This window comes from Cyprinodon tularosa, unplaced genomic scaffold (genome assembly GCF_016077235.1).
Source record: "Cyprinodon tularosa strain WSP-4 unplaced genomic scaffold, ASM1607723v1 ctg47, whole genome shotgun sequence".
Classification (NCBI taxonomy): domain Eukaryota; kingdom Metazoa; phylum Chordata; class Actinopteri; order Cyprinodontiformes; family Cyprinodontidae; genus Cyprinodon; species Cyprinodon tularosa.
The window spans coordinates 1010549-1154727 of record NW_024039196.1 but is presented as its reverse complement, the minus strand read 5'-3'; the positions used below and the strand labels follow the sequence as shown (position 1 = coordinate 1154727).

Sequence of the window (144179 nt, the reverse complement as noted above, 5' to 3'; positions counted from 1 at the left end):
CCCACAGGAATCCCTCTCAGCGGGGCAGTCAGAGCCGCAGGATTTTAGTGAGGAGTTTACCCTCAGCGTCCAGCCTGCAAATGAAGCGCGCATGCCCCGGGATTGACGGCGCAAATTGATCACAATAATTAAAATAGCCTGCGCTTTGTAAAGTGAAAAAAGTCGTAACATGCAACTTTTGTAAAAACAAATAAACATGGCACAGAAGCACTACTGTTATGACGCAGCACCTGAAAAGAAAACACGTTGGAGCCTTCAATGGCAGTGAAGAGAGCTCATCAGCAGGATGAGTAACCATGTTTGTTTCATTTTAAAGTGGGGAAACGTAACGTTAGTTTCTCAGGTAGCTCATCTGATGCTTTCCTTACCTTGTTAGTAGGTTACAGACAGTGATAAGGTTGGCTACTTATTTTACTTTTAATTTCATTTGAATTAGCTTAAGCAGCGTTTATATTTTCTTTATAAATAAATTAATTTGCAAATTATGAGGGCAAGGCTTTTAAAGTTTAAATCTTCTGGCAAAGATAAAGTAAAGAAGATCCTGCAATTTATGGAAGTAAAGCAGAATAAAATCCAGCAAGATCAGTAATATGTCAATTAATTATCTGCCACATTCCCATGTAAATATCTGTCTTTGGAGGATGTGTTTTTTAGCACCCCTAGTTCTCTCATTTTTATTCCAAATACAATTTATAATTTGAATCACAGGGCTATTTTTATCTCTATGGTTCAGTATTTTCTCAAGTAGCAACTTTAACTGCTATACTTTCCTGTCTTAAAAGGCAGAACTCTTCTAGTCTATAAAAACCTCATTTGTTGAAATGGGGGGGCCTATTGTTTGAACCCCTTAGGGGCTTTAAAAAACAAAAATGCCTGTCTCTTTTTGCGCTTTATGAAACAAAATACCCTATATTTTGTGGATGTACAGCTACATTTCTCATGTAAGTTTGCGTAGTTTTAACACAAACATTTATTTTTCATATTGCACCAGTACAGTTAATGAGAAACCTGTACTTGCGTGCTTGTTTGTTCTGTCTAAAATGTTTATTTTGGAATGAAAATATATAAAAAATATTTTGTGTCCGATTCATCGATTAATCGAAAAAATAATCGGCCGATTCATCGATTTTCAAAATAATCGTTAGTTGCAGCCCTAATATCAACCTCTTTCCATTTGTAATTACACACATGTTCATGCAGAATGATTCTCCTTAAAGAACATTAAAGGATGTGGTAAGCAGATAATTATTGTCAATTTTCTGCACTTGCTGGAAGTAGAGGGTGTCATCGTAAAAGATAATTTTTTAACCAAAATGACAGAATTAGAAAATAATCAAGCCTAAATCTAAAATGGGTCTGAGAGGATCTTAGGGAAAAAAGATAGCCCTGTTATATTATTGCTACAGTTGCTCATGGTCATATAGATTGGGATTAGTCTATAGTTTCCTAATAACTTTTTCCTATCCACTTTCACAAGTTCCCCCCACCTTCTCTGCTCCTTTATAAACATCGTCACTAAAGCCGGGCTTACTCTGTATGATTTATTTTGCCGATTTTCCAGTCGTGCCAGAATGTTTCGATGGGGCCGAGTATCAGCCTCGTTGTGCGTCCTGTGTCTCGTATTATACAGGGAGTAACGGAGGGCGATTAGCTTCTCACGACCACCTCCCATTTAGGTGGTCGTGTTTGGAATTCAGTCGGTCGTCGTAAGATTGCGTAAGAGCGCCAGGCTGCACAGTGTGAGAACATGAATTGTGAGCTGTGAACTTTTAAACCCTACGGCTTCGTCGTACAGGTTGATCTGTAGCTGCGTGCAACAAGTGAGAGTATCGCACAGTGTATGCCCAGCTTAAGATTTACATCAGGTTTGGATTTAAAGGACAGTAAATGTCAGCTGAATTAGCCAAAAACATTAACAAACAAAATTGTAATAAATTGTTAATATATTCCTAAATACTACATTTAGATAGTATGCATTGCAAATCTAACCTATTTAGGTTAGAATTATTGTAGAGAATCAATGCTGTTCTTAGTTATGTAGGGACCTACTTAGCAGTATGTGGGTTTAAATATTGTTCTTTTTTTCTCTAAAAATCCAGTATTATTTTGATTTCTGTTAGAAATCTGAGCCGCAGTTGACGTTTTTAATCTGTTTGTGAACAGTTGTACAAGCCCCAATTCAACTCACCAGTTTGTTTTCTTTCTTCTTTTGCAGGTGTCTTGTATTCAATGTACAACCAGTACATCAGGCATCCCAAAGAAGAGCAGAATTCTGAGAAACACAATTAAAAACTGAATCTTACTGTCAAACGTCTGTGGAATTACCGTAGGACCATCATTTCTAGATGTGCATTTAGAAGCTAATCAGTGACTAAAAAACAACCCTATGGCACATCACTTTTTAAAATTGAACATTAGTGGCCACCAGCTTATGGGTGTAAGATTTGGTTCTTGGGTGTAAGATTTGGTTCTTTATTTGGCAGTCTTTCAAGTGTAGCGTAAGGGATGTTTATGTAGGAGATGCCCACACTGATATGTAAATTGCATAAAACTATTTGTAGCAGATAAACACATGACTCAATGTATGTCAAGGCCAAATTAAAATAATTTGTGTTTTAGCCTGCTCTTTTTTTCATTGTCCTTGTTTTAATCCCCAAAGCACCCTAAGAACATTTTAACAGATTTCTGCCAGTAACATATAATATATATAAATATATATTTGTTTATTGTTTTAAATCAAGTTTCTGGTAGAATATTTTGGGGTTTTTAATTCATTCATATGTACTGTACTGTACTGTAACAAGGTCTCCTTTTTTCATATTTTGTTTTGCTTCTGCTTGTTATGAAAAAAGTGCAATCTATTTAGTGATAACTCTTATTCAAAGCATTTACAGTCTATTACTGTTTGAGTACATAGCAGGCTTTTTGTAAAAGTCACCCTCATTTCCTTACTTAATTATAAATTGCTGCTGTGTATACACCCCTATTGTGTGCTTTCAATTAATGTTTTTTTTAGTTTAAAAATGCATTCTCTGATATACTCTGCAAATTGTTTGACTGACTTTAGGCAGCAACAGATTACAGAAAGCTACTTCTGTTTCAAACCTGTCACCTTTTTTCAAATAGTGAACCCCTGCTCCCTCTAACTTAAAAATGTTTGGTATTCTTTGAAATAAACACAACATATAAAAACTGCTGACTTTGCACTGTGCCTGTTATAAAGGTGTTTTTAGAAATTGCTGTAAAGATTTTTATTTGGCAACATGAACTGTTTAGCGTTTACCTGACATTCAGTAAGTGTTGTGCAACAGCTGGCTGCATCACTTTGAGCATGGATGGAATTCCAATGTAAAAATACCGCTTGGGTACGTTTGTCAGCATGACTCTGCAAATCTTGAAAATTTCTTAAGTCTTTGTTGAATATATAGGCGGTATCTTTAAAGTCAGATTTAATAAGGGGGCCATTCTTAAATTCAGACCGAATAGGATGAAACTCATTTGGCTCTTCTAAAGGATGGCATTTTATAATAAGATAGTTGATCATCCTTAAAACAACACTTAACAAACTCAGGTATGAGTTACTCTTTAGTATATTGGTATGCATCAGTGATATGCATTCAAACTGTAGCATTTCCACAAAGTGCTTTATATGTTGTCTTTAATCTGCATTGCAGAAACAAACCTCAGGATAACGAATTTAATGAAATTGGTCACAGAAAGAGACTGCAAACAATAAAATATAAATGGAGGAAACTTGGGTAACTCACTGTTTGCCTTGTGTGTTGTCTCAACAAAAATGTAGCCTAAGAGTTTTGTCTTGATTGTGAAAAAGGACTAATTGTTGTTAAAAACAGCAAGCAAAGCAAATTGGAAAATACATTAATTTTCATGCTGTCTTAAAGCGGAGAAACTTAAATTCTAGCGTGTATCTTTTACAATTATATATTCATTTGATTAGTTAATGCCAAAACTGAAGTCTCCAGATCTTTTTTTTTTCTTCTATAAAAATAAACATACCATAGAAATCTGTGATAAGTTATCTAAAGAGCTATCTCATTGATGGGAAGTTTCTGCTATTCTGAATTTTACTAATTAAAATAATAACAAAGGCTCCCTTGTGTAGTGGATCCCTCGTCAGCATAACAACACAGCAAGTGATACCAGGTGTGTTTACTCTCACAGTTTTTACCAGGAATCAAGACATGGAAAACAGCCCAAACAGGGTAATAAAATGTGGGCGTGTCATGGATGAACTGCTAAGAAGCATTTAAGGTTATTCCCGCCCCTGTTGAATACATTCATTCAGAAATTCATAGTCATTGTGGAATTCTGTTACATGCTGCAACTTGTTGGTGAAATCTACTTGTGTTTTATAGTCTGCCTTATCACATATTTATGTACATTTGAAAAAAATGGAAAGCTGTTGGAAAGTTGTAGTTACTGTTACTGCATTTTATGATTCAGGCATCTTTCTGCTGATCATTTGGAGTCCATACTTAAATAAACACTCTTAACATCCTGTAAACGTAGGCCCACACATCTTGGGTCTCTTAATTTAAAGATTGCTTTAACAATATAGCACCTCTCCATGCTCTAAACCTTTTGCCACTATGTGTCTATGACTCACAGGGCAGAAGAAAATGGATCAACATGTTCCGCTCGGCTGTATCGTGTTTCTCCATCTCCAGCACGGATGTCACGTCTCTGCTGTATTCATAACAATGCAGCCTAGGGGGAGCCGAGTCAGCATGACTGTGCACAGTTTCCCTCATTAGCATTCATTTAGGTCTTTGGTATTTAACTAATGAATCTTGTTAAAAAAACATTTTAACATATCCATCTATATACAACATGTCTATGCCTGACCTGTTTCTGTGGATGAAAGATAGACGTGTGGATGGTAATGTCCATCAATGAAAATCATATATTTACCATCACATATAAAAGAAAGCATATTCCTTAATTAATATTGGTTATGATTTATAAAATATTGCCAAATTGTTCTGCACTGTCAATTATTTTACTTGTAAAATAAAAAAAGACAAAAAAAATATATATATATTAAAATTGCTATGGATCCCATTATGTCATTTATAAAAGACAAAATGGAAATGTTTGTAAAAAGTTAGGTAGGTAAGAACCATGACTAAAATAAACGCACTATTTTGAGCACAATGAGGCTTGCCATTTTTTTCATTTATCCATTTGCCTTACTGATTATTATCATTTGCTCATTGTTTTCATGTGTAGTTTAAATAATTAACTGTGTTTAAAACTATTAAATTCAAATAGTGCATCTTTACTAAACATGTCAGCCTGAAGCAGTTTACAAAAAAAATAATTCTATCCAAGCATAAATCGAGTTTTTAAGTCAAATACATACTTTCCACATGAATCCAGGTTATCAAATGATACAATCAAGATTAATTTGTCATTCAAACGGGTTAAAAGTGTTCTATGATATGTAAAATTCTGTATTGAGACAGCGACTTGCAGCAGCATAAAGTATTATAGTATGTTTACACTTTACAGTGGTAAAGTGTTTAAACACCAACACTTAAGTTTCATATATGCAAATATAGGCCTCAACCGAAGGACTAAATTGTTCAAGCCCACATTTAATCAGCTGCTGTTAAAATATTGAGATTTTTATTTTTATTTTTTTAACCATCACCGGTTTTCTCTGTTAGTTTTTAGCTAATTTACCCGCAAAATGTAATATCAGAACCCTGAGCAAGATGGCCGCTGTAGTGGGGTATTTTACTCAGAGCACGTATTTTCCTGTTCCCGCGAGATCGCGTTTAAAGTCACTTTACTTCTGTTGTTATAGCGACGAGAGCGTCTCCTTCAGGAAGCTAGGTGTTACATTTTCAACGTTTACAGAACATGCATTTAAAATCATATAATTCGGTTAAGCTCCTATATTAATTAAAGGTAGGTTCATCTCTGTTTTACAGTTTTTGTAACTTATAAGATTTCGGTCAAAATGTCAAACTAATTTATATTTGCATAGAATTGTCAACTTGTAGGTGAGTCATAAGGCGTTTCCTTTACTAGCACAATGTTCACTGTTCTAAACGATCTTTTACAAGATTGTCTGCACATAAGTGTAAATAACAACATATCATTTAAGAAATATGTTGTGCTAAATTCTTGAACCACTGATGAATTCTAAATATCTTGCTTCCAAGAAGATGGATTTACCTGATATGTGATAGTTTCTGGGTTTTAAAATATAGGATTTTTCATAATCTTTTTATATATCTTCATTTTTAAGTATATGGGGAAGCATGTGTTTATTAAATTGAAGAAGAATAGAGAAGTCTAGTAGAAGCAGAAATCCTAAAGCAGATGACTAGTTTTCTGCAATTTATGTATTTATGCAGCAAAGACCTGACAAAGGTCAGTTTTAACATATTTTTGATACTATATAGTTCATGTTAACCATTTAGCTATATTAGCCATCTAATTAAAGTCTCATTAGTGGTAGATTAGTGCTAGAAATTTCCTTCATATATTATACCTTTATCCAGACAGATCTGTGAGATTAAAACTGCTTTCCAAGAGAACCTGGCCAAGAATTGCAGCAGAACACATTTTTAAATACACATTGCAGACATTAAAATGCATTTAAGATGCATGAAGCAGCAAAGCTTCTGATCCATCTGAGTGCCTATGGTAGCAATGCTAGGCCCTTTTGAATTAAACAGCACAATTAAAGAAGGTGGCCAGTTATTTGATCATAAGTCAGTCAGGTAATCATAAGGTAGTTCCTAATCGATCGCTTAAAGTTAAGCTGTAGATAGTCAGTAACAAGACTGAAAATGAGTCTTAAAGAAACCCTTAAAAGGCTCTTAGTCTTCATAGCTTTTTAAACACGTTTAGCAAAAAAAAAAAAAAAATTCATGGTACTCTTTAATTGTTGATACTTGCATGAGCCTTAAAACCAGTGTTCCTTATTACCTCTGCAGTTTTAGTAACACTTTACTCACAGAGAGCCATGTTTTAGAAGAAATCTCAGGTGAGTTCTATTGGTAACACAGCATTGTTTCCCTCAGCTGTTCTTCTTTTCCTCGCAGTACACCTCATCGTTTGATCATGGATCATGATGAACATTTTCATGACTTGCGTCTTCAGTTCCAAATGCTGCAAAAACAGCAGGACAAAAGAAAACTGGATTTGAAGAAGAAGAAAGAACAGAGCAATTTCAATGTGACTGATTCACAGGAGGATTTGGATCTGTCAAAGCAAGACATTCTGGAAGGCAGTGCAGTGGTTAGGTAAGTGTTATACTTACTTAATCTGGCATTATACTTTATATAAACTACCGTTTAAACGTTTGGGGTCACATTGAAATGCCCTTATTTTTGAAGGAAAAGCAATGTACTTTTCAATGAAGATAACTTTAAACTAGTCTTAACTTTAAAGAAATACACTATACATTGCTAATGTGGTAACTGACTATTCTAGCTGCAAATGTCTGGTTTTTGGTGCAATATCTACATAGGTGTATAGAGGCCCATTTCCAGCAACTATCACTCCAGTGTTCTAATGGTACAATGTGTTTGCTCATTGGCTCAGAAGGCTAATTGGTGATTAGAAAACCCTTGTGCAATCATGTTCACACATCTGAAAAAGGTTTAGCTCATTACAGAAACTACGAAACTGACCTTCTTTTGAGCAGATTGAGTTTCTGGAGCATCACATTTGGGGGGTCAATTAAACACTCAAAATGGCCAGAAAAAGAGAACTTTCATCTGAAACTCAACAGTCTATTCTTGTTCTTAGAAATTAAGGCTATTCCATGTGAGAAATTGCTAAGAAATTGAAGATTTCCTTCCTTCAGAGGACAGCACAAACATTTATATCTATATATATATATATATATATATATATAGGTGTGGTGATTGTGTTTTTTCTGTCTCTCAAAGTCTGTTACAGCAGCAAAATCAGACTCTCTTGGACCAAGTGCGAGAGCTCAGAGATGAAAATGGTCGACTCTTCAAACTTCTGAGCGAGAAGGACTTTGAGATGAAACATCTAAAGAAAAAAAGAGATGAAGAGAAACTGGCTTTAGCTGGTACAAGCAGAGAAGTTTGATGTCCTTTACACATGGCAGTTAATTGCACTTCATGATTATCTTTTTAATCTTTCCTTTAGGAACATCAGGCTTGACTGGAGTTGTAGCTGCCACCAAGATTGTTGAACTTTCCAAGAAAATTAGAGAGCTGACTGCAGAAATTGAGCAAGAGAAGATTCGATCCAAGCAAAACAGGAACAGGATCCAAGAGCTTGAGAAAGAGGTAAATTATTGTTTAATTGGATTTATTGGATGAAGAGATGGTATAACAGGATAAAACTGAGAAAGGAATATTTGGTATAGCTGCAAGGTGCTTTGGAGAACTCTGTACCTGGGCGGAAAAAAACACAGGATAAGAGCTCGTCTGAAGACTGTGAGGTAAACAAAAACGCAGTCTGCCTTTTATATACACTGCTTACACCCTTAGGTTATAGCAGTTTATTTTAAATCACATAAATTTTTCAACTGAGCAACAGGAAAATCCAGTGGTCAAGTCCCTGCAGGAAAGATTGGCAGCTGCTCAGCTGAAAGTGACAGAATATCGTAACCAGGTTCAGTCTGCAAAACAGGAGCTGAAAGTTGCTCAGAAGGTAAGCTGATAAGTTTTTTCCAACCTATTATGCATATAGTATTTGAGTTCATGATAGAAGTTCATTTGAAATGATTTACAGAAGGTATTTTAACACTTTTGTATTAAACCAGAGAATGAAATGTTCTTATAAGAATGTCCTGGCCAAGACCGATAAAGTGGCCTCCATAATTTTAAATATCGGCCAATACATAAAATTCATTGTTAGCACTTTACTTGCATAGGGCAAATCTCACAGTAAGAAATATGATGTTGAGGAAGATAAAAAAAAAAAAAAAAAAAATACAAAGCTCCCTAGAGAACAGCAGGAATTTGTCTATTGTGAGATCTTGGTTCAATAAGGCTGAAAAAAATGATACCTTTGTTTTCAGGATTTTTAAACCTTTTTTCTAAATTAGATGTGAAGTGCTGTAGTGGCTGAAATGCCTCCACCAAAAAAACAAAACAAAAAAAAACATTAACAATATTGTGGCTTCTTTATTACTGCTTTTACACCCTGTGATCGTGATGCATGTTTATTGTCTTGTTAATCTAAAAATAAACTGTTGCAGGTTTTACTGAGTGAAGTTGGAGAGGAGGTCAACCTTCAGCAGGTACTGAACAACCCAGGGAGCTTTAGAGGACGGTCCCAACAGATTCTTGCTCTCCAAACAAGGGTAAGCTAGAAAAATTAGCTGGACTCCTAATTTGCATCTTAAAGTTACTCTTATTAAGAATTTTAAAAGTTCATTTATTGAACTCCCACCATGCATTTGTATATGTGAGCACAAGCACATAAATACTTTGATCTGATAGCAGTCCAGTATTTTTTTCTCCTTTATCTAGCTGAGATTACACACAGATTACAGATTAGGAGGTAATTCTAGCGCTGTTTGTGATTTGAGGTTGGGTTGATATGAGAAATAAAATGGTTGTCCCGCCTTAAACCTTGTTTGATTCGTATTTATGGAGGGAATGTTTCTCAGACTGTAAAAAGAAAAAGAAAAAACTTTTAATTATTAGCAGGATTTATGTTTAACAAAGTCATTGATACTATGATAAATTGCAGAGGATCATCTTATTTTTAGGTCCACCTGATAAACAGCAGTGACTGCAATCGTAGTTTTTTTATTGCATTTCTTTCACAGCAACGCCCTCTTGGGCAGTTATCTAGGTCTCCTGATTCAATGGCACAGAATCAACACAATTTCCAAATAAGGTAACAGAAAACAATAGATGTAATTTCACAGAACAATTTGGCACACATTTTCCCACACAGTTAACAAGGAATTTTACATCCCTTCTTACATATAACAGACCACCCAGATACTATTTTCTATATCTCTAACAACCAGAATACATCTGTGTGTGGTGACTCTCAAAGCTCAGTCTCCAGCTGCTTGAATTCCTTATGAAGCTCCCGGACAATAGATTTGCTTTACAGTTCAATGTTTAGTGTTTTTTTTTATCAGTTTTTCCTTTCAATAAACTGTAATTACATTTACCACCTGTGAAAGGTAAGTCAATGAAGGGGATTCTTTGCTGTGCAACTATCAAATCAGCAGTCCCATTTTTTCCCATGATTGTAGAGGCCATCTCATGTTCATAGAGTACAGTCCTGTGTTTTCATCAAATGGATGAAAACACAGGACAGTGGAAGCTCATAAACGATATCTACTATCTGTGTAAAGATGTATACAAGTTAAATTGCTGAAAAATCAACATTGGCAATATTTTGAATTGCTTTAGGCCTCTGTTTGTCATGTAAAAAAAGAAAATGCCTGAATTTATACAACAGGTGCAGGAGCTTGAGCGGCAGCTGTGCCACCAAAGACAGTCAGGGATTCCAAGTGGAGAGCAGCAGTTTCCTGCCCCGGGGGTCAATCATAAATCCCCTTCCCAAAATAGGAACCTGAACTACATCCGGACCATCGAGAAGGAAAAGCGGGAGTCATATGAGGTACTTCTAGAATAAATGTATTTGAAAACAAAATGAAAGGTTAAGATACTCTTTTTATTCCATTTCTTTTTGGGGGGTGTGCAGAAGCTCTCAGCAGATTATGAGGCCCTTTTGAAAGAATGTGGGGATGTGAAGAAACAGCTAGAAGCTTCTAAAGCCAGGAGCAGAACTCAGTCGGAGGAAATTAAAAATCTGAAAGTGCAAATTTCTTCCCTGCGGGAGAAAAGAAAACATGATGACGAGCTTGTGGATGTCTTGATGGTAAACATTTAGAGAAGACAAAAGTAAAAAAAAGAAAAGCATGTTGTGGGTCCTTCAATTCCCACAACCTTGTTTTGTTAACCTCTGTCAGAAACGGGAGAGCCAGATGCAGACGTTGCTAAAGCAGCTCAGCCGACAGCAGAGCGAACAGAGCAAGGAGGATAAACAGAACCCGAGACAACAGCTGGGCAGTGTGCCTCTAGAGCACAACAAGCTGATCCAGAAGCTGAAGCTTGTTGTTGCAGAGAAAGATGCCACAATAAGAGAACTGCGGGAATTGTCCAATCAGGTAAAAAAAAAAAAAAAAAAAAAAAAAAAAAAACTATTAAAGCAAGTCAAGCAGTCATTGTGAAAAAAAAAATCTGCCTTCTGGCAATAATAACTGTTTTTGTACTAACTGAAGGAAGAGAGGGTGGACAGGCAGTCAAGCCCAAAGATAAAAAGCTGCAACTCAAGAATTTGCCCAGAAGATGGAGACAGTATCAACAGAATAACACCCTCAGAGTATGTCTTACCATTATAGTTATGAGATTTAATTGATTACATTCCTCATTTATTATACGAATTAAGCTCTAGAAATTAGCAAATTATATAAAATGTTAATATAGAGTGAATTTTTTTTACTGGTAGGGTCGTCTTGAATACTGTCTTGAAGACTTTTTTACTAAGGATAACAACTAATTCAGTTTACTGATGGTTTTATAATTCCTTACTTCCTCTTATTCCAAAATAACATAAAAACAAAACAAAAAAACACTGGAATTTTTTCCAAAGTTTCAGGATGTTTCCCATCCAGAAAGCTTTTTCACTTCAAAATGGCAGAAATAGCATTGAGTTGGAGGCTTTATAGAATGAACCAAAAACAAAGCCTTGTTTTGGTTTAGAAAGCATGCACATTTTTGACATTTGAGGACAAAAATGTTCTCATTTTGGACAAAGAAGACAGATGGTTTGAGAGGGGTGTGAAGGAAGCCATGTATGTTAAGAAATAACAACCTTAAACAGAGGGGGTGGACTCAGATTTCAGCTTTCAAAAACCTACAATGCAGCGATAGAATCGATTCCTTCTCGCCGTCATTGCAATCCCCACCCCATACAGGGGAACAGAACATCTCGCCTGTTCAGCCAGGCCAACAATTTCACAGGTATCTGGTATTACAAGCTAACAAAGAACCCAAACAACTACCCATTCCGAAGGGGCAGAGCCGTTCGTTCAATTCAATTTGCATATTTTCTAAGCCAAATAAAGGCTTTGTTTTTGGTTCACTCTATAAAGCTTTGAGCTCAACCCTATTTCTGCCATTTTGAATTTAAAAAGCTTCCTGGATGGGAAGAGAAACGTCTTCAAACTTAGAAAAAAAGTCCAGTATGTGTTTTTAATTTTTTGGAATGACTATGCCCTAGATGACAGAGATTCTTCACCAGCATATTTTCCTCTACTCTTTTTTTTTTTTTTTTTTTTTTTTTTTCAGTTCATTTTCTAAATTAGGTCATAAATTGGTGCGCGATGCTATGGGAGGTGGGATGGACATAAAGTAAGTGAGCAGTATAATATCTATTTATTATTGCTCTCATTTTAAATATGAAGTTATTTTAATCAGTGGTACATTAATCAAAAAATTTGAAATTAAAAAATTTGATCTGTTCTCAGAAGCGATTCAAAATGTCCTCAGTGCTCAGCTGATGTGAGTGCTCTGATCACCCAGACCAGTACATATAAAACCCTCAACATGGAGAAAGACAGACTCCTGGAACTGGTTGAGGTCCTACAGATCAAGTAATGTACCCTATTTTTAGTTTGTCTGCTTGAATCTACTTCCTTGAGAAATGCTCCCCATTCTCTTCAATCCGTGAATATAGTTAGTCGAGGCAATATCGGCAAGGCTAGTTTATTTTATGTAGCACACTCAAGTGGCAAGGCAATTCAAGGTGCTATAAACAAGGAAAAAAGAAAGACATTGCAGTGGCATAAAGGCTAAACAAATATTTCCAGAGAATAAAAGTGACACATCAAAATAAGATGATTGTAAAAAGGATCAAATTATTGATTAAAAAGGGATTAAGGATATGGAGTGAAAATCAGACTAGAAATGATCTCATCATGTGCCTTTGACATCATACCTCTGTGAATAATGTTAGATTCATTGTTCATTAATTACACTGCATTAAATCTTTCCATAGAGTTTATTGGAGTTTTATAGTTTTTAAAGAAGTCCAGGGAGAGAGATATTAAATAGGTGTGTTTGACACAAAATGACACAAAATCTCTATATTGCAGAGAGAAAGACGTGAAGCAAATGTGCTTAGAGGCAGAGAAGAAGTACCACGAAGAGCGCCGCAAGAATGCGATGCTGGAACAGCAGTTGGAAAGGACATTAGATTCATTATAAAAGGACCCTGTAGTGAGCCTGGTAAGGACCATTATAACCAGGTCGCTGGTGCTGCTGGAAAATGCTCTTTTCTAATCCTACAACTAATCAGTTAAAACCTAACCTGCCTCAATCTGGCTGTCATGACTCTGTTCATCATGAGTGGTGGTGCAGGAGCTATAGGGCTGAATAAAGTGTGAACATACAAACTGAACAAACTGGAATCGTAGAAAACAATTTAAACCAGCTATCCTTGTTTGTGTTTTGAGCTGCTTCTGATTTCAAACCTGACAGATATTTTCCACCCATAAAAATGGAACGACTGAAGAAATGTGATGATATGTGGCAGTGGTCTCAGTTCCTATGGACAGGGTTAGTTTCTGCCCCTCATATGTTGCCTGGTTATTGTTTGCTGTCCTCTGGCTGGTCATTCAGCTGGAGGAAACTGTCTCTAAGGGCATCTTGAAAGAGCACTCTCAATCTCACTGTGCAGCTTTATGGTGACGTGATGGGACAAGTCAAGCATGTGTTGTTGTTTTTTTTTTTTTTTCTTGGAGACTGTGACAGCATTGACAAGACACTAACCAGGGGAACTGGCTTCTCCCTGCTCACGCTTTATTTCTACTAAGCCCTACCTTCTCCTGTCACATGTGACAAACTGCAGCCTGCAGGAAGCAAGTTGCCCTCAATAGTCACACACACACACTGAACAAAATTCTATATATCTTATTCTCAGTTCAAGTTAGAATGATTTGTAAAGTCATGTCTGGTAACTTCAGGTCGAGGACTATATAGGAACTTTTGAACAGCTTCCTGCTTGACCATGATGGAAGCTGATAATACTTCCTGCTTATTTCAGGGCTAGGTAATAATCTGTTCTTCAGGTTTCAGAGGGAAAGCAGTGATATTATCTCTGCCAGTTGGTCAATGACTGTTTTTGTCACATTCTATCTTGTAAAAAAAATGTTTATTTGCTTGTAACCCTGTGTCAAACATAATAAATGTCTGATTCAGTCAGTTGATACAAACCAGGCTTTTCCCAAAGTTTTTTTTTATACCAGATTGACCTTAATTTTCTTACGTTTTCAGCATTTTCCTCCTAATCTGGTAGTTATTTTTGGTGTTGGATGTTATTGGATGAAATAGCAGAATCCCAGTGACGGTCGCTATTATTCCTGTTAGGGTTCTCCTAATGTTGGATATTTCTGTACAATATAATCTCTAATCATTTCTGACTTGAACCCAGATGTCTGTGAATAGTTGTTAAATGTGAATGCAAACAGACTCCACCAGCTGGCTGAAGTACATTTTTAGAGCACGGTGCAAAAGTACAGTATAAAATCTTAGATCAGTGTTTCAGTGTGTGACTCGAGTTCAATATTTACCATTGAATGTATTTAGACAGAGATAATGACATTTTCTGAAAAAAATAGATCACTTTTTTTGAGACTCAGCAAAATTGTTTTATCTTAGGGATGTTTCTATTTTTTTGTGCTTTACTCCATTCAGCTTTCTTCCTTAGCTCCTCAATTCAGACTTTTCCCCATTCTTTTAATTCTTTCTCATCCTCTTTCCTTCCCTTTCAGTGTTTTCTTCTCTTTCCGTCGTTTTTCAAATGTATACTAATACAACTTTGAAAATTAAGGGAAACCATACAAAAGGTAACAGACTTCATTGCCTCATTTTTATTTTGCTTTTTAAACTTTTCATTTTCTCATTCCTCTTTCCTTTCTTGCCATTTCTTTACCCTCTTCTTCGCTCTATTTCTCCTACTCTTTATATGCTTATTTCTCCCTTTTAATGGTCCCTTGCTATTTCCTTCCTTCCCCTCCTTTATTTGTCATGCATTTTTCCTTCATTCATACATTTTGTTTTCCTTATTCTGTCCTTGCTACCTGTCTTCTCCAGATTTTATATTTTACTGTAGCCTCAAAGGAAATGTCTGTAGTATTTTGATTAAAACTTTTTTATTCAGACTAAACAAAAAATGCCATAAATGAGCGGAAGATAGTTCGTTTTTGTCTGGGTAAAATATATTTACAACTATTGTTAACCTCTTGGTCTTTCAAACCAAACAATCCTGCTGATGGAAGTAGCATCTGGATACACACTAACTCGGGTGTTTCAGCTGTGAAAGCCATCCTTCCCTCCCGTCGTCTCACCATCACGCTTAATTTAAACCCATGGCTGACTTAGTGTACTGATTCAAATACTGCACTGTCTTCCAGCACCCTGTGGGAGATTGGCAGGTCCCATTTGCACCTGGTAAAAAAGCCACAAGACAAAAATATCAGAGTTTTGGAAACGATAAAGACAGCCGGTATGTTCAGAGTAACAAACATGTTGTGTTTCTTATTTTCTTTATGGAAGCTGAGAAACCTTTTTATTATGTGATAGAGAGTTGGAGGCAGTGGATGAGCAGATTAGATCCAATACTTATATAACATTATACATATGAGCAATTTGTGGTTTTAGCCCTTCATTCCACCTAAGTCCTGGAAGGGGTTTGAATTCATGTAAAGATTTTTTTCTACATCCACCACAAAACAGTTACGGTTAGAGTTAAATCTATAAGAACATTAGATGTATGTGTAAAAACTGACTGCTAGGAACAAGTCAAGTACTTCCACCACTTCATAAGCTTTTATACAAAGCTTCCTACTGTTTCCCACTGAGGTTACTGTAATTTCAGGTAAACTAATTTTACAGCTTAATGCATCTGCTCTTGTTGACTTCAGTTATTTTGGAGTGTCATCACCTTTAAATAAATTACACTTCGACAGACAATTTTATTCTTGTTTTATGTAGCTGTATTACGCAGAAAGGTGTAGATTTATTCCAAAATGCCCAATAAGCCACCAAACCAAACACAAACTTATGTAAACACAGCATGCGTAAACAGCTTCGGCTATTTGTCATTCCAGCTTTGAATGACTCCTTTCTCTATCGTTCTCCACAGAGGTATTCCCTCGTTCTGGACCACTGCTTCCTGCAGACCATTGACTGCATCCAGAAACTAAAGTAAACAGTGCAGCTGTGAACGTCGAGGTTAAAGTTAGCAATCAGTGCACGAGGGATCTGTGAACTTTCCTCAGGCCAGAAAAACAGTTTCCTCCTCTGTGAGTTTATTCATTGCCCTGCGGCTCTCATTTACATGTAATGGAAAGAAAATAAACAGAACAGTCTTAATGTGCTCATTTACAGTAATTAGAAAGCAAGTAACAACTTATCTAAACTTGTATACCAGTAAGTAAATTATAAGACTCTTAATGGCGGATTTATATTTACTGGATCATCCTGTTTTTGTTTTTTTTATTTCCACAAATTTAATTAGCTGGAGTCTCACTAGAGGGCAGTGCAGTTGCTAATGTGTGGTGTTTTACTCTAGCTTAGTAAGAAACTCCTCTTCTAACACTGATCGAACATTGTGGAACCATATATGATCTAAAGCCAACAATTAGAAATAATTTGGTTCCTCAAAATAGGACTCTTTACAAACCTTTAACATTTTATGGATTAAAAAAAACCTAATCATTTCTGCAACTTAACTGTGCTTTAAAAAGTCTTCAGAGCCTTTTGAACCGTTTGTGCATTCTGTCACATTTCAAACCGGACAAACAACCATTCACACACACACTCAAACCTAAGGAGAATTTAGAGAAGCCAAATAACCTAACAGTCATGTTTTTGGACCCAAAGAGAACCCACGCATGCACAAGGAGAACATGCAAACTCCATGCAAAAAGTTTTTAAAAGTCTTTATATAATAATAGTTTAAATTTATTGATCTCACATTGGAGAAATTCACTCCTACATTTAACCAATCCCCTTGGGAAGCAGTGGGCTGCTACTGTGTGGCGACTGTGGGGACCCAGAATGGCAGTACATTGGAGTGGGATTTGAACCCAGAACCTCTGGCACCCAGGTGCAATGCTCTACCCGTTAGGCCACCATCGGTTGTTTTGCAGCTTGTGTTATCATACAACCCTCCCTTAAACCCATCCAGACTTTTGTTCCTGACCTTAAGGTTGGTTTACCTTGTTTTTTTATATGATGCTACTCATTTACTAATAATCTCTAAGAAACTCAAAACCCTTAAAAAAAAAGCAATTGGATTTATCTTTAGATTAAGTAACATTTGTGTTGCCTTTCTTTATTTATTACTGTTATTTCCTTCTGAAGGTAAACAATCAACCAAAATTATACTTAGAGGCATGACAGTCTAAAGGGATGAAATATAATGCATATCAATGGAAATTAATGTACCCTTTATTGATCATTCCCAAATTTCTAATCAATGTAGGCAGAGATGGGAAGTAACGAAGTACAAATACTTCGTTACTGTACTTAAGTAGATTTTTCTGATATTTTTACTTTACTTTACTACTTATTTTTATGGCGACTTTTTACTTCTACTCCTTACATTTTTACACAAATATCTGTACTTTCTACTCCTTACATTTTAAAAAATTGGCTCGTTACTTTATTTTTCAATCATTTCAATGGAGTTACCGTTATTATTTTTCACGTCATCAATACCAAGTTCAATCTAATTGGATGGGAATCTACGTTGCATTTGACGCACCACTACAAGATGAATCGACAGATTCGGCGGTATTCATTGGCGGCAAATCATTGCAGCTTGGTGGCGGTGGCGTTAGCATAGTAGCATGGACGACGAGATGATTGAAAATGAACACAACGGAGATCTAGTCCTATTGGCAGACATCCATTTAAAATGTAGGAAACGGCATGAAAAAAGTGGTTTCTACTTTTACTTTTATACTTTAAGTAAATTTACAAGCCTGTACTTTGTTACTTTTACTTGAGTAAAGAAGTTTAATCAGTAGTTCCACTTTTACCAGAGTATTTTTTAACACAAGTATCTGTACTTTTACTCAAGTATGGAAAGTGAGTACTTTTGCCATCTCTGAATGTAGGTCTAAATCCTTATAATATACATTTAAGCTTGTATGCATAATGTCATCTGAAAAAGTCTAAGCTGTTTGAATATTTTCATATGTTGCTATAATATGCCATACATGAAACATCTTACTGATATTTCAGTTGTTGTACCCTAAGACTATTTGGCACAGCAAGGGTTTTTCAGGAATAATGATTGCTCTTGTGTTGAAGCACAAGCGCAAAGGGCCTCGTATAAAAGGAGTTCAAATTAAAAAAATATATAAAGCTGCATTTCTAGATTGCAGCTAGGCTCTGATGACTAAAACTGCACTGTTTCAGAGAAAACCCTTAAAATTGTTGCAAAAAACTATACAATGAAATATAGATTGTGCTCTGTGCGATGAAAAAAGATTATGAGAGCCTCAAAAATACAGGTGCTGGTCATAAAATTAGAATATCATGAAAAAGTAGATTGATTTCAGTAATTCCATTTAAAAAGTGAAACTTGTATATTATATTCATACATTACATACAAACTCATATATTTCAGATGTTTATTTTGTTTAATTTTGATGATTACAAATGACAACAAATGAAAATCTCAAATTCATCATATCAGAAAATTAGAATATTACTGAAGACCAATAAAAACAAAGGATTTATAGAAATGTTGGCCAACTGAAAAGTATGAACATGAAAAGTATGAGCATGTACAGCACTCAGTATTTAGTTGGGCCTCCTTTGGCCTGTATTACTGCAGCAATGCGGCGTGGCATGGAGTCGATCAGTCTGTGGCACTGCTCAGGTGTTATGATAGCCCAGGTTGCTCTAATAGTGGCTTTTAGCTCTTCTGAATTGTTGGGTCTGGTGTATTGCATCTTCTTCTTCACAATACCCCATAGATTTTCTATGGGGTTAAGGTCAGGAGAGTTTGCTGGCCAATTAAGAACAGGGATACCATGGTCCTTCAACCAGGTACTGGTAGCTTTGGCACTGTGTGCAGGTGCCAAGTCCTGTTGGAAAATGAAATCTGCATCTCCAAAAAGTTGGTCAGCTGCAGGAAGCATGAAGTGCTCTAAAACTTCCTGGTATGTGGCTGCGTTGACCCTGGACCTCAGAAAACACAATGGACCAACACCAGCAGATGACATGGCACCCCAAACCATCACTGACTGTGGAAACTTTACACTGGACTTCAAGCAACGTGGATGAAGTGCCTCTCTTCTTTTCCTCCAGACTCTGGGACCTTGATTTCCAAAGGAAATGCAAAATTTACTTTCATCAGAGAACATGACTTTGGACCACTCACCAGCAGTCCAGTCCTGTTTCTCTTTAGCCCAGGCAAGACACTTCTGACGCTGTCTGTGGTTCAAGAGTGGCTTGACACAAGGAATGCGACAGCAGAAACCCATGTCTTTCATACGTCTGTGTGTGGTGGTTCTTGAAGCACTCACTCCAGCTGCAGTCCACTCTTTGTGAATCTCCCCCACATTTTTGAATGGGTTTTGTTTCACAATCCTCTCCAGGGTGCGGTTATCTCTCTTGCTTGTACACTTTTTTCGACCACATCTTTTCCTTCCCTTCGCCTCTCTATTAATGTGCTTGGACACTGAGCTCTGTGAACAGCCAGCCTCTTTAGCGATGACCTTTTGTGTCTTGCCCTCCTTGTGCAAGGTGTCGATGGTCGTCTTTTGGACAACTGTCAAGTCAGCAGTCTTCCCCATGATTGTGTAGCCTATAGAACTAGACTGAAAGACCATTTAAAGGCTTTTGCAGGTGGTTTGAGTTAATTAGCGGATTAGAGTGTGGCACCAGGGGCCATCAATTTTGAACCTTTTCACAATATTCTAATTTTCTGATATGATGAATTTGAGATTTTCATTTGTTGTCATTTGTAATCATCAAAATTAAACAAAATAAACATCTGAAATATATGAGTTTGTATGTAATGTATGAATATAATATACAAGTTTCACTTTTTAAATGGAATTACTGAAATCAATCTACTTTTTCATGATATTCTAATTTTATGACCAGCACCTGTACAGATAAAAGAAGAAGATCTAAAGAAAATAGCACTCATTTATCTCAGCCTTAGTCCACTATAGATACTATGTAGAAAGACAAAAACACCCTTAGGATATGCAGTGTCTTTCATTAGTTCACAGCTGAACAACCATCTTAACTATGGCAATCATACCAGTTTGGGACAAAGTAATCCCAGTGTAAAATCTGAACCATAGGCCAGACAAACAAAGTGAGGAGAAGGGTTATGATGCTTGGGCAGTTTTTTTTTTTTGTCTTAAATGGATTTCCTGTCACAATTTAATACTTTGAACAAATAATTTCTGTTTCTGTTGAGTCAAATAAACCAGATAATGATGAGCCCTTTGTTCTGTGCATATTATTTTTTGAATATGGAAAAAATATTGTTGAGAGGCTTAAAATATTTTTTGTACTTAGTTCTTTTTTTTCCCAAATAGAGATAAATACAGTAGAAATGCATTACTCCTTATATAAAACAGGATATGCTGCATATTTTGGGACACTTTACAGAGGAATACTACAGCAGCACAAAGCAGAAAATGAAAAAGTAAATGGGTAACAAAAGCAGAATTCCTACCACAGCCATTATCGTGCATCAAACTGCAGCTCCTCCGTCACTTAAAGCTGTTGTTCCCTGTGTGTCTTCTTTGTTACCTGATTGCCACTTTTGACATGTTCCTCTCACTTGTTTCATCCCTCAAAGACTTTTCTCACCATCTCACTGCTCCACTCAACTATTGAAAAAAAAGCATTTTCTTGTGCAAGAAAATGCTTCTTATTTTTAATCTCTAATTATGGATTCAACTATTTACCTTTTAATATACTTTATAAATACAATTAAATACAAATACTCTGATTTTACATTTAGAGACAGTAGTTGGGTTTTATTGCGTATATTCATTCTTCCCTGGAGGCATTTTTTTTTTTTTTTTTTATCAACACAGCTGCCTAATAAGTCCCTCAGCACGTGCTGTCAAAGTGACAATAGCTTTTCCTCATGAATGCAATTAGGTCCACATTCTGCTGATTTGGCTTTAGTTTTCTTGCTGTCTGACAGTTTGCCATGGAGGAACACAGAAGCAGTTAAAAAAGACACAAGCTAGTTCATCACAAAACCCCAAGAGACTGCATATAAGCTACAATGGAATATCTGTCTGCTGTCTGTCATCAATCCGTTCATATATATATATATATATATATATATATATATATATATATATATATATATATATATATATATTCCTATGCTTGAATTAATGCTGACATTTTAGAGAAAAATAAGGGCAAAAAGAAATATAGCTGGTTTCACAGTGCAAAAAATAGGCTGTTGTATGACGAGGCTTGCAGAAAATGTTTTATTTCACAATCAACTCAAGGACTTGAGTTCTTTGAACCACAAGCACTGACGATGTTCCTCCAACACAAAGCTGTGATGAGGCAGAATTACAGAAATGATAACGCAATACTACACACTTAACCAGCTACCGACAGCTGGGAAATTGTTTTGTTCTTTTGAATCTTAAGTAAAAATTAATAAACTTTCCTTACATAAGGATTATGATGTTTTTGAGATATGATCTGTATTCCTTTGAAAATGAAGACCTCTTGGGAGCCGCTTCTTGTCCCAGGGCCTTAAACAGGCTTACAGGTCTAAGCACTTCACACACTCAGGGAGTTTACTGTAGTGTGTGTGTGTGTGTGTGTGTGTGTGTGTGTGTGTGTGTGTGTGTGTGTGTGTGTGTGTGTGTGTGGTTAGGGGGCATTGTCTGGTTTCTTGTGAAGGTATTCCCCAGGAATATGCTACATTGTGGGGACTAAAACAGTGACCAGTTGACTGGTGCCATTAGATTTGAATCTCTATATTAAGCTGTTTTTTTTTTGTTTTTTGTTAACAAGCTGCTCTGGGAAGACACACATCTTTGAAAATGTTAGAAGATAGGTTTATTTGCTACTTATAATCAAATTGTTTTTATTAATTTTTTTAAATTGAAACAACAGACATCCCATCCAGGACATACAAAACAACAAGTGGGATATTTACATCACACGGACATCACAACAAAAAAGAAAAGAGAAGCATAGACCAACTATCAACAAGACAGATAGGCCTACTACACACCCACACAACCCATGTTCCAGTAATCCTTGGGTTGAAAACTAAAAACATAAGTATATCAATCATATTGATAATAATTCTGCCCCAAAAAAAAAAAAATGCTGCTAATTATGCTGAAGCAGATGGAGGTTTGGATTCAAAATAACAAATAAAAGGTTGCCAAATCTTGAAATATCTCTTAATGGTACCCTGTGACATAAATCTAAGTTGTTCCAGCTTTAGGTGTGCCATTACCTCCTCTATCCATCGTTTATGAGTTGGTGGTACGGCCTTTATCCAATTAAATAGAATCAATCTCCTGGCCAACAGCGAAGAAAATGCCATTGCCTTCCTTTGACCCGTCGTTCATTCTATGTCCTGCGGTGCCACACCAAAAATTGCTAGCAGAGGGACAGGTTCGATATTTCTCTTGTAGATGGATGAAAAAGTTTAGAAGATTTCAGTCCAGTATTCTTTGAGTCTGGGGCAAGACCAAAACATATGACATGTTTTAGCTGGCACCTGTTTACATCTAGGGCAAGTCGGATCAGCTCCCTGAAAAATTTTCGCCAGTTTGTAACTGGTGAAGTGAAGTCTATGTACCACTTTAAATTGTGTTAATCCATGTCTAACATATACCGATGAAGAACGTATGTATTCTACAGCCCACCTCCATTCGTTATTTGATATGTCTAGCCCTAGTTCTTCCTGCCGTTTCCTTTTTATGTAGTCAAGGGATGGGAAAGCCATCCTCTGGATATTTATGTAGAGCATAGAAATCGACCCCTTAGTAGTCGGATTGATATCTAATAGCTCATCTATCCACCCACTCTGCGATGATTCCGAAGATGAGGAGAATGGTTTTTTTCACAAAGTCTGGAATCTGAAAGTATCTGAAATAGTTAGTTTTTAAGGGGATTCCATATTCTTTTTCCAACTGAGCTTAAACAGATTTTTGACAGATTTCACCCCAGCTCTATGCCATTCTTTAAATGCTGTTCCCCCTGAAGCTGGAGAGAATAGGTGATTGACATAAACGGGAACAGACAGGAGGGCATTTCTGTTTCTAAAATGAGATCTAAATTGGACCCAGATTTTAATAGAATTTCTTACAACTGGATTATTTGTGTAAAGGTGCTTACTCAAGGGCAGAGGGGTGCAAATCAGGGATTGCAGGGATAATGGGCTACATGTGCACCCATATTGGAGTTTCCTCTTCATCTAACTGCCAAACACAAAACTGCAATTTATGTAAATTAGCTGCCCAGCAGTAGTGCATATAGTTTGGTAAAGCTAGTCCCCCCTCCTCTCTCTGTCTCTCTAAAAACTGTCTTCTAATCCGGGGGACTGTTTTTTTTTTTTCATATAAAGGTAGATGTACATTTATTTAATACTTTAAAAAAATTATTTCGGGATAAAAATTGGAATTGTCTGAAATAAGAACAGTAACCTTGGCATAATGATCATCTTTACAGAATTTATCTTACCTGCTAATGAAATTGGGAGGGATGACCATCTTTCCAAATCTGATTTCGCCTTATCCGCTGTTACTATAAAATTTTGCTTAAATAAATCTTTATATTTGCTTTTTACTGTATCACCCAAATGTTGAAATTTGTTTTTCTTTGTTGTAAAAGGATAGGCCTGGAATGATAGTCTCCTCGCCTTTTCATTAATTGGAAACAGAACGCTTTTTTCTAGATTTATTTTATAACCCGAAACAACCCCAAAGTCTTCAACAATATCGAGCGCAATCCGGAATGCTTGCAACAGGATTTGACAGAAAAAGGAGAAGGTCGTCAGCATACAGCGAGAGTTTATGGTTTTGCATCCCTCTGTGTATTCCGCCAAGCTCAGCAGCATTTCTCAGCTTTATTGCAAGGGGCTCAATTGCCAAATCAAAGAGCAGGGATGACAAAGGACACCCCTGTCTTGTTCCTCAAAACAAAGGGAATGGGTCAGATATTGTATTATTTGTTCTTACCATAGCTTGTGGATTTGAAAATAATAATTCAATCCATGTACAAAATTTCTGACCAAATCCAAATCTCTCCAGGATCGTAAATAAATAAGGATACTCTATTCTGTCACTACTTATGAATTATATTGCAGTATTAAGGGCCAGGTTAGGGCCAGGCTTGAGATATATTGCAGTATTAAGGGCCTGGCTAGGAATTTATTTATTTTTCTTAATTTAAGAATAAAGTTGTGATATTATATGTAATACAATTATGAGAAAAAAGTCACAACGAGATTAAAGTCATAAAATGACGAGAATACAGTCCTTATATAATGAGAATAAAGTCCTAATATTACGAGAATAAACTTATATTTATGGAAATTCTTACAAGAAACACTTTGTTCCTTAAAATGAGGAATGTTGAGCATCATGTGAGGTTATACTTCGGCATCGTTTTCACAAATAAGGAAATCTTTTACCACACCAGCATCAAATTGGTCAGTATGTCAAAGTGGACACATGTTGCTGTTTGGTGGTGCTGGTCGGCCGTCATATGGTCAGAGCTCAAAGCTTTCTTTCTGAAACTGGTTGTGGTATGATGATTTCCTTATTGTAATTTTCAACTTTATTCTCATAGTTTTATAAATTTATTCCTTTTAAATGTAGGATTTTATTATCATAATGTTACGATTTTATTCTTGTAATATTGCAACTTTATTCTCATAATGTTATGACTTTATTCTTGTATAAAAAAATATCTTGACTGGTGCTAATACTTTGACTTATACTATACTAATACTATACTTACTATACTTATTATTATACTTATACTAATACTTTGACAGTATAAACCGAAATTTACTCACTTTTCTTTCTTTAGGTTAAAAAAGTTGCTGCATTAACAAGAGGAAGAATATGGAGAGACTTAAAGCAAAGGATCAATTATTATTAGAAAAAAAAAATATCTGGACATTATTCCTGTCTAAACAGCCAGGAGACATGTCTGACCTTTCTGAGTAAATAGCATGGCTTCGATCCCTAGCTGCTGTACAACACATGTTTTAATGAGCAAAAAAGAAACAGCTGGGATCTATTTTGTCATAAAATATATTTGGGAGTCACAGGATGTTTGTGGAATTGTTCTGAACAAACGGATACAGCGACAGATGCATAAAAAGAAGATGCGAGAAAGAGCTATGGAAGCAGGATTCAACAGTTCAAATAAAGGCAATCAGTAAGCATTAATGGCGGCTTCATGACAACAAGAGGTACTACAGATCCATTTTTAGCTTTTAGCTTGGTACATAATCAAAGAGCAGAGAACAGTGATCAGGTTTCAGGCTGGACTGAAAGTCAGGATTTTGGTAATAGTGGAGTTACATCAGCAAATATCAGAGTATGGAAAGGAGAACATTAATGGAGGAGAAACACTTTAGGTCAAGTAAGTTTGCACACGAATACCCTAAAAGAGTCTGCTAAGAGCTCCTGCTGTTAACCCTAATCTCCTTTCTAAAAAAAAAAATCTTTTTTCAAAAGTGTTCATTTACTAATCATTCTGAAGTTAGTGAAGTTTGATGATGTCTTACCTCTCTGAAAAGGGAGACAGAGAGTGTAAAGGCCTAAGGATTTATTGCATGAAGCCATTGGTGATTTAGATGCCTGCTTGGAGTCACAATGAGGCTGAAAAAGGAAGGTCCTTTCTTATCTTTGGCTTTTTAGCAAACACCTGAAGACACCTGAAAATAGCCTTGTTTCCATCTAAAGGTCATGCAAATTTTAAGCAAACTTTTAAAATGAGGAAAAAAAAGAAAATGTGAATGATGTGCAGCAAGTTTATTTTGATAGTGTCAGACAATTCTGTGTCCTGTAAATGATAAAAATAAAGAAACATACATTCAAGCAGTATAAAGATATCAAACGTACTTAAAGAGAATAAAAGTGTGTGATTGAAATAAGATTATTATGTTAAAACAAAAGATAAAATTGTTGATAAAAAAAAGAAGAAAAGTTTGTCAGAAAATATAACTAATCTTGTTTAGATATCACAGTCAAAGGCCGCTCTAAACAAACATGGTTTTTATCTGGATCTAAAACTACCGTGGGTTTGAACACCTCACAGTTTTCTCTGAGTTTATTCCAGATTAGCCGAGCATAAAAACTAAAAGCTGCTTCTCCATGTTCTGTTCTGGTTCTGTTGAGTAGATCTTATCCAGAAAACCTGAAAGGTCTGGCTGTTGATCCACTGATGACAAGCCTGGGATGTATTTTAGAAATTTGGACCTGAGCTAATGTGCTTTACTTTCTTAGTTTTAGTGAGGACGCAGGCAAAAGCACTCCGGATCAGCTGCAGCTATCTGGTACACATTTTAGACAGACCACAGATGACGCCACTGCAGGAATAAATTCTACAATATAATAAACACATGAATTAGTTTTCCGGCTAAAGCAGTAGTCCTCAAAGCATGGAGATTTTCTGGAATAGATTCATAGTCATCTTACTACATTTTCATGTACTGCTCTGTCTGTATAGTTATGATAACTTAAGTTGTTGTTTAGCAACATCTAGCCCTAATCTCCTTGTGACATTTAAATCACACTCACAGAAATGATTCACTCATATTTTAATATTTATGTACATTTATTACATAAATAAATTATCTTCTACTTTTTTTTTTTAGATAATTTTATCACAAGCCTATTAAATAAACCTTACATCGTGTATACTTATTTGTACAATAAAGCTTATTTATTTAAAATATATAAACATCAGGCTTATGAATTAGTGATAAAGTATGCTTACTCCAAGTGAATACTTATTTATTTATTTCAAATTTATATAAAATTAATTGTTTGAACTGTGTAAAGGTAACCTGATTATTATGCAGTTCAAACAACTAAAGTTTATGTGTTATTCTTATTAAATCTAAAATTTTATGATAATAATTTTAAAATCAATCTAGCAGTATTTTTATGCATATTAATGAAATATTAGAACTATTTTTTGCATAAAAATTTAAATATCTATCGGATATCATTGATGTAGGATGCCCTAAGCAGCAGCTTAGGTTGCACCTGCCTTGGGCAGTTCACCAGAAGTCATTGTAAAGAAGAAACATTACAACAAAAACAGAAATAAGAACCCTATATACTCTCATCCTCAAGCAACTACTGTGCCCCAGGCAAGTGTTAAAATGAGGAGGAAACACCAATTTGTTGAAATGAGGAGGATTTGTCCCCTTGGAAGGAAGGCTGTAGCGCCCCGGGGGCCTCCTCACCGGTTCTTTTCCTGGGAGCAAGTTATTTACTACTCTTAACTCAAACTGGGTAAAACCATATAAAAAAGGACTATAAAAACAGGAGTAAAAAATGTCAGAGTTTATTCCAGATCAGGTCGTTACAGGACAGAGAAAAATGCTTAGAGCTTGCACAGCTGTGGTCTCAAAAATCACGTCCGCGAGCGTCCAGCAAAGTTTGAGCCCCGAACAACGTCATCTCCTGCTTCTTATACCTTCCGAGTCTGTGTTGCATCATGTGGATGCTTAGCTGTCCGTATCAGAAACTGACATGCCATCCATGTCTTGAACTCCATGCAGCTTGCTTCTATGCTTCAGGGTTACAGATACAGTAGCTCTCCTATCAGACCGGCTCCAAGATGTGCCCCTATCCTGTGTATTCTTAAAGACACGAAGGCTGTCCCGATTAGATTACCTCCGTACACACCGTGACATCCACAATGTGAAGGAAGGCCTTCTGCTCTGTCTAATCTGACTAACAAAATAACAATGCACATGATGTATAAAAGAATAAACCTAACACAAGAATATGGTTTTGTGCCTCTCTCAATATTTGATCATACAAATTTCGTCCAGTCCTCAGCCCTAACCGTGGACTTCTCTATAAGAGGTACTAGAAACTACGATATCATCTTGTCTAAATACTGATATGTGATAATAATTAATAGTGTTGCTTATTCTAATCTGGGATTTTTTCTGACACTATCCTGTTACTAAGGTCTGTGTATCACGTGTTATAACACAAAGATGCACAAGGTTAAACCTTTAAGTTCTTGAAGTATATTTTAAACTTCCTCTGCTAACATTACTTGAAAACAAATGATGGTAAAATTATCTATTTTAATGATACTAAAAATGCAACAAATTATCAATCCAATTAGCAGAGTAAAGAGACAAAGTGCTAAAGGTTCCTGGAATAAAACATGGAGACCAGCTAACTCACCACTCTCACACATATTTAAACACAAACTAATTCATTTTTACATCTCTTTACCTGCTTGTGCCAGATCAACTGATTGTGGCACATCTGCAGATAAGTTCAGTTTCCCTAATCTGTGCATTAGGTTTACAGCAGTGGAAGGTTCAGCAGAAAAGACAGAGTACTCTGAATTTTGTTATACCACCAGTGTGTCTAAGCCTAACTTAAAGCTCATCAATAATTTGGTCTGGATTGAGATCCCTAACCAGATTTAAACATTTTGGGAAAGGTTCCTTAACACTGTGAGAAGGGGAAGCGAGTGTCAGAGGTCTTTCCTCATCAAGTGTTTTCTAGTTGTTTATATTTTCTAAATGTCAAATTTTCTGCAAACTTATGAGAAAGGGCTAAAAGAGAGACTGCCAGTGATAAAGTCTAGTGACCTTCTAGCTGCAATGAAGCACAAATCATCAGAGCCTCTGTACATATTGAAAGCTTTTTCATTATTAATAAATTATACAACAATAATGCGACTCTGGGCCGCAGCACACAAATTTATAATCTGTGGAAAGAATGTTGTCTCCATTGTATCAAATCAAATGGAAAAAGATAACATTCTGCAATATCGCAAATATCCTGAACACACTTAGACTCCAGGTGCACAACAAGAATGACATGAAAGGACAGAAGGTTTGCTTTAGCTTTGCCTTTTATTCAAGATACATTGAAATGAAAAAAACAAAACAAGCAAACATATTATAGATGAAGAAGTCTTTATATTAACATCTTAGATGGATGTAGAAATCAAAGTAGGATGACAGAGTTTGGTGAGGACAAGCTTACGAAGAGTTAAATGAAAAACGAAGGGTTTCTTTTGTTTTTGCAATTTTTTTTTTTAAGCTGATTAAGATTCTGTCATTTTTTTTAACTAATGAGAACTAAAATCCGGGGAAAGTAAAGTTGGACATAAAGATTATTTGAGAAACAAAACAAAAACAATTCATAAAAAAAAAAAAATCAAAATTAGAGAAAAACCTTTATTACGGTAAGTATAATGGGCCTGATGTTCAAAAATTCCAAATAAGGAATGCTAACTATCATGTGCAGTTAACAGGCATATTGCAGTTTATCTACAAAAATTGTGTACAATGAGTATCAAGTGCAAAAAAGGTTGAAACCACCCAATTTTAATGAGGCTTTTGCTTAAGAAAGAGGATTTTTTTAGGGCATGAAATTAACAGTAGTGACAATAATGATCTAAAACTAGTTTTAATAGATAATTACTTTTTATAGCTTGCTTCTCATGAATATTTTAAAGTGCTACAAGCAACATTGAAAACAAAAAACAAACATAATTTATCTCCAGGTCAAACATATTTAGGTAAAAAATTCTTGACTAAACAAGTGAAACTCAACTAAATTTATTAACTTCTATGCACACATAGAATGAAAGGCAAAAACCTTTATTACTAAAAAAGAATTAAATTATTGCTCTACCCCCAAACCCCCCAAAAAATAAATCTGTTTTCTTCCTGCTCTACAGTAGGAGGTTCAAACAACTTATACGACATTATCTCCTCTCTCTGTGTCTAATGTCAACATACAGGAGATGCCTGATTATCATATAAACAACAAATCAACTACATACTGTAGGCTCAGCAGCAAATTTCACACAGACACAATTTGAAACTAGCTGCACAAACAATCACTGAAAACTGACCAAGAACAACGACACATTTAAATGTACAAGATTTTGTGGGCCAAAAAAATATGAGTAAGGAAACAAGAACTGTACTTAGACCTTTACCTGCATTTTCTGGCAACTAATGAGCAGGAAGACTTACCAAAGAAATATTTTTTACCCTTTATAGACAATATCTGTCCTCTGAACTAGCGGCTCAGTCTACACAGCAGCAAACTGCTGAACAGGCCTATTTGCATTACTCCTTCAGGCTCCAGTCTCAGGATAAGAACTCTGCACTGAACCCTCCTCCTTGCTCTTGTTCTTTTTTATCATCTTCTTCTTACTCACAATGATGTATGCTTTCTAATGATATAGTAATATGAAAAAAAAGAAAAAACCCATTACATATTATTACAATATTAAACTAAGGCTTAAAACTTAATCAGCTAATTTAGGTCAAAACAGAGATTTTCTTTCTTTTCTCACATTGGTCTAAACAAAGACCTTTATTAGATAAAGTACTAATTTGAAGTTTAAATCTTTTCATAGAAAAATGTATGACCTTATTGGAGATACAGCAGTCAGCTTTCAACCAGCATCTCTCCAGGGACTGATAAGAGTGCCTTACTTTGGATCAGCAAAGGCTGTGCTTCCTCCAGTCAGGGGCTAAGCTTCTTTTCTGCTTTTAAAGCTAGTCTGCCTTGAAAAACAGGCACCAGAACCACAATGAATGCAAGAAAAAAATCCACTGTTTAAAGTCACTGGATAGCTGAGCCCATTTATGTTTGCAGCAGCTTATAAAAAATAGACCTGGTAACAGAAAGCACATGATACGCCAATCAGCTGATTGGATTTGGTTTGGTAAAAATCTGTCTAACCCGTTATCTAATCAGATGTGGACTTTGGTAAGGTAACATCACATTACGGTACATAAAAATATTAATGCAAGATTCAGACCTAGCTGTTAAACTTACTGTTAATATTCAACAAGATATTTAAGATATTTTCAATGTATTTGTTGGAGACATCTAAACATACATCCAAATACATGTCAAATCTGGGCGTTTGCATTACAGTCACACAGGTAATGTTATCATTTTGCAGAAATATTATACTGGTTTAATGTGACAAAGTAGTTCAGTGGGTGTGCACCACTTGTCCCTTATTCTTTTTTTCTGATTTGTAATGCTTTAATTTAAACGATAGTTTGCAACTTTGCTTCAGTTTCTATCCCGGGTTTGTTTGTGTTAGCATTATGTTGCACTTTCCATCTATTTATATTTTTAGGTAAAGCTATTACCTCTGCGTTACTGGTTGAAATTGAATATTTTGTTTCAAAGTATATGCATGGTATTTGTTTTCCTTTTTACTCACCATTGTTTGTCCAAGTATTTCCTGCTAAATTGGCTAGATGATGTCATTAATTACTTTGCTGGGTTCTACCATTTAGAGGGTTTCCTTTGGCGTAATGCTTTGTTTGTTTGTCTTTAAAGTAACTTTTTGAGTTATCTTGTATCACATTGATTATTTTGCAGACTCTTTCATTATGTAGATGACTTTAGATTATTAATTAGATTAATAATTTCATTCTTGTTTCTCTGTTTAGACTTTGTTTTTAGTTTTTTTTTTCTACCTGTTTAATTGTGGCTTGGTTCTCTCAAGTGCGGGTGTGTTGCCAATTGGTTATATAAGCACTGAGCTCTTGGAAGCTCAGGAAGGGTTGTCAGAGTGAAAAGTGCTAAATATAAGACAACAGAGAAATCTGGAACTGGTAGCTGAAGCTGTTTTTTTTTTTTTTTTTTTTTTTTTTTTTTTTTCAACTTACTGATCCTCGACCAAATTACTTCACATTTAAGAGAATGTAGTTTAATTTACACCTCTTGTGAGACATTTACCCTGACATTATACATAATGCCATGTCTTTAATGTTACATACACGGGCTAAACAGAGAGGTCTCGAAATCAGAAGTTGGATAGCCAAAAAGGTTGTTTTAATTTCTTCTAAAAAATTACACAAAACAGCCTTTTCCAAAAGGAAACCCATCCACCTCTGAAACACCCAGCAGTAAACCTGTGTAAACTTTATCGCCCCACAACTGGCCTATCACATCATCCTTCTGTAGAGAGAAACACACAAAAAAAGATGAAACTTCATATAAATAATCATAAATTTATCAGTTACCATTGAGGAAATGAAAAGAAAACATTTCATGTATACATATACAGTTAACTTACATACAAGGGCGTACAGTAGGTTTGATCTCAACTTTGGTAGGGACTCTATTGGTCTTAAGTTGAATTGGTCCTGCTCATTATGCATGCTCCTATTTTTTTAATGCTTGACGTGAGCATCAGGGCGCATTTCGTTTAAAGAGAAAACAGCATTTTTTGCTACATTTATACAAATTTTAATAGCACTACACTCACGATATGCTGTTTATCAATGTTTGAAGCATCAGTGGCTCAGAATAATGTAAAATTGGGATAATTTAACACTTTGAAAAGAGTTACATTTGAACTTACCATTGACTAAGACAGAAGGTAAATAGGTGCCTTTTTGACCAAATATAGTCTAAATATGTCTGTTGTATGTGTATTTTATCCGGTGTTTTCGTTTGAAGGAATAGAATTGTGCAGCGGCAAATGGAGGTAAAACCCACTATTATTTATTTATTTTGTTTATCTGATATGCTGATATTCTCTGTACTGTAAAACAAAGCAAAATAACATATTCAAGGGACTGCAAAGAGATTTATTGTATTTACATGGGCACGGAAACTATAAGAGGAAATGACACTGAGCATTTAAAATATTAACTTCAATATACAAGTTGTGAGAAAAGAAGCGACTGATGCAACAGCACTGTATTATTATACATTTTAAACATGTTATTCACATAGAATTATTAGTAGGGACAAGTAGGTTGGGCCAACATTTTGGTAGGGTCATGTCCCTATGCAAACCTATGCCCATGCTTACATATGTTCCAATAAATCAGATTCCTACTGCCAGTTCATGTCCAATATCGCTTTTTCCTCTTTACTTGCAGTTTAAGATTGCTGCCATTGAGGACACACTCACATTTTGACTGAGTAACTAAATTACAACAAGCAAATGGTTACTTACATCATTGCACAGTTGAGTTTTTAGCCCTAATTTCATTCATTGTTTGCAGTATAAGCTTAGTTCTTCCTTTAAAACATGTATAAAAAAGTGATCTGTTGTAGCAGACTGTGGTTGACGATAATTTCCAGTGCAAATACCCATAGGTTTCTATGTCACTAATAGTCTAAAACTAATATGACAGTAGCATAAAGGTACATAAAATTTGCATGAACTGCTATGGCACTTTGGTGAGTTGTTTTAAGATAGTAGACATATGTTTTGAACTAAAACCTCAACATTTTCTCAAGTTTTATGGGAAAAATATTCTACATTTACACCAAAAAGAAGAAAATTAAATGGTGCATGTTATCTGTTTATTTTATTTTACATAAATCCCAGCTAAAAATGTTATAGGTATTCTTTTCGAATTTGTAGTGCAGCCATAAACAAAACCCCCAGCTCTTCTAAAAATAGCCTAAAATAGAGGAAGTGTCAGTTTGAATAAAAAATCTGAACTAAAAAGAAGCTGGTGACATTGAGGGAAACACTGTCTTGCTGACATGAATTCAACCCACTTGTATTCTAAGCAGTAAAACTATGGAGGCACTTGATAAATCCCCTCTATATAAATCAGGCATAATTGTGAAGTCAAAGAACAACATAGTATGGCACCAAACAGAAATCAGACGTAGAGATATGCAATTGTTTTTAGCCCCACTTGAGTTATTATGTATTATAACAATCTTTATTTTGTCTTTTTGAGCTTGCATATCATTTAGAGCAGTGTGGTTACCAAACTTTTTTGACTTGTGAACCCCCTTGGCCATTTTATCATACCATGATTACCCCCTTGGTCAAACGTATTATTTAAAAAAAAAATAGAAAATACAACTGATTATAAAATGAAAAAATATTTATTAAATTTTCTCAACTTCAATATTTAATGTTCAAACATTTCATTCTTTCTGATTATAATAAAGAATAACAAATATGTTGCCTTGGAAGCGAATAAGTACTGAAGTAAATACAAAATCAAATTAAGTTGAAAATCCATTATTTTATAAAAAAAAAAAAAAAAAACTGAGCTCTTCTGAATAAGTCCCCTCTACACACATCTAAACACAAGTATCCGGACAAATAAGGAAAAAAAATGAACAAAATATTCAGATTCACTGTTATTTTTACTTTGTTTTCAGCAATGAATCACTTGATGTTCTCCAGCAAAGGCATGTTTTTGACGTTTATCCTTGACTGCAGCTGCTTTGGCGAGTTCTTCTGTTTTGTGTCTCTTTTGTCTTTGCGAGAAGCAGTGCAGGGGCACAGCACCGACACCCACTCTATCTCTTAGGAAAATTTTGGATAGGGCATTTTTTTTAAAATGTTTTGGTTGATGAAATCTTGGTTTAATTTGCAATGCATTGGCGGACCACAAGGGGTACTAGTACCCCTGGTTGGGAATCCCTGATTTAGATTATGACTGAATCATTCTGATAGGTCAACAGGTTTTGATCTTAGTTCTAGCTGCATTTTGGGGGTTTGTGTCCTGTTGGAAAGTTATTTTGCCTCTAACAGGTGTAGCAAGGTATGAGCAAATAAATAATCACATGGCGAGTTGAGGTGATGATGATAAAGATGTAAGGAAGCTTTTTTGGGTAAAGGTAACACACATTTATTTTCCTAGTTTAAATAATATTGCATTTTTTACTACAGTATGAATTAATTACTTATGATAAAACAAAGTAATTCACAATCCCCCTATAGTACCCTCCCCGCCCCTGATGATTAAGACCTCTGCTCCAAGGCCTGGAGAACTCTTTATATTATATTATATTATATTATATTATATTATATTATATTATATTATATTATATTATATTATATTATATTATATTATATTATATTATATTATATTATATTATATTATATTATATTATATTATATTATAATATAATTATATTATGACTTATGGAGGCAATTGATTGCACTTGATATATATGTGGGGAGATGAGTAAATATGAACCCATATGAAAAGCATGACTTGTTTCCTTTTCACATAAGCAGTGGGTATGACTTTGTGTTGATCTGCTACATTAAACACCAGTAAAATATCTTTATGGTTTTGTGTAGTAAAAGGGAAAATTTTACAACAAAGAAGTTATAGACGTTATATATATTTTTTAAAGACAGCACAGACACTGTTTTCCTGTATATTATGATTAGACAACCATGCCTCAAACAATGATTACTAATACAAATATAACATTAGGGTTTAAGACTGAAACCAGACATATGGTCTGAATATATGAATTGACTTTATTTCAGGACATTTTGTTAAAAAGATTAGTTCTTGCAGGAGAAAAAAAATCTAAAAGCAGAATGAGCCAGGAAAAAAAAAAATGTTTCACTAAACTGAAAAAGAACAAGGCATTGCAGTCCAAGCCGATTCTGTGACAGTTTCTCTTCATTTCTTTTTACTTTTCTTGGACAAGAGCCTGTTGAAAACATTGGAGTCAGCAGGAGCTCAGCTTATCATATTTTGCCACTCTGAAAGGATGAGGCGGTGAGGATTTTTATTCTATAACCATCCAAGGCTGTAAAAAGGGATGATTCACAGCCCTTTACCTCACTGTCCCTGCATAGGCCGTTCTCATCATGGTCAACTGCTTTGCCCATCCCCCCTTCTCAGTTAACTGCCTGTCCACAGTTGGATGAGCCAACTGTAAACCACACCGGGTCTGTTAATTAATTAATGTCCCTTAACTGCAAGGCAGACTCCCCCCATTGTACTAGAGTAGTTTTCAGCTGGTTACAGAGGTGCTCACTTGTGCTTTTTGGTTCCGCTGGTGTTGTTGTGGGAAGGCAAAAGAAACAGCTGTGGATGGTCTTCAGCATCATACCCAGTATCAATCATCCAGAGGGCCATTGTGGTCCTGTCCTGTAAACGGCGCCAGTGCAAGCAGGGAGGGAGACAGAGAAAGAAGAAGAGAGAGCCGAAGGAAGAAGGGGGAAGGGGGTAGGGTGGATGCAGGGAGAACCAGGGAAGAGGATGGTCGGTGAACTGCCTGGATGCCCACCTCAGCTCCTCCTGTGGGTCTGGGGGGCTCTGCTGCTGTCTCAGTGTCTGTCGTTGGTTCTCTCCCAGGTCCCGGATCCTGAGGTAAGAGTCTGCAGGCGCTATTTTTCATCCAATGTTATCTTCACAGAAATGATGCAGGTGTTTCATTGGTAACACATAGTAATCATAAAAGACTCGGTGGTTGGAAAAAAATATGATTGTTTGTGCTGGTGTGGACAGTAATACAGTATAGTTTTGCCAAGTCTTAGTGTTAATATTTGCTTAGATTGAGTGGAAGACTGATAACTTGATTTCCACCTTAGTCTGACTTCAGTGCTTTTGAAATTGGGCAAAAACAAAAGGGGAGAATGTGCAAATTCACAGATGAAAGTAATGTTATAAGATTGTTGCAAAAAGTGCAACCTTATAGAAGTAAAACAGCTAGGATCCAAGTAATGAAACCTACATTTGAAAAATTATTTTGGTGAGCAAAAACAGAGCATAGAAGCTAGTTTCATTTGCAGACAGACCATCCATATCAGCACAAGTTTCACACGCCTCTAACGAAGATAAGAGAAAACGCAGGAAAACTCTAGAGGCAGTACCTGCCCTCTAGCTTCACACAGGCTGCCTTTTTTTTTTTTTTTTTAGCTTTAACACTTAAATGTTAAAGCTAAAACTTGGGGCAAAAACTTAAAATGTATAAATAGGCTCAGGTCTTTGCCCAGTAGGCCATAATATGCATGGATAATAATAATAGTTAATGGCATACATTAGAACACTGCCTTATTAATCAATAAACTGTAATTTGAATTTGCTTAGTTCTAATTGGCTTCTGTAAGATATCAGTCCTCTAAATTGTTACCTTGATTTTTTTTTTCTTGTCTCCAAATGATATGTGAAAAGAAGCAAAGCTCTCTTAAAATGGATTTTCAAATCTGTTGAAAATTCAACAGAGAAACTATCCAGCAAGAGGTCATTATTTGCTGCAATTTGTGGTGCTTCAGTTTAGGAACTTTGAGGTCATATTTCTTAAAAAAAAAAAAAAAAAAAAAAAAAAAAAAGGTTTTCATTCAAAAATTGTTGCTCATACAAGGATTTAAAAACGTTTCTCAAAACAGTATTTAGATGCAGGGCTAAATCCCTCTTTTATGTAAATAAGGTCTTTTGGTATTGGGAAGCTTTTTTGTTCAGATTCAGAGTTTTTCTTAGTGCTTCTGAAACAGTAGAAAGCTTTTTGTTTTATATTACCTACAGCTTACCGTATCTTTGATTTAGCCAAAATAAATGTTGGTGCTTCTCTGCTGAATACACATTAACCTCTTCTTTTCCTTTATTTCAATAATTTTTTTTTCTTGTCTTTTTTTGCTGGAGGATAATATGAAGCTATTACGACAGGAAAGGCAGAGAGAACATTGAGTTAATTCAGAATTTAAGAGCAGAAGTAGAATAAAGCAGAATAATAAAAAAAAATGCTTTTTTTTGTCCTCCAGCAGCCTGAGTATAGAGTTTTATAACTATAAGCTTTATCAAAAAGGGATGTTTTAAGCCTAGCCTGAAAAGTAGACAGGGTGTCCACTTGTAAGTAGCATGATAACCAAAATATCTGATTCCCATTCTACTGTTAAAAATTCTAGTATACTTGCAGATTGAGAGTAAAGGTCTATATTAGGAACAAAAGTAAATTTATTCTGGTCTGGATTTAACAGAAAGCCAATTCAGGGACGCTAAAATAGGATAAATATAACTTTCTTTTCATCACAAGTCTGGCTGCAGCATTTAGGATCAGCTGAAGATTTTTGGCTACATTTCTGTGTGATACTAAAGAATTGAAATAGAACAACCATAAAGTAAAAAATGTATAGACCAGTTTCTAAACATCACCTCTAGACAAGATATGTCATCTCCTTTGCAAAATTCCACCAATGAAAGAAGTCAATTCTGGAAAACTTTTTCATTCCGGATGTTCAATAAATCATATTTAATTGATTTAATTTAATTGATTGATTTAATTGTTGTTTTGGCTGCTTTATATTCAGCTTATCCTTTCTTTCCATTTGACCACCTCAATGTGTAAGCAAGCAAATATAATAATTGTCTATTTTTAGGACAGTTTTTGTTGCTTCATAGATTAAAGTGTAGGGTTTCCACAACAACCTTGTATTATCCAGTTAAATGATCAATATACAGCAGACAGAGAAAAATCCTTTTGATTAGTTTATCGGGGGTGATGCTCTGCTGGTTTTGGTTGCACTGATCATTTATCCAATTGGGAAAAGATATAATTGTTCTTCCCTAAGCTTCAGATATAGGGGTTAGGGGTGAGATAAATAGTTTAAAATTCTAACAGAAGAAATCAATAGGAAATATCCCAGCAACATAATATTGCTAGATCTATTTAAAGGGGAAGCACATTAACAATTTGGCTCTGGTTTAAGTGCTGGGTTTGCAGAACTCTGCCCTTGTTACTACAAATGAGTGAAATGTCTCCTAAACAAAATGATAGAAATAGTCTAACATCAAAATGTATAAGCTGAAATAACTTTAATGCTCTTTATGAGTTTAACCTTTTATACTGGAAATGAAAGAAAATTCTTTAAAATGATTGCTGGTAACACATCAGTATAGATTGTAGAAATATTGATATAGGTCTACACAGCAGGTCAGAATTATTATGTTTTAATGTGAAAAATGAGTTTGCTTTGTCGTCTCTTTGCAGCTTTTACCCACAGAACCCCCAAAGAAGCCGGATCCTGTCAATTCAGAGACTGTCGTTTTCTGGGGACTGCGGTTATGGCAGGTCATAGGCATCTTCTCAGTGTTTGTCTTGGCTGTTGGTCAGTATTCGTTTATTGTTAAAGTCTCCCATGCTAGCTAACGTGAAAGTGTAACAGTAATCCCAACTACAATTATTGAACCCCCTTTGCATTTTTTTTTTATTTGTAGGCATCATTCAGAATTGCTCAGATATTAAACTACACAAATCTAGTTCACATAGTTTAATAAAATAAATTAATACCCTACTTACTTTGAATGACTATATGCAATAACTCAGCATACATTTGGAAAGCAGCTACATCTAAGGCACACTTGATTTGACAATTTGAGGGATTCATTTATGTGCTTGATATAGATTCCCCTAATAATACAATAGCTGTGTGAAATGTTTAGAAAAGATAATTATTTGCTTTACTCAAACATAAAAAAGAATGAAGCAAAAATAGAGAAGGCCTCAAAGTTTCCCATATATATTTGGAAACAGATTTTGAAGGATTGAGGTTAGAGGAAGTGTGGCTACAACACCTAGATGTACTGTAGCAAAAGGAGGAAGCCATCAACAGCTGCCAACAACTCCCGAAGAGGCAGACAGTCAAAAACCATGGGGCTTGGTAGCAGCAAATGGACAGTTTTAAGTGTCCATAGAAAGCACATAATCAACATTGAAGGATTATATGTTTAACTTCTAGGGGGAACACTACTACTGACTCTAAATCACAAAAATATTCAAAGTCCACCAAATTGTGTTTCCTGGAAAACATTTCTGGTGATATTTTAAGCAGGTTATTGCACAAGGTAAACCATGGATATTAATGAACAGAAGTTATTTGGCAACGCAGGGCAACGGCTAAGATTCTGTAGGAACACCCCCACAACCAGGTGCCTGGCTGTTAATTACATGTAGCGTAACAATGGGGGCTCCACTAATATTTTTATTCAATCCATTTAAAAACATTTTTATTCCTGAAAAAAGGATGAACCTTTACTTTTTTTGGTTCTTGAAGAAAAATGTCTTTAGACTGTTAATGCTGAAAGTCTGCATTGTAAATAGTTTCTCATTTTAGTAGTTCATGGTTATTTTATTTAAAAATGCAAAAAAAATTAAAAAAAATCCATGAATGCATGGAGAAAATATTAATATATATATAAAATAAGAGGATATGGAGAAGTCATAACCCCTCACTCTACAGGTTTTTTCTAGGTTAGTTTTTCCTCAGTCAAATGTGAAGCACTTAGCTGGTAATAAGTGGAGGGTTGTTAATCCTTTAGCCTCACCATATCTGTGATTTTGTCCCTTTTTTCTTCAGTTATCACCCTGTGCTGCATTTTCAAATGCCGGATTCCAAGGACGAAAAAGGAAATCGAAGCACGACATGCACAACGACAGGCTGCCAAAAAATATGCCAACACATTAGAGACAGTGCCACCTCTGAATGAGCTGACTGAGGTCCCAGGATGTAAGTAGTTATCTCTCTCTAATACCATTTCAGTATCAACATGACAGAACTTTGTCTATAATAAAAGCGAGAGCAGGCTTTAACTTTGATGTTGACTTGAGCAGTTTACTGAAATTGATCCCTTTTATGCTTTACCTCCTAAGTTTGAATTAATCTGTTTGAAAATGGGATAAGCTATGACACTGAAAGAGGCTGTTTTTACATCGGCTTTGCCTTCACAATATTTGTTTTTAAATATAACCATTCAGGATTGATATACGCGAAAAAACATTTGAGGAAATGTAATTTATTTATGTTAATGCATAGTTTACAGGGAAGAATAAAACATATCCAGAAAATTTCTCACTGTTTTGTGATTTACAACCATCTTACATAACACTTTCCTGTTTTAATATATTTCACTGGATAAAAGTTTGCCTTAACTTTCTGTTATTTGCTTGAGGCTTTGAAAGCTCTGTTCCTATAATCTCCTCTTTTCCTTCACTTTCCTTCTGTCTTTTCTTCCTTCTTCTCTTCCAGCAACTCCAGATTCCTCTGCAGTGCAGACAGTGTCTGAGCAGGTCCAGGCTCAAAACCCTAACAGCAGTCCTCTCTCTGTGGTTAGGGTCAGCGAAGACCTACCCAGCTCTCTCTCTTTGCCAGAGTCAGGATGATGTTTTTTTTTTTTTTCCTTTAGTTTTCTTTCACTCTTATCTTCTCTGACCAGCTACTTTATAACGCATGCTTTTCACAGTAGCAGCCACTCTAAAAGCACCCTTTATTCATGTATCCCACATACCTTTCACTCTTATCCATTTAGTTAATGTGGTCTCCATTAATAGTCAGCAGATACACTTGTAGCAAAAGTAAAATACATGCAACAGAAATTGTATATTTTATTTACTTTGCTTACTGCATCACTTATAAAATGTTAGCAATAAGATATAACAAAAATAATGAAGATGTGCTTACTAGTGACCTAGTCTGTGAGATAACTCCTACTAGGAATACTAAATACATATACCGCTGCTTTTACAATATTTTAGTTTTATAGCAGTTTGACTTGTAGTCTTCACTATATATATATATATATATATATATATATATATATATATATATATATATATATATATATATATATATATATATATATATATATATATATATATATATATATATATATATATATATATATATATATATATATATGAATGTGTATTGTTGTCTGTGGGGGTGTGTTTGTGTGTGTGTATGCATTTACACACAAGGTGGTATCGAATTACTTACCCCCATTAATGTTACACTTGCATATCAATATGATGGGAGGGTAAACAGAACCTGGGTGCACACAAACTACAGTTTTAAAATAAAACCTTTATTTATTAATGGATAAAGCTATTCAAACCTACTTAGGTTTATGTATGTATTTATGTGTATTCTATTAACCCCTAACACCTAAAACTAATAAGTTCTTGCCATCATTTGCATCTACTGTTCTCAACAGCTTCTAACAGTAACCACAAGGTAACTAGTAAAAAATATTTCAAATGGCTATGGAAGAATTTGGATCCGTCTTTGTAAAATTGCTTTAACATGAAAAACTTTACCACCTTAAGGCTTTTTAAACTATAAGCACCCTGATTAAGAGCTGTCCATTACATCCTGTAGATTTAAATTAAGATTTAATTCCCTCCTGATTTTACAAATACAGATACTTTGCCTATTTTCTAATCAAGACTAAAACATGCTCTGTTCAGACTGCATATTTCAACTGATTGCCCTGTGCTAGTCTTATTATTGTGTATTGTTAAACATGTCTTTTGTACAGTGACCTTTGATGTTTTAAAAGGTGCTTTAAATAAAATGGTCTATAGGTATATGCTCCTTTCAATTGCCCTTTTTCGGAAGATTGTAAACCAAATGTACAGCACTTTTTGGCAGCTGTGGTTGCTTTAAAAGCGGAGGGCATGCATCTTCCAAAAAAAAAAATCCTGACTATCCTCAATGGTTCTCAAGAAAAACTGCTGTCCCTGCAGGAGAAGCAAATTCAGTCTCCATCTAATTTCTGACCAGCTTTGGGGATTTCAGGATGTTTACCTTTTGTCAAAACAAGACAGAAGTGTAGCATTAACCTCATCCTTGAGTTAGTGGGTTACAAGACAGTAAGAAGCATATATTTGTCTCATGATATCATGTAGGGGAACCTTTGCCCAGACTGAGGATAATCCCAAACTCAGTTCATATAATGTCAAGTTCTAAGTTGCCAAAAAGCTATGTGGTCATTTCCAGGTGTCTGACAAAAATACTTGCTGTGATTCTTCCACATCTCTTGATACTCTTTGCTGCAGTGCAGCCCTAAAACATTTAATAATTTATGCCACAGCCACCTGCTGACTGGTGCATCCAAGTCTTACTCAATAAAATATAATGGATCGAAATTGTGCTGGTATTGGAAAATCGGCTCCAAAATAGTTTTTTTTTTTTTTTTTTTTCCCAGCATCTGCTTGCAGTTTCAGGGTCCGTCTTTAGCATTTATAGGCTGGCATAACCAAGCTACTGCTGTATATGTTCACAGCACAGGTTATGGACTATAACACAATAGAAGAGCAAACAAATATAATCAAATAAATAGAAACCAAGTGACTTTGTCATATTATCTATTGATGTGATCTTGCCTTACATACTCACTTTTGGTGTTAATATCTAGTTAGTCGGTGTTGGCTACCTCCAGCTCTAAATGCGTACTTTAACAAAATGGTATAACAGTCTTACAAGTGGATGGAGGAGAGGGAGAGGAAAAAAAATTCGATCAGAGTGTATCAGGGAGATTTTTTAGCACAATAATGGAAGAGAAGGTAGAATGGTCTGGCCCATATACAGTCATTCAAATAACGAATGGGCTGTTTTTAGCTAAATATCTGAGAAAATAGCCAACTATACTTTTTGTAGTCTGCATACTCGTAATATATACATCTAGTAATGTATACATGAAATTGGGTAGTTCATCTCTAATTTCATGGAAGACTTCTACATGACTTAAAGAGACCCATAACTTTCTCTTCCACCCTATAAAACAGAATCACTCTCTAAAAAAGTGCATGAATTCTGTATTTATTATCTTTAATGTTAGCATATTTATGTCAGTAATCATTGTTCATATTCAAACAACTGAGATGTCCAATTAGTTACATTCCACATGAGATAATCACTAATGCCACCCATTAAATTGGAACTGCTGGTTCTGGGTTAATTTACTTCCACATGGGATCACCTGGGTGGAGTGACCACTGGGGTGGCCAATTATTGGCCGTGACCATCCCTGCATCTAGCGTCATCCCTGCTAATGGAATATTATTATTATTATTATTATTATTATTGTGGTTTCACTAGGTGTTTATATGGAGTTCATAAACATTCATTTAATGTACTGTAGTGTTAGGTGATATACATAGACATTTAAAAAGTCAATAATAACAAAAGTTTATTTATACAACTAAACAAATGTTAATAAAATAAGATGTTTTTCACTTCTGTATGTGTGATAAAGTTAATATTTTTGTTGTATCTGTATTCATCCTTTTTATAAAGAATTAGGAGTTAAATGTCATGAAGAATTTAGATGAGTTTGCTGCTTGCTTGGTAGCTCTCACACAAAAAAAACAAAACAAGGGTATTCTTATTATTTTGGTCATTATTCAATGAACTTATACCTCAAAACAGAATGTAGTTTTCACTTTTGTATTTCATTAAGCTCTCCCCTTTTACATTGATCCTCTGTATTTGTAGTTATGTGGATGAAGCTTGCATGCAAAATGTTGTACTTGAACCTTGGAGTTGGCTCAGAGCTTGTCTGCCTGGCTGTGTGTTTCCTGGACGGGGCCGCCTCTTACAGTTGCTTTTTGTATCTCTGCTTCTGTCTCCTTGAACCCCAGTCACCCTCAGCAGATGGCCGCTCACACTGAGCCTGTTTCTGCTGGAGGTTTCTTCATGTTAAAAGGACGTTTTTCCTTTCCACTGTCGCTACAAGCATGCTTAGTGTGAGGGATTGTATTCGAGTCAATGAGTCAATGCAATCAACTGGCTTTCCTTAGACAGAGAATTTTGAATCGATTTGACTGTATGATCTGGTGAACTGTAAAGTGCCTTGAGATGACACGTGTTGTGAATTGACGCTATATAAATAAACTGAATTGAATTGAAACCTGGAAGCAGCTTTGATAACACCAACCAGACTGGTTTGTCAAGAACGCAACATGTGGTGTTTGATTTGAATAATGTAAAAGGTAAACTTTCGTTCTTATTTGTCTGTTTTTTAATTAAGTGTCATCTGCCCTCTGAGAGAGAATACAGCTCCAACTTAAATGAAATGCTTCAGTTGGTAGCAAGTAACTTAATTATAAAGTTTAGCTACATTTTTTTAGAGTGATTTAATTTGACAACTCATTAAATAAATGAAAAACTGTTTTAATTAAATGAAATTGGATCAACTCAATTAAATTACTTATTACCAGTCGAAGCAATGTATTTACTGCCTTTTTTTTACCTTTTCTGTGTCAGAGCAATCCTATCTTCTCTGCAGATTCTGCTTTAACTTTGTGGTGGCCATGACAATTGATGCGCTGACTCATGTGTAATTGATTTGGAACAATTACACACTTAAGAACTTATATTTATTTTTAAAGATTAATATCACAAATACGATTTGTATAAAAAAGAGATTAAAAGCATCATAATAAAAATACTCTTGCAAGAGCCTCCACATCTCTTCAATCTCGTGTCATCATGTGAATACTCATCCATGGGACTTTATAACTAATCAACCATTCCACTGGGATAAGAGGGGAGACTATAATGAAATGCTGAAGATGATTTCAGGCATTTATTTTTGCAGGACGGCAGCAAAAAGCTAAAAGAACAAAATGTAAATTCATGCATTTTCTCCCAGATTGTGTAAAGCTGATGGTGCACCTGAAATTTAATCACTAGCAGCATCTGACAAGCCAGAAGAACTCATAATAGGCTGGAAATGGCAGCATTGGATGTAAAGCCACATTTATCTTTATCTATCTTACAAGTGGGTAATAATAAAGGAATGTGGTAAATCACAGATGGAAAGATATCAGACATGTTTAGTGAGTCTTCAACAGTCTAAATATACATATTGTTTTAATAAGTGATTCTATGAGAATGACTGAAAAGTAAACAGGATGATTTTCTTTTGTTTATAAAATCCCCTTAAATAAATATTCCACTTATAAAAATATATTTTTCTATCAAGAAGTTAGCATCTAAAATTCAAAGAATTTTATAACACTTGATAGAGAATTGAAATGATTGCTTTTTCCCTTTTGCTGATGATGCATGGCTGCATTTCTAAGGATAAAATATATAGGTGGATGAATATTTATATGAATATTTAGAAACTAAAGTATAAACTGACATGTGACATTGATCCCTCCAGCACTGTACATTAGCCAGGTTTTTGTACCTCTGTACAGATCAAGTATGGAATATCTGGGAGGGTGGAGTCAGATAGGAAAAATAATTAGCTTTTTTAGTTTTAGCGCCTTTATTTTTTATGATAAAGATAATGAGGAGAAAAAAAATCCAGAATCGGACTCCTCCCTTCCTATCTAAAATGTTCCCCACTGAACTAATCACAAGGCTTCTGGTGTATATAGATCTAAACTAGAGTGTGTGTGTGTGTGTGTGTGTGGCCTTCATTTATCTTTCTTCATACCTTAGATCAGATGATTCCAAAGCGGAACGTAGATCATTTCACATAGATCCATATTAATATACTGTATCCTTAGCAAGCAAGTAAAAAAACCCACAAATAAATAAATATAATTAAACATACTTTTACTTTTTCTTAGTCTTACTGTGTGTCATCTGTCAAAAAAAAGAAAACAATCTCTGTAAATATGAAATATTTCTATATGTGCTGCTTGCCTGTATAGCACTGATACTGGATGAGAGTCCAGCCGATTTGCTTTTACAAGCAACAGCCATGAGGGCCCTCAGGACCCTCATGGCTGTTGCCATGAAGTTCTATTTAGTAATTGTGTTTAAAACTTTATTAGAATCGGCTACGGGAAAAAGGGACATTTTTGCCATGGACGTGGAGACCGAAGGTGCACTGAGAAAGGGAGAGGGGATGAGAATTAAGCTGAGAGAGAAAGAGAGAAGGGGAGAGAGGGCAAGAAAGACAGAGAATAAATGAGAGAAAAAACAAAAACAGAGAATACAGAATAAATAGAAGTCTGTTTCCACACATGCAGAGGGAAGAAAATAAAAAAGAAAAGAACACACCAACTATGACAAAAGAGGGAGTAGGGAAATGGCTGAACACAGTAAATACATGTAAACAAACATCAAAAGCAAAATCTGTGAAGATTACACATTTATTCAGCGCTATATATAGTTCAAAGAGCAGCTTGATATTAAGCATAACTACATATTTCAATACCTGGAACCAAATGCCTGTAAAGTATATCCATAAGTGTGTGAATACAAATAAGTTTTAAATGGCTCCTTCAGCAAGAATATAAGCTTAATAGCAGGTGTGAGGGGTTGCAACAGATATTTTAACAAAGCCCAGAGGAAAGCAGCCCCATTTTTGTTCAGAGTAATGGACTACAAAACCTGAGAAAGGTTACATTTCCTCCCCCCTAAAGAGGGTTTTCTAGGTTTGGCACGTGTTGTAATTATCAAGGGAGACAGAGGCACTAAAAAATTCTTATAGTTCCTGGAGTATCTTGTGCCTGGACACAGTGCAGTTGCTGACCACACATCATGGCAGCTGGTCAGGGTGCTCTCAGTGTTGCCTCTGTAGAAGAGATAGAGATGTCGCTTGGCTCTCATGGTCAGTGATGCTCGTTTTCCAGGTGGGCACTATAACCTCTATCATTTTCTCTTAATTCCAGGAAAGATTATCTCTGAAATATGGGATGGTTTAATTGCTTTGTTTATTTCATCTACATTCTACAGCTTAAATGCAATGTTAATGCTTTTTTAAAAATGATTAAGTATTATGTTTTAGGGCTGCTCAGTGGGTAGCACTGCTTCCTTGCAGCAAGAAGGTTCTAGGTTTGATTCGCGGCCTGCATATTCCCCCTAAGCATGTGAGGGTTCTCTCCAGGTACACCGGCTTTCTCCCACAGTCCCAAAACTTGACTGTTGGGTTAATTATCTTCTCTAAATTCTCCTTAAGTGTGTGTGCATGAATGGTTGTTTGTCCCGTTTGTCTCTGTGTTGCCCTGCGATGGACTGGCAAACTGTCCAGGGTGTACCCCACCTCTGGCCCTTAGACAGCTGGAAATAGGAACCAGCACCCCTCGTAACCCTGCTTGTGATAAGCGTGACTGAAAATGGATCGATGGATGAATATTATTTTGTTTATGGTAATGTTTCATCATATGTATATTTAGTAAAACATTTAAAAAAGAACATTAATACCTCTTTAAGGGGGGGCGTGGTTAAAACTATTATTTTTTAGAGCTCTTAGAGACCCGCAGGAGGCATTGTATATGTTTTGTTTAAAGTAATTAAAATATTAAATAGGTCATAGACAGTGCGACTATTCCACCTGTATTGCAATTGGAAGCACAGATTGTTTACCTAACATTTAGTCTTTGAGGAAGAGCCTAATGCATTTTCTTCCTTTTCTTCAGCTGCAAAACCAGAAGAAAAGACTGAAGTTCCATCTGTGTCTGGAAAAGTGGATGCTGATAAAGGAGAAAAGAGGAACAAGGAAGGGAAGAAAGACAAAAGTGCCAAAGAAGGGAAAGGTGATGAAAAGGACGCTTCAACAAAAAAGAAGGGAGAAAAAGGAGAGAAAGAGGAAAAGGGAGCGTCCAAGAAAGAAGGTGGCGAAGGAAAAACAAAGAAGGTTGACAAAGGAGAAAAGAGCGACAGAGGCAAAGGAGGGGCTAAAGCAAGAAATCCGAAAAATGAACACTGAACCCCTTTAAAACAAAGAAAAATATCTCCCTTTTTTATTATACTCAGCAAATGTTATACTTTTCTAAAATAAAAGTTGTATATTGACTTCAAAATAAAGTTAAATCAATTTCAAAAACCGTGCTCCTCAGTGTTTAAGTAAGAATCAGAAAAAAAGCAGAAAATAGTGAAATTACATTTTTATTTTCTTACACTGTACTGATGATCAGAACATTTTCTCTAGTATTTACAATGATATATACATATACCTTCATCAGAGCTGACTGAAATGATGAAAACACATATCTAAGGAAACACTGCCAACATACTGTACTAGAGTTTTACACAAGGCCTTAAAACTAATCCTACCTCCACTGTGTACATTTCAGCATAAATAAATGACATAAAACACACCATTTACTTCCAGAAAGAGGTATTTATAAGAGTTATAGCATTAGCTTTATGAAAATTGGTCTCAAATTTCTGAAAAACAATCACTGCATGAGCGAAAAACATCAAAACAGAATATTGTGGAAAAGGAGATAAAGTGCTTAAATAAAAATCCAAAGTGTTTCAATGCAAAGGTACTCTGTTCTGACTGACCTTATTACAGAAAGGTTATTAACAGTAATTATATTTAGTTTTTTTTACATAATATCTTTTGCAAAGGATATGCAATTTTAGTAATAAAAAGTTTATATACGTTTATGAAAGTCATATTTCTACCACACAACAAGGAACAGACATCATCTTACATTAGGTCTATGGATCCACTAAACCTTCTGTTGTACTGTACTTGTCACAGTGGGAGTGGGTAAAGAGGTGTAAGATATTTCTTTTAGATGAAGTAAACTAATTTGTACATTTTCACAATGCTTGTAGTGTTTTTAATACTCAATGAAAACAGTGATGTGTCTATATGTCTAAACAGTCAAAATTCTTTTTTTTGGAATAATGTTTTAAAATGTGTAAAACACTGGAATGCAATTTGTGGTTTTCTGCTTGTATGTAATAATATGATTTAAAAAAAAAAAATTGTTAGACTTTACAGTTTATGTTCTACTGTAAACAAAGCACCGAGATTTCTTTAATAGATGGAGAGAAGGAGAGCTGAAATATTAATACCTATTTTAGCAATTGTGATATAAAAAATATATATATTATAGATTGTAATTTCGGTTTGTATGTTAAACATATGGTAGTAATGTGGATATATCCAGTAGCTCTTTAATGAGCCCATTACTAGATTTGATGCTGAATGCAGTCTGAATTAATAGTCACATTTTAGATCATATCTTCAAAAACATGTAATTAACATCAATGGAAGATGTTGTTTTTATGTATGTTTAATCTTTTTTAAAGAGGATTACCACAATATTGGGTGTAAACATATAATGCTATTGAAGCATAACATTTTTCCAAGCTATTCCAAGCCTTTTTTCTTTGGTATGATAATAACATGTCGTACACTGTCAGCCATAAAGGCTTATTACAGGGTTTTGGAATGTGTCAAAAACTAACTGTATGTATGTGACAGTTCTGTTTTCAGTCTCGACAAATAATGCTGACATTCTTTTAACTAATACCTGAGCACAACTATGATACAACAGCTACAGGACATATACGTGCGACAACATTTAGCTCACAAATAAGACTGTATTTTGATCTGTAAACATTGTGACTTGAATATGAAAAAAGTTAAAGCCACACTATTGGGCTTTTTTTAAAATCATTTTGCAGAAACGTCTCTCCCTGATTGGTGGGGAAATCTATTCTAACAAACCTATTACATTTCCTTTTTCACTCAGGAAAAAAGGCTTCCTGTTTCCACTTGTTTTGAATAGGGTTTAATACCATAAAAATCGTGAAAGATATCTAGCGATTAAATTAACTATTCATGTTCTTTCTTCACTACAAAGTGCACATAACTAAATAGCTATGTTCCTTTTTTATAATCCATTTTACATTGTGTAATTTTTCTCAACTAAAACTGTTTAAAAAGTACTTTAATTTGAATATATTAGAATTTACAGGATAGTTTTCTTGAACTGTAATGGAGGTCACCTTTAACTTTTAAGAAAAAAGTTAATGTAACACACATATTTCAGAAAAGTGCATGGTAAGTCAATACTATAAGAAATGTACATGTTACAACCCACCTTAGAACACAGCTAAACTTTTCAAATCATCCAGAAACGGAAGTCGCAAGAAAATTCCTTGATAGTTAAAGGAAAGCTACAGGTAAGTTTCATCAAGGTTCATAGTAAGTTCTTGGAAAGCACATTTTGGTTAGCCTTGTATTAAACTCAACACTGGAAACTACTCAGTTTCATAATAGTTCAATGAAAGTACCTGGATAATTTAATCAATGTTCCTAGTAAGTACTGGATGCATCACATCGTGCAAGCACACTTTTTAAAGAAAAGATATGGAAATTTATACATTCATTACAATCCTTCATAACCCTTCTGATTAGAGGAAATAATATGTCAATCAAAACAGGAGTATAACAGATGACAAGATAAAAAACAAAGCTGACAAGGTTTAAAAAGCTTGAAGTCTGGAGTTGTATAAATTGCAGAAACACCACCTCAAAAATATAAAATCTTGTGTTCGACAACAAAGGATTTTAATTACCTGAGTAACTTCCCTTTTACACTGACACAGATGTGAGTCAATGCAGAAGAAATATGACCCATGCCACAAACAAGAAATGCCGTAAAAAATGTCTGGAATAACTTCTTTTTTTTTCTAAATAATTACTTTGAGAATGACAATTCCCCAGCTTTGATTTACAGTTAGTATGTTAGGCTGATCTCTCTTTAACGTTAGGCTTAAATTATAAACAAAACATTAATATGCATTGTATGCAAACAGAAATCTCCATTAAAAATAGTCATGGCAGTAAAATCAACCTTTTCAAATTTCAGCCGGTCTGAGGCTTTTACACATTCTCTGCTGTAGAAGGTTGATGAGCAAAGACGGTCTGCCATAAGAAATTTGGCATCTTCCTTGGAAAAGCAATATTTATCTTTTTTATCCCTTGAGCCTCATCCGTTTGCAATGTTCAGGCTCAGTTTACAGGAGAAAAGAATTGGTACTTCATGCAGTAACTACCTTCAGACGCACCTAAGAGTGTCCATGATTTGCCTTTCCCCTCTCCCTCACATGACTGTCTCCCTCTCCTCCTCCACTACAGGTGTAGGTTTCTCTTGCTCGCTAGACCGTGTATGTGTAGACTGATCCTCTTCAGGGATATGGAGTTCCTGGCCCGAGGAAGGTACTGAGTTCTCAGAGACGGATCCATTCTTTACATATCCAGGAAGGTTCCTGTGGCCATTTACAGGCACTGGCCCTAGCCTTGTGGTGAGGTGGAGGGCCAGGGGTCCTCTGGCAGTGACATTGGTTACGCTGGTATGTGATACCATTGGACCATAACTGTAAGTATTACTTCCACTTCGAGCTTTTCTCTTGAAATCAAGAGCCAAGGTTCTTCTGCTCCATGACTTCTTGATCTCAGCTTGCACCTACAAGGAGAATTTATGTATCTATTAGGGATTTATCTGACACTGATATCTAAAAAGAAATTTCAAAGCAAACCTATGGCATGTTTACCTCTCCGTTGCAAAAACAGTATATGATTGCAACAAAGAAACCCTAAAAGAGAGAGCAAACTTATTTAAGGTACACTGTACAAAAAAAGGCAATTAGCACTCACTAATATGACATTTAAACTGTGTAATTTGACATTTTCGTTGATATTTTCCCTCATCAGTTATCCATGCCATATTCTCAATCTTAATTAGGATCTTATATACCATTAGTAACCAAACCATAAAAAACAGACAGTCTGCAACTGCTGTATGGTGATAATATTAAACCTTAAGGGCAGATTCTAGACAGGTCAGTCAGATTTCTTAAACATGGAAAGACATTTAGGGCTCCCACAGTAATATAGTAACATTTCCAGAATATCTACCTCATTTAATTTTTTTTTTACCTGGAAGGAGTTGAAAAGCATCTCATAGTGCATTTGTATCAACCATGGTATTCCAGAAACCTCTGTATATGGCATGGCATGAAATATGATGTAGTGGACGCCGAACAATGGCATCAGCACCAGTGTAGACTTCAAGAGTTTTCTGCAACAGAACATTTCGCAGTCAAAAGTTTACTTTACAAAAATAAGTAACCCTAAAAAACAACAAAACCAGATAAAGTTAAAAAAGCTCAAGTCTTACTGTATTTGTAAGTAAAGCTGCTGAAAAGTTTGCTTATTTGATGGCACGTCTCAAAATACATTTTATACAAAACATGAAGAAATTGAGCATATTTTTTATGAAACTGCGTAAATTCTCAGTCATCCAGATCATGGCTACCACAAAACAGGCTTCAATTGGAGGAAACCAGACATATGTTATGAGCTATGGTCATAACCAAATGAACCAGATTTCAGAAACTAACATTAACTTCCTCCACAGTATGCCAGCCTTAGAGGTAGGATGAGGAGGTCCATTTGGTCCTAATGGTCAAATTAGAAATTGCTCCTTTGCATAGGAAAGAGTGACCTGAGGTAATAATTATAATTAAATTTTATTGATCTCGCATTGGAGAAATTTACCAGAGTAGAGGCTATGGGGATTAAACCGGATACTTGCAACATTCTCAGAGCACAAGTGCACTGCTCTAGCCCACTAGGCCAACACTCCCCTAGTGTGATTTCAGTGATTCTGGGTGCTTAGGAGGTTTTCCCACTGGAAGGACATCCTAACACCAATCTAAATTACGTTGGAGGAACTGTATATCTCCTCTGTGCTGGGAATGCCTTTGGATCCTAGGAAATTTATTTGGGTGAAGCCAACACGCTAAAATCTTTTGGTCTGTTTATAAAGTTGGTTTCTAAGTGTTTCATGTTGCCAGAATTTTCCTCTCACTAGGTCTTTGTCCCTACCCTAGGTAAAGTTGTACTAGTAACCTTTAATTTCTAAGTATACTCCAAAATACGCTGGATTGTTTTCAGGTAAGCTGGATTGTTTTGCTGTACCATTGGCTTAGGTGTTTCCCACTTCCCATAAGGGATACATTGAAGGGATAGATATATTAATATAAAACATATTTGAAATATTCAATTAGTATAACTATTCCAAGAAGTTAACATGATAAGGCAATTAGTTCTCCAGGTTTGAAACAGGACCGAATTGCTGTCCTTCCCTTTCATTTTATGCTGCTTTTATTTGTCTTTATATGTTTGAACAACCTCGCTTCACCATAATTATCTGAGCTGCTTCAGCCTTAATGCCCACCTTAATAAATTAGGTCTTCTGCTGCTGACCTTCCCTAAAACTAGGCTAAAGCTCAGAGGTGACAGAACATTTGCTTTATTAGCTCCTACATTATGGAATAAGTTACCCTTAAGTGTCTGACAGGCCTCCTCTTTTCTTGTTTCAAAATCTTTTTTTGAAAACACATTTCTATTCCTTGCATCCAAACACTGTTATCTAGTTATGTATGAAACTATTCCTGTTGTGAACCTGGTTAATGTGTCTATTTTGAATCTTATGTATCTATTCTTAACTTATTCTTGTTTTTTATCTAGAGCACTTTGGTTACCCCTGAGCATTTTCAAATGTGCTATAGAAATAAAGTTTATTATTTGATTGATTGAACCTCATATAATATGCAATATTTGCAATAACAAACACTGAAAAAATAGCATTAAAACAGTACTGTTGAACACGTTTGCTACCATTTAAGGTGCGATAAATGACTTGTGTGAAAATCTGTTTTTCTCTTGCAAAATAATTACAGTACTTGATGTTTGCAAGCAAGTCATGATGAATCCACTGGGAGAAACAACCCAGAACATTTAACGAATTCACAAGCATGTTTTCTTCAACTTCTCTGTACCGGTACTGTTGTCTGGTGTCACACCTCCCAGCATTTGTTTCACGCAGCTTTGTTGCCAAGACTCTGATGATGTTCAAAAATAATATAAAATTAATCTGAGGAGAAAATAGAAGACAATGATATGAATAGGTGTAACTGGAAGCATAAGAAGCTCATTTTCATTCAACAGCTATAAAGCCACAGGTGCAGTGAAGTAGTGTAATTTCCTGCACACAATTGGGATAAGGTTCAATCTGCAAGTGTGCACTCACCACCACAGTCACCAGGATAGGCACTTGGTATATCCATTTTAAATTGCCCGCACTTAAGTCCCAACACCTATGCAAGTAAACAACAAAATGAGAGGGTAAGGGTTCAGGAATAGAGGGGTAAGTAGATTCAAAACACTGCTGCTCCACTCGAGTGTCTTCAATGATCTCTGACATTGTTTCATGATGTTACAAAAAGGAAAGTGAAATTTGATAGGGCATTTCATGTCTCCTCATCTCAACATTTATAACACTCCTAAACAAGAGTGTCAAAGAAATCTAATTAAATTTAACAAAGCACTCGTATTAGAGCTCTGACTTTAATCCCTGACTAATTCATTCACCCTGTGGTTCAGGTACATCCATTCAACGCTTGTCTTTGTCATTCAAAGGTCTAAGGAAATTGCTAAAGTGTCCTTTCAGGAAATTAGTCTCATTAAATATTTTATTTATTAATTCAGTATTGGCTTAATGGTGGTGTGTCAGGACTGATTTAAAGGTATGATGCTATTTCTGCTCTGTTTTGTAATGCTCCAGGGCAATGCTCCAGTTAATAAATGTCATGCTTGGGTGTCTTTTCTGCCTGAAAGGACACTGAAGGTAAGCAGAGATGATCGTTGGGACTTTCACCAACTTTGGGACCCCAACAAAGTGAAACTAGCTGATCTAGCTCCACTTTGCAGGTGCTGAACACAGCATCTGATAGTCCACATGATTTCCAATGCAGACACTTATTTTACTGAATATGGTGGCTTTTATAGAAAGGGTTAGATATATTATGTTAATGGTGCATTGTGACTTTCTGCACCATCTCAATTTCTATTGTAACATAGTACACCAGTTTGCCCTATTTTTCTGGAGTGAAGAAAAGTAGTGCTGCCTGGAACGGACATGCAAAACTGACAGAGTAGCCTATAGCTGGGCTCTTCTGAACGAGCACTTCTGGCTGTGATCTGAGGATTTTTGTAGGGAAATTGTTGTGAACAACAAGCATCTCAATTTGCTGGAGGAACTATGGGGCCTGATTTCCAGACAGAGGAGGATATTAAAGGGAGATGCTATTTCCATGCATTTCAGTGCATCTAATATGAAAAAGGTGCCAAATTAAAGATGGTCGGCAAGTAGGGCTCAGCAGGTAAGAGTAGGTCCTTGTCTCAAAAGCAACCTTAGATATCAATATTAACTGTTAATGAAGAAAAACCAGAAATGAGTATAATCAAAATAAGAGATCAGTTGTAAAGGCTATTCATGTACAATATCAACTCCACCAGAATCCAGCTCAGCTCAAATCCTGTACTCAAAAGTTACAAAGACATTCACACTATTATATGTAATGAAAACAGCATGAGTATATATATATATATATATATATATATATATATATATATATATATATATATATATATATATATATATATATATATATATATATATATATTATATATATATATATATATATATATATATATATATATATATATATATATATATATATATATATATATATATATATATATATATATATATATATGCTTGAGTAAGAAGATATTTTAAATTTCTCCAATGTGAGATCAATAAAGTTCAGTTATGTAAAGCCTGTTACACATAAAGCAGGTTCTTTAAAACCTGTTTGGTATTTGGGAAATCTATCTCTAATTTTAAAATATTCGTTAAGGGTCTTAAAAACTACTGAACTCTCATAGTAATAATATTCTTCACTAATAGAATGTAGACATCATGTTTTAAAGACAACTCAAAATAGGCTAAAGGGGGTGTGGGCTGAGGATATTTACAATAAAATGGGACCTAGTTGGAACAATAAAAAAGTGTACAACATAAAACTTGCAAAAAAAACATGAATGCAATTCTTTCTAAACAAGTTTGTTTGTTTGTTTGTTTCAAAGATCTGCTTGTCTCTTCATGTGAGCGATCATGTACATCATATGCTTTCACTGCAAAGGTCTTTTAGCTAGGAGTTATTCTGAGGTTTGCTGTAGTTCCTAATTAACCTAACTTAAACATCTCCTCCAACTGAACATGTTCTTTATGCCACTAACCTGGTTAGCTTTTTGATCTTTTCTAAATAGCTATTGATGTCTAAAACATCTCAGAAAAGAAATATTACAAAACCTAAATATTGAATATTGTACTCGTACTCGTACTATTGAATATTGTTTAAAACATATCAAGGACTGCTTCTTAGTGAGCTATATTGCAAAAGTATTAAAAAATTGTATAATGGACTTTGACAAAGCGAATGATGCTTTCACAGATCAGAAACCAGGCCTTAGAATATCAGAGCATAATACAGTATATTCCAGGTTTGAGGCATCCAATGTCATGATCCTGACTCTGATAGCTGACCTAATTGCTCATTTCACTCACCTGCCTAACTCTGTCTGGTTACCAATTATCACTAATCTCATCCACCTGCTCCTGCTGCTTTATATACAGCTCAGCCCAGCTTTCAAGGCCAGATCATTGTTTCTGAGTCTTGACTTGAATATTGTGTTGCTGAGTTTGACTGCTGAGTTCTCGTTCTCAGAGGCCAGTGGTGAAAGAGGGTTTTTTAGTTAGGTTTTTTTGTCGTAGTGTTCCTGATCATGTCTGGTCACTTATCCATTGAGCGTGCCCTGTTCCTGTTCTTGGTTCAGTTGGGGGAGCACATTTTAAAGTAATGTAGTTTTCCTGATATCCTAGCTTTTTCTGCCTCTCAACTACTGAGCTTGCCTGTTGCCTGACTCCTGGAACCCTGGACCTGCCTATTCCTGGATCTTTGAGCCTTCCTGTTCTGAACTGTTTCCCTGACCTGGCTCAGATTCCTGCCTGTTCACTGGGTCTGCTGCCTCTGGTTTATTTTGCACGGTGAAGCAGCTTATATAGGGATATGTTGAGGCTCATTTTATGAAGCAAAAAAAAAAAGAAATTATTTTAATTTTTGGACAATGACAAACAACAAAAATAATAATAAATAAAGTTATGAAATAATATTTCAATAACTCATGGAAATGTGACAAACATCATAAGCATCATCTGCTTCAAGGAAAAAAGGACTTTTATAATTTGACAAGAATAACAGCAACATAAATTATGTATATCACTTACTCTGTGTCGGCAAGCGTGGCTCTCACAGTGGCCCAGATGGTCACAAATACAGCTGGGACTCCTAGAAAATTAATCAAAAGCAAATCAAAACTGCTTCCATGTAATCATATTATGAAAATCATCAAAATCCAGCAGTTTCCTGTCCTGTATGAGTAGAAATTGGATAAAACAGCATCCACATTGTATGCGCTGTGCTTATGTAATCTATACGCACAGTGTGTACAATGCAGGAACTGTAATACCCAAGCTTTTGCTTTTTCATAAATCAATATCTTTAAGGCATTTAGTATTGCCTCCCACAGCTTTTTACTCCTTTCCCAATAAAGAGGGGCAAAATAACACACCTGTTTATCTTTACTGTTTAACATCAGTAATGTTGTTTATGCTGCATTTTATCCAAAACATACTGCAAACATTTGCACCCAGTCCTATATAGTCTTCTACACCAAAAAAAAAAATACATGCAATCAGGGGTCTTTAAAGGTTCCCTAATACATAAACAAAGTCCAACTAAGTGTAATTTAATCCAATTGTTCTCTAAGGACATCTAATGTTTGTTAGAAAACATTTTCTATATAAAACTATTATGAAACACAGGTCAGGAATAACAATGAGCAATCCATTACAACAGCATTATGAAAACACAGCCATTATTAAAAGGAACACAAATTAGAAGCCCTGTTTGCAACTTGACACTATTGCTCTTGGGGACAAGATGCTCTGGTCAGATGGGATTAAACTTATAAAGTATAACACTATCACTACATTGAGCCAAGCTGATGGCAGGAATAATGAATGTCAGAGTTTGACAGAGCTACAAATTGTGGAATACAAGTTTTTATTCTGCAAAAGACCTAAGAGTGAAGGGTAGGTTCAGCTTCCAGCAACAGATAAGGCTAAACATACAAGCAGATTTACAATGGAATGGATTCCTTTTTAAAGGGAAAATTAATACAAATGCATACCAGAGTTTTCCCATTTTTATTGGTTAAACATTTCACATGTGCACTTTATAATTTAGTACATACTACTCTGTAATGAAAATCTTTTTACAAGAAACTCTAGTGCAATATAAAAGTAAGAGAACTTACCCCACCCTATCAGTGTAAATCCCCAAAGATACTTTTTGTCAGAGAAAAATGTCATAAATATGAGACTGTGCAGGTAGAGACCCTCCACAAGGATCCAGTAGTAATTGGTCGCCAGAAAGTACATAAACAAGGTCACCACCACCTTGCAGGTAATCTATAAAATAATAGCAGACAAAGCAGAGCACATTAATCATTGTTCATGATGGTAAAATCATCATGTTCTCATGTCCTGCTTTGTTATTAAGTTTAATGATTCTGAAAAACTTAATATCTGCCAAGACTTTAATAAAACTCATGAGTCTGAGACTGATATATAACCTAAAAAGATAGTGAAATTGACAGAGCAAACATATTTAAACAACCATATAAAAACAGAATCTAACAGGAGTCTATCCTAGAAACAAACGCAGAATAAGTTGCAAAATTACTGAATTTGAACTGGAATAAAACACAGAGTCAGATCAAGTACAATGAATAAAATAATTTTCAGAATGAACTTTATTTGCTGCTACGTTATTAATGATTTAGATCGCTCTGGGCTTTTTGTCAATTCCATAATTATAAAGAAATGTAACAGATAGAAGAATGGATTATCTTTACTCATTTCCTTGTATTCTTTAGTCTTATACAACTTGCTCTATGCATCATTTAGATCTTATCTGACTAATATTTGATGGGGCCTACTTTCATCAACAGCACTCAGTCATGTACTTTGATCCAGACAAGGATTTATTTTTCTTCAGATTAACGTTCAAACACGTTGACTATTCTTCCAACATGTGGTACTTGTAAAAGTATTTAAAATTCCTATTTCTGTACCTTGTTTATGCAACAGTAAAACAAAACAAAACAAAAAATCTGCTTAATTTGGTCATTAAAACTAAGATTTAATTAACTAGAAAATTGCAGAGTGGACTTTTATACATGCATATCTCATCCAGCCTGTGGTTTGCTAAATTAGTCATTCTAGTAATCCATCATTACTCTGATAATTTCACTATTCACTCGTCCCAAAGGCAGTCTCTCTGCTTCTTTTCTATAGCAACCCTTGTTTCTAATGTTTTAAATAGATGATTTTCTGTGGACAGATTTTTGTCTTGAAAAATAATTTGTGATGGTAATGTTCATACTGCAACTGCAAAGACTTTCGTTTCCATTCTCTTCTAACAAATATGACATTTTCATTTTATACAGTCCTCCAAACTATTTTATTATTAATATTCAGGCAAATACTAAATCATCCACTTAGAATTTAATTTGTAAGTGGATAATAAGGTTTGGATTTTTTTTAATTACAACCTTGTTATTATCAGGTAAGTATCACCTAATATGAAAAATTCAGTCTTTTTTACAGAGAGAACAGGCCTGTATGAGATGCCACATACTGATATCTTAAGTCATAAGAAAGAACACAATGACTAAAGCTTTGTTTTAGGCATTTGTGCATACATATGCACACCTGCATGAATGCAAAACACTGAGGTTGATTGAATTGTAACAGCTTGTGAGACTGATTGATTATAAACCTTAATAAAATGTAGCATTCCACATCCCAGACCTTTCTGCTAACCTTGCCAACAATGCTATAGCTTTAACCTTTTCATGATAAATTTCAAAACCCGTTTTTCTTGTAGTTTGGATCTTTGATTAATAAATTAACATATCACAAAGATCGGTTTCTGTTTTACCTTGGATAATATTCGCAATTAATTTCAACTTAACATGAATGAAGCTTTGAATGGATGAATACAGCAGACCGAAACATCTACATTAAAAACTACGTTGAAGCCTCTGTATTAGTTGATTTAGTTAAACAGAAGAAAGTTGTGACTTGTAAGAATATACTACGCAAATGTTTGCATATTAAAGCAACCATGAAAAGTAAACAGTCAATTCCCATTTTGTAGCTTTACTCTGAAAGGGGAAGCCAAGTGTTGGCTTAGCTAAAACTTGGCAGGGTGATAGGCAGTCCAGTCAATTTTCTCTGGTACTGGAAAAGCTGGTTAGTTTTAGCATATGTATTACTTCCACCAAGGAAGTAAAATCAAAACACTCATGCACACTGATAATCAAATTATCTGGGTAGCTGAACAGGAGCTGATTATATATGAAGTGGAATACTTTCGACAGCACATGTAACATGAAAACAGTTTCTATGTTTAGGTTCAACTTACAAAATGTGTTTTGCTGGCAGGTGGGGCTTCAGTGATGGACTTGAGATCCTCCACTGGGACTCCTTCCATGTTCTCTAAAGCAGATCCAGAGTAGAGAACTATATCTTTCACGAATATACTTATAGCTCGTAGCATGTAGGACACAAATAAGTGCATGTGGATGTAGTTTCTAGTGCAGTGCAGCCGCCTGGGGATGACAAAAAGCATCAAAAGACTGATTTACTGAAAGAACATTTTCTTTAAACAGTTAACGTTTTAACAGATACAACCCAAGGCATACAAACTATGTTCATCCTAAAGAGAGCATATTATTTCTGAGATGTGTACTGTACTGTATAACGCAGTCTGCAGTTTCAGGAAAAACTGTTAATTTGAATGCTGAAATAAAATTTTAGTTGGTGTGGAATATCCTTAACATTCTCTGTGGTTTAACCTTTGGTGCCACAATCCACTGGGCTCAATTTGCTGGGTCAATAGACTTAAAGGTTAAGCTATCGCATTAAAAAAGGTAAAGAAAATATTTACTGAAGGTTTTTGCTGCCAAACATTTTAAGGCTTCGCATCTACCTGAGACAAAAATGAACCCCCTGTATCCACAATCAGCTCTGTCCACAAATTCTTTCACTAAATCTCATTAATGAGTTGACAAGGTGCCCTTAGAGAACTATTGATTTAAGAAAAACCATCCAGCAAACATATCCCAGGTGAAAAGAAAAAAAAACTGAATGCAAGTGCTAATGTAAAATATCCCTTTGCTCCCTCTGGAAAATGTTTATGAGCTCTCCTTTCTTAAAGCTGATGTGCTGAAGGGGAGACATGGCTGTAGCACTTTGGAGCCCAGTGCCAGAATGTCAGATGGGCCCCAGGGATAACTTATTAAACTCATTTGGCACATATATTTCCTGGTGCCAGTTGGAAACATTCCTAAAACCTTTCTGAGTGACTGCCTGTACTGTAAGTTACGTCGGTGGAAACATTAGTAAACAGCACATTCACATTGATTCTTGATACTCCCTGTGCCCCAAAAAATAAGCAAATACTGACCAATCTGCTCTGCGTGAAACAAAATGATCCAAATTCAACCCTGTTAAAGGACTATATCCATTCAAGAAGTCAGCTTTTGGGTAAAAAGACTAAGATCAGCTAAATACCTCCAAAAAATTATTGACCTTATATATGTATATATATGTATGTATGTATATATATATATATATATATATATTAGTGCTGTCAAAATTATCGCGTTATTAACGCGTTAACGCGAGGCCATTTTAACGGCGATAATTTTTTTAACGTGAGATTAACGCTATGTGGTTTTATGGTACAATTTTTCCAAGTACATCCCGCTGCAGCCTGCGGGAAGGCGGGGCTATTTTCCCCCAGTCTATGCATTTCTCATAGGCTTCTAGAGCGGAGCTCCTCAAGGGAAAAAGACGCTCATACACTGGGTGACGCTAGTGCCTTTTCTTTAAGCCCCACCACCAACAAACAAGTTGAGTGTCTGGTAACTAGTAGCAACCTGAAATACGCTGAGAAAACTGATTACTGAGGTGAAATGGAATCTCGTAGCAGCACTCTTGCCGTCTGTGTACGCAACAGGTCAGTATCGCGTGTGTGTGTGTGTGGGTGGGTGTGTCTGTGTGTGGGTGAGTGGGTGTGTGTGTGTTCTCATTTTTGTTAAGAGGCTGAAAAGTAACTTTCTAGAGAGCATAGACTACCTTCATCTAGTGATGTCGGTCTATTGATTTTGATGTATTGATTGAAAATTGTTCATTATTACCTTGGTTAATTAACATCTAATGTTAACTCTACTGCATTTTATAGCGGTAGGGTAAAATGCTTGTCTTTGTTCAAAAGACTGTATTAACTGTAAAGACTGTCTTTTACATCAGCCTGTTTTCAGGGCCTTTTTTTTGGCTACATATTTGTTATTTTTTGCTACATGCCTCCCCATCTTCTTGCCATATGTTTCTATGGCATAAATCAGTATCTGTGACCTGTTTTCATTTTAAAAAAAGAACATTGGCACAAACCTAGCCTGTATGTATTTTTTTGTATGTCATCGAGAGTATTTAAATGATTTTCAATCAGGAAAAAAATGTGCGATTAAAATGCGATTAATCGCGAGTTAACTCAGGCATTGATGCGATTAATCGCGATTAAAAAATTTAATCGATTGACAGCACTAATATATATATATATATATATATATATATATATATATATATATACATATATATATATATATATAGATAGATAGATAGATAGATAGATAGATATATGTTTATATATCTATATCTCTCTATATATATATCGATATATAGATATAATATATATATATATATATATATATATATGTTTATATATCTATATCTCTCTATATATATATCGATATATAGATATAATAACATATATATATATATATATATATATATATATATATATATATATATATATATATATATATATATATAATTTTATTATTGTATTATTTATATATATCCTTTTTTTTTAACCAAGGTTATTAGATTTATTTAATATTTATTATTTATTGAATAAATTATATGCATAGCTTTGTTATGAAATCAAGCTCCTTCAATTAAATTTATACAACTAACTGCCAGTGAGTCCCAGCTGGGTGTAGTTCAAAATATCATTACAACATAAGAGGTTAAGGCAACCTAACAGTATCCTACTAATACTGGGCTCTCTGGGCCTGGTGACTTTATACAAAAATCAAAACTCAAGAAGATTCAGTCAAAAATCAAACATACAGAGGAAGTGGCTCTAACGAGCCGACAATTTAACAAATTGTTAAAACTCCAGGCAAAGATAAACCAACCCTGTGGATGGCATCAAACTAACACTGAAAATCACTCTTCTTATATCATCTCTATGGTTAAACATGGTCATGGTGACATCCTGTTGTTGGGATCTTTAGTAGGGAAAGGGGTGATGTTTACTGCTGTAAAGAATATGCATAGAGCTAAATACAAGGCAATAGTGGAATAATATGCTATAAACCACAACAAACTTGAGTTTCGGGCGGGTGGTCATTTTTCAGGAGGACAGCCACCAAACGTATTCGTCCACGGACACGTTTGAATGGCAAAAAAAAAAAAAAAAAAAAAAAAAATCTATATATATGTTTGTTAGAAAACCCAGGTCAAAGTGGAGAAAAAATGTAATTGAGAATCAGGGGCAAAACGTTATAAGAGTTACTCCCTGTCCAATCTCACACAGCTTATGCTATTTTGCAAACAAGAATTGGCAAAAAAAAAAATGCCATTGTTTATTTGTGTCTATATTTAAAATAGCAGCCAAAGACAGCCATACAAAGTAATTATTCAAATGAGCTTTTAATTCATCATTGCTTTAAAAATTATGAGCCAATTTATGTTATTTCTTAAAAAAAGAAAAAAAAAAAATCAAATCCACACAGGGTTAGGGTTTTAAATGTTAAAAGGGTGTGAATAATCTTTTAAGTTTTTCAGTTAACAAACAGCTTTTCCAGGTGTAAGATTTTATTCAAATGTCTTATTCCTATATCATAATGATTTCTTTTTGTATGGTTCACATACAAAACCATAACATCAATAAACCAAAACCGCCATAATAAAACTGGATCTAAATGTCAGGCGATGAGGATGCATTACTGCAAGCCTTGAGGCAGTCAGTTCTACAAAGGTAATCATATCACATTCTTTTAAAAGTCAAAGTAAAAGTCAAAGGTGATGTTTAATTCAGTTTTCATGCTTAATGCTGTCATTATGATGGGAAATGTGGAGTATTAAGAGATCTATATACAGCTCTGCTTTAACATCACTATGGCATTCATGTGCTCTTTGTGTGACTATAAAAACATCCCCTCACTATTATGAAACATCAAGTCTTTCAGTTGATCCAGGCATAGCTTCTCGCCTGGTGTAAAAGTCTGTCCCTTGGGAACATCTTAGGTTAAAGGGATAAAAGGAAGTAACAGAGTAGACTCACCGAAAATATCCCAAGATGACAACAGCTACCATAAGTGATCCAAAAGAGATGGAGTACCCAACAGTATAAATGACGAACAAACGGTGGAAGAGATCCTGTTAAAGATGAATAACATGTTAGTTTCAACACTAAACAGGTCAAATGAGATATATACATTTGTTCCTATTTTAAGTGTTGATTTATTGCAGCATTTGACCCAAAACCCTCATGTTGTAGTAAAAACATAAAAAAAATGTTCTTTTTTTTAGAATCTTGCTACAGTGTATGGTAATCAAAATAAGAAGGTGGAGTACCTTTGCAAGTCCTAAATTTGAGTCATGCATCAAAAATTATTAAAACACTTACAATTAGGTTAAATTAGGTGTCTTTAAATCTAAATGTAAATATTCCCAACACTGATAAGGCAAATCAAATTTTATATTTGAGTTGAATAACAACAAAATAAATTAAACAGAAATATTACTTGGAATTTTGTGTTATTTTGATTTATAAAACAGAAATTACATTTTGAATTTGAATACCATAAAGTACCTGACTAAAAATACCTGAGTGTCAATTTTTTTTTAACCTTAAAGGAATAGTACACCCAAAACATGATTAGCCTTCATTTTCTACTCACCCCCATGCTGAACAACACTCTGGAGTACTTTTTTGATATCTCAAATGCATCTGGAGATCTGGGAGGCTTCTTGCTGTCTGCTGACATTCAAATAATGGAGGTGCCCAGCGCCCGAGGCAGAAAGGTCCATAAAAGTCCACAAAAAACCAGCGCATTCAGCTCGGCAAAGAACTCATGCTCTTCCTCAACACTGAAGTCCTCAGACATTTTTCTTTCGTTGTTTCTTTCTTTGCACAGGTAAACAGCACATTTCTTCTTTTACGCTTGCATTATTGGCAGAGCAGACGCTGAATGCGCACTTTCATCTGGTTTGGTCTGCCGACTTCCGTAGCGTCGTGAGCGCGCATGTGCGCGCTTTCAGGAAATCCCATACACTACTGTTTATGCTCTAAAAACATTCTAAATGACTTCGTTTCGAGTAAATTCTGGATGCTACCCACTCAGGACACTTGGAATACATTGGACGAGCAGTATGGAGGAATATTGACACGTTTTTTGTGGACTTTTATGGACCTTTCTGTCTCGGTCACCATAGACCTCCATTATTTGAATGTCAGCAGACAGCAAGAAGCCTCCCAGATCTCCAGATGCATTTGAAATATCAAAAAAGTACTCCAGAGTGTTGTTCAGCATGGGGGTGAGTAGAAAATGAAGGCTAATCATGTTTTGGGTGTACTATTCCTTTAATACAACATAAGCAATGCTCTAACACACCATAAACTGATAAAAATTCACTAAATTGCAAAAAGTAGTCTCTTACCTGCCTCGACTCTAATGTAATTTTATTTATATCCTATTCTTAAACACAACAGCTCAATATAATGTTAACTGCACCTTTAAGAGCTTTCAAGTATTCAGGAAAGGCTGTGCACAATGAGCAAGGAGGATTCTTATGGGGTCTTTTAACCATGTTTTCACAAGAGCCTTTGTGAGGCTGTAGACTGATGCTGAGGTACTTAGAGCTTAGAGCTTTGACAGTGTTTATAGAAAGAGTTTGCATGCATAGGTTTTATGGGAATGCATATTGATTTTATGGAAGTGTTTGGAACAATTACAATTTTTCGATTGGTGAATTCAATACTTTTGGCCATATACAGTACTGTATGTGCCATTGCATAAGAATCAACCCAATTACAAAGCATAAAGCAACCATTCAAAAACACAAGTACTTTATTGGGGAACAAAGAAGCATAGATATATACTAAGTATTGCATAAAACTATATAAAAATCACAGCCAAAACATAACTACAATTTTACAGATTTATATTTATGTCAATTTTGTATTATTTATATACTCTTTTATATATAGTTTGCCACAAAGTCATTTCCATGTACTAAGAGTAGCATATTAACTGTTTGTATCACTATGATAAAAGTTTCTACTCCAAACTTACATTTATTTATTTCCTGTACAAGAAAAATCTCAAGTCTTAGGAAGTGAATAATAGCCATGGAAGCGGAAGCTTGGCAATAAAAAGCCCCAATATACCAACCCTCTGAGAAACTCTCTTTACATCAACAAGCTCAGAAGCCAATGAACATCTAGTAAACTATACTGCTGTTATCATTTAGTATCATGTTCTTGTACCAGGAAAAACAGTTGTGGTAACAGTGTGTGGTATGGCAGCTTTTTAGTGCATGCTTCACTCTGTGGATATCTATTCCTGATTAATTTCTGGGAGCACTCCTTAGGGAAAATATCGACCCCTGCAGTCATTAAGGGGACAGTTGTATGGTGCTGCTTAGAGACAAGCATGGATGAGATAGCTTAGCACACCTTCATGCCAACTGAAATGCATTTTAGGTTTAGAGGTTTGAAGTCTGTAATATAAAGGAATACTGAGTAGAAACACAGCTTATATTGGGGATTGCAACTGCTATCAAACATCTCCAATAAAGATTCAGCAGCATCTATGGCAAAATAAGGCCAATGAATAAGATTTAAAAAAGCTTTAAGCCAAATAGATTTTATTGGATCTTAACTGCTCCAGCTTTAAATTATAACATGAGGAGCTGCAGAATATTTCCATACATATTTTAAAATCTTTCTATTATACACTTTATAACACAAATAATATTCACTTCAAAGAAAATATACAATTATCTCAATATAGCCCTAATTTTGCAATAACTTCTTACCTACAACCATTAAGTAGGAAAAAGGTGAAAAAATGAAATGATAACATCTCAACCCTTTTCCCGTTTTCAATCAATAACAAAGTGAAATAAAAAGCCCAACTAGAGCTGGTAATGCATTGGTGGATTTACTTTACTAATATATTATTTTAGTCCAGCTCCAGTGAAAGAAGATTAGTAATGACATAACAAAAACAACATTTTCAAGATATAGTCAAAATCTCCACGGCCAAGGCGGGATCAATAAGGCTTTTAAATTTAAATCCCAACTACAAAATTCTGGAGATCATACTAAACCCATTGTTTTTTCAGTCATTTTAAGAACATGCTTTTAAAAGTTGTATTCAATAAAAAAAAAAATATTAGTATGAAGCAGATAAAAATTTAGAAGCTTCTCAGCGGTTTATAGACAATACAAAACACAAGCTGAGAGTGAAGAAACAAAAACTCAAGCGCAAAAAGAAAAGATATCAAACACCTCAAGGTTACCTGGGATGTAATAAAACCATTACCAGTCATTTCAAGCAACCATCACAAATACATATTTAGCCCTAAGACAAACAATTCTCAAGAACGCTCTAAAGGGGATTTGAAACTATGAGTAAAGCCATGTAAAAAAATGAAGCATTGAGTTACATTTTTTAATTAACATCTTTTCGACCAGTTTAAGTCAAGTATCATGTCCAAATAAAAAAGTAACAGAAGAGGCTCACCTTTTCATTGGTGTAGTTGTTAATATAAAGGAATTTTGCACATTCACTATAATTGGCCCATGTTTTGTTGACTGAGACTAGCTCCCACGTTCCATTGCTGTCACACCGACGGTATGCAAGTCCTAAATACCAGAAAGACAAGAAAAGCAAAAAAACATCAGTGTTTAATTACAGATTGAGGCTGTAAAATTAACTCAGTCCCACAGATGAAAAATTGAAAATTTCAGTATATAAATCCAAAAAGATGTAAATAAGGAGCAAAACATAGTATGTGGTAGAATTTGACCTTTTTATTTTGTTTAGGGCAGTGACTGGGCAAAATAAAACCAAGAAAAAAAAATATGCTTAACATTTAATGAAAACAGGAGGTCCTACAACAACCTGTGTTTTCTGTTTTTTGGCTTGTTAGACATACTATCTTATAGTATATTAATTTGACCAATATTAATAAATTAATAAAATTTAAAATAAACTATATAATTTACCTTCCCAATGTTTTATGAATGTTTCATAGTAAAACAAATAGCCAGAAACATTTAGCTAGTTTTCCTTCTTGCGGTTAAAGATAGCCTATTGGTTAGGTACTGATTTACAGATGGCAAGACATAATTAGAAATTATCTACTCCAGTATACAGAGAGTGGAGTAATTAAAAATTCGGACATTTAATGGAATTCAAGTGAACCCTAAAAGCAGGCTCCATGTTATTAAAATCAATCCCTTCAAAAACCCTGAAGCCTTTCTTACAGCCCACAGCATATTCTCAGTCAGAAAGAGATGCCATGAATCTATTTTAAAAAGGATGAGCTAGGAGAAAAGCTTTGCTCTTTCAAAACCAAAATAAAAGACACTAAGACAAGAGAGAGAAAAAAAATAACTTTGCTTTTTTGAAATATTTCAAAAACAGAACAGGACATTTTTTATGTACAGTGGTTACAGAAAGTATTCGGATCCCTTACATTTTTCCCTTTTTGCTTCTTGAAGCCATTTGCTAAAATAAAAAAAAGTTCATTTTATTTCTCATTAATCTGCACTCAACACTCCATCTTGACAGAAAAAACAGAAATGTAGACATTTTTACAAATATAATGAAAAAGAAAAAACTGAAATAACGAATGGTCATAAGTATTCACACCCTTCTTCTTCTTTTGTAATCTTTGATGGGGATTGGAAAACAATTTAAAAGTGCATTACCACCACCTACTCTTTCAGACCCTTCTTTGTGACAATTATTTTTAACTCACATGCCGTCCATTCCTTCTAAACCTCCTTAAGAGGGTTCTGCTTCTTTATTGGAGTCCAGCTGTGTTTAATTAAATTGATTGGTATTGATTAGGAAAGGTAAACACCTGTCTATATAAGACCTTACAGCAGTTTCAGAGCAAACGAGAATCATGAGGTCGAAGGAACTACCCAAAGAGCTCAGAGACAGAATTGTGTTAAGGCACAGATATGGCCAAGATCAAAAAGAATTTCTGCAGCACTCAAGGTGGATCATTGAAAATGAAGTAAATCGATTATCTGGGCTCATTCCTTGAAACTGACGTTTTCTGCCTTGAATCAGCATACTAGCTACACATCCTCCATCCATCCATTTTCTGTCATGCTTATTCCAAGCGGGGTTGCGAGGGGTGCAGGTGCCTATGCCAGCTGTCTACGGGCGAGAGGCATGATACACCCTGGACAGGTTGCCAGTCCATCGCAGGGCAACACAGAGACACCCAAAAATTCACACACACACTCCCACCTAAGGACAATTTAGAGAAGCCAATTAATTTAACAGTCATGTTTTTGGACTGAGGGAGGAAGCTGGAGTACCCGGAGAGAACCCATGCATGCTCAAGGAGTATATGCAAACTCCATGCAGAAAGAGCCCTGGCCGGGAATAAAACCCAGAACCTTCTTGCTCCACTGCCCACTGCCACACTGAACAGCCAGTATCACACATCCTCCTTCAATTTAATTTAAAAGAACAAATGCAGTCTTATTCCAGAATCTGTAAAAAATATATAAAAAGAAAAAAAAATGGCTCCTGTAACTGTGTGCTTTATTTTAAGCTTTGCATTTGTATAGCTATAAGGCATTAAGAGTTAAATCAAGTTGGTCAATGTAGAATCAGATTAGGATGTGAAATGTGTAATTTATATATATATTTTTAAAAGAGCTTCCGAGTAATGATTCTATCAAATTAAACCCTTTACTATCACTAAATACAGTCTTACCTTTATGGTTAAAGTCATAAATATAGTCTGGACACAATGTGGATACAAAGCTTCCAGGAGGCCCTTCTGGCCAGCACACAATGCCATCCCACTCTGGTGAACAAAAGCCATCTGCAGAGACAAAAAGAAAATCAAGTTTTTAAAACGAGACCTCAAAGAGAATCTAGTACTCAGAGCAGTTGCATAGCTGTTTGTTTTAAGGGTCATTTCCTTGATCTTTGTGTTTATGTGAATTAGCTCTAAGAAGTAACTGTGTAATTTTGCGGTGAGTCTTACAGTAAATAAGACCTTTCCTGTGCAAACAAAAAAGATAGGGTCATTCAGTGAAAACACACATACTAACAGTACTCTCCATTTGTTTCAACATAATTACAACTTAAAATGGTATTCACGGTATGCTGACTTGCCATTTAAATCCAGCGTGTTTGTTAAAGAGTCAATTGTTTGTTGCTCCCAGTTTCCATAAGTGCTTTATTGTTTCAAAATAATTCAGGTTTTTTGTTGTATGGAAATCGTTTCCGCATGGATCTCATAGGACTGTCAGCCAAACTTTCTGCATTATAGCACTCTAAGTGAGCCATTGTGAATAAGTTAAATTATTATCTGAAAAGGGTTACTTCTAGGTCTATTTATCCAACTATTAATATATAGTCTGATACATAGAAAATCTGTGGATCCCAGGATATAGTAGTGGGAGCAGCATTCTTTTCTCAACAAAGTCATGGCAAAATTCCCTCTCAAGCCTTGGCAGTTATGCTGTATTATTGAAAACATCTGACCACTCTGACCACTAATAAGTAGCTGTACATAAAACTTAAATGATCCCGTCTTTGCAGCAGATCCATTATTTTCTCATTCTCTTGAGTAAGTTGCAAAGAAGCATGTGACGCTAGGGTAACTTGCATTACTTTTTTTTGTCAATGAGAGCATGAAATTAAAGGGTAGACTTAGTGGAGCTGACTGATTCCTGCAGTCTCTGGTGGGAGATCAAAATAAAAAAAGTGTTCAGTTTCAAAATCATGCTAACCCCACATCCTGGGAGTAAAAGTAGAAAAGCCGCTCTCCTTTGCCGTAGGTTTTATTACCATAAAGACCACCTACTTAAAGGCCTAAATTAAACACTAAACACACACAAGCGTGCAATTTCCCGTAAATTTCTTCACCACGAGTTAAATATAAACGTGACCATGAGGGAGCTTGGGTATTAGTGATGTCACTGGGGGTTTTAGAAAGTTTTCTTTCCCCCCACTACTCATTTGATCCCAAGCTGCAGATGTAAAAACACATTTTGCATATTCTCCTCATACATGCAGCTTTTTATAATGAGCTGCCGTGTTGTTCTACACCCAAAACCACGAGCTTCAGGGCTGAGCTATTTTCACACTGGCAAGGTCTGGGGATTTGAACCCACATCCCTTCACTGTCATCTCCAGACAAACCTCACCACTCCCCCTCAAGGAAAACATTGTCTCAGCAATGTAAAGATGGCTTTTGTCTATTTAAAGAATCTAAATCAAGTAAAAATCCTAACAAAACATTACAAAAAGTATGTAAAAGAGAAAATTAAAGTGCAATGTACATGAACGACTCCACTGAGCCATTAGTATCTTTTAAAACCTTTTCAGACATTTATATATTGCTCCCAAAAACTGTGATTTCAGAGGAACTGGAGAACAAGGTTTGAGAGGACTTAACACAAAAGGGCAGCTGCCACCCCACACCAATCGCAGCATGAGAGCCATCTGAGCACAGATGCTGAGAGCATCCGGACATGGTGGTCGAACATCCCATGCTGCACAGCGACAGCAGCTAGCCAACCCCCAACAAAAGAGCAAAGCTATATCCCTCATCACCACCATACAACTCCCAGCCAACCTCTCCATGCTAGAAACCAGCCCCTCCTAACAAGCAGGCAAACAAAATTCAAGAGATAGGACCTTAAAACTAGAGGGTCCTAGAAGAGCCAAAACAGCAGCTAAGCCATGATCAACCCCTGAGACCCCCAAGACCTACCCCACCCCCCCGCAGAGAACAGTAGTGTGGAAATACCCGGTTTAATGGAGCAGGCAAGGGAAAGCCTACATGAATAGGGAGTAAAAGACTAGGGAGCAGATGTTTTCCCAGGGAGCCAGCACCCCAACTGACCCAAATATGCACCCAGGGGAGAAAGGCACAGGTCCAACCCTCCATGTGCAATGGCTGGGAGCACTATGTTCAAGCCGGGGCCCAGGACCAAGGAGAGGCACCAGGCTTCAAGAGCAGACCAAATCCAAAACTGGGCCCCCAAATCCTACACCAGCTCTTGTGCCAGCTCCCAATGAGATAGAGATCATCATACCTCAATGGCCCAAATACTCAAAAAGACGACAGGCACAGGTCCGAAATCCAGGTGGTAATCCGGCCCAGGAAATTGACCCCCACTCCCATCAATTAGACTTTGATGATGGTGATTTCCATCCATATGGAATCACTGTCACTATAGTTCCCCATATAGGTGACATATTGTACTGTGTTTTCATCTACATTGAGTGTTTTGAATTTGTTTGCATGTAGGTGACACACTTCACTTTTAATTTCATTTGACTTTTCATCATATTCACCATATGGCTTGTAGAACACTAAGAATGGTCTTGGGTTTTCTTTCAACTCTTCCATTAAGGTCTGGATGTGGAAAGGTAAGTGTTATCAGACTGAGATTCTAACATTTCAACTAAGGATCTTTTTGGCTAAATGTCGATGTCTCCTTTAGCTGCATACATACAATCCCAATGAAACTTTAACATTTGTAGTGATATCATGACTTAACCTGAAAAAAAAATCAAGGGGTATAAATTATTTTGCAAGGCATTTAATTGTACTTAATAAAAGCTTTAGAGCCAAAAAACAATGATGACCTCTATAGGGATTTAAAAAAAAATTATCCAGGCATATCAATCCTATGTGAAAGCCTCAGGGCCCGGATGAGCTATGAGGAAATGATGGCAACATAAGCCTTTGCAGTACATGTACCAAAACAGCTTTAAAACCTGGATAATATTTAGAAAAGTGTATTAAAAAATCTGTAGTAATAGACAAAATGGAGATAATAACTTTGGAACATAAACAGGCCAAACCCAACAAAATCAACTGAGATATCAACCAATAGGAATGAAATCCTGCGATCAGGTTAGACTGTGAGTACAGCCCTCAGGTTCCCAAGGATATAGAAGAGAACAATGGAGTTCAAGAGAGCAAATCATTTCCAAATGTTCTGTGCTATCGCACTTAGTTAGGTCATCAAAAGTAAAAGCAATGTTTTAACAGAAATCTATTAGTCGATCTTACAATTTGAACTTTGTACTACACAATCAGAGTACTGATTTTATCCTGCATTTACATAATTAGAAAAAACAAACCCATATGTGGCTTTTAAACTCAAATGAAGAGCAATTCATAAACTATTAGTTTAAAGAAATCCAATCAACTACTTGAAGCGAGCATGTAGTTTGTGTTCTTTCAGGCATAAGCCACAAACTCATCAGGGAGATGTTTTTCTACTCATTAGGGTAACATGTGTAGTCTAATTTCTTTGGTTGTTTTGTTATTGAACTGACATGTTCAACCTTCCAAAAGAGGTCAGAAAACAGCCACAATACATAGAGATGAATCACAAACTTTGTAGCGCAGAATTCTCAGGTATGCAGGTCAGCTCCCATGTACTAATGTCGAAACCAGACCCTCCAGCATTTATTAGAGCTCCTGCTACAGCATATTACACTAATACATACCATATTGTAAGTGTGTATCTACAATATTATTCATAATTTTGAATTTCTTGTAATCATACTGTACGGTCCAATTTTCTATTAAATAAAAGGTAAATTATAATATGTGTATTTTTTATAATTTATTGAGACCTTAATCAAACTAAATAAAAAAAAAATGTATATACATACTGAATAACACAACTGAATAAGCTAAAAATGGTATTTGAGTATTTTTATGATGTGATTTTCAGAGTGCTCTTGATTAGTCACAGGTTTTTGTAAAAATAGGAAATTACTGTTATGAATTTACTTTCGGTACATGTATAGAAATGGAAGGAAAAAAAGAACACATTAGGAATAAAAAGGCATAAAATGTAAAACAAGTTTGCTTGAACTAAGCTTTTGAGAAATGATGAAAACAAAAATACCACCAACTATTCTCAAACAAGGACCTTAGGTGAGTTACTGCTTACTTACTTACATTAAATTATGCTTAAACTGTAGATGTAGAGGGTGACAACTATGTTCTTATAAACATTTATTTACTTATATATAAATAACTTGAATAGCTCAATTCCATCTTTTTCATTTCTAATACCAGTCTAGAGAGATGTATCTGTTTTTGCAATTATCATAACTATGAGGAGGTCATAGATAGATAAAAAAAAATGCTGTAACCAAATGCATATAACAGAAGAAAAATTTTAGACTTAAAGAAAGTGTTTAATACAATTAGAAGAAAACTAATAACGCAAAAACTTATTAATTATTTAGAATTTTCCAAACCAGATTATGTATGGTGCACAATAAATGTAAATAAAAACATAATAAAAAGGTTCTAAATTTGTAAATGTAGGTCAACATAAAAATTAGTTTTAAGGTTTGCATTTGTTAATTGTCAACTCATAAATACATGTGTCATCAGATGTTTCATCCCCCGGCAGCCACAAATACAGCTTACAACTTTGCAAAGATATATATACAAATCACAGATTTACAACTAAAAGTCACAAAGTTAGATCTAAGAACAAATTTAAAATTGTTAATAAAAGTTACATATGCAAATCAACAATGTAAAAGAACAAATTAGGTGTTTAGTTTAGTCTCGTGATTTTTGACATGCAATTTCAAATGGATAGCCGGAAGTACACTGTAAATGGAGGCAACAATGATAGGGATCATAAAATCATAATAAAATCATCATAAAATGAGTGAGTTTTTGACAGAACCTCAAGGTTAGCAAATAATACAAAGTATGGATATTCAGAGTAATGGGTCCTTCATTCTGCTACAGATGAAAGCCTTTAAGTTTTTTGTCAGAGATTGATCCAGAACTTCAGCACTACTCCAGCAATAATTATCATTTGGTCTTCGCTAAGGTGAGAATTAGCTCATATGTCCATTAAATGTATAGGCTCAGTCTACAAACTTAATGTTACCTAAGGCGCTTGTGTTGATTAAAAAGTCCTGATGAAGTCCACAGTGTACTTACAGTAGCTTAACAGGCATTACTAGTAAAATTAGCATTTACCAGCAACCTGATGGTTAAAAAGAGCCAACAAAAAAAGTAGGAGAGCTAGCTACCGCTGATGAAGCGGCCGCTGCAGACATTCGTAGTATTAGCAGGCTGCAGGCTGGTTTAAATTCCACTTGTTGCATCACTGTCCTGTGAGAATTTTAACTTTTCCACTATAATGATTGGAAGCATTTGGCACTAGAACAATTGGAGCAGTACTAGACAGCACGAGACAGGGCATTTTATATCACATGGCAAATCCATAGTTGCTTTAAGTGCTGCTGTCCACAAGCTATTTGAAAGCGAGCTAATTGCAAGTATGAATCTACAGCCCCTTATCAAGCTGTTACACCCCTTACCAGTTGGTGGTGGTAATGCACCTGAGGGTTGTTTGCTAACTCACTTTAAACAAGAAGAAGTGATCAAATGTTATATGCGCATGCATTGAAAACAATATTTCAACAAATATACAGTATAATGTACAGCCAATTCCTCATTAGGGGCGACAGTGGTGTCAGATGTAGGCGTTTGCCCTGCAACCGGAGGGTTGCCGGTTCAAGCCCAAGACACAGCTGCTTTCAGTGTGGTTGTGTCCTTGGGCAAGACACTTCACCTGCATTGCATACTGATGGTAGTCGGAGGGACTGTTGGTGCCTGTGTACTGTACAACAGCCTCACTTCTGTCAGTGAGCCCCAGGGCAGCTGTGGCTACAACATAGCTTGACACTATCAGAGTGTGAGTGTGTGTGTGAATGACTGAATGGAGAGGAAAGTGTTTTGGTCAAGTCCTGTGACTTGAAGAAGTGCTATATAAGTAAAGGCCATTTACCATTTTGTCATCCTCTGCCATTTAATCAAGGTTGGCAAACAATTTTAAGGTGAATTGCTGGACTAACTGGTTAGAAGTTTAACATCTTCACCAGGGGTTGTAGATGTGTACTTAAAAAAGTTGAATTTGTAGTTGTTTATTTTTGCAAAGTTAAATCTTTTTAAAAGTGAATCTTAAATTCTAAATGTGAATACTCACACCAACATCTGATATCAAATGTATGTGTTGGCAAGGAAATACAAGTCTTACCTTAATTACATATATTGAACAACATTAATAAAGTTGAACAACTACTAAAACAGTGCCTAGCTTATGAGGGTTTCTACACATATACAGTATGAGTGCCCCAGTAAGTATAGAGGACCCTCTAACATTCCCTGGCTAAAGAACAGATGTCCTTCAATCACTGAGTTTCTCAGCTTAAGCATTTATAAAAAAAAAAAGCAAAAAAAAAAAAAACGTTTTAATCTAAAATGAGATTTATAGACTTATATAAAAACTCTGAAATGTTGGGTAATAACCCAGAAGGAATTTGACCAGAGAGAACAGTCAACAATAGCTTTGGGTTTTTGGGGGGAAGGGAAGGTCAAAGAATTCCAAGCCATCCATATTGTTCTGTGGTTACTAATGAAATATTACCAATGACTTGGCTGCAGAATCTTCAATCCTTACTGAACAACTGACAGAGAAAAATACAGTAACCACAGTTGGAGTTAATGGTGCCTAGTGGAAAACTATGTTCTCTTGTCACCCCTAAAGACACAAATCTACCAGAGGAATTGGCAGAAAGACAATGAGAGGACAAAACAATCAAGGGGATTATTACCATAAATCGAGACAGTTGTAAATATAAATACAAAGGCATGCATAGGCATAAAAAGTAGCTAACGGTTCCTGAGATGTTTATCCGTTTTAAAACAGGGCAGGAAAAAGGAATGCTTAATTATTAAGTTTTTGTTTGGAAAATAAGAGAATCCGCAGATATATGGACAGCCAATCTCTAAGTTTAACATGGTAGACATACTCACTGAAGGATCACGAAGCAACAACCAAAGAGTAGAACTCTACTTACCAGGTACCTTACCCCTTGACTTGATGTTATCTTCACATTTTCTCTTAGCTATGAACAGCAAACGAATCTGCTCCTCTTTTGTCACTACATCGTCTGCATAAACCTGCAACCACAATAAGGTAGATTTAGGAAAGCCAAAGACCATAACAAAGAATCGTACTGTTTTGTAAAAGACTTGCTGTCAGCCAAGTACAGCACTCTATTGATAAAATCCACTTAAAGAAAAGAAGAAGTTTTGAGCTCTTTTTAAAAAGATAAATAGCAGCAAACCAGACACTAGTGTATTTAAAATATGTAGTTTTCTGTTGCAACTGCACAGAAAATGAGTAATATATGATCGGCTATTAATAATGCTGTTGTGGGAGAACAAACATACAGATATAACCTTCCTCACATATTTAGATGTTCTCTTTTTATCTATAAAAAAAATGCATCAGCCATTTCCAGGACCCTCAATTGTTGCTCTATTAAAATGAAACATAGTTTATATGCCCATCAATAAAAAAGTATACATTTTTTAATCTATTTACTTCTTGTCATAATACAGTAATTTAGAAGTTCTTGTATTCAAATAATGCATGTTTAGTTACCTTTAAAATAATAAAAAAGGTTTAATTCTAAATGCCATCTTTTTAAACTTTGTATGAAACCTTGAATGGAAGCAGTTATACAATTTCAACTGTAGGGATATCCATACCCATTTTTCACTTTTTCTTATCACTTAAATTTCTCGGCCTTTGTGAAATGGAGCAAAAGGGTCCAAATCCCAACCAGCTTTGCTATAAACTGCATTACAACCAAAGCCCTTTGGATTTACCTGACCTAAAAGGGCAGACAAAAAAAAAAAAAAAAAAAAACAGTGAAAGCTAAAATCTAACAATCCCTTCTGCTAAGAAATTGACAGAGCTTTGTAATTTGTGATGTAACTAGTTAATATTGGGAAAAATCTAATTAGAATAGAATTTTACAGTTATCAATAGGCCTCTTCGGAGCAGTTCTTTGCCTACATTTAACACTATACATTTATCATCACAACAAAGAACAGCATTTTACCTTTAAATCTGTTTCTATCTCAATAAATACAATGTATAACAATAAATACAGAAGTCCATATTGTTCATTCTAGTGGAGCTGATTTAACCCTGAGGCAGAAACTGCAAATGTAAGAAATGAGTGCTTGTAACATAGGGGTCTGGAGGTTGGACTGCCTCTTATTTCTCTTGAAGGTCGGATTGCTCTGACTGCACTGATGGACTTGTCAAAGCATTTAGGAGTACAGGGCTGTGTTTGTTTTTGTCTTCAATGCCATACAGAATAAACATAAAAAGGGCAACTAAGACTCGTCCTCTTGAATAAACAAATTTCACATGCTGTTTATAGCTGCAGCTGGCTATTTCTGCTTCTCCATGATGAATGTCAAAACTGACAACACGTATTCCTAAAAGCTTTTTCACAGTTTATGCATTTCCAGCATCTGAGCTGGCTGCATATTAGCGATCGACGTGGAGCCTCAGGTGTGGATTTCCAGTCAAGGAAACATTTTTCTTTTTAATGGGTTATACTCACTGACTGGCTGTTGCTCGCAGATCACCTGTAGGCAGTCACAAATGCGACTGTGTTTGCAGGCAGAAACATTCATTTTTAACAGAACTTGACACAAGAGGTTGAAATGAAAACATAAAACCTCTCAACCAGCTGAAGATCAAGGATTAAAGGAAAGATCTGAAGACATGACTAAACTTTTCTAAACTTGCTAATTAGAGATATTTCATTTAATTAGTAAAACCTTTCTACACATTACAATCGAAATAAAATAATCCGCACTGGATTTCAATCCCTAGAAAATTGACTTATACATTTTAGAGGGAACTTGTATTTCAATTATGAAGGGGGAAATTATTTCGTTATTAATTTTTTGAATATTGAACAAGGATAAGAAAATGTATCTTCTAAATGTATACTGCTGATATATTGAAGTCAGATCTGTTTAAATATGACGTATCTAAAACTGAACACACATACAGCACTAACAGTTGCTTGGAAAAGCATTGTTACTACTAAAAATGCAGAACAAATCAAAAACTATTTTGCCCTATAGCTAAAACCCAGACTGGATAGAGAATAAATGCAAACAATACCTTTTCAAGACCCTCCTATGATCAGCTTATTCTAAACTTTGGTCGAGCTATATGTTAAAGGTCACTATTATGCTGGAAGTAGGACCCTGTCCCAACTGTATCTTCTAACAGGTTTTCCTCCATTATCCTGCAATTAGCTTAGTGGTTTTTCCCATCAACTCTGACCAGTTTCTACTAAAACATCCCTATATACTACTATCACCATTTTTAAAGGTGGTAATTGAATCTTATGGCTTTCGTTCATTAATTACTTTCTTCTTGTAACTCTATTAAAGAACACAGTTTTCCAAATGTGTTTCTAATAGTTGTTCATCAAGTAATTTTCCCAAATGAACTGTTTATCTATGAAGAGGTGCTGCAGGGGTTAAGTGTGCAATCCATTAAAGGAAGACTTTCATAAATTGCACACTTAAAGTGGACTGGTGCCTAAAAATCTTATTCTCTGATCTCCTTGTCTTTCCTTTTCATTTTTGTTCATATTAGTGTGCCAATGGATTATAAAGCTCTGCAATAGGCATCTAGTTTTTAGATTGAACAGTGCTCCATGATATATATACAGCTTGGGACATGCTTGTATAACATAAGAATGTTTTTATTATCCACAAACTATGTAATTTAATTATCCTATTCATCATGATGTCTACTGTGTTTCTCTATCTTCATTATGCCTCGGCCACAGTGGCGGTTCCAGGAAATTTCCTAGGTGTGGCCAGGCTGGGAGGGGGTGCACTGAGGGGGTCCCTGTCCCGGTCCCCTGTCCCTCTAGATCCTTCCCTGCTTGGCTGGCATAAAACCCACTTGGTATTATAATATTTCAGTAGAAACACAAAACACTGTTGTATGAGTGAAGAGTAACCTCATGGCCACCTGAGTGTCATGTGTACATCAACAGAAAAAACAAAGCAACAAAGCAAAAGAACAGCCCAACATCCTTGTTGTACACTTAAATGCTTTTGGACCACAGATTAGGAAAAGTACAACTGAACAAATGTTGTATGTTGTTACTTGCAAGCAGCTCATGCCTAGTCTTCATAATACTGTTTGTACACTAATGTTCTCTTTAAAAAAACTGAGAGGTCTTCAGTGAAGGCGTATTCATACTGGAATTACAATACATAAAAGTTGCTCTATTGTTAAGATAAAGAAGTTGTACAGTTATCTGGTACCACAGAATTTTATTAAGATGTATCAGGGTTAAAATGGCAGAATAAAAATGTCTGACAGGATTTATATTTTTTATTAAAAATGTTCAGTAGTATGCATTATTTCCCCAAACTACAGTGTGGACTAATTTTTCTTCCTCCACCTCACACATAACAAATTAAATAGTAGAAATATTGATGCATAGCAATCTATGTGCGGAAAACCAAGCATATTTGATGATGTTAACGAAAAAATAGAAAAAAAAACTCACCTCCCTCGCTTTGTCTCAGCCTTAATATTCAAATGAAATCAATATTTTGATATTAAATCTAAAATCTCTAGAGTACCTAGCTATAATCAGCATTAACAAAAAACAAAAACTAACCTTCTTGGACATTTTTTTTCACAAGGACAGGCATAAATTGTCTCTAATGCAAGTCTGTGCTTTTTGCAAGCTTTTAAAATAAACTGCAAAAATACCAAGCTCTTGTGGCTTTTCTCCATACAAACCCACAATACCTCAATCCATCAATATTTTCATTGCTTTCGGTGCAGAAATAAGGATATCCAGTCTGGGTGCTGAATAAGGCTACAGAGGAAAGACGTTTATAGGTTTGCACGGTAAACAACCACAAATGGAACAGCATTTTACCACAGGCGAACAAGGATAGATATAACCTGTTTACTGAACTAACTATGCCAATGTAGAATATTCCACTGACAGCACCTGAGACATTGACACTATTTTCATCGAAGTAACGACACAACATTTCTTTAGGTTAAAGTTTAGTGTTCTTTATTTGCAATACATATTTTACTATCAAATGAAACTCTTGTGGCTTTTCAAACTTAAGCAAAACCAGGGACTAGGATTAGATATTTCTGACCTTTACGATGAGATTAGAATTATTAGAATTATTTACAATATCAAGAGGAGAATCTTGGGTAATAAGTATGTCCTCAGATTATTTCTGAAAAGTATTCCTCCGTTGCTGGCCAGAGTCCAAACCTCCAAGGCAAACATAACTTTCACTGAGAGAAACATGAACATTCTTATTTGCTGCATTTGATTCAAAACACAGTCTCCTTTTTGACCGCTCTTGGGTTTGTGCCAGTGTGAAGAAAAAAAAAAAAAAAAAGAAACACTGCACATCATATATTAGTGTGTTTTCCAACACCAGTCTTTGGAAAACAAACCACAAATTTGTGTTCCTCTGTGCAAACTGCTGTCTGACAACTTGAACTGCAATTCCCTGTAGGAGAGAAGGGAGAACTGTTTCTAATTGATCCATCTACAGTATATTGTACCACTAAAGCTTATTAGATGTTTTGTTAAATCATATAGCTATCCAGTTATAGTTTTCTGGTAATTTGGTAATTCTGGGAGGAATGAAGGGTAAATTTGGATCAAAAGCCTCACACTAAATTTGCTTAATTTCGAAATATATTAAAGTAAAAGATGAAAGAACATAAAAAATGAAGTCATATGGAAAGGCATCATATAAAACTCCAAGCAGAGACATTGGGTTTCTGCTACATTGCTAGAAAACCCGCCATTATGGGTAGACTTTCCTTTCTTCTTGTTCTTCTTATTCTTTTTTTAATAAAAAGTTGTGGTTAACCAGAGTCATTTCCTGAAATGCTGAGCAGTGAATCAGAGACTTCAATGCTTTGTTAGGTAGATTTTCTGTAGGGAACACACAACAACATCTTGATAAAGCGGGAGGGTTAAATAGACCACAAAAATCACAAAGTCCTGGAAAAAAAAACTAAAGTAAATTGGGACCTTTTTTGTCTTTCTATGAGTAGAAAAAAGTAAAACAGTCAGAAAATGATCTTACCTTTTGTGACCTAATGTTATATATATATAATATACTGCAAGCTCAATCATCTTTCAAGATAGGTTTCATACTTAATGAACAACCTATTTAACCTGACTCCGCCAGATGGATTTGCTCCGCATATCCATCTGGAAACCTTCCGTTGAAGTAATTTTGGGAAGGGGCGAAAATACTGGTTAGCTGATTGGTCTATGTTGGTGATAGACGGGCCAAATAAACCAATCAGATCAATGAAGCATATGACGTACTAACAGAGCGACGACGAAGAGGAGCCACTTGATAGATCAAACTCTTGCCGAAACCAGCCGGGAGAAGAGCAAAAACATCTTTTCCTCTGAGAAAAGCCTCCAGAGCAGTGTTTTGCTCTTCTTTCAGTGAAGAGATACTGTGTAATTCCGATAAAACTTGCTCGATAGCCACGCTAACGCTAGTTTCATCGGCTGAGGCCGCCATGTTCTTTAGACTGAACTGTCGCGCTTCTCGTTGCGTCACACCTCAACCCGCCATAAAGCCAACACTGATTGGACGTTTGTTTGGTGAACGGCTCCAAATTTTCTATAACGGAGTCTCCAGACTGATCTGCGAGTGAAACCTTGAAAGCTCGCGAGATCAGGATGGTCTCACGAGGCTACAACCCATTATGTTTTAGAATCAGAATCAGAAAAGGCTTCATTGCCAAATAGTGTTTTTCACGCACAAGGAATTTGATTTAGTGTTAAGGTGCTACACATGGCCAAACATACAGTTGGCATAAATAAATCTAGACATATATATACGTAGTTGTAGAAAAAAAAAAAAAAAAAGAGCGGCTTTCTACCAGAGGTGAGTCTGAGGGGAGAAAGACCTACTGGAAAAAAAATCATAAAATCTTTTATTCTTGATGTATTCTGAATCTCTGGGACATTTTGTTAGGCATCTCAAACACCCTTAAACCCAGCAGCACATTTATTCAACAATCTGACCAGATACTGTATGCCGGTGACTATAACATGTCATTAACTTGCACAACTCTCTCAGAATGCATTAGAATTGAATAGTGTTCTCAAACATCACATTAGCCTGATGCTGTTGCAATGTTAGCATGATTACGTAGACATGAAGACATTTGTATTTCAAATTATTTATTGTCCAGTTATTGCAATTTTTTGTGCAATTAACATAGATTTGCAAAAACTTATTATATTATATTATACCTATTATATATTATATTTCGTATATTATACTGGATCCAGATATGATCAACCAACATAAAGGTATTGTGCAAAGTTAAAATCGTCTTATGCTCTGTTACATGTTATAAAAAATCCCTTTTTGGTCCTCCTCAGAAGACCCTATCAGGACCTTGCAGGGACCAATGCACATTGTGTCAGATGTTAATATACCTCCACCCATTGATCTATCTATCCACATAGAAAAACTTTTAATATGTTGTCAAAGGAAAAGGTCTTGGTGGGAAACCAATTCCACTATTGCATTTGTATTCTTTTGTTCATTCTGGCTAATCCCAATGAATTTCTAGGGCCAGAAGGTATATCCAGTTTATACAGTAGCTCTTTTATAGGGCTTTAGAGTCAAATTCACCCAAAAGCATTTACTAATGCAAAAAAGTTTACATTAGGTTAAAGTGAATTTATTTATCTACAAGGCTGAGCCCAATCCACCTACAGTATGTAGGGCACTTATTTTAGCTGATTGCTACTGCTGTTCTTTCAACACTGATCTAGATCTCATGACCAGAAGATTAAAACATAAACAGATCAGCGAATCATCTAGTCTTTCTTCTCTACAGGAGATCAGAGCTGAGTTTAGTTTATAAGAGAGAAGGATTCAGCCAGACTATCCATTTCTTTCTATCCTATTACAGCTTGGGAACAAGAAAACAGGCATACCTTCTCCTCCTCTTGAGAATTGCTCACTCTGACCCAAAGGGAGCAATTACAATATGGTTCTAGGTTGATCAAGACCTGTAATGAATTAATATAGCATCACCTTCTACACAGATGACAAAAATTTACCAGAGTAATAGGTCTATTTAAAAGGGTAAAAAAAGTCTGATAGTACAATGGTTAATACCATTTATTGATTTTCTATAAATGGCTCTGAGTAAAAAAGATGAATGTAGCTTGGTTTAGATAATGTCTCCTCTACCATCATGGAATGTGTGCAAACAACATCTATATTCGTAAAAACTAGATGAGAGGTAAAAAAAAAAAAAATTTTGAACAAATGTTCGATTTTAACGCAAATTACAATAATTGCATACTGGAGGATAAAATTAATTAATAATCAATAATTAGGAAAACATAAAAAGGACTAATATATCTGAAAATAAACAGCCAAATACATTTAGGAACATATTTATAACACTGGTTAAGATACTAAGAAATAGAGTTAGTTTAACACTCTACAGACCTAATGTTAAAATCACTTGATAAATGATTAGAAGCGCAGCACTGAATCAATTAATGTTTCATATAGAGTAAGGTTTGAGTTTATCACTTTTTTCCCTGTTATAAAACAAAAATCAGATTTTAAAAACAAAGAATTTAGATCAGAATGCAGACAGGAGCCAATCACCTGTATTCCACAGTCATCAATGGGTGGTGTACACCAATGATTTATATCAGACGAAAATGTATCGGCATGGATTCAAATATAGGAGGGGTAAAAAATGTTTGTGGCTAATGGTTGAAAAGTAGATACAAATTAAAAAGTTCATGCACAAAACAACTAATATTTCACAGGTATAAAATGATTATCTGATAATAAAAATGGTGTGCAACCGAATCTTCTATTCATTTTTTCCTAAATATTTTTCTTTTTTTGTTGTCTGGTCTGTGTTTATGAGAAAGATAAAGCTTGTGGGTTTCTAATGACTAGTCTTCTTCATAAGGCGAACATTATCTGTCATATTTGATCATTTTCTATTGTTCTGACATTCAACATGAACCCTCAAATCAAAGTAGTGTGACTGGAAACAAAAAACTATTAATTTCCGAGTTGCCATCCATCAATACCACTCTCTGTTCATCATTGTTCAGTTGAATAAACACAGCTACAAAATAAAAATATTATCTTTAATATTACACATGATCACATTTCTGAAAAATAATACTCTAGCAAATATTTTCAGTTACAGATGAAATGAATGTTTCAGGTACTAACCATTGTTGACACAATTAAATAACATTTATTTCCTTGTTATTGGCATGGATTCAAAGTCCTGTCCCCAGGGTTTTTTGGATTTTACCGTGTGTGTTTTTTTCAGAAAATTGCTGGGACTAGTAATTTACGACTTTGCTGAAACTCCTTTTTTAACCGCCCTTCCACTATCTGGAGAAAACATGAATATGTTACTTTTGACATATGGTACCACATGAATGTTTTAGCGGATGAGGTCCCTGGATATTCTAAACTCTATGAGTCAGTGCCACTCCTCTTCAACTGTGCAATTTACATTTGATGATAAAAACCACAAACCACAAGACTGGTTGTCCTTTGGAAATGCCTCCAAACCACATTCTGACTTGAAGCAGCATTTAGATCCTAATTATACCCTGCTTTGGTCGTAAGCCTAGAGAACAGCACTTTTGTCCCAGATGGAAACATTGTGTCTGTGTGTGTATATGTATGTGTGTGTGGTACCATGTATTTGTTACTTTGTGGGGACAGTGTGAGGCCAGTTTCCCAGGAATATGCTACATAGTGGAAGCTTACAAGTACTTGTACTGTAGGTATCAGTGGACTGTCTCCATGAAGAAAAGTTCTCCTCCTGGGTTGAAGGTTTAGGACTAAGGTGTGAATTGAGCTTAGGTCAGGTTTATGGTTAGGTGTGTGTTGGTAATAGGGGGTTTCTATGGTCTGGGTTAAGCCATAGAAATGAATAGGAAATGAAGGGAAATCAATGAAAAGTAAGGATAGCGGAGCATAACGTGTGTGTGGGGGTGTGTATGTGTTTGTCTGCATGCTATTGCAAAGCTTTAACCGTGCTCTTCCCTAAAATCATAAGAGGATAATTTTTACATTATGTAAGCATGTAAGGACGGTTGCTCCTATGCAGCCGACCAGATGCAACCTTTTTCATTTTCATCAAGGGCTTAAAACTACAATTGATTATGTAATACTCAAATGCTTTGGACATTTTAAAGAATATTAATGAATTCAACACACCAACTAATAATACAGAAAGACAGTTAGTGGGTTCTGCTGTCACAAACACAAATTTCAATAAACCCAGTTATTCAGGCACTATGAACAATTTCCAGATTTTATCAAATCACAACCAAAAAATGTGTATCTTGTATTGCAATTTTATGTGATAGGCCACTAAATAACATACTTGTGAAGAGGAAAGGATTCATGTGCCTTCTGTACAAACAAAAGCCAGAAAAGCAAGACTTACATTTGAGTTAATTCATCAATGACTTTGATAATCCTGAATAAATATACACTATATTGCCAAAAGTATTTGCTCACCCATCCAAATTATTGGAATCAGGTGTTCCAATCACTTCCATGGCCACAGGTGTATAAATTCAAGCACCTAGGCATGCAGACTGTTTTTACAAACATTTGTGAAAGAATGGGTCGCTCTCAGGAGCTCAGTGAATTCCAGCGTGGAACTGTGATAGGATGCCACCTGTGCAACAAATCCAGTCGTGAAATTTCCTCGCTCCTAAATATTCCACAGTCAACTGTCAGCTGTATTATAAGAAAATGGAAGTGTTTGGGAACGACAGCAACTCAGCCACGAAGTGGTAGGCCATGTAAACTGACGGAGCGGGGTCAGCGGATGCTGACGCGCATAGTGCGAAGAGGTCGCCAACTTTCTGCAGAGTCAATCACTACAGACCTCCAAACTTCATGTGGCCTTCAGATTAGCTCAAGAACAGTGCGCAGAGAGCTTCATGGAATGGGTTTCCATGGTCGAGCAGCTGCATCCAAGCCATACATCACCAAGTGCAATGCAAAGCGTCGGATGCGGTGGTGTAAAGCACGCCGCCACTGGACTCTAGAGCAGTGGAGACGCGTTCTCTGGAGTGACGAATCGCGCTTCTCCATCTGGCAATCTGATGGACGGGTCTGGGTTTGGCGGTTGCCAGGAGAACGGTACTTGTCTGACTGCATTGTGCCAAGTGTAAAGTTTGGTGGAGGGGGGATTATGGTGTGGGGTTGTTTTTCAGGAGCTGGGCTTGGCCCCTTAGTTCCAGTGAAAGGAACTCTGAATGCTTCAGCATACCAAGACATTTTGGACAATTCCATGCTCCCAACTTTGTGGGAACAGTTTGGAGCTGGCCCCTTCCTCTTCCAACATGACTGTGCACCAGTGCACAAAGCAAGGTCCATAAAGACATGGATGACAGAGTCTGGTGTGGATGAACTTGACTGGCCTGCACAGAGTCCTGACCTCAACCCGATAGAACACCTTTGGGATGAATTAGAGCGGAGACTGAGAGCCAGGCCTTCTCGTCCAACATCAGTGTGCGACCTCACAAATGCGCTTCTGGAAGAATGGTCAAAAATTCCCATAAACACACTCCTAAACCTTGTGGACAGCCTTCCCAGAAGAGTTGAAGCTGTTCTAGCTGCAAAGGGTGGACCGACGTCATATTGAACCCTATGGATTAGGAACGGGATGTCACTTAAGCTCATATGTGAGTCAAGGCAGGTGAGCAAATACTTTTGGCAATATAGTGTATTTCATAATGCAATAAATTCCAAAGAAACAGAAACAAACATACAACTAGCTAAAAGGAGATCATCAACAGTTACTCATTACAGAGAAACAGACGTTTTAAGCTTATTTTTTACCACCTAAGCCTGTTTTTCTCAGCTAGCATTAGAAAAAATACAATATCCCTTAAGCTTGTCACAGCTTGACAACACAAGCAGCAGTCATCTCTGTGACAGCAACTGCTGACAAATATTCAAATAGGGATTCAGAAATGATTCTGTCTTAAATATAATGTTTCCATGTATAACACTTCATTTAGTTTTTATTTTGAGTCTTTTGGGAGTGTTTTACTCTATCATTCGTATATATAATTAATGCATCAAATTTACCTTGAAGCTTAAAAACCATGACCTAAACAAACTGTCAACATTAAATATTTGAGCCCTGCAATATTTCTAATTGGACAGGACAATTTTTCTAGAAATCCTCTATTTCAGTAGGACCTTTTAATGGTAATACATACTGTATCAGGTGTTCAAGCATTAGGTATCTGAAAGTTCTCTAAAGCCCGGCGTACATTGTGCGATTTTCAGGGCGATTTTCCAGTCGTGCGAGTATTACTCGATCAGGCCGACTTTCAGTCTGATCGTAGGCAAAACGCTAAAGGCGCATGCCCACAGGAGGATTCTTCTTTTTATTCCTTCTCTCAGATGTAAACACAGCAGCATGGCAGGAATGCAATGAGTCAAATGCAGCTCTATCTACAAAATTGACGGACTGCAGCAGCCACGCCTGCTCAGCCATGTCCTTTTTCCAAATATGTGGTCGCCCTTTTTTTCTAGGACCCTCATCACAAAATTGCACAAATTGCCACGCAGTGCGGTTCACTATAGTGAGCTTAATATCCCCCTTCTATTTGTTTGGCTTCTAGATAGACGCGTCAAATCAGCTCTATCTCACTGCGGAGCTGAGTCCGATGTGGTTTTTAGTCGCACGATGTGAGCAGGTAGATCATATCAGAGCGTCGGGTCGAACATAATCGTGAGCTGTGTACGACTAAACCCTGTGATTAGTCGTACAGTGTGAGCAGCAGATGCGTGCAACAATTGAAAAAAATTGCACAGTAAACGCCCGGCTTTAAGGTATTTATTTTTGTATTTAGGAAAAACTGTTCCATAAATCAATAAGGTTAACTGTATCTAAGGCCAGCCTGATTTCAGAGGCCCAGGAGAGCTGTCTGCTTATCACCGTCCACCCCACAAGAATAGCTTCAAATATTTCAGTAAGATCCTTCTAATTTACAGAAAAGTCAAGTGATTACAATCCACACAGTCAGAGGAAGGGACTCTGCACCGCATGAGTTATTACAGTTTTCAGAATCATGGACCTCTAATGCCAATCTATATAAAGTCTACTGGGGATACAAATGACTCCACCCATTCAGTCCTCCTGCTGCACTGTGTTGTATTACACGTCAGTGAAGCTAATATTATAAGGAATCGTGTACAAAACAGGAAAATGAAGACAGAAAGCATTTATCAGAGTTTAAAAGACAAAACAACAAACAAGGGCATTATTTTAAGATTAAAATAAATCTCAGATATTGTACTATAAAGCATGGATGATAAGAGTTGAGCTCAATATAGCAATCAGTGATAAAAAAAAAAACACTGAAACATTAAAAGGTGAATCATTTAGAGGGCACCACTCCAATCAGACTTTTCTCCACTGTTAAGCAAAGAGAAATCAAGTCTCCCGCAGTCAGCTAACACTAGGACAAGGACACTCTTTCTATAAGACCCCTGATTGTGACTGTCTACCAAATAAAGTCACTGCATTCTAAAATAATTAGGCACAACATAATTATTCAAGGTGTTTCACACTGACTGCTAACATTGCACCACTGTTTTCCGTGTTGAAGAGGGTGTTAAAAGTTCGCATAGTATGGATGGTCACCTTGACTCTAGTGCTTGAGAGAGAAAAAAAAAAAAAAACATTGTATGATAAATTACATTTAGATTATCCACAATCCTGAGGACAAAGATTGATAAAAAAAAAATAAAAATAAAGAAAAGAATAGAAATCTTTTATGGTCAGATGTAATTTTGTAAATTCAATGACAAAAAAAAGCTTCTAAATGTAATAAAAATCTGGAGGATACAACATCCTGCACTGAGGTTTACACACCAACCAATGTTGCACAGAACAGACAAATGCTCACAAAATGTCCTTGGCTACAATCCAGAGTTTGTAAAAATGCAATTTCTGTGAAATAATTTGTAATTTTTCATAATGAAATGAAGAAAGGTGAGACATGTGTTCTTTAAAGGCTGCTGTGTCAGTGACAGTCGTCTCCCTTTTTCTTTATTGTTTCCTCATGGTTATTTATATTTTAACAAATACCTGCATTTGTTTAGTTTAATGCATTAAGAGGAAGGTGTGCTCTGTTTCAAGACCGCAATTAATTCAACAAATAAACATCATGGAATCTACCTGAGGATTAGTATTAAATACTCTCAGTTGTCATGTTAAAATATAAGGATGAAAGATCACTGTTGTGAGCAACTGGCCTCTACCTGTCACTGGATCAGTAGTTTCTCGACTGGCTTGCAACAGCCGGTTAGGCTGGGCAGCAACCACTCCTGCATCCTGCCACACCCCAACCTTAGGGGTCTGTTCCCTCCCCACCACTCTTCTTATTATAATTTTTCTGATCAGGGACACGAGCGATTATGTCCACAAACAGTTGGATTATTAGGTCCACTTGTCTGTTAAAAAAAACAACTGGAGCTGAACCACTTAAAGAATATAGAAAGGATATAAAAACATACCTCATGGTCCCTCTTCTTACCATCCTTAACTGCTGTGGATATTTGTTAGTTCAGAAGAAGACTATACACTTTATATTAACTATATATTATAGACTATATACTGCTGTATATTTCATTTAGCAATTTCTTCTAAATATCCGATACCTAGGCAGTTTTGTGCACATCATCAGTTTGTGGTTCGGCTCAACAACTAAACACGACAGGTCAAGATTGCAAACAACAATTATCACCTGGGCTGACCTTCCCTCCATCCAGGACTTATAAAAGTCTTAAGGAAAAGGGCAGCTAATATCTAAGCAGACCACAACTTGGATATAAACATTTAGATTGGAGCTACAGATCATTACTTTAGAAATTCACTGCCAAAGAGGAAATTTCTGTCTTTCTGATAAACAAAATGAAAACCTTGCAGCCTGAGACATCAGCTAGTGAAACAAAATAAAAATATTTGCATACCCCAACCTGCCTTTCTTTTTTCTTTTCTTTGAATAAAGCTATGGCTGTATACACAAACACATGTCCACACCGGACCTTTTATCCTTTGCTTCATTCCTTTCAAATTTTATGTAATCATGCTTAATGTCTATATTGTGATTGTAGCCAAAAGTCAATTTCCTTGTTTCTGCACACAATATTGGCCAATAATGTTTGTTCTGATGAAAGAGGAGAAAAAAGCAAAGAAAACACAAAGGAATAAAAGTGCTGTGATTAGTTAGAAAAGGAAAAAAATCAGTTAACAAAATTCATTTCTAACATACTTTATAGCGCAGACATCCACCTAGCAAGTTTTGGCCAAAATTGTGAATTACATCTATATCTAAAATTAGCACATGATCTGGATCATTACTAAATTGAAATTAATTGTTCCATGGTATGACACCTCTGGTAAAAAAAATTCCATAAAATCCATTCATAAGTTTTCTTGTGTTTTTATCTTCAGTTAAATACCTCCAGATTTTTTGAGTCCAATGCCGAGGCTGTCGATGGTCACTGCTGCCACCCTCTGGTTTGGTTGGGAACTGTTTGTTCCGCGAAATATCCCTATCTTACAAAGTTAGAGAATCTTTTCAAAGATTCCTGCATCCAGATTAGTATCTGGATCTTAACCAAAATTGTATGGATTGTTCTTCGGTGTAATGGACAACTCTGATAAAAATATCATTAATATACGTCCATAACTTTTCAAATTATCCTTTACAAAGATAGACAAACGTACAGGCACACAAACTCTCCTGAAAGCACAACCTCCTTCACATAGGTAAAAATATTATTCTAGGGATATCTTTAAACATTCATCGTATATGTTGAAGGCTTAGACAGAAAACGCTTGTTGTATGCAAGCCTCATGAAGAGGCAGCTCAAGGTTTTCCATAATGCTCAGCATTTTCTTTTTAACAGGTGATACGAAATAACTGAAATACTGATCAGAATAAAAGCGTGGAAACAAAAGATTTTAATAAAAGTTCAACTAAACACAAGAAATCTTCAAAAAAAAAAAAAAAAAAAATGAAGACCAGACAAGGCAAACTGAAAGTCCAAATGATTATGATGATAGCATTAGTGGAATTTAAGAAATTGGGTACTACTATGATACTAAAATATGTACTAAATACAATTCTATGTTTTTTGATTGTCTCAGATGAGTTACTGCAGATGGAAGAAAAAGGGGGTTGAAGTAAAGTTTGAAGGCACAGTCTTGAAGGCATGGTGGCAATTTGTTGATTTTGTGAATGTAATCTTAATGTATTACACAATCATTTCTGTTACAGATAAGAGCCATAACAATAATATATAAAGTAGGGCAGAAACGAAACACAAACTGATTTTTTTGTTTTGTCTTGTTTATTGAAAATAATAAATTTAATTTTGCATCAGACTTTGATAATAATGCATGAAGTAAAGCACAAATATTTACCTATAAGGCATACAATCAATAGAAGAGGAGTACTGCAGACCCTGGTTGGATCTTAAAACTTAGATTTGGTCCTTAAATGTAAAGAAATATGTGTTTTTCTGCTACATGTTTTAAACTATGGAATCTTTTAAAACTACCCAGAAGAGTCATACAGGTTATTTTCTGTTTGAGAAAATGAGTTAAAAAAGCTGCAACAAGCTTAAATGCATTTAAAAAGGAATAGATAATTCATACTTGTATTATATGTTTATTGTATTATATCATTATTGTCTTCTATTTTTTTATTTACAGTAATATAGTTTTGTTTGTACTTTGTTGGTACCGAATATAAAATATGTAGACATGGGCAGGGTGCTTTAAGTTCATCTTTCTGCTTCTTTTTCTTTGTGGGTTATAATAACAAAATTATAATGATCAAAGTATAGTGTAACAATCGTAATTATGTAAATCATGAAAGAAAGAACGAAACAAGCAAACAGATATGGGTACATCTTATTAGATTTTGGCATTTAAATACATATGGTTAATCATACAACAGTAGTTAGACTTCTTTATTATTTTGGATAGAATTTCCAACAGCAAAAAACTCATCTTAAACAGACAGTCCATTTGAGAATAACAAACTGTAATTGAGCATTATTCTATTGTTTTAAGTGTCTCATAAAAAAAAGGAAGTATCTTTCTTTACAAAGGTAAAATAAATAAGGTATATAATTTCATTCTTAACAGAAGAATATTTTTCAACTGTCATAAATTTGACAATTGACTGAAGGGGATTTCATAAATCTGCTATTTTGAAACCTTTTTAGTTTAAATAAAAAAAAAACACTTTCTTTATTAAAGGCAAACATACTGTGCTGCTAAGCTGTAACACCACACTTCCCCCACAACTAATGTACTGTTTTAAATTAGCCGACTAAAAATAGGAAAAAACTAAGAAGTATAATTGCTTCCTCCATATGAAGGGGCTGACAAGTAATCCATAAACCTGGTGCTTAAATGATGAGTCATTTAACACCACAGATCATTTGTCAGGAAACTGAGCCTGTGTTTATTGCTAATATATGCTGTATTATCACACAAACACATAAAACTATTTCTTGCCTGTGCAAAGAGACACTAATTACCTGCTGGTGGACCAGACCTCAGAGTTACAGCTCGGTGTGGTGAAGGACCCAGCTGCATACTCCAATTGAAATGGCAGGAAGGTAAAGTATAAAGTATTTTTATTGAAATAAGCAAAAGCCCTGAGCTCAGTGCAAAAAAACAAAACAAACAAAAAAACACAATATCTAGATCTAAAACAACAGACTACAAAGTTAAATTAATTATAAATAAAGGGGCAGTATGGAGCAAGCCAAAATAATTAAAGACAGTAAAAAAAACACTACATTCATGAATATTAAAGTAATATTACTTTCATCATAATTACTACAAAAAAATCCCACACTAAAAGAACTTTCACATTAGCAATAGGCCCAAATAAACATACAGCAAAACAACCCCAGTTTAACAAAACTTTTATTAAGCTAACAAAATGCAAAACCTACAGAAAAAAATAATAAATAGTTTTGATTAAATTAAAACAAAATAATTATTGTAAATTACTGCCAACATAATGATTGTTACAGTGGTATTAATGCAATTTATTACACTGAATTTAAGGCAAGAATATAATTTAAAAACCCTGCTAAATTTAGGAACTTCAAGTTGATATTATTATACACCTTCCTTTTTCTACTGAGCAAACCAAGTATAACAAGCAGATATTTCCTTACTAAAATAGGTTTATTTAGACAGCGTGCAGTAAGACTTAGTTAATTAAATTAAAGCAACAGACCTCATGCAGAATTTATCTCCTATTTCTAATCCTCTTTCAGGTTGGAATTCATTTTACAACTGCTCCAGACTTGACATAGGAGTCTATGGAGGACCAGCTCTAGCATATTTAAAAATAAATACAGAACTTAATATATGCTCAATAAATAAATAAGCATACAATTAATTGCTCCCAAAAATACAATAAACAAATAAATGTAGGTGGAAATTAAATTATACCGTGAGACATAAATGTACATATCTCTTTTAAATAGCTTCTTTATTTATTCGCCTTTGTAATAATTACCATATTTATTTATAGTCCATTATAATCTTAAACTTTATTTATTAATACATAAAAAACAATATATATATAAGCATATTTCCAAGCAGTAAGCTTAGTAAGAAAGCAGTGTTTTTATCAGCTTGTGAGCCTGCTTTCTGTAACATGTTGGACCGACAGCACTTAGTGTTCAGTCAGGCACTTTTCGGTCATATCTCAATAAGAAGCCTTTAAACCATATAAACAGCTGTTTTAGACTTAAACATAGCGGTAATTATACAGAGAGTTTTACCCTTTCTGATTAATCTCTCCATAGATTTAGTTAAGTGCAAAAGGTCTTATATTACCTAATCTTTTATGTTTAGGCACCAAATCAACTATAGTTATGAATATCAAAGGCTGATGACAAAGGTATTTTCATTACTGTAACCTATTCAAGTAAAGCTTAATCTGCCTGGGCTCATATTGAAATAATCCATATAAAAATACATTCTTTAGAATGAATGCAGGCTAACGTTTTTAAAGCAATGTTTGATATATTAATATTTCTTATGCTAAATCAGTTCTTTTATTTCTGTCTTTCAATACTTTCCAACTGAGTCTTACAAAAACTGTTGAACTGATCTTTCTGCGTGGATCTGTGTTCAGACTTTCATTGGATGATGCAACTTTCATGTACTCCTCTACATAACTATGAAAAAAGTGAGGAAAAAGCAGTAAAGCAGGTGGTTTGCTACTATATAATGGAAAACATCTAAACTACTTTATTTCCAAGGTAACCAACCAACCTGGACTATACCTCTTGGCTTGTATCCTATCACAACAGCAGCTGTAGCATATGAATGTGAAACATCTCCGGGGAGATGTAAAAAGCATTTTCTCTTTTTAATGCTCCCGGTAGACTGAACTGCAAAATACCTTTACCTTAGAAACAGTTCTGCAGTTGAGGACCTTTTTATATCTTTATTGGAAAACATAAAATATATTTTTACATAATAATCTCTGACAATAACCAAAGTGTCTGCATGACGGAAAAAGTATATTTGCGTTTATTATATTTTTAGGTTATGCAACATCCCTCTGAGGGAAGAAATATCTTGTTTCACTGAGACCTTTATACATAGGTACATCCTTAAACGCATATTGATTTAATTAAATAAATGTTAAGTTACACAAACAAGGGTAAAAACGCTCTAACATTTGTGTGTGACGAAAACACAGGCATAAGCTGCACTGGATACAGTCTACTTCTACTGAGAAGACTTCAGCTTACTGTCAGAGCAAGCCTTCCACTTCTATCTTACAACAAGGTCACCACAGCTGATTTATTTTAAACCACATTTCTGTTTGACCAGAAATTACTTAAAACCTTTGATAAAAAAAATTGCATAGCAAAGAAAAATGAAACCTAAATCACAGCAACAAAGCAACATTACCAGGAATATTTTTGGAACCTTAACTGTAATAATGCAGAGCGAGATCCTCGATGAATCTTAAAAAATAATATAGAGACAGCAGTTGTAATCTTGCAGCCAAAATATCAAAACTTTCTAGTTACTAAAATTGTTTCTTTAACGTAAACATATTAAACTAAATGTGTTTTAGACAACAAAAGCTTTATTTTTGTAATATACACTGCAAAAAAAATCAAGGAAAAGATGGAAAATAAGAAATATTTACGAAGAGAAAATAGAGCTGAATTACTTTTGATTTAACAGCCAAGGAGTAAAGGAATCCAACTTTTCTGTAAAAAACGTACAAACCTGGTGAATAAACAAAATATGTTTATAATAATTTAACTAAAAATCATTGCTTTTCACAGACCTTCGGAACAGGTCACTGAATGTTCCTTCAGTGGTTACTCTTGATGGTCGTGAAATACAGATAGTTTCAACTTATAAGTATCTTGGTATTGTCATTGATGACAACCTATCATTTAAGCCTCATGTTCACTGTCTAGTGAGAAAGTTGAGACTAAAATTGGGTTTTTACTTTCGAAATAAGCTGTGCTTTTCTTTTAATGTAAAAAAACGGTTGGTGGCATCCACTTTTTTAACTGTGCTGGACTATGGTGATATATTATATATGCATTCATCTGCTCAATGCCTGCAGATGATAGACGCAGCCTATCACGCATCATTGAGATTTATTACTAATTGTAAAGCTCGCACCCATCACTGTGAGCTGTATTCTCGTGTAGGGTGGTCTGCCTTGGCTACACGGAGGCTTTGTCATTGGTATATATTTATATATAAGGCTATTCTTGGTGCGCTTCCATCTTATTTATGTTCACTTCTTATGAAAAAAAGTACTGGTCATTACTCTCTCCGTTCTCAGGCTGTTGTCTTGTTTTCTGTCCCACGTGTCAGTACTGAGCTGGGTAAAAAGGCCTTTGCTTACTCTGCTCCCTTTACATGGAATTTGCTGCAAAATAACATGAAACTTAGTAAATTGGTTCCTTTGAATACTTTTAAGTTGAGAATTAGATGTTTTGAGTTAGACTCCCTCACATGTCAATGTTTTAATTGAAATTTTATTGTAAGTGCATATTTGGCTTTTATGTGTGTGTCTTTTATACATATGTAATGATGTGATGTAATTTTGATGCCTATCTTGGCCAGGTCTCCCTTGCAAAAGAGATTTTTAATCTCAATGGGTATTACCTGGTTAAATAAAGGATAAATAAATAAATAAAATAAATTGGTTTTACCCTAGATTTGAATAAACTATTAATTAGCTATAACTTGCAGTTCCAATTATTTATTATATTCATAATCTTCAGGTTAAATTGCACAACACACCTATAGCTTAAACTTACACATGATCTGGATAATTATAAAATTTTAATGAATAGTACCTTCAAATGTGATACACCTTCGGTAAAAATTTCCTTTGATAAGCTTATAAATGATGCACAGCGTGTGTCTGCAGCCTCTGGTGTTTGTTCTGCTCTCACCTTCATTCATTCTGCACTCTGCTGTTCAATCAGCAGATCAAGACTTCGAGCGAAGCAAGGCTCAGTTTTCCTGTGTTTTTGTCTTCATCTTCAGTATAATACTTCTAGACTTTTTTTGAGTCCGATGCGGAAGCTGTCAATAGTCACTGCTGCCACTCACATAATTTTAAAGAATCCTTAAAAAAAATCTTGCATATGGATGTGGATCATCAGCAAAATCGTATGGATTGTTTTAGACTGAGGTGCACCTTTGGTAAAAATCTCATTTAAATATGTTCATAACTATTCAAGTACACAAATGGACAGACAGACAAACAAACAAACATATACACAAACTCGAAGAAGAATGTAAAATGTAAATAACCCAATTTCTAATTTTGCTACCAGAAATATTACAATGTTAAATTTTAATAAGCTATCATTTTTGCTTACATTATATTTGTGAATTTATAATGCTTTACATTTTTAACCTAGTTTTAATCGACTTTATTTTGAAACTATGTGACCGGGTTTTAGTTAGTGGCTACCGCGAGATACAGAGAAGAATAGAATGAGAGTGAAACGTAGTAAAAGAATGAAAGATGTGCCTAAATTGTGCCTAAAATGGACAACATACGCTGAAACAAATATTGATTCCAATATGTTAGTGGAAGATCGATAAACATGTTAATCCATTTGTTGATGCAACATTTTGTTACCATAGCATTGGGGTTTAAGAGCAGTGAAGTGATCATTTGCTGCATAATGAGCATCAAAACTGGCAGAGATTTCCACTGGCCTAAAAAATATTTCCACTAATACTGGGTAGTTTTGTAAAATGCATCCTTGAAGCCCATAAGCCTCAGAGTTTCTTTCTAAGAAATCCAGCAACCCATCCATTAGTAATGCCACTGGGGAGTACTCCTGGCCAGTTTGACCTGGATCTAAATCATGTAAATAACTGGGTCACATGTGGAAAGTACTACTTATAAGGTGATGGATGAAACTGTCCAAAAATGACCTTTTGTATTTAAAAACAGTCAAAAGAAATGGAATTGCAATCTACCCTTTGCTTTTTTCTTGCATTGCTGAGAATTTTCACACTTTAACTTGAACTGAGCTAGTCTGGAATTCCAAGCATACCGCTCATAATGAAGGTTTCAGCTTAATGTTGGGAATACAATAATCTCTATTCACACAAAACACACAAATTTATCTCAGCGGAAAAATCTATATGCCACTAACTTGATAGTTTGTTATCTTATCTGCTTGTATAACAATGCATCACATAATTAATATCTTATCATATTGAAAGCATAAGAGAAACATTATTAAAGGCTTAGTGTGTAAAGAGAATTGCATTTTAATTGTGCATTAAAACAATAACACTGTTTTCCCTATTTCTATGAACTATTAACAAACAATCCAATATTCAACTTAGATTGGAATGTGCCACTCATTTAGAATATCACCCTATCAAGAAGAAAATGAAAAGCTTATGATGAGGTTTATAATTGAAATAGGCAAATGGGATTTAGCCAAACCTCTTTATCATGATTAAAAACTGGATCCTTTATGTTTTGATAATAAGAATTCAAACAATAACTGAAACAATAGAAGGAGATTTCTATACCAAATAGAGTCCTAAAGGTCAGGAAAATCAAGAGCACATTTGACATAAGAAAAAGCTAACTTTTGATGTCTTAAAGGTGAAGGTTGATCATCTGTTTTGCAGTGAAGTCCAACATGGAGTTGAGTTACACATTCTTGGAGTGGAAAAGTTAAGGAAAGAAAAAAAAACAGCATAGGTCATGGTAAGTTAAGAAAACAAACTCTTTCCTGAGTCAAACACAGCAGAGGTATAACCTTAGCATGCAAGTGAAACTGAAGCCTCCCTTTACCAACACAAGTAAGTTGAAGTCAGACAAAACCGAGTGCCGAGACACTCAATACAAAAATGACAAGAGGGCAGAAAAACATGTTTGAAAGAAAAACTTGGAGAAATGTTATCAGTTAGTGTCATTTACAGGGAGCCTTTCAGTTACTGTAAAGCTCTGATTTGTGTGTGAAGGGCACTTTCCCACTGCAGGTTGCACTTATGAACTGAATCGCACACCCATGCAAGGAAAATTCAAGCAAACATTTAAACAGGCCTGTGATGACAGCAAGGGACTCACAGTCTACAGTGACATAGCAGCAGCTGTAAGAGTTCGCTCTTTTGTATACCTGAAAATCTCATAGCTAAGCAACAAACTGCAAAACTGGGTGTCCACATAATTGTATAATGATAAGTATCATTATCTTTTCCTGTGTAGTAAGTAAAAGCTGGTTGGCGTTTTCCATTTTCCAAGGCCCAGTAGATTTATTTCCTCACATGAGAAAAATGTATAAAAGCTTGAGTTTAAAAACATAATTTCAGTTTTTTTCAATGCCTTCAAGACATGATTTTCAACCAAACAAGCAGTGCAGAAAAACACTCAGGACTGAGCTTCCCATATCTTTATAAGCACTGTCAGTATCGCAAATGGTATTCTCCATTCACATGCCTTTCCTGCAAAAACTGCGGGTATATTTTAGTGAAGCTAAAGAAAGGTTAGAGAGGCACTTACTGTATAAGTGCATTCACAGCAATGTAAAAGCATAAAAACTGAGAACTTTTGGTTTTAGGAGTCTGTCTTTGCTTAGTCATTTAGTTATAAAAAAAAATTACAATAATTGTCTCATGACAACGGTTTTATTTGTGAAACAGAGATGCAAATACTATATTCAAACTTGAGTGAAAAAACACTTTTTTTCTTATTGGTCCATTTTGTCTTTTCTTCTGAATAAAGTGTCAACAAACATATCAATCTCCTTATGACTGCAGAGAAAATGACTTTTCTTAGTAAAACGCTGTTGCACAAAAAAGAAATAATCAGGGTGTGTTTTCGTCAGGGAAAATGTGTCCTCATATAGCATGTAAGGACGCATGTAAGAGCCCTAGTACCACAATATCTGTTACACAAAATGAAGTAATGGTTTTATAAGACACAAAAATGTTAAAAAGAGCAGAAGTATTCAGCTGAGGTTTAATATGGAAATTTCTGACCTTCAATAAGAGTTGATGAAGGTAGTCATTTAAAAACTCTAAAGGAGAGCGAGTTAGAGAATTTTGCAAAACTATATAAAAAAAATAAACTGACTGAGTGACAAAAAGGTACAGTCTGAGTAATCTGTTATCATTGAGAGTAGTGTGGTTGGTTAACAGTTTGCCAAAAACTATGCAACAGTTAACAGCAGTAAAGCAAAGGATTACTTTATAGGAAACCACATTTGAAAATGTTTGGTTAAAAAATATAAACTAACTGGACTGATCAACTGGAATTGGTTAATCCTGCAATGAATATTATTCAAATCTGTTAAAGGAAATGCTGATGATGCCATATGAAATATAGCTAAAATGCTGTCTTATCTTTTGGTTCTAGTATTGTTTTGGATGTATTATTACACCCTTAGTGACAAGCCTACAGAGTGTAACCCAAACACTATATGAAAACTAGTGAACTAAACTAAGGGATTGTTATTAAAACTGGCAAACAGTTAGGTTAACCTAAAATAAATTTTGCCTGGAGCTTGAATATACGATACTATACAGTGCTGGTGTCACACCTATAGCAAAACACTTGTGGTGCTGAAAATGCCACCAGGATTTAAATAGTTTACTGACTAAAATGAAAAGAAAATGGTCTGACATGAGACTGGAAGAGAGAAAAAATTCTCCTCGAACCAACATAAGCTGGTTAATGGAAAAGGACAGAGGAGGGGCTGCAGTCGTGCAAGAAGACATAAGGATTCAAGAAATGGCATAATTGGTGTGCTGCCACTGACAGGTGTCCCTTCAGAAAGTACTGCTGGCAGTGATGCTGCTCCAAGCCCATCAATCTCAATAACCCCCAACTCCAACCAAGATACATTCTCATGACAAAACAGCCCCAAGCCCCACCAGCTTTACATTTACAGTTACTAAAGTTACACTAAACATTATTGTTGTTGGAGATATGGAGCCTAGGCGGAAGTTCCACTGAATAAACTGATTCATCCGCCTATGACACAGCCAATCAGCTTTGAACCACACCACCACGAAAGCCAATCGGCATCCAAAGTTCATCTTAAAAGGCCTCCGATCCACACTGTCTGCTCCTGTGCGCAGTCGGGGTATGCGCTGTGTGCCTTCATTCAGATGACACCGTTTCAACCCACCTCCAGCCCCTCCTCCACCATCGTAGCTAAAAGCTTAATCAGAGTGTCATTCCCCCAGAACTCTTACTGCGTTCCCTGTTTCATCTTAACCGGTCCGGTGGAAGACCATCATGTTGAGCTCAGCATACCGTCTCACTAACCAACTTCATCTATCTCCACTCCACCACCAGTTTCAGACCGGGGGGGGGTACAGCTCTATTCTTTGATCCTGTTCATGCATATCTAAATTAAGCATCAAAAGTAAGCTCTATGTTTCCTGCCGAGGTCTGAGCACCAAAGACAAAGTAAATGGATCAACAAAATTCTCCTAATTTTCTTTTCTCGTGAGTTTTTCAGATTGAAATAATAAACAGTTTAGACTTAACTTTCACAAACTTTTTCCTACCTTAAGGAGCCTCAACAACACAATTTTGTGACCACTTTTCCTTTGAAGAAAAAATGTCAGCCAGGACAAATTTAAATAAGAGGTACCCATGTCTGACCAATTATAAATTGCACCATCCACATCAGTACCAGTACTTTGTTTTCTCTGACAGGGATTCAAAAAATTGTTGTCAGTTGGTGACATGATTACTAATGAGCCTAAATGTTAACACACTGTTTCACTAATTCGACCAGCACTTGTTAAAAAGAACTTCAAACAGACTATAGATAGTGCATGGATATTGTGGCATGCAGATTATATCCTTGAGTGTCAGACAAATCCTTTAATTAAGTCAAATCCATTACTGATAATAATTCTCATTTACTAATGATCATTTTTAACCCTAAGAGGATGACATGTTTTTAGAATATATTCTAATCATCAGGGACATTTCATTGTTCCTCTCTACATCTGCTGGGTAAACAGAGGACTTGAAAAAATTATAGATTTTACTTTTCTTTTTTTGTTGCATAATGAGATGTGACACAAGGTTCTAAAAAAACCCTTTTCTGATTTATCTTTAGGCATGATGACGTCAGAAGATTCCTCCGTCTCTGGTAGGGCGGTGTCTTGCTTAGGAGTCTAAAGCCGGGCATGCATTATACCAGGGCTAACCAATTAGAAATCAGCGGAGTCCGAATGAAGAAAATCAACAACCAGTAAAGGTCCGGAGACATTTTTAATTAAATCTCTTACTTTAAAAATAATTTAACATTGAAATAAAATTAGGTGTTTATGCATCCATGTTATTCATTGACTTTTTAAATACAAATATATATATATATATATATATATATATATATATATATATATATATATATATATATATATATATATATATATATATATATATATATATATATATATATATATATATATATATATATATATATAAAAATCCATTTTAAAATCTAAAGTGTTTTTTTTTTTTAAGTAGAGAACAACAATCTTTCAGTTTGGTATATTAACAATTACCTGTTTCACATATTTTATAAAACACCTCAATTGACCATTGTTTTTTCTTTTAATGGCTTAATGAGAGCAGTGACCTTTTTGCTGCCCTGCAAGGCTTTGAACCTTTATTTCAATGGCGACTAAGCCATTCTCAAGCAAATATCAAGGTGCTCATTTTGAGCCTGGATCCATAGTTATTTTCTATTATGTTCATGCTGACACAGCTCATTGATTAATTTGTATCACATGTAGCCTGGTCCCGGATGCTCTGAAGGGCTTTACAAGTGAAATTAGACACTGCCGTCAGACAACATGCGGTAATTTCCAAATGTTTTAAATCAGGTTGGGTCCGGATTAGCCAGCAGGTGGGTCCCGATCCGGACTGAGGTCCGCTAATCTGTGACCTCTGCACTATATGATGATTTCAGTCTTTATACTCAGCTACAGCTCAAACTGTAAGACAAAACCAAAGGGTTTAAAAGTTCATGTAAGCACAATGTATGTTTTTACATTGTACAGTGTGATGCTCTGATGCGATCTACCTGGTCACACTGTACGTCCAGAAACCAAACGTCGGACTCAGCGCTGAGAGATGGCGCTGGTCAGACTCATCAATCTGGAAGAAGAAGAAGAACTCCCTTGTTTGCACATGTGCAGTGCTCAAGGTTTAGTAAAAACAGCTTGTAGATGCTCGTAGCTCTGCTTTAACAGAAGGATTTCCTCACAAACATCACATATTTGCTTTTCTTTTCTTTTTCTTTTGATCATGAGAGACTAAAACTTGGCCTGATCCCAAAAAAAATTCTCATGTAGGAGAATTGTCCCGAAAAAGGAAAAAACTCACATACTATATGGCCGCCCTAAGACAAGAGGAACACAAATACAAAGCTACTGTCGATCTAAGCTTTCAAACTTATAAACTGCATAGTTACGTTGTTTATAATTTTTTGTAATGAAGATGAAATAATGTTTATTTGGTGAATTCAACAGCGGCAAGTCATCCACTTAATTTTTTGTTTTTAATTCAAAGAAAGAAACCACCAAGATGTCGAAACACCATGCAACAGAACCAGGCAGACAGAAATGCTGGCATAGCTAAAGCAGTGAGATCTGTATCTTAATTTCTTAATGCATTTCTGACACATCATGCAAATAAGGATGGGGTGGTCTTGAGGAGACAGTTAGATTATCAGATAGCTGAGGTTAGGCCTTAGAAACTTTATTAAAAAATGTTCCTTTACCTGACTTTTCTCATCGTGTAAAATCGCTGAATGAATGTGTGATTTAGTTAGCTGCACATACGGACACAGATGTTCAGATATTGAGACAAACTAGGTATCCTAGCAGCTCTGTCATGGACTCATGTTTGGCAGAAGGAGCGCATTCAGTCTCCTGATTTCCAACCACAAAGATGTGGAAATAAAGATGGTTGATTTCTGCTAAGTAGTAGAAGAAGGGTGTGAGCACCTCATCTTTTAGTTAGTGGGTAAAAAGAGAAAATAACACTTTTTGTCTTCCTGTGGCATCGTGGCCTGCATGATTATTTCAACATACAGAGAATGATTTCTTATCAGGATAATCATGTTTACAATCTATATATATATATATATATAATTATGAAAATAAAATGTAAATAAATGACTCTAATACGACAAAAAAAAAAAACAATGTGCTTTGATTGTTCCACGTTTTCAAAAGTTCTGTCAAGTGTAACCAAAAATCCATCCTTACTGAATACATCACTGGAAGCAGGTGTCCACTGTAAAACCCATTTTTTGCTTTTAGATATGAAACAGAATCCAAATGTAGTCAAATAAGCACTGTGTAAAATTAAACCCAAACTTATTCTTGGCTCCTGCAAATCTAGATTTAAATATTTGCTACAATCATGTCTGTATGAAATGAGGCAGGTTAAAACTAATTTACCAATATTATATGATTCAATTACTGCTACATTTTTTGTTATATTTTGTGTATTTAATTGTATGCCTCTATTGAGCATCTATCTATTTGTTTATTTTTAGCTATGTCAAAGTTGGTCCTACATATTTTTTAATTCTAATAGTATTATCCAGCGGCGTAGGAAGCGGGGGGGACGGGGGGGACATGTCCCCCCCAATATAAAAGCCAGGTGGATATGTCCCCCCCAAAAATTGTACCGCAAAATATTAGATTTTGACAATTTTTTAGCTATCGTGCTTTTATTTTGAAGGCGCAGCATAGCGTTACGTCACTGTACTCCCCCTCCCCTCTGTGAACTGTTGAGTGTTTGAGCACTCAGAGGGAAACAGCGATACAGAAAGTCAGAAACTTGTTAATGAGGTAAAATGGTCTGTCGGGAATGCTGCTATGAATATTGCTTATTTATAACGTCTTGTTGTCAGTTCACTTTCATATATAGAAACTGAATCTTTTTGGTTTAGGCATCTTAGTCTTGTAGGAAGAGGATTAGAGCCACTGAAAAACGTTAACTGATTTTTAAATATTTTTTTAGTTTAACATTGGTTTAGTTTGACTTTTTTTCTGACTTTTTTCCCAGATTTCTGACTTTAATCTCAGAATTCTGACTTTTTTCTCAGAAATCTGACAGATGATTAATATTTCTAATCAGTTTACAGTTTTTTTTGGTGGGGGGAGGGGGGACTATACAGATATATAAAAACAAGAAGGTCTACCTAAAAAATAACCAGAATATATGTTTAGAGTAAAGATTGACTACTTGTGTTTACACAAGCACACAATTTCAAATCTGCTGAGCTTGCTGTGCAAGAAAATGTAAATATACGTATAAAGAAATATAACAGGAAGTACTGCTAAAACATAAACTAAATGTTAAATAATGTAGATATTGGTTTAAAAAATTCTTCAGATTTGGAAATTTGGAAGGAATACATAATTTTGAAATTAATCCACAAATCTGGTAAAAAAAAAATAAATAAATAAATAAAAAAGTTGCACCTTTTTACTTGAGGAATTTGTTGAATAACTTCATAATTATGAGTTTAACTAGTTGGAGGTAATGCTACACTTCTCTGCTTCCTGTCCTGCTCATAAAAGGTAAACATTATAAACCCACCATTCATTTTCTACACTATTTGGAAAACACAACACAAATGTAATATAACAAAAGTATGTTTAACAACAAACATGTTAGCATCAAGCCATAGGCATGTCTATTTTAGAGACTAGCTCTCTTGTTTTAATGACCTTCTGCTCCTCCATTAATGAGGGGACCCCTCGGGCACGTAAAAAGTTGCCTAATTCTGTCATTTTCCACCAATGTGTCACTGGCCATCTCAAACAACTCACATCTTTGTCAGTGAAGCTGAGTGCTCCACATCTCTGCCTTCATGGTGCCTATCTACATTAAGATCCAAAATTCTGAGAAAAAAAGTCTTAATTCTGAAAATAAAAGTCAGAATTCTGAGATTAAAGTCAGAATTCTGAGAAAAAAAGTCTTAATTCTGAAAATAAAAGTCAGAATTCTGAGATTAAAGTCAGAATTCTGAGAAAAAAAGTCTTAATTCTGAAAATAAAAGTCTATTATTAAACTGAAATAAAATGTAAAAATCACTTAACTTTTTTTTTTTCCAGTGGCCCTAATCCTCTTCCGTAGTCTTGGTCTGATCACTCATCCGATATTTAACTGCTAACTTTCTCTAGACGTTTGCCACGCTAGCCAAAATGTTTTTTTTATATATTTTTTTTTATATCTCATTTCAGTACATTGCCACCACCAACTAAAAGGCTGAAACAGCAGTAGGACTTACTCAGATTTTTTTTTAAAGAGAAACGTCAGTGTGAGTAACAGTCACCTAACACAACTTGTGTTGAAATTAGCCCGGTCTGGGTGTGCGTTTTACGAGGATTTTTTATTTTTTGCATGGTTTTGATTCCCCCGAAATGGACAGATGTTATACCTGCCGCGCTCCTGATCGTTAGTTAACCACAGGGAGAATTAATTCTAATTCTTAGCAGCGGCGGTCGCATTGGTTGTGCAACCACTAATTAACCAACTAATTAACTTCTGCACCTTTATTTCCTCAAACTGCTGGCTCCTCTTTTTAGACTATAAACAGATTAACACAACATTGACAACTCTGTAGTTTTCTCTGTTCTGTACTGCAAATTGGAATTAAAGACGCCATTTCTACCAAAGGTCTGGACAGACTGGCCACCTGTCTAGAGTGTACCCCGCACCAGCACCTCCCGACCCCACTAAGGAACAGAAAATGGAAGGATAGATGGATTTCTACCAAAGATTTAGAATGCGTTTTTGAACCAGATGCTTCAAAGCGCCCTGTCCATAATTCTTCACCACACTGTCAGCTCCCTCTGTCAGTCAACCTATATAAATTCATTTTTGACCATTATTGCAAGTTTGACAAAATAAAACATATCAAACTTTGCACTTGTGTGGCCTACTGAATTGTTTTGATTTTCTAGTGCGTATGCGGACACTAAATATGCCAAGGGCTGAAGCCCTTGAAAGACATCTCCCTTTGCTTAATAAAAGACTCCAGTCATTTTGTTTGGTGATATGCTCACATCTTATGAACAAATGCATTATGTACATTTTAAATGCATTATTTTTGCAAACACATTTATAAAGGAATAAAGTAAAAGATTAAATAGCCTTTTTTTTTAAGTAGCGTACTTAAGATATGTTTCTGTTGAATATTTACGAATCTCAGCTTTCCGACATGTGTCCCCCCCAATTGTAAACATATTCCTACACCCTTGGTATTATCACAGGTGACCAGCGTGAAAATCAATCAAACCTATTCTTAGCATTCACAGCATTCACATAAAATATCAGTGTGTTAGCATTTATTTTTCTAGGATGTGAAATGTCACCTTACCACAAAACAATTCTATGCATAAAGCCCATGCATAACATGTATCAGTATACTGAAAGGTGTACTGCCAGTGAGGTTTTGAATTTCATCCAGGCATTTTTAATTTACATTTGATCTCCACAGCGTTTAAAGTTTTTCTTCAAGTTCATCTGTCCTGCACAAACTTAAAAAGGACTGGCTTCAATCAAACGGGCAACTCACTTTATCTTTCCCTTTGTCTTAGATAAAGCTCAGCATCAGTAGTTAACCTACAGAGACAAATTGCACATCAGTTATCATAAATGACATTGAAAAAGACCAGAGTATTTAGAATTTTAATCAGTTTCATAAATCATATTGCTGATCATTTGTCTCTATCTTGACAGCAGGTAATGAATTTAACAAACCACATAGCTTATCACATAATGCAGGTTTCAATTGAGACATTTACTGTCATACATAAATTCTTTAACTCTTTTTATTGCACTTAATATGAATCGTACAAATCTACAGTACACATTTTACATATTTTGTAAAAGCTTCAAGCTGAAGACTTTTGTCTGTTATGAGATCAATGTGTATTGTTTTTTTTTTTCCTTTTTCCTTTTAATTAAGATTTGAACCGGTGCTTTTACATTTAGCTAAATTTTTTTTACACAGGTATCTTTACTTTTGTTTAAGTATGAATGTGAGTAGTTTCAACACCTTTAGTTGAAGGAAAAAGTTGTTTTAAAGTAAAGTATTAAAGAAAAATCTGCATTAATAACAAATAAGGGAAATTAAATGATTTGTTCTTCCTCCATTGTTATGATAAATATTTTTTGTTTGTACATTAATACAGTTGATTCTGGATTTTTAACCTTATTTAAATTTATATAGTGTCGACACGTGCTATCATTTGCTTTGCTATAAAGTACATGTGTTTCCTCAAAAAAAACAGTGTATAGCAAAGCCTTTATTTAGGCTATGTTATTTTTAAAAAGGTAAAAATTGACAATCAACTCTTAGAATGCACATAAATATTTCTTATAACGATACATCAGGAAATAATTTTTGGCTGATTGTTTTACTTCCAGTTTTAATTATTTATGGGCTTACATAGAAATAACAAAAACAATGATAAAAAAATAACTACTAACAATGATATTACAGCTAATAATAATAACAAAAAAACTCAATGTTATTTGTGGGAACTCAAGGTCTCCTAACATAATTTAACATAAAAACAGATGCAACTTTAGAATACACAGTACAAAAATAAGTAGAAAAGATATTCTAAATAAGACAGCGAAGTTGCATTCACAGTGGGTAGCATGTCTTAAATAAATGAGACGTACTGAATTGAAATATTTATGATTTTATAGCAAAATAGGTTCAGTAAATGACTACTAGAAGCTATTTTGAAAATCAAAACATTCCATTATTTTTGATTTCATTCTAGCAAGCTTCAACATCTAAAGCTTAATGTCTGTCTTCCTTCTTGTATATTTTAAATGGCTTTGACCCATATGATAATGGGCCCTAAGAGATCTCTGAATGTGATCTTTTATGAGACAGACATAATGAGCACACTCAGCAAGTTATATAAGTTCCAGACTTGTCTTACCTAAAGCGTGGTTAAACTGAAGTCTGGTGAATTTCAGAAATTAACATATAGTTCTGTTTCTGGTTATTTATAAAACAAACAAAAAAAAAAAAAAACAATAATCCCTTTATGGCATTGCCAACTGTAATGCTAAAGAGATCACTGCTGTCTGGTGACACTTAAATAAAGTCACTTACCCCTTGCTCACACTGGCTCCGGTGCAGTTACCGAGCCAACGGAGACCGCAACTCCCGCACACCCCCTCTCACACCGCCCTTTTGACTACGGTGCAGTGCTGCTCTGCGGCTCCAGCAACAGGTCCAGAGATTTAACTCGCGAGAACAGAAGTTCACTTGAGTTCACGTAACTTCCCGCAATAACACGGCCCAAATAAGGATATTTGCGAGAGCTTGTTGCGGAGGGCTCCAGCACGCCGCAAGGATAGCTTTCTTGCCGAATTTTCGGCAGCGCCGGAGTGTCTCGGTAACCGCAGCCGGACAGCTCAGCAGCCGGTGAGAGAGGTCTACGTCTTTTTAATGACTTGGAATCACTGCGGCGCCGCACCCACCGCACCGCAACGGTAAGACCGGAGTCGGTGTGAGCCGGGGATTATATGGAATGACACCCAGACATTTCGGCACTAATCCAGGAGTCTTTGTCAATTCTGTTGGTGTCTTATCTTAAAGACAAAACACCCTAACCTAAGCTGATGCCATTGTATATGCGATCCATTGCAGTAAGGACTGTATAGCCTCCTATATTGGAGAAAACAAACAACAACATCATAAAGGCATGGCACAGCATAGGAGAGCCAGCAGCTCTGGACAAGTTCTGCTGTACACTTGCACCTCAAAAACAAAGAAAACACCTTTACAGACCGAAGTGTTCATATTTTTGACAGAAAGAACAGACGGTTATAAAGAGGAAGCTATATTTGTGAAAAGAGAAAAGGCATAATTGAACATTGGGGTACTTCCAAGCATTTACAATTCAGTCATGGAACCTGTTAAGGCCCTGTCACACCTTGCCGATGCGTACAGTATGCCTGATGTCCAATAATCTCCTTAAACGCTGAATTTTCTAAGTATTTTTTTCAATTCTGGGCATATACATAGCGTATTCATAACGAGTCCAGAACTTATGTCCAAAGACAGTCTAACTTATGCATAATGCCCATAGAATGTCACGAGCCAGTGTGCTGAGGGGGGCAGCGATGCACCCGGAGGTGCCCGGGCTGCATAAAAAGATGTATTTGATCTCAGATTTAACCTAGCTGCTGTATAACACCCGCAAAAAAGAAAGAACAAATAAAAAGAAAAAGAAAGAAAGAAGGTTTGCAGTCGCAGCAGATTCAGCTTCATATCTGCTAGGAAGTTTGTTGGTCATGGGCGTACATTACTACTGTACTGTACAAGCTGTACATTGGAAACACGTTCAGCTGTCGTCTGGAACACTTCAAATACGTTGATATGCGTTACTGATAAGTTACGCATAAGTTATGCACAAGTTAGTCATGGGTTTTGGACGAGCTGGACACCACAACTTATGAGTCACTCTCACTTAACGTATGTCAGCAATCAAATAACTTACCAGTAACTTATGCCCAACGTATTGCACACACTGCCATGCGTGAGGAAATTTTGAGCATGCTCATAATTTCTCGACATACTTGCCGTATGTCGATGTGTGCCAGCATGTTTCAGCATGCTCATAACTTATACAAAAGGTCCCCATAACTTCTCTAAGGTATGCCAGCTTTTTGGCCATGTTTTCCATACCTCAGACATACACTGGTCTAAATCGTCAAGGTGTGACAGGGGCATTAAAAAGTAGCATTTAGTTAAGCACTCCCATTTTGATTTAAAAGATCAATCACATAGCCCATGCACAACAAAAGGCTCCAACAACCCAGAACAAAGGGTGGCAATTTGATTTGCTTCTGAATTTGAATATGTGCAGGAGAATGGACCTCCATGCTGCTTAAATACATCAATGCTCTAACTAGAGTTAACTCTGGTGCGAGCCAACAGAATTGACAAAGATTCCTGGACAGGTCTCAACACGTCTTCCAAAAACTGAGTGAAAGTATGGTTTCTATCCAATATAAGCCTGTTTGTAGTTTTCTCTGCATGTGCTTTGAGTAGATAATTTGTCTGTTTTAACCCCATTTTCATTATAAAAAAAACAATACAAAAGAATATTCCAGCTAAACTCACAAAGCTGACTGGTCTGAGACCATGCATTCAATCTAGAAATCAATATTTGTATGTTTTTTCTTGATCTTGGTTGATATATCCAGATGGTGGTGCATGATCTTTAGTTTCCCTTGATGTGACTTTCAAACGCTTTATAATAATTAGCATTCAACAACACAATCAAGAGCTCCAGAGGACTACTGAAAAATATCAAAGTATATAAAATGTCAGCTCTCTTGCCGCAGCCCTAATGTTTTTCAGTCTACATTTGAATGGCAGACAAGTAAAACATTTCAACAATAAAATAGAATGATAATGTAATGTATAATATGTAATAATATTATTATATATTATACATATTATTTTACATATTATTTTGAAGCACCTTTCAAAAACACTTGTCCCTTTACAAATTAGAACAAAAGCACTAATAATGATGCAGATAGTGTTATTAGGGTTTTGCTATATAGGTTTGTCCCCTCTGTTCTTTTAAAAAGGTTCTTTGTGCAACTGGGTGTATTGGTGGTCAGTAGGACCGGAAAATAACTATATAGATGGAGTTAATGTACTATTTACCCTCTGCAAGTAGCGTAAAGGGCTGGTTATCCTCCCACAGCAGTGTGTCGCAGTGAGCTTGTCACAGATATTTTTGATTTATGTCCAATTTTGAAGCATTGTCTGCGCTATGTTATTCCACGCCACAACGCAACGCTAGCTGTGGGTCTAGATACGGCCCAGGCGGTGAGGAAGTGGAAAAACCAAAGGTGGAAGCTTGGGCGACAACAAAGGGACATGAGGGCGAAAAAGAACAGGGAACCAGGTGGAAAAAGGGTCCCAGCGTTCTTGCACACCTCATTCTTCTAGTTGGTCAAACTTCACAAGTTGTTTTTCACAATGGTGGTCATACAAACAAAACAAGACGGTAAGGTACCAAATAGAAAATATGCATAGTTTAGACCGGATGTAGATTTGGCCAATCGAGGCCTCCTGTCTGTGGCAGTGTCTGCGGCAGCTCAATTTTTCACTGGGATACACGCAGACGACCTGGTTTCTGAGTTTAAACCAGCCTTAAGTCCATCAAAACCTTGACCTTGTCATTACCTTAAAAGACTGGCAGTGCACAGTAGCCAACTACATGTCAATGGGAAGTTAAGTGGCAGAGATAACAGTTTAAAAAAGCTGCACAGGTACAGCAGTACTAAAAGCATCCCCTGCAGTACTATAATGCATATTTCTTTTAAATATCTTATTCCAATTTGCATTTTAGATTCTCATTATTTGTAATACATAATTGTCAAATTAAGAGAAGCAAACTTAAAATTATATATCACTTTTAGTATGATACCGTTATGCAAGTTTAGATTTGAAATGAATTGCTAGAATGGATTAAATTATTGATCAATTCTAACTTTTTAAGATTAGACTGTAAGTTTAAAAAGTGCAGTAGATCCTTTCATCTACACAAAATATTTTAATTGAATTGTTGTCTGAGTTATTTTAACCTAAAGGGTTGGTTGCAAACTTTAATTTTCCTTTGTATTTGGTTGAAAAGCAAAGTCTACCTTTAGCAACCTACAAATAAATTGTTTCTGCTACAGTGCAAGATATTGATTACAATAAAAACAAAGGGGGCTTGGACTCCTATATAATTACAGAAAATTGATAAATAAAGTATTGGCAGCTGTAGAAACCATGTCTCTTGAGTCATATAAGGCAATTACATAAGTCAATATAGACTCTTATTACAGTGAGATTTAAGTCAAAAAAGCAATGACACAAATACTGAGACGTATGTAATTATCTAGCCTGAGCGCCACTTCCATGCCTTTAGGACCACTGAATTCCAACCCACCATTTAATAGCCTGAAAATATAATCTCCTTCTACTCTAAGCAGAAGCATGTGATCCTTGTGGAAGCTTCTTTTCTTTCCAATGTAGTGGAACTGCAGAACTGCTCCTTGTTATGAAGGTTAATGCTACATATAAACTCATCTAGACCATGATTAGAAAAAAAAAATGGGAAGATTTATTACCTATATGCATTACCTTGTAAATGAAACACATTTATTTTATTAAAATGTGAATAAACAAATGTAAAAATGGTGTAATTGCCATATCTGGTACATTGAAAAAAAGCTTTCTCTGCTCCTAACCTCTAGCAAGAGTCAATGAAGAAATGGACAATTATGCAATATCTATACATTTTTCCATCTGTTGTTTCTAGCTCAGATTTTCCTGCACAGAATTCCAGGACCCCACACTGATTTCCAGTTCGCCACTTCCTTTTCCTCACTATAAACAAAATATCATCATGTCACTGTACATCTATAAGTCTTTACTTTAAAAATGCAATATGACAATGTAAGCATGGAATGTTACAGTACCAATCACCGGGTGTATTGAGGTTTGAAAAAGTTACAATCCACGAATAGATAAAAACTTCTTTCACAACATTCCTAAAATTGCAGTCCATTTCATGATATTCTTGAGAAATTGGTTTCTCTGGTTAGGTGGAGAATAGCACACTGCTGTTGTTCCTAAGTTGGCTGACAAAAAACTCTGTGTTGATGATAAAAATGCCACCAAAATAATCACAAACTAACTCTCGCCACATATGTGCTACTTAATTATATTTGTGTATTCAATATGTTCATCTTATATCCATTTTAAATCATTCAAATCTTAGTTCAAAGTGTATTTGTCAATGAGGCTAAATTCTACACTTCATACAAAAGAATGTAGGATATATTGTTAAGTAAGGTAAAGTTAAAATGTATTTTTCCTTTTTTTGCACATTTCTGCTGCAAGGCAAATTAAAGTGCTTTACATCATAAAAATATCAGAACACATATGCAGTAAAATAAAAAGAATCAAAACATCAGTGATCACACAAAATCGTGAAGTCTACCGACCAGATACACATGATAATTATAGAGAGATCCCTGTGGAAAACCATATTTTCTTTAGCTCATCTTTTACCTGGACTTTTTTACAGACTACTAATTAAAGGCAGCTCTAATCAGGTGGCTATTCAGCCTTGATTTAAAGAAATTCAGTGTTTTGGCTGTTCCACAGTTTTGGGGGGATTTTTTCTAGATTAAAGGTGCATAAAAACTAAAAGCTCCCATTATCATGTTTGGTTCTCTTTCTGGGAATTCAAGGTAGACTGGAACCAGAAAACTTGGTTGTTTGGGAAGTATAAAATTATCATAGTAAATCTGTAATGTATTGGGGTGCAAAACTATTCACCAATTTAAAGACTAATAGAAATATTTTTAAGTCTATTTTCTGAGCTACAGGTAGCCATTATAAGGACTTTAGCACAGGGTTATGTGGTCTGTTTTTCTAGTCTTAGCGAAAAAACGAGCATTTTGGATTAGCTGCAGCTGTCTGATTGTTTTTTTCTTTTTGTTGTTGTTTTTTGGAGACATGTGAAGATACTGTTGGAGTAATCAATTGGACCTTTTTTTTTCTAGATCTTGAAAAAGCTTGTACAGTAACTGTTTTTATGTGTCCCTAAAGGTTCAGGTCTGAGTCATTGCTACCGCCAGATTTTGGGCCTGTTTACAGTTTTCTATCTGCGAATCTGCGCACTGAGTCTTGATCGTTCCTCTTTAGTTCCAAAAGATAATAACTTCCGGTTTATTTTTCTTCAGCTGGAGAACATTTTGGTACATCTACACAATGATTTGTTTAACCACCTGTTCAGTGCTTTGAAATGTTCAGAGTCACCTTGTAATATAGAGCTGCGTATCATCTGAATAGTTATGATTATTAATCTTATTGCTGTATTTTTCGGACTATAAGTCGCACCGACCACTATATCCTTTTTAAAGGAAAATAATCCACATTGGATTGTAAATCGCACGGACATGCAGGTTTAGTAATGTGATATGAAAGGTTCAGATGATAATATGGTAATGACTAAAGGAAATTGATTTGTCTGTTTATGTAAATGTGGTCCAGCAACAGATGCCATCAGTCATAACAACCATACCACTCAGGGTTCTGAAAATACGACACCTGGAAATGTACAATATGCCAAGCGTGGATTTTCTTAGGTGCATTTTTTTCAGAGCAGAGACAGGAAGAACTTTCTTAAGGAAGGTTGTTGGGAAGATTTCAAGACAGCAGGAAAATTAGATTAATTGTTTGGGAATTTCTTCAAGGGTTTTATGATTGAGTTGGTGATATATAGCCATTTCCTCTGCCTTTGTTACATGTGGGCAGAGCATCGTTATTGTTTGGAGCAGATTAACCCTAATTTTGGGGATTTTCTCTGTAAAAAGGTTGCCAATTCATTGCAGGCCCCAGAAGAGTAGAGTTCAATAAAATAGTAAAATCACAGCTGGATTTATAAACCTGTCAGCTTTGACAAATAGGGCACAGGCATTGTTATGTTTTTTGTTAATGATTTCTACAAAAATGTTTACCTTATAAGTTTTAGTGAAATGTAATAGTTTCACAGCTTCTTTTTGTGGATTGCACAGTGAACATGAAGTCATGTCTTACGTTCAGTCTTTCAATAAAAGGTTTTTTTTTCTTCCTTTCTTGCAAGTAGATTGTTTGCTGTAGGTGGTTTTTCTATCAGACACAATTTTTGTTTTTTACAGAATACGTTATATCTGAGATTTTGGAGATTAAGTTATATAACGGTTCGTACTGGTTCACAGCAAAGAAGTGTGCAATTAGAATTGTTACCGGTGGAAACTAAATGACTATATTGGATCATTAAAAGCACAGAACCAAAAGATTATCTATCAGTAATCATACAATTATGTATAAATCTCGACACAGCTGTTCAGTAAGAAAGGTCATCCTCACAGATATGTTTGCAGTCTTCCTCTAGATTGAGATGACCTTTACAACTTGACAAAACTTTGCTTGCACGTTTTAAGAAGATTTTTTTAAATAATAGAGGCAACCACTAAAAAAAAAATAATTGGATCAGATTTGTCATTGATTAAATTTTGGATTTTGGTTAATGACACTGCTTAAATGTCATCATTACCTAACTAAACAGTACTCATCCACTGGCCACCTTTTGGGGGGCTGCCTTATTAATACAAAAGCAAATAAAAACTATTTCTTATTCAACCCATTTTTTAACCTTTCAGTAGGGCTGGGTATTTCAAGAATCAATTAGAATTGATTATTTTTTATCTGATTTGATCTTACATTGCTGGTTTTACAAAACATTTGTATGGTTGTTACTTGAATTACATGACTGTCTAGCTATGCAACAAATCAATCCTAGTATTATAACATCACCAAATTATTAAAATGTTAGTTGTTAATAACTGGTATAGGGGCGGGGGTGAATGCATATTTAAAAAAAAAATATCTTTGGTTATGTGAATTGAACCGTAGGAATTAATATATTTCATGCAGATTTGGAAATTTTCTAACACAATCCTACTCTTCAGAAGTAGCCTTGAGAAGAATATGGGTTTTGGAGAAGAAAAAAGTGCACAGAAAAAAATCCTGGCTGACTTGATAGTAATAAGCTCAAAAAGCAGTTCATTATAACAGAAAATAAACACTGCATTTTCACAACTGGAGCCAAATCTTTGTAATAAATTTGCTGAAATTAATGTCATAATGGAAGCCTGTTGCAGTCCATTTACTTCACGGTTCAGTTTAGCTTAAACTTATTTACAACTAAAGCTGAACAATTTTGCCAGGAATTAAAATTTGATTATTTCACACCAATATTGTGATAGTAATTTCATTTTAATTGTACATTGCACTAATCACAATCATGTCAACATTTTATTACAGGATTTATGTTTCTTTCTGACCTTATAAGCTTTCTTGTTTAGAGTTCTTTCTTGCAGGATTCACTGTAACCTTTGTGAGAAAAAGTGCTAAATTCTACTTTTATGAATGAATCAGCATGCTAGCTGCACATCTCTCTTCACTCCTGTTGCAAACCCATGTTAAGCATATTACTACGACTGAAAGGGCTGGAAGGAGAAAATTAGCTATTTAATTTTGTTAAAGAAAATGTTTGGTCATATTCAGAATTCAAACTTCTGAAAGTACTTTAAATATTAAATTATTGCATACTGTTCAATAAAGGATAAGTGACATCCATGTTTTTTCAGAGAACACTGCTGCTACCTACCAGTTTGTGACATCACGGTGCGGTATCGGCTGTTGAGCAAGTCCCAGTGCTCTATCTGGTGTTTGTCACAACGCGTTATTATCCAAGTTATCTTGAAAACATTCTTCTTAAAAATGTTGGCTACATATTACATGTTTTTCTCTGGCCAGAAGGTCTCTTCAAGTTGGCAATCCATCGACGAACCTGTCCTTGGAGGAAGGTGAAATAACATTTTTTTTTTTACCTTTAGCCGATGTATTACAACATCCAACTGCCATGCACCTAAGCGTTGTCAGTTTAACTATAGCTCTCGTAAATTTCAGAGGTGAAGGCCTCTTGAAATCTAAAATAATTGTTGTTGATTGCAGGTGTGTCTAGTAGCTCCCATTGATTTTGCTTGTAAAGCGGGGAGAATAGCACTAGGATTACCACACTGCGACGTCACTGCCGGAAGATGTCAGAAGTGAGGTGTTTCTATATTTGGTTAAAAATGGCCGGACCCAGACTCAGTGATCAAGATGAAAATTATTATCTTTATTTTTTTACTGATTAACGCTAAATTAATTAATTCACTGCTAATGTATTAGTTTCAGGTATAGATAATAATCCATTGATCATTCCTTGCTGACCGGACTTTTCCTTTAAATGTAATATGACCAAAATTGAGTGCCTCTGCAATTTGAAAATTGTGTTTTGTTAAATTGCGATTATATTACAAATGCAATTAATTCCCAGCCCTATTTACAACAATTCATCAAATTTATTGCATACAATTTATTCCCATAAATAAAATACAAAATAGAATAAAAAATAGGTATTAAATAAACAACATAATTCAAATATATTGACTTCTTTCAAATATAGTTTTATCCATTATAAGTTGTTACAATTTGTAATACAATGCAGCAAAGGTTTTGGTTCTAATGTAAAAAGGTAATCTAAAGACCAAACCATTACACTCATTGACATGATTTACAAAACCTATATTTTTAATAGTTCCAGTGATATTTCTTTAAGAAAATACGCCAGTGTTACTTGACTTGGGGCTTAATCAATTAAGCTTGCAAATAGATTGTCATAGTTTTGTTTATGAAAAAAACATTCACTAGGTGAATTAGACCCATTAGGTTTAACAAACATTGCATGTCCGTTTGACGAGGGTCTTATTAAAGAATAATCAGCAATTTCACAGAGAATTAAATATTTATAGGGAGAGGATTCTAAAACTCAGTTGACAGGATATGGCATTAGTTTGTTCTTGGTTTGTTTAATATGATCGAGACGTGGATAACTTTTTTATTTCTTTATTGTTACACTAAAAGAAGAACTACTGAATTTATTTTCAGATTAGGCTTAAATAGATTAAATAATTCCACAGGAGTTAGATCAGAGTTAGGATTAGGGTTCATTCAGTGATACCAATCTACTGAGCCTACTGGCACAATCAATCCTTGTCAAAGTGACAATTTCAAAGAAAATTACATTCTTCACATCTAGAATAAACATTCTGGATGTCTGGAAAATAATTTTGATCCCCATATCATAAATACATTTTCAGTCATGTTAATACATGCTAGAACAACTAAATGTGAAAATGTTTCACGGAATATAAAACTTAATTCTTAATAGTATAATTTTTTTTTCTGAAATTCAGTTCCTGCTAAAAACAGGTAATTTTGAAAATATATTATTACAGTTCAGTCTAGGAGTGGGATTTTGATCACAAAGAATCCTTGATCAACAAACTTCTCCTTCGCCATCTTCCTCACCTTTGTAGCTGTAGCGCTGTTTCTTTGTCTTTTTAACAAGTTCTCTCTTTTTTTTATTTCTTCAATGAAATCTCTAGATCAACTGGGATGAAACTCTAAAATGCCTTGAGATGACATGTGTTGTGAATTGGCACTATATAATTAAACTGAATTTAATTGAATTGAAATAGGCACTTGCTGTTACCTGCCGTCATTGTTTGTCATTGACATTGGCTTTTTATCCTTATTACGCACCTGTTCAACTCTGCGTGGACTTACTTAGAGTCAATTCAACTCAGAGTTCCCAACCTTAGGCCCCGTCCACACGAAGTCAAAACGAACACGAAAAGCTAATATTTTCCAGAACCTTTGTCGTAAAGACGGAGACGTAAAATAAATGTGATCGACCACACGAATGCAAAATGTATGTCAGGCCTGTAAGTGGCGCTGTGGTGCCAAAGCAAAAATAGGCGAAAACAGGCAACGAAATGTTGGGCATGTGCAGTAATATTTATACAACAACCAAACCGGAAAACCGGAAAATGGCCCTGCGGGTCCATTTTCGTGGTTAAGTCAACTTCAGGTGCTGAACTATGTCGTCTATATTGCTCTGTTCTTCCTGGAGATATTCCAGAAGAAGAAGATTCTGTTGTAAGCCCGACAGCAGGGTGAGTAGCATGAGCAGCAACCATTCAACACAGTACGGCGCCATTGTTGTTGTGATACTGTGTCGCGCATGCGTGTTTAGAGGCGACGCTATGACGCATGCGTGTAAGAAAAAAAATGCGGTTAGAGCTTAAAGATGGAAACGCGAAAACGGCGTTTCAAAATCTTCCCACTCTGAAGGCTTAATAAAGAAAAGATCGTATACAGACCCCGAAACGCCGGCTTCGTATGGATGAGAGGCTGGTTTGGTGAAAAATTTGTGCGTTTAGGCCAGGGTTTGTCTTCGTGTGGACGGGGCCTTAGGCTAGATCAATTTAGAGTTGGATCTGAGTTTGTTAAGCCTGCTTCATTAAACGGCACCCAAGCTAGAAGGATTTACCAATATGTTTCTTTTTTCATTTTGAAGGGTCTGGTTTTATAACTTTAGTGTCTTTTACAGATTGTCTCAATTTTTTCCTAAATGCCCCCTGAAACACACTATAAATTACGTATAATTTATTATTGGGCTGGCCAGGTCCTGCTGCAAAAATGCATGGCCTTAAATCCCACTCTTCCAGATTATAGCTTCCTGTGTTTTGGTTTTCACCATCTTCCTTGGGAATTAAATTAGTTATATACTAATTATAAAGAAATGTACTCAAATCAAAGGATTGAACATGCATGAGCCTTTTATAAGTCCCATGCCAACATTTTAGTCTGTTTGAAGACATCTTTTTTCATTTTGCTGTCTTCTCTCCTAGATTATTGCATTTGTTTTTAAATCCTATAATTGTAAATTCATTACCAGACTGCAGGTCACACTGCATGTCTTGAAGCTTGATTAAGATTTTTTTTTTGCATTGTTGTTCAGACTACTTAATAATAGTGGTCACTATCATACTCTTTGGATTGTTTCCCAGCCCATATCCAACCCACATGTGCAGAAGGACAGTATAGACATCACACAACAGGGAACTCCTCGTGGAAGTCCTAACAAATGTTGGCATCTCTGTGTCCCTATTATAAGTTATTGAACAATGGGAGCAGATAATAATATGATCACATCATAACAAGACAAAGAAAGGTTAGAAAAAAGGGCATAACAATTTACAATGTGGTTTTGCAGAGCAGTGACTGCTTGGCTAGAGATGAGTCGTTAGGAATGAGTTGTCAGAGCCTGGATAATAACATGAAAATCTGATATAATGTGACAGAACTGTACAAATCACAGACGGTTTAAGATCCATCAGATACGTATGCAATTAAAGGAGAAGTTCGGTTTTTTACACTTTAAGCCCATTTTCTGTAGTGTCCAGGATGAAATCGAATGATCAACACCAAAAGTTTGACAATTGCTCCTGTCTCTGCTTTTTGGCTCATTTAGAATCACCCCCTGGCTGCTTTAGAATGGCTAGCATAGAGCATGTCCGATAATGTCCTTAAAACAACCTTAAACGTTCTTTTTTTAAAATATGCTACTCACCGTGTCGTCAGCGCTGTTCAATGACGTTCCAAAAAAAGTTTTGTGAAGAAAAAACGTTCCTGTAGTGTTTTATTTAGCATTTTGTAAATCCCATTGAGTTCTGTAGGAATAGTCAATATTCCGCTGCCACCGGAAACGGAAATGGAGCCTGTTTACACAGTTGTAGTCTTTTCGCTTCACTCTGTGTACTCCGACGTCGAGAATCAAGAATCCACCTTTCGTATTCCATTTTCAGAGTTTTTTAAAGTGTTTAACAGAGACGTTAGCACCTCGACGTCGGAGTACACAGAGTGAAGCGAAAAGACTACAACTGTGTAAACAGGCCCCATTTCCGTTTCCGGTGGCAGCGGAATATTGACTATTCCTACAGAACTCAATGGGATTTACAAAATGCTAAATAAAACACTACAGGAACGTTTTTTCTTTACGAAACTTTTTTTGGAACGTCATTGAACAGCGCTGACGACCCGGTGAGTAGCATATTTTAAAAAAAGAACGTTTAAGGTTGTTTTAAGGACATTATCGGACATGCTCTATGCTAGCCATTCTAAAGCAGCCAGGGGTGATTCTAAATGAGCCAAAAAGCAGAGACAGGAGCAATTGTCAAACTTTTGGTGTCGATCATTCGATTTCATCCTGGACACTACAGAAAATGGGCTTAAAGTGTAAAAAACCGAACTTCTCCTTTAAGTACATGTGAAAGTGGCAAAATTAATATTTTTTTAAGTGAAAAGATTATAATTTTGCTATTTGACTTTGATTAAAAATTTGGATAATGTCACATATAGGCAAAAAAAATATCAGCTTTTAGGTCACATTTGCCTGCAGTGTACATGTAGCCAAAGATTATAACAACAATCTACCTAATAAAGACTGACAGCTATAGATATACCTTTAGCAGTTAGGAGCGCACTAAGCAACATATCTGTGGTTTTTACTTCACAAATCTCTCTGAAAATACTGATTAACAAAGCCTAAACCATATTCACCTGCAAAATATGATTATAATTAGCCTATATGTCTTGTCCTGATTTATTCCTCTTCAGAAAAGTATTTTTATTACATTTTATGAGAAAGATTCTGCTTATATCAGTAGAAATGTTCAGTGTTCCAAAAGTTGATATCAAAAATCTTTATGTCTAAATATGGTAAAATAACAAAAGATGTGAAAAAATTCTTTTTAATGCTATGTTTAATTCTAGATAGTGAAACTAAGTCTTCCTTTACACATTCTACTTGCAGACAAGGGGGAAACATTAACAAGGATATTTCATGTTTTACCCCTTTAAACACATTCACATATTGCAAATAAACACACAGATTGGAACAGGTTTTTGCATAAGTCATGTTAGCTTTCAGCTGAGGCATTTAAAAAGGAATTTCAATATCGAAACCCATTTTACAAATGAACCACTGGGTAAATTAGTGAGAAAATATTTGCTGGCACTAATTACCAGGGACAGACTGATAAGAGATTATCCAGCACTGTAATCTGCATTATGAAATTCTCCTGGGTAAAAAAAATTGACAGGGATGGATAAAATTACATTGAAAAGGTTATGAGGAGTATAGATGTACAGTATGTAGTTTAAAGTTTTTTTGTTTGTGTCATTTTCTTCTTGCACTCACTAAGGTAAAACTGTATGCCACACACACGATCCTGGGGTATACAAATTATCCTATCAATCAACATTGAAGGTACTATTATGCAGAAAAATACTTTTTTTTTTTCAATAATGTATTTTTAATTATGTGTGCATTAATTTCACTAGTGGATTATTGTGAAAATCATAGTTGGTTTGTTTATCAGCAATGCAACTCTAACATATTTGTGGAACTTTCTGGAAGAAAAATGAATGAAATAAAATGTGAAAATATAGGTTTTCTCCACCACACAGCAAAACTGACTTTTTTGCCACAATATTTTGTCTACAGAACCTTGACATAATGCTTGGCTGCATTGAGCAGACACAAATCCGTTCTGCATATCCAGACACATGCAAGTCATCAAGGAGGAAAACACAGTCATGAGGTAGAAATTAAATCCCTGCTAAGACTTTCTGAAAGCCCTGCTTCCTCCTAATAAATGTAATAATAGAGTAAGGCAGCCTGTCACATCGAACAAAGGTGGTGTGAGCTAATACTTGATCTGTTGATTGTCACAGCTGCTTGCCTGCTGAGGTGTAAAACACAATAATGGTTACTATGATCAATTAATATGTTGGAAGTGCAACACCCAAAAATATGAGTTTAAATACTGAGCCCCTAGAAAACTCCTGCATTTTTACAAGATGTTTCAAGTCAAAAAGCCTTATTTCATGTTTGAAAAGCCAGACTGTCCACTCTAAGTTTAGATGGCCACAGCTTTTTTTTTTTTTTTTTTGGGTGGAGGGAAAGACTGAGCAAACACCTAACATAAAAATGGGTAAACATCATTCACAGACAGAGCCTTTTAGTGACTTAATGTTGAATCAGCTATAAATACAGTTTTATTTTAATTGTTTTCTTCTGCCATCTATGCCACTGAGCCCAGAGGTCCACTGCGGCACAGTGATGGACCACATCACTAGGAAAATGCACTGTACCTCAGAGCCTGGGCGAACTGCCTGTTGAATGCACATCAGCTTCAGCCAAAACACACAAAACCAACACAGTGTGCTGCACTGCATACACGGTGTGTGCATGTGCAGTGGGCTTTTTGGATACAGCTATGACAATATTTAAAAAAAGGCATTTACAAGTCATGGTATCTTTGGTTAAAGCAAACCTTACAACAGTTAATCAAGCCTGCTGGAGAGATTAAACATTTTGACAATTGGAAGTCAGTCAGATGAGACCTTTAATACATTTTACACAACAAGGGGCTCGAGCCTCCTTCAGCTATTGTATGAGTAAGGGAACGTGCTTGACAGAACAAGAGTGTGATTACTAGGCATAGGTAGGTTTAAGATTCTCACAGCATAACAACCTTGAGTAAATATGTCAAAGTTTCCTTGCATCACTGCATTTAAATTAAATCTTTATTCTTGACAAAAACTGGGGACACAAGTTATTTAAACAGCTGTTCAAATAGCAATACATTGATTATCCACACTATAAAATTTTTATCATTTCAATTACATTTTTTTTACATTCTTTTGATTCAGGTGTTTATGTAAAAAGCAAAGCAGAAACCCACTGAACTTATAGTGGTGATCAGACAAATTGTAGCTGCAGTAAGCTTCGTAATAGTCATGCTGCTTTCAACGTCTTCGCTGTAGTTTTTAAGAAGCTTTACCTGTATCACAACTAAAAGTTTGAAGGATAACAAACCCATACATCCTTTTTTTTGCAAATCAACAGTAGAAATTGGATGTTAAGGACGCTATCTTTACGGTACTGAATAAATCTTGAAGTTTTCGTCTAAATTCATACAACTCTACATTAATTGTCCCAAAATTGTCTTAGAGCAGACCTCTTTAATCTAAAATGTGGCTACTGCAGTTATATGTTCTTATAGGTAAAAGTGTACAGCTTCTTATATAAATTAAATAGCTAGGGCTGAAACAAATAATCGGATTAATAGTGATTTATCGAGTATTGAAAGTTTTAGTTTGACCTGGTTTGATTTCATAAAAAAACTTCTTTAAGGAACCATTGCAATCGATTATTAATGAATTAATTGAAAATATAATTGACAGTTAATGGATTTGCTAAATAATTGTGAGTTGCTGCTGAAAAAAACTGGGGGCCTTACTCAATGATTAATTATTCTTATTTCAACCATTCCGTATATTAGCTGTGACATATGAATCAAGATTCAATGACCGTAAAAATTTGATTGACAGATGACATTTGATATAGGATTGACGTATAACTAACTGGCCTGCATAAAATAACAATAAAAAAAAAAAACAGACTTTAAGACAGGATTTTTTTTTTTTATAGATATATAAAATATATAATAATATAATAATATATTTACTTTTGGGACAATCTGGTCTGATAAAGGGTACATTTATATACAGGTTTAAGCCAGAATGATTTGAAATTGATTTGAAATATGACTTCCCTACGACTTTAAACCTCTCCATCCCCACACATTGCTTTTATGGCACTGCCCACTTTGGTGGCATTTTCAAAATCCATCTGGGACAGCTTTATGCATTTATAACGGGTTTAGTTACACCTTTAGTGGCTAACAGATTATCTTTTCATCAGCATGTGAAGTATTTGCTAGCAAGAGAACATTTTGTCCTCAAAGTAGATGATGATGATTGCAAGAAAAAACTGGCAAAGAAAATTTTAATGTTTATCTTTTCTTATCTTGTAATCTATAACCTAATTGAATTGCATGTAAGATTTGAGGATGTTATAAACATTTGTTGCCATGATTCAAGAAAATTCAAAAAGATAAGCCACTGTAAGGTATCACAGGCTGTGCTGCACTTTACGCGATGCTTATATTGTTGTGGTCTTCAGATTTCTGATTCTCTTAACAAGTTAATGTTTTATCCTGTATTTCAATTAAAGTGAATAAACAGAAGTCTGTATCAGATTAGATAATTTAACTATATGAAACCAATAAAATTACCTCTGACCAGACATCACAACTGCAAGCTTTAGCCACCCTAGTCTTAGTTAATTAAGTACTTTAGTGACCATCTTACACAGCCACATCCATGAGTTTTTCTTTTTATAGCTGAAGATATTTTGCTAAATTACACTATGCTTTCAAAGAACCTATACAAGACACATAAACCTTAAAATTCACACGTAGCATACTTTTAGTCTCATTTAATTTGCAAAGGCAAAACAAACTTGATGGTAAGGACACCAAAACTGGCTCTAGCTCAGAGAACATGGACTAAATTAGACCGTGCACACGAGTACAGAACTGAGGTAAAATGAAATTAAATGCAACAATGAACTTGAAATGGATGGTAATTGTTTGCCTGGAATATTTTGTAATTACTGTAACACAGGTTGATGAAACTGTGACATGCAACACAGACTCAGCTAATGACACAGAGGTGATGTGAAAAAAAGGCCAATTTCCCTTTTATAATTCTTGGGGAAAGTGACTTTAACTACACACCCAAACATGATGATGAAATTTACAAGAAATCAAGGCCAATCACAACATTAGTAGTGTGTGTGGCTCTCTGATGAACCCTTAAAATCAATATGAATGCTCCTCAACATTCCCAGTGCAAAGCACATGTGGAAAAATGCAATAGCTGATAGTTTACCTTCTCTGTGTTTGACAAGCTGTCATTGTGCAGAGGAAGCACATCTGGACCTCCATGCTTTTACATGTGCAGCATCACAGTAAAAGGACACTAATTACGCTTAAGACAATAAATGATGACTTACAAGGCACAGACTGCTGAGGAGTGAGATGAGAAGAAAGTCCAGGTTGTAGAGCTGCAGAGATGATCCCATTCCTGAACCTTTGGCAGCGTCCTCGAAGAGTGAAAGTCCTTCAAGCAAGCAGCTGATGAAGCTCGAAAAGCAATTATTTAATCTACTTAACTCTCTTCAAAGTGGAGCGTGGTGCGTCTTTTCACTCCATCTGGCCGGTCGACGCTCCTGGCGGCTTGTGAAATCATAACTATGTAATCGCCCGCTCTAACCTCGATTTAATTTCCTATAATCTACTATATGCTCCGGTTCAGCCCGCTCGCTTTATTTCTGCGCATCTGTATTTTTTTTTCTTTTTTTTTTCTCTCTCTCTCTGCTGAAATTACATCCACATGTCAGAACTATTTATGTCTCTCCCTCTCTCTCTCTCTCTCTGCGGTGGGAAGTTCAAATGATTCTTTGTAGGGAAGAAACCAACGCTGTATTTTCGGTCTTTTTAAATTTCCCCGCAGACTAACTTAAACACTTCAGTATGGAGCTTTGCGCCTTCTGGTTTCTTCCAGTTTTTTTCTTCCCAGATCTGACAAAATCATAAATAGATAAACATAATGTGTTTTTGTTTTGTTTTGCTGTAAAGTTAATTTTCTTCTTTTATTTATTTTTTTTTAAAGCAAAAAATTTATATCATTCCATAAACGGTGTCTGCTGATTTTCACAACTTATGTCACCATCAACGCATTCATTCAGATCACAGACAGGCTTTACTTTCCGCGTTTAAAAGTAAATATTAACAATGATACGACAAGAGCAGACTGTGAAATGAATAACAATTAATATAAATGATCTTAATCTGCGTGTCTAGACTTAACAGATGTCTCGCCTTCAATATCAACCCTTAAATGTGGCAGATCATGTGTAGAAAAGCGTGGCAGCCTAACATAGAATATATGAAACTGCCAAACGTGGCTCTGTTTACCCAGGAGGATACAGAAACGCCAGTTTACATATAAGAATCTCTACTTACTATGGAGAGAGACAAGAAATCATCTGAGCGGACAGATAGGCTAAAGCGCAAAAACGCCTGAATGAATTTAATGGTTTTGCGCAGCGTCAATGCGAAAAGTTGAAGTTTTTTGCGTGTTTAGAAGCGTCTCCAGTCCAGATGTGGCAAAGCGGCAGGTCGTGCTTAGTAGTAAGTATGTGGATGGAAAAGGGGAAGCGGGATGGGGGCTGGAAGGAGGCAGGTAGGGTGGAGCGTGAAAGCCGCTCATTGGTGCGCCCGCTCTTACGTTGGAATAAACCACGACTCCCGAAATGACATATTTTCTCACTCCTAAACAAACTCCACATTCAACAGATCGCAGGGTCCTTGCCAAACCGCTTTTTCCCCCTGCAGTCTCTCAAAAGTTGCATCCAGTTGGATTTGGTTACAGTAACATAATGCAGAGGATAAGGCAGCATGTGGTAAATCCTAAAAGACTTAGACAGATTTATTTTTCATTTTGTTTACACAAGTGTAAAACAAAAATAACTTTCGTTTAGAACAGTTCTCTGGATAATTTCTTTCTTCTTTTTTTTAAAAATTGTAATATACTTAATTGTGTAACCGATGCACAGAATGAAGCAAAAAGGAATCAGCATACAAGTGACTTGAATTAGCACTGCCTTAGAGACTGGGTGAGTAGCTTGGTCATCCAGGATAGGCTCAGAGTAGAGCCGCTTCTCCACCAAATTGAAAGAAAAAAAGCTAGCTTAGGTGGCTCTTACATTGGATGTTCCTTTGGCACCTTCCTTGGGAGATGTCCAGGGACGTCCCAATGGGAGAAAGCCCGGTGGATATCCCTGGGCCTATGTCTCTTGGCTGGCCTGGTAGTGTCTCTGACTTCTCCCAGCAGAGCTGAAGAAGGTACACTGAAAAAAGTGAAACAAAGCTGTTTTTCATTGAATGTGTTTGTTTTCATTCCAATGAATTAAAAAAATAGTTTGCTCAATTAAACTAAACTTTCTTAGTTATGTTTATGGTTGTCGTTGGAGAGGCCGAGCAGAGGTTTTATGGGTCACCGGAGCTCTGGAGAGGAAGCTAGCCGCCATGATGCGTGTCTGTGGGAGCCGCGAAGCTTGAGCTCAGTCTCATGAGCTCAGCAAGAACTGCGGTGTATATTTTTCGGTCAATATTAAACAAGAACTTCATTTAAATGTTGAATATCAATACCATAATAATTCGAAAACGGCAAACAGGTCATTTGAAATTATACTGTGGCAGGATTTTTGGGTCACTGTCAGGGCCTGAAGTTAACATTACATTATGATGACTTTAAATTTTTTAATTTTTATTTCAGACAACTAAAAAAAAATAGTTTGCTCCCATATTCAAAAGTTGTTTAAATGGATTTAAAATATTCAGGTTGAACCAAGTATATTATTTATATATAGTAATAAAACCAATGTATTTATTTTGATTTAGTAAAATCTGAAATAATTGCTTTGGTTCAACCTTCAGAAATTAGTTTACATGAAGTTAAATATTTCAGGTCAAATCAAATGGATTATTTATATTGCATGAAACTACAATATTAGTTGTGATCGATTACCTCAATTTTTTTAAATTGAGCCAATGTTTCATTTTTTTCAGTGTATCTGGGGCCAGGGATGTCCGGGAGTCTCTGCTGAGACAGCTGCCACTGCAGCTCAGTCCTAGATAAAGTGGAAGATGACGAGCAACCCGACAGGGAGGTTCATGGGAACATGGGAACTTAGATAATGCCCTGGAAGCAGCCCTGGAAGCAGCATCTCTACAGGTTAATGCCATTCGAAGCCACACATATCAACAACAATATCTTAACTTAACGACCAACTCTTAACAATCATAGACAGGTTTCAGCTATTACAGAAGACAATCCCCCCTTAACGGCAATCCCCCCCTTTAATGACCAACCCTTAGAATCATAGACAGGTTTCAGATATTACAGATATTAACAATGGAAACAAACGACCCATTCATCGGTTACCATTTGCATGTTTCCAAGCAATACAAGGCTTTGTCTATACAGTATAAGACTCAAACTCACTGCGGATCCAGACATTTGAATTGAGAAAGCTTCCTGGAGAGGTGGCGAAACGTCTTCAAATCTTGGAAACCAAGTCCAGTGGATATTTTTTGAATTTTTACGGAATGACTATGACCTGGATGACTGAGAACGTCTGGCTGCTATGAATTAGTCAATCAATTTTAATAATCAATTTTGTCTACTCAGAGTTAAATGCATGCACAACAAGTATAAAAAGCCATTATCATTGTAGCACCCATTCAACAGGTAACCATGACAACATGCAACAGGAAGTGCCTATTTCACCCCACTGGAACTAGAGATTTAAATATATAAAAATATAAAAAATATAAAAAAGGAAAAAACTGTTTAAAAGAAAGAGAAACAGCTACAGCTACAAATGAGAGTAAGATGGCGAAGGAGAAGGTTTTTGCTCCTGTTAATGTGGTCGTTTATATGAAGGGGCTATGGCAGGCCATTTTTACATTTATTTTATTTCTTTATTTTATTGTATTTTTTCTTGTTTTTACGGCACTGGTGGCTCGTTTTTCTGACAGTAGGCTGACAGGAAAGGGGGTATGAGAGAGGGGTGCCACCTGCACGCCCGTTTTTACATTTAATAAAAGCACTCCTCTCTCTTGTTCTATTTGTAGATCACAAAATAATATTCGTCCTGATCAAAATCACACCCCTTGACCTACCTGTAATAATACATTTTCTAAATTACCCTTTCGTAGCAGAAAATGAATCTTAGAAAGAAAAAAATCTAAATATATACTAGTAAGAATTATATATCTAGAATTATTTACACAGCTTGACTGAAAATGCATTTATATCTGAAACACATTTTTTCATTGGTAAAATAATAATCTCATATTGCGCTTATAGATTTAAACAGCTATGCATATGTTGTTAAATGGTATCTTACCTTAAATATGACTGTCTTGTTTACCAAGCAGAAGATGACCCAAAAGGGGTCTCTGAGAATCTAAATGATATCCAGATATTTAACACAGATAAACTGTGGACATGACATATCCATTTAATTTCCAATTTGTATACAGGGGTCTGTCTTCTTCTTTTCAGCCTTCTTTTGAAAGGTTTCTCAAGAAGGTTAAATGTGCCTTTAAGCTAATTACTATAGCTCCTGCCTGCACCATCATATTTGTCACAGACACACTGTGCTTCTGATCCTTGACATCCATCTGGCATGATTAATATCCACCATCCCAAATTCCCCATGATTTCAGGCACCATGCACTGCACAGACAGAAGTCTGTATATCTTTATCTGTCTTATTCCCTATGCATTATCACTAATCATTTTTAGTATTTAATCTATCATTGTTATATTTTGGCTATGTGGTAGTTTATAGATGTTACGTGCAATAAACTCCATCAGAGCTCATTGTTAAAAGACAACTTTTGAACAAATGTAGTAGTATACTCGTTAATTATTATCCAGCCTGTTAGTGTTAGGCAAGGAATTTGTTCTCAGATTCTTGAAGGCTATCATCACAAATCCAATTCCATGCAGATGTTTTGTGTCTTGCATTTTTATTTTCTAAGAAGAGTCAGATGTCAATGTGTTTGAGAACATTACACTGGATACACATAATTGGCAATCTTCCAGGAGTTTTGGCTTGAGTTCATGTCATGACAGCAAAAACACTTGGGAGATTTTTTTTTTTTTTTATCTTTTTGCTCCATCTGTTGCCATTTGTGCTAATTTCAAATGACTTTGGCTGTGCTTTTCTTTCAGTAAAGAGTCTTCACTGTTGAGTACTAATCCCATTCAATGGGCATATGTAATATTTTTTTTGCAATTAGTCCAACTTTAAAACCAATGCATTTCCCAGGAATATATTTGTCATTACATTATTTCATTTAAATAGTTGTTTAGTTTTGCATATGTTTTACTTTTCTATATTGTGTTTCTAGATATTTTTATATTCCATCAATATACAAACAAATACATTAATAATAGCAATGTTTTTTTTTCTGAACAGACTACAATATTTTATCCTGTATCTCTTGTCAAAACAAGCCCAGGATTTGAAGGAGAGATGCCCCCTCCCCTTTCCATCCTTTTCCATTTGCTCATATCCAGACTTATACTCTGGAAATGTCATGAATGTTAGGGTCAGTACTTGTCCTCTGTCTCAAAACAAGGCCCAAAACACCTCATGGGGAGCTATTTTGAGTTGTATTTGGGTCAACACATCCTCTTCAGAAAAATCTTGTGTTGCTTTGACAGATCACTCACTTGGGCCTCTCAAAGGAACCTCAGAACTCAAATGAAGAACTTCAACTAAAGCTTCTTATACTCGCTTTAATAGATTAGAACACAATAAAATTCATATATATCAGCATCTATGCAAAAAATCAAATAAAGGTATATATTAATACAAGAATAAATATCTATGAAGCACATACAAAAGAAAACAGCAAATATACATTTTTAAAGAGGAACAGGAAAATGTGAAAACAAGAGCACAAATTAAAACAATTGGTGCTCATACAAGCTGTGGTAATAGGTAAAGCTGTGCAAATAAAAACATTAATGTAAAAATTATTTCTTCATCGGAATTGCAATAAGTATAAAGCCTTTAGGAAACGAGACAGCTTTTGAAAGGAAAGACCTGTAATTGCATTCTTTTGTGCACCAAGTGTGCAGCAGTCTTTCTCTAAAGAAACAGTCCAGTTCTATAACAGCTTTTGGGGTAGAACATATGTTCCATAGTTATGTTAGTTGTGATTCAGACTGTGGGTCTCCTGGCACCTGCACTTCGTTCACCAGGCATCCTAGAACAAAGATGTAATGCGTAAAAAAAATATTTTGATTAGGTTGGTCATGTGCTAGCGTGATGAGCTAAAAATGAAACTTAATTGTTACAGAAATGTTGAAAAATCCAAAGTTATTCATAGAAACTAAGCTGTTATTGTAAATACATAAACATGTAATGCTCTCTGTTTAGACCCAGTGGCCTCAAAACAAATCCCAAAGTCTCCCAAACAATGGCTTGCCAGTCAAAAATTATTGCAGGATAGGAGTGATTAATTGTTCTCGAGTTCATAAAAGTATGTCGAACAGTATCTAAATCCCTGATGGCTGGAGCACAACTACCTTCTTTCTAAAGGGCTGGTTACACTCCCCAGTGCGTCGCAGTGAGCTTGTCACAGGAATGAGGTAGATATTTTTGATTTATGCCCAATTCTGAGGCGTGGTCTGTGCTATGATACTACACGCCATAACACAAAGGGGACAATCACGAATCAGCTGTGGGTCTAGATACGGCCGAGGTGGTGAGGGAAAGAGGCAAGTTTGTGTGACAACGGAGGGACAAAATGACGGTCATACAAACAAAACAAGGTGGTAAAGTACCAAACAGGAAATGCGAATAGTTTAGATTTGACCAATCAGAGGCCTCCTGTCTGCTGCACTGTCTGCTGTCACCTACAATTTTGGGGAGGTGCAGCAGAGTGTCTGCGGAAGGGGCGTGAACTGCAACACACGCAGACGACCTGGTTTCCGAGCATAAACCAGCCTCAAGAGTTATGCAGTCACATTACATGCACCCACACTCAACTTAAATTTTTCTATGTATGCCCTTATAAATATTTAAATATGTAGACTAATGAGATACAAGACTTTTATTACAGCTTCTCAGTATTCACTAACTCATTATTTCTCTTCTTCATTTGAACCTCTCTGTTCGACATTCTCCTTTGAACTAATTGACTGCGATAAGTTTTACCAAAAACCTGGGAATCTATTTTGTGGCCTCACTGCTTTAATTATTCCTACCCATTGTTCTCACTGTTCTGCTCTATAGAAGATGCCATCACCAAACTTATGCCTGTCTCTGTGTGTTCTTCTCTGTTAATTTACATAGCCAAACAAACAGTATTATACTGCCTTAAATAAATCCTTTATCTTGTTAATTCACATCTAAATGTGAATGATATTCAAAAATTTATCACTTGGTATTGATTGGAAGGCTCTCCACCTTTACCTCAAATTAAATCAACTTGTCACCATCCCTTGTCTGTCCTGATTTTTATCAAAAAAACACATATAGAAAATATTTAATTCTAATTTCAAATTATATCTTTGTTAGAGTCTGTGAACTGTCCAATTAGATACTGATTAGATGGTTCATCGGTTTAGACTAATCACATATATCATAATAGCACTGTTTTGTTATAGCTAAGTGAAACATTTTTTGTAAAGTGTATGACTTTCTAGATCTGAATTTTTTTTGTTTTATAATTCACCATCTGGTTGACCATATTATTATTGTAACAGGTTAATCAAAAACAAGTTAGTTTATTTTACCTTTTTTTTGTACATTGCAAATAATAATCAGTACAGTTTTAATACATCAGTAACCTGTCAAGTTACTACTAAAGGATTATTTATTTTTATATTTACAAGTTATTTCTGATATGTCTATATCAATGTCTATAAACAGAGATTTCGATGGCAGCAGCTGATATTTCATGAATGGAGTCAAAGCCAAACAGGAACTACTATGATGGGAGGAAATGAAGCAGAATGAGGAAAAGTGGTACCTACAGTATGTGATCCAGCAGCCTAAACATATAACAGCACGGACACAGAGAACAGCTCAGGATAACTGACTGATCTTGCATGAGGTATAAGAAAGGTAGAACCAAAAAAGGGCCAAGGTAGAGCCAAGGAGAAACATCTGATCAGAGTTAAAATGGTGCTTCCTCACTTTCCAGAGATGAACGAGTTATATTTACAGGGGTCTTTATGATCTTCTCTTAATAGAATCAATCGTATTTATAAAAAAAAAAAATCCAATAAAATCATTACTACTTAGAGCAGGGGGAATAGATGGTTCAAAAGAGCCATGGATCTGAGTGAGTTTGGCTACTGTAGTAAAAGAAAATCTAGGATTTTTCCTATTCCTCAAACATGAATCTGTTATGATTATTATCATTGATGCTATGTGAGCCTATACAACTCTGATAATAGCTGCTTGTTGTATGTCAGAACTAATGTTTTCCCAAGAAGTGTATCTAATTGGGACAGTTAGGATAATAACCTCTATTCTATACTGAAAGTGTGAGGAGATTCAAGAAACACTTTTTTTCTTTTTGGTCTCTTTTTAAATGAAAAATAATTGTAAAAAATATCTGTCCTTGTTTTATGATGCATTTCAGTGCTGAAATTGTTTTATAGGTGGGGTAGAATTTGTAGCACAGTGGTTTTAGGGATCAGTTCATCATATTATAGAGACATGTACTATATTAGAAAATCTAATTTGTATTTTTGAATACTTAAGTATTTTAAAAAATGAGTGTTTTTGCTTCTTTAACTAGAGTAGATATTTTAATGAGTAACTTTTACTCGTTTAGGAAAATTTCACTATGAGTATTACTGATGAGTACTTCTTCCACCACTGAACATGGGAGACCTAAGTTCCAATCCTGGTTGTTTCAGAATGGGCATAAAAATGGCACTTAGTCTGTAAGCAAGTTGTAATGACTAAATATCTGTGCAACTGGAAAGACAGACAAACTACGTATATAATCGAGTAACTGCTTTTTAATTGATTAAGGTTTTGCATCTTGTCTTAAGAGATTTTTGTTACTGGTATAGTTCTAACTATTAAAACATAATGGTTTCATTATGTCTAAGTTATTTAATAAATATATTTTGCTTCTCTGAGCAGAATAAGCCAGAAACCTAAACAAAAATAAGGAAATTCATGCAGACAACAGAATGGCTCTGGAAGAAGTAAGCCAATCCAGTTTTTAACTTTTTTTAATGAAGAATCGAGATTTCAGGCACAATGAGGCATCTAAAGAAGTACTATATGCAGTGGTAAAATTGTCTATGGACTTTTCTATATATTTTGTGCTCCTTTACAGATGGATACTTACAAAAATGTAGATAATCTTTATCATAAGGTGCATCAACAAGTAGAAGACCTAAACCTTGATTCGCTGGACAACTCAAGGAAGGACAGGGGAACTTTGAAATGCCATCTGCATACTCATTGTGATCATTGTCAGAAGAGTTTTAGCCATTCAGGAAGTATGAAACGCCATCTGAGTACTCACACAGGAGAAAAAACGTTCCTCTGTAATCAGTGTGGAAGAAGTTTCAGCCGGTTAGGATGTATGAAATGCCATCTGCGTACTCACACAGGCGACAATCATCTGTACTCAAAGCCAAGTACATCCCCAGTGCTGCAAGAAGCATTCAAAGGACTTCAGGGAACCAGGATATCTGCAAGTTCATCAGTAAATTCACAAAAGTGTGTCAAGGTTTGGTTGTGGTTTGAGGACCCAAATGCAGAGGCAGAGAGGCTGAGGAGATTTCTTGGAGTTTAATGGGGCAAAACACTAAACAAAGGCAGGATTGCAAAAATCCAACTAATAATGAAAAGCAAACCAGAACTATGGAGACATCTGGGGAAACCAAACACGAGGAGCCAGGGAGAGACGAGGTAGGTGGACAACAGCATGGGAGGACAGCAAAGACAAGGAACCAACAAGGAGTGACAGCAGAGGGAGAGTATAAATAGCTGACTGAGACAAAGGCAGGGTTAACGAGCTGACAAGGAGCAGGTGTGAGAGGAGACGAGGGAGTCGAGGGTAAAGGAACACACACAAAAGGGCAACAAAGGAAAACAACAGAAAAACCCGAGAACATAAATCTAGAAACTACAACAAAATAGGAATTAAACCAATAAAACTAGAAAACAAGGAGCAATGTACACTCACCGGCCACTTTATTAGGTACCCCATGCTAGTAACGGGTTGGACCCCCTTTTGCCTTCAGAACTGCCTCAATTCTTCGTGGCATAGATTCAACAAGGTGCTGGAAGCATTCCTCAGGGAGTTTGGTCCATATTGACATGATGGCATCACACAGTTGCCGCAGATTTTTCGGCTGCACATCCATGATGTGAATCTCCCATTCCACCACATCCCAAAGATGCTCTATTGGATTGAGATCTGGTGACTGTGGAGGCCATTTGAGTACAGTGAACTCATTGTCATGTTCAAGTAACCAGTCTGAGATGATTCCAGCTTTATGACATGGCGCATTATCTGGCTGAAAGTAGCCATCAGAAGTTGGGTACATTGTGGTCATAAAGGGATGGACATGGTCAGCAACAATACTCAGGTAGGCTGTGGCGTTGCAACGACGCTCAATTGGTACCAAGGCGCCCAAAGAGTGCCAAGAAAATATTCCCCACACTATGACACCACCACCACCAGCCTGAACCGTTGATACAAGGCAGGATGGATCCATGCTTTCATGTTGTAGACGCCAAATTCTGACCCCACCATCCGAATGTCGCAGCAGAAATCGACACTCATCAGACCAGGCAAAGTTTTTCCAATCTTCTATTGTCCAATTTCCATGAGCTTGTGCAAATTGTAGCCTCAGTTTCCTGTTCTTAGCTGAAAGGAGTGGCACCCGGTGTGGTCTTCTGCTGCTGTAGCCCATCTGCCTCAAAGTTCGACGTACTGTGCGTTCAGAGATGCTCTTCTGCCCACCTTGGTTGTAACGGGTGGTTATTTGAGTCACTGTTGCCCTTCTATCAGCTCCAACCAGTCTGGCCATTCTCCTCTGACCTCTGGCATCAACAAGGCATTTCCGCCCACAGAACTGCCGCTCACTGGATGTTTTTTCTTTTTCGGACCATTCTCTGTAAACCCTGGAGATGGTTGTGCGTGAAAATCCCAGTAGATCAGCAGTTTCTGAAATACTTAGACCAGCCCTTCTGACACCAACAATCATGCCACGTTCAAAGTCACTCAAATCACCTTTCTTTCCCATACTGATGCTCGGTTTGAACTGCAGGAGATTGTCTTGACCATGTCTACATGCCTAAATGCACTGAGTTGCCGCCATGTGATTGGCTGCTTAGAAATTGAGTGTTAACGAGCAGTTGGACAGGTGTACCTAATAAAGTGGCCGGTGAGTGTAAAGCACAGCAGAACCAAGACCATGACAAAGTGAAGAAACCCCATCGCAGAAGCTTCTGTTCCTGTGTGGCTTTCATGGCCGCAGCAAAAAATGGTACATAAAATAATGTGCATGCAAATTAAGATTGGTGTTTTTCCACAACTTGTAACAGTTTTTGAAATGTACCAAATGAAGAGAAATTTTAAAAAGCATGAGTTAATTAGTATTTATATCATTTCGTCCGGCCCAAGGTCCATAGTCCCTCACAATACAGTCAGCCATTCATCAATTCATAAAAATATTAGAATGCTATTATATATCAAGGTTTGATTTAGATTTTGTTTAATATTTTTGCATTAATTATAAACTGGGGCTGCATTCTTCTAAGGTTTGTAGCCTTGTAGGAAGAAAGTCCTGGGTTTTGGGTCAAAATGTTTGTAAAATTACAAATCCCCTTAAAACTGAAAAAATAAAAGTTGAAACAGAAAAAAAAAACATGAGTTGACATTGAATGTCAAATTTTGGCCTTATGATCTTAGAAACTAAAAAAGCAAACATAAAAATAATACGAAATTACCGTAATATAAATTCTTCCCCTCAGCTTTAAAAGGTCATAATTCAGTTTTTTCAACTTTTTTCTTTTCTTTATTACGGTTTTATATTTTATATTATTAGCTTCAAATCCTTTTCTTTCTGTTTCTATTTTCTTTTTTTAGTTTCAAATTCCCTTTTCAGTTTCAGGATTTTTTTCCACTTCAACTAGTTTTTTTCACATTCAGATTGTTTGCTTTTTTAATCTCAAATTATAAGGTAAGAATTTGATTAAATATCAGCTTGTATTTTTTCTGTTTCAAATAAGATTCAAAAGTCTACAAACATTTTGACCCCTTTCTGACTCCATAGTTTGGTGACATGTTAGTTCAGTCATATCATCAATCCAAAACTCTAATTGACCTCTCCAGAAACCACCTACTGATTATTGATTTATTTAAGACACACGTTATCAAAACACATTAATGTTAAGATGTATTACTGACTGTTTTGGACCTCTAGGTCCAAAACAGGACAAGGAGTTCCAGTTATCAGAAGGAAGGATCCATTATATTTTTCTGAATATTGTTTCTAGCATTGAATTTCAATATTTTGCTAACCTTTTAACAAGCATGGATTTGCCAGTTGTGTAACTCGCATAGTTTAACTCGCATAACTTTCGTTGACAGAAATGTTTATCTTTATTGTTTAAATGTATTTCTTATACAAGTTCTTACACCATTGGAAAACATAATAAAGCCGACTTGCCAACTCCCTGTCCTAGAGAGACATTAGCCCCATTTACACTACCCTTTTGAAACCTGTCCGTCATCGGGCCGAGTACGGTATCCGAAATTACTATTGTTAGCAGAAGTGGCTATACAGCAGCTAGACCCGGTATCACAAAGGATATATTTCGGCAGCAAAAGAAGGACTCCACACTCTGGTTGCGTTTGTGCTCTGAGAGAGGAGGGGCGGGGCATACCCGACCCACCTGAACTCGGCTTTTTATTAACCATACCACGTGACAAAACCAGTTCATACATCACTTCTATTTACAAATCTGTGAAATAGAAACATAAATCAGAGCATAAACCTCAACACCCCCACTTGCTCTGACGTTAATCCTATTTACAATCAATAATATTTTAAATTACATTCCAAAGATAAAACTGTCAAACTTGACTAACTTGAATGTCGTTACTGGTTTGGTTAATACATCTGCTACCATCAGTTCTGTTGGACAGTAATACAGACTGACCTTGCCGTCCCTTACAGTTGATCTCACAAAGTGGTATTTTATGTCAACATGTTTACAGCGCTGTCTCTTTACAGGGTTTTTGGCTATTGCTATGGTCCCTTGGTTGTCTTCATAAATTTTAGCTGGTACATATTCATAACAGTCAATGTTCTTAAGTAGCTGTATCAAATATAGACATTCCTGAATGGTTGCGGCTAAAGCCATGTACTCAGCTTCACAGGTAGACAATGCGACCGTGGGCTGCTTTTTCGTTTTCCAAGAAACCAAAGGTCCCCATTTAGACAAACTTATACAATAACCAGTTGTGCTACGGCGATCGTTTACATCAGCGGCCCAGTCAGCATCACTGTAGGCATGCAAGCCTAAATTTCCATCCTCACATTTTTTGTAACACAGTTCCTTTTCAGAAGAGCCTTTAAGGTATCTTAACACATGTTTCACAGTAGTCCATTGTTGTTCTGTTGGTTCTGCAAAATACTGTGACAGCTTACTCACTATAAAGCTTAAGTCAGGTCTTGTACAAGAAGTCAAATAAATGAGGCTGCCTACAGCTTCTCTGTATTTTGCTGCATTGTCTATCCTTTTCCCATCATCATTGTAGTCCTGTTTCTGTTCACAAGGAGTTGCTCTAGGTTTGCAGTCCTGCATGTCAAACCTCTGCAGTATTCTCTTTACATAATTTCTCTGAGACATTTTTACACAGTTTTCCCCCTGTTCAAAATCAATCCCAAGAAAATATTTCAGCTTTCCCAAATCCTTCATTTTAAATCTTGCCATGAGAACCTCTTTAACACTTTTCAGTACTTTCTCATCAGTAGCAGCGATGATCAGATCGTCCACCCATACTATAAGTATGACTTTATCTTTTTCCGTCTGCCTGGTGTAAACACAATAATCTGCTGGATTTTGCACAAACTTGTTTTCACAAAGATAATCATGCAGGGTATTGTTCCAGTTTCTCCCTGCCTGTTTAAGACCATATAATGATTTGTTTAATTTGCACACAACCCGTTCATTTCCATTTGGTTCTTCTTCATAACCTTCTGGTTGTTCCATGTATATCTCACGATCTATCAATGCATGGAGATAAGCGGTTTTAACGTCCATTTGGTGCAAGATAAGGTTTTCTTGTGCTGCTTTCTGCATCAAAACTCTAATACTGGTCAGGCTTGCAGTAGGGGAGAAAGTCTCTTCATAATCAATACCCCTCTTCTGACTAAACCCTTTTGCCACATATCTAGCTTTGAACTTGTCAGTTCCATCTGCATTCTTTTTCACTGCATAAACCCACTTCCCCCCCACTGCTTGTTTGCCCTCAGGAAGTGTTGTTAAAGTGAATGTATCATTTTCTCTAAGAGATAACATTTCTTCATCCATTGCTTTTTTCCATTCTTTTGAATATTGAGAATGTACAGCTTGTTCAAATGTTAAAGGTACATCACATAGAAGCCTGTAGCAATAATCAATATTTGTTAACACTAGGTCGTCGAGTTCTTTTTCTGTTACATATTCATTCAGGTAATTTGGCCTTTTTCTTAGCCTAGAAGGGTAACGCTTTGTATCATGATCTGCATCACAAATGGCATCATCTTTATTTTCCGCCTCTAAAAGAGTGGCTGGACTCTTTTCAAGTATTTCTTCCTCCTCTGTGTATTCCTCCTGTTTTGGCTCTTTATACTCATCTGTTTGCTTTGTGATCCTATTAGGTATGTCAAACTCATCCTCTAATATGTCAGTTTGTGTCTTTTGCTCCATCACATTTTTAGTTAAAAACTTCACTAGTCTATGTTTTAAGACTTTACCTTTGTGAGGAAAATAAATTAGGTAGGCTGGGCTGTTTTTGTCATATCCTACAAAAATTCCCTCCTCACATCTTGAGTCCAGTTTTCCTTTTTCTTGTTTGTAGGCAAAACAGGCTGAACCAAACTTCTGCATCCTGGATAAATTTGGTCTTTTCCCACGAATCATCTGATAAGGCGTTTGCCCTGTACGTCTATTAAAACACCTGTTTCTTATTTGGGCCGCTGTCTGAACTGCATATACCCACATTGTTTTAGACAAGTTGGTCTCTATCAGCATACATCTCGCCATGTCAAAAAGTGTACGCCAGTTTCGCTCTGCAGTGCCATTTTGGTGTGGCGAATAAGGGGCTGATGTCTCGTGTCTAATGCCATGTTTACTCAGTAATGTTTGGAAAAGCTTCCCAGTAAATTCTGTACCATTATCAGACCGTATACATTTTATCTTGCCGTAGGGCGCCATGTCTGCAAAGAATTTTTCTGTTGCCTGCACAGTATCATTTTTATGTTTTAGGAAATAGACAAAAACTGCACTTGAAAAGTCATCGGTAAATGACAACACATATCTGTAGCCCTCTCTGGACTGTGGATCTATTGGCCCAGCTAAATCTGTGTGCACCAGCTCTAATGCAGCTCTAGCTCTTTTATCTGGTTCCCTGTTCTTCCATTGGGCAAATTTACCTTGGATACACACTTCACATGGCTTTGTTGGTTTTTCATTATTACCTTTTATGCTCATTCCATCAACAACACCCTGTAAGTTTTGTATATCATTATAATTGCAATGCCCCAAAATCTCATGCCAGGTTTGCATGTCATAAGAACCTTTACACTGGTCATGGTGTTCATTACTCACAGTTTGTAGATAGTACAGTCTGTTGTGCTCTTTGATGGGGAAGTTTGTTCCATCTCTGTGTACCAAAGCATCTTGTCCTTGCTTGAAGATCACTGTTGCCCCATTGTTTGTGGCTGCTTTTACAGAAAAAATGTCTTGTGGATAAGAGGGGATGTACAGTGCCTGCTTAAGAATTGTCTTGTGGTGTCGCCCCCTGCTGTCCATCAGAGACACCTCTGCCTCTCCTCGTCTTTTCGCCACTCCATTGCATCTGGTGCCATCAGCCAATTCGATGCAATGTGTCTCGGGTTTGAAGTTGTCATCAAAATCTTTAAATCTGCCAAGATCTGTGATGATATGCGAGGTTGCTCCGGTATCCACCATCAGACCTTTGATTTTGGTTTCGTCACGCCTCCCAATCTCCTGGTCAGCATCAGTCAGCCGGAAAACATATTCTTTACCGTCCTCTTCTTCAGCAGCTGTCCACGCCACATCCTGTCTTTGCCTTCTCCTGCATTCATCCTCTCGGTGTGTGGAGTTTTCACAAATATTGCACCATTTTCTGCGGTGGCACATTTTAGCTATGTGTCCCCGTTGTCCACATCTGAAGCACACCTGGTCGACGCCGTCTGCTCTCCTCTCGCTCATCCGCACCTGTGCATGCTTTGGGCTTGATTGGACCCGTGCTTTCATGACGTTGTCCGCCGCAGCAGCCGTGCGTATTCTCTCTGTGTCTTCATAACTCCTTAATTTGCATTTAAAGTCAGAAAAAGTCATTTTATCTTCACT

General features: G+C 35.7%; 4 protein-coding genes across 7 annotated transcripts in view; 3 read left to right on the top strand and 1 right to left on the bottom strand.

Moving 5' to 3' along the window:
* Nucleotides 1–2451, top strand: part of higd1a (HIG1 hypoxia inducible domain family, member 1A) — a 5467-nt gene extending 3016 nt beyond the window's left edge. Inside the window, exon 4 of the mRNA XM_038301622.1 lies at nt 2216–2451. Coding sequence (XP_038157550.1) covers nt 2216–2289 — 74 coding nt within the window. The 3' untranslated portion in view covers nt 2290–2451. The remainder of the gene's footprint in view (nt 1–2215) is intronic.
* A 3364-nt stretch (nt 2452–5815) lies between these two features.
* Nucleotides 5816–14559, top strand: ccdc13 (coiled-coil domain containing 13). Of its 2 annotated transcripts, XM_038301620.1 has the most exons (14): nt 5816–5934; nt 7080–7280; nt 7932–8080; nt 8161–8303; nt 8384–8458; nt 8557–8670; nt 9221–9325; nt 10447–10608; nt 10693–10869; nt 10961–11158; nt 11273–11373; nt 12342–12404; nt 12521–12646; nt 13148–14559. In XM_038301620.1, the coding sequence occupies exons 2-14, from the start codon at nt 7099–7101 to the stop codon at nt 13257–13259; spliced, it is 1707 nt and encodes a 568-aa protein (XP_038157548.1). In that variant the 5' UTR covers nt 5816–5934; nt 7080–7098; the 3' UTR covers nt 13260–14559. The 2 variants fall into 2 exon arrangements, with proteins under 2 accessions (XP_038157548.1, XP_038157549.1); XM_038301621.1 differs by lacking the exon at nt 8384–8458.
* A 21362-nt stretch (nt 14560–35921) lies between these two features.
* tmie (transmembrane inner ear) lies at nt 35922–48885 on the top strand. Of its 3 annotated transcripts, XM_038301593.1 has the most exons (5): nt 35928–36399; nt 39017–39134; nt 40383–40532; nt 41052–41175; nt 48185–48349. In XM_038301593.1, exons 1-5 carry the CDS (start codon nt 36265–36267, stop codon nt 48207–48209), a joined length of 552 nt encoding a protein of 183 aa, XP_038157521.1. In that variant the 5' UTR covers nt 35928–36264; the 3' UTR covers nt 48210–48349. The 3 variants fall into 3 exon arrangements, with proteins under 3 accessions (XP_038157520.1, XP_038157521.1, XP_038157522.1); XM_038301592.1 differs by lacking the exon at nt 41052–41175 and having other exon boundaries at nt 35922–36399; nt 48185–48885; XM_038301594.1 differs by lacking the exon at nt 48185–48349 and having other exon boundaries at nt 35929–36399; nt 41052–41602.
* Nucleotides 48886–49409: 524 nt separating this feature from the next.
* On the bottom strand, nt 49410–129158 carry pth1r (parathyroid hormone 1 receptor). The gene is made up of 13 exons (XM_038301590.1): nt 127974–129158; nt 77824–77926; nt 70661–70771; nt 68440–68561; nt 64971–65065; nt 60978–61164; nt 58804–58957; nt 57713–57773; nt 54611–54677; nt 54360–54454; nt 52453–52594; nt 52068–52109; nt 49410–51979 (listed from the first exon to the last, which is right to left on the bottom strand). The coding sequence occupies exons 1-13, from the start codon at nt 128040–128042 to the stop codon at nt 51617–51619; spliced, it is 1611 nt and encodes a 536-aa protein (XP_038157518.1). The 5' UTR covers nt 128043–129158; the 3' UTR covers nt 49410–51616.
* Between the last annotated feature and the right edge of the window lie 15021 nt (nt 129159–144179).

Excerpts from the sequence above, each read along its gene's own strand:
- ccdc13 (XM_038301620.1), top strand. The coding sequence starts at position 7,099 with ATGGATCATGATGAACATTTTCATGACTTGCGTCTTCAGTTCCAAATG. Across the intron at positions 10,870-10,960 it reads AGCTTGTGGATGTCTTGATG|AAACGGGAGAGCCAGATGCA; the intron begins GTAAACATTTAG and ends AACCTCTGTCAG. Across the intron at positions 12,405-12,520 it reads GGAGGTGGGATGGACATAAA|AAGCGATTCAAAATGTCCTC; the intron begins GTAAGTGAGCAG and ends ATCTGTTCTCAG.
- tmie (XM_038301592.1), top strand. The coding sequence starts at position 36,265 with ATGCAGGGAGAACCAGGGAAGAGGATGGTCGGTGAACTGCCTGGATGC. Across the intron at positions 36,400-39,016 it reads CCCAGGTCCCGGATCCTGAG|CTTTTACCCACAGAACCCCC; the intron begins GTAAGAGTCTGC and ends GTCTCTTTGCAG. Across the intron at positions 40,533-48,184 it reads GCTGACTGAGGTCCCAGGAT|CTGCAAAACCAGAAGAAAAG; the intron begins GTAAGTAGTTAT and ends CCTTTTCTTCAG.
- pth1r (XM_038301590.1), bottom strand. The coding sequence starts at position 128,042 with ATGGGATCATCTCTGCAGCTCTACAACCTGGACTTTCTTCTCATCTCA. Across the intron at positions 57,774-58,803 it reads ATTTACACTGATAGGGTGGG|GAGTCCCAGCTGTATTTGTG; the intron begins GTAAGTTCTCTT and ends TTAATTTTCTAG. Across the intron at positions 54,455-54,610 it reads CTATCCTGGTGACTGTGGTG|ATTAATTTTATATTATTTTT; the intron begins GTGAGTGCACAC and ends TTTTCTCCTCAG.